The sequence below is a fragment of the Oncorhynchus gorbuscha genome, linkage group LG26 (genome assembly GCF_021184085.1).
Source record: "Oncorhynchus gorbuscha isolate QuinsamMale2020 ecotype Even-year linkage group LG26, OgorEven_v1.0, whole genome shotgun sequence".
In the NCBI taxonomy this organism is placed as follows: domain Eukaryota; kingdom Metazoa; phylum Chordata; class Actinopteri; order Salmoniformes; family Salmonidae; genus Oncorhynchus; species Oncorhynchus gorbuscha.
In genome coordinates this window covers 5,735,852-5,880,030 of record NC_060198.1, presented here as the reverse complement: position 1 = coordinate 5,880,030, position 144,179 = coordinate 5,735,852, and the positions used below count along the sequence as shown (strand labels likewise).

Sequence of the window (144,179 nt, the reverse complement as noted above, 5' to 3'; positions counted from 1 at the left end):
GCCTGTGAGTCTCTGGACTGCCCCCGGCTGACATCACACAGCCCTTCTCATGGTGCTGGTGCTCTGGCGTCCCCAACCCTAGATGTGCCTGTCTGGGCTCGGGGCTTCCACAGCAGCTACCGCCCCCGATGCTCCCCCTGTGGTGCCTCTGGTAGAGCTCCCCGGCGCTGCCGCCCTGACCCGACCCCAGGAGGTGCTGCTGTTTCTGGGAGAGAAGCAGGTCGGAGCTGTGGAGGTGGTGGTGCTTGGTGGATGGGTGCTGGGACTCGGGGCTCCGGCGTCCCACGTTGCGGCCGTACTTCTCGGGGCTGAGCCCCCGCATGGAACGGGCGCTATGGGTGTGGTCGGGCACCGAGATGGAGCCGCAGCGGGGCCGGCAGAGCTGGGGCATGGCGTAGGGATACTCCAGGCTGGTGCTACGGTGCCTGCCCTGGGGGTGAGGAGGTTCAGGGCTGGAGGGGATCTCACGTTCTCCACTCACACTGCCAGCCCGGGGCTTTTGGAGATGCTCCGGGCTCCCAGTTCCACCGCCCCCGAGGCTACCGGCGTGTGTAACCAGGTGGAGCTGCTTGTGGTGGGGGTGATCGGAGCTGTCGGCGCTCCCCGCGCTAGACGTACTACTCCCATCCCCCACGTCCCTCATCAACAACCCTGTCCCGGGGACCAGCAACAAACTACTCTGGCTATCGATAGAATTCCTACACCCTCCTGCCACCCCCACCACACAACCTCCCCCTCCTCCTCCTCCACCAACCCCCACCCCTCCACCACCTCTTCCTTTCTCCTCGTCGAGCAACAAACAGAGTTCTTTGAGATCCAGGTTCTCCCGGACCACCTCGTCCTGCCGCACCTCCAGCTCCTTGAGCTTCTGAAGGTACAACGTCACCTCCTTCCTCATGATGGAGGCGCTGTAGCGCCCCAGTCGCTGCCACTCCCTGGACACCCGCTTGCCCTTCTGACGGTCGTCATCCAGGAAGCAACACAGGTCCCTCAGCTCCCGGTTGTCCTCCTGCAGTTTCTGGTTGATGTCCTGAGGAGAGGAGACGAGATGAGTGGAGAAGGAGAGGAGAAAAGTGTTCATTAGTGCTATTTTATTCATTCACTCGTATCTAGGTCCCTGCTGAGGTAGAAATCTCTTATTAAGGGGACCTCGCTTTAATATCATGTCAATCAAAGACAGAGTCAAATAGAAATGAAATAAACCTCTGTATTACATAAATATGGATGTGAACATGTTGGATGTAAGAGTGGTAGAGGGCAAATAGGCCGTGAGTGATCTGAGAGAGGGAGCCAGGGAGGGAGGGCAAAGCACCAGGCCAGAACATACCGCTCTGTCTCTCTCTCATTTGCAACATGACGGCATCTTTGCCCAAAGTTCTCCACCTCCCCTAATTATCCATAATAACATGCACCTCAGACCCTCCAGCACGTGTAGTTTAATTAGGTACCATGGTGCTTCGGGCTGGGCCTTTTGGGCCTGCTCTCTGAAGCAGCCAAGGATCCTTCCTCCATCCCCATGTGCTTCGTCTCAGTCGCTCCTATCTCATTTTAATGAATCCCAGAGTATCGGAGTAGGATGTTAAATCAAGTCTATGTAGCTCGGAGAAATAATAAGATTATGCCGGGATTAGTATTGCTAGTTACACTGCACCAAATATGATTTGGGAGAGAGAAGTCATATATTTGGGGAGTCTAATGAGTATTCTGGGTTAAATAGGTTTACTCTTGTCGCCTAGTAGAATTTGTTGGTGATATTCCAAGAGCAAGCAGCAAGGTTGCGCCACAGGCCTACACACCAAAGCTTTTGCAAAGGAGATGGAGACTAAAGACAACAGGTGAGTGAGTGAGAAAGAGAGAAGAATGATGATGCCCTCTCACTATGCTTTCTGGTGGAAGATGATGGATGCTCATGCGCGCTCACAGATACATGCACAGGGAGAGGGAGAGAGATCTTGTGAAATGAAATGAACTTATATACATCCTGCCTCCATTTCATCGTGTGGACAGCGGCGCCCTTTAAAGAACGCGCAAACTCAACCACGAACACCCTCTCGTGCTGTGCGCGCTCAGGTGCGCCAGTGCGGCCTCCCCGCGGTTAACTATTATCTCATCTTTTTAGAAATGCCATGCGCGCCCATTCCTCACCTTCAGCCCTCTTATCTCGTTCAAGTGCAGCTGGAGGCTGCGATTGACCTCGCGGATCAGATTGCTGTGGTCCAGTATCACGCTCATTTTATCGGCTTCAGACCGCCGGAGCCGCCGCACCAAATCCTCTTTGGTCCACTTGAGAAGGTCCTCGTCCTGTATATTTGAGATGTCCTCCGCTGGACTTTCACTCTTTGTTATGGACAGCGAAAGCTGTGGCTGACTAGCGTTTTCCATCCCTACGGTTCCGTTGTCGGGAATACCGGCGTCAAAAAGGCTTGAAATACAACTCAGAGGGCACTGACAGTCAACCTCCGCTCGCAGTCAAACTGATCCGGAATTACCGTTCGAAATCAAATGCATAGTTGCCTGACCTCTCTCTGTGCTCCGAACACTTCAGCCCCCAAATGCAACAGCTGAGGACGCCGCCGAATCCCTCGTCCAACAGTGAAATATAGCCCTAGAAAAGGCTACGTGCAGCTATCTAACATCCCGAAACCCCGACATGGACAATTTTTTAGTTCATGCAAGTTTGCACCTGAATGCATCCACATTTAGTCTCTTCCGTCCTGAAGTGGAGAGAGCTTCGGCGGGTAGCGGGTTGCTGATGCGCATCTCCCGCCTCTTGTAGCTGTACAGTCCAATACATAAGGGAGGAGGAACCGCTGTAGCATCGCTAGGCAAGTGCACTGCGCGTGAATAGAGGGAGAGAACGTGACTGCAGTGACTAGCAGAACCTCCTCTCTCTCTCTCTCTCTCTCTCTCTCTCTCTCTCTCTCTCTCTCTCTCTCTCTCTTCTCTTCTCTTCTCTTCTCTTCTCTTCTCTTCTCTTCTCTTCTCTTCTCTTCTCTTCTCTTCTCTTCTCTTCTCTTCTCTTCTCTTCTCTTCTCTCTCTCTCTCTCTCTCTCTCTCTCTCTCTCTCTCTCTCTCTCTCTCTCTCTCTCTCTCTCTCTCTCTCTCTCTCTCTCTCTCCATCCATGTTTCTCCATCAAATGATGCGGGAGTGATGGGTATGCGTTGGGACCCAGCGCCATCTACAGATCAAAAGCCATGGGCTCCAGCATTTCGTCATCTTTATTATGGGCCTATAATAAATTCAGGACTTCATTTCCCATGATCCTCGTGTGCGTGCTTGTATCCTACGTCATGGACACGAGAGCCAGAAGATGTAGTACACGTCATTCTACTGAAGTTGAGGCACACCGGCCGGGAGTTGCCCCCTCAGATTCTTCGCTCTCTCATTCTGTTTGCGCATCGATATTTATCACCTAAATGCTGATCCGATTTGATTTATTACAGTCTAATATATATTTACCTTCGTCTGGATTTCCAACTGGATCTGTATAAAAGGTATGGTTCTCCGTCTGATCTGCCTGCATCAATTTGATGAAAAGTGTCTAGCTAGGCCATTCTGTTTGCGTTTCCTTGGTGGTTCGCCCAGGAAAAAAGCCGACTAAAAGCTGGGTTAGTCCCTTAGCAAGGCTAGCCTAGTTAACATGTATCGTTAATATAACTTGCATGATCGTGTTTTATATCAAGTTAACATTATATGTCGATGGCAGATTGACTTTAGAAATACTTCCGGAATTTGGTAAAAATGCTAACTGACGTTAGCTAACGTTACCTTAAGATCAACTAGAACCTGTCGCTAACTAGCTTGTTGCTGCTACTAGCATCCGCCTCCTTTCAGGAAGGCATCTCTACTAGGGACGAGATCCTAAAATGTGATTTGTGATACCCGTCTAACCATTTAACTACTACAACATGCTTGTAGCCAAGATGATCATCATTTGGTTCCTAGTAAATGGCCAGTATATAGCATAGCTAGAAGATACAGTTTTTAGTCTGCCCATTTAAGCACTCAGTTGTGTAATCAATGGATCGATGCTACTTCGAGTGAAGGGTCCTGTAGGCCAGCTGTCGATCACCTGGTAGAGCTGTTTGACGCGGAGGGTTCCCCTGAATGAGAGAGTGGAGAGGTGCGCGTTCATTTTGGTTCATATCTGAATTCGATAGCTGAAGTGAACTATGGTTTGGAACAGACAGTTCTGTCTTGATAAGTGTGTCAGAAGACCATCAAGTGGTGGTGGTCTCTTCCATAACATTACATGGAATTACATTACAAGGAAACGTTCCATAACATTCCATAACTAGAGCCCTGTGTTTTGTGCGATCATGTGACATGCCTGTATTTTTACCAAATTGCAGCTTTAATGCTTTTCCATTGAACTCAAAATGTCCCCTTTTCACGTCAGATGTTCCAATGCCATCTGTCAGACAATTTATTACATTTTTTTGTGTCTTTTTTTCATTTCTAGATAAGATCAGATAAAAAAAATGTACATGTCACATGATTGTCCAAAAACACAGCATATGTCTGGACTTCCAGAGCTATAGATATCTAAGACATCTGGTTACTGCCATTCATACCTACCAAGGCATGTAAGCCCAAGGCTCACTCGTCCCTGAAATGTTACGTAGTTGAAATAGGTGTGACTCAAAATTAGCTCAGGGATTCTTAAGTATCAAAACATGCCAAACAGGTTTTGATGACGATCATCATCGTCATTCATGTTCCACATAGGCCACCACCTATGAACTTGGAACAAAGCCATGGAAAGATTGAAAAGTGAGCGTCAGCTCACACCGAACTCCAGACTCAAACAGCTCTCGGAGAAGCTACGACAGACTACCTGCCCTTAGCTAGAGCTAGTTTAGCTATCGGACTAACTTCTCTCCATATTTATTTATTTATTTAACCTTTATTTAACCAGACGAGTTTATTAACAATCTCTTCACTTTCTTTCCCATTGAAGTTGCCATGGCGACATACCAGGAGTTTATCCAACAGAATGAGGATCGGGACGGCGTGCGTTTTAGCTGGAACCTGTGGCCCTCGAGCAAGCTGGAAGCTACCCGGCTGGTAGTGCCTGTCTCCTGCCTCTTCACCCCACTCAAGGAGAGGCCAGACCTGCCACCGGTGCAGTACGAACCGGTCCTCTGTAGCAGGGCCAACTGCAAGGCCGTACTAAACCCACTATGGTGAGTATTTGAGGAGTGGAGGTGAATGTTGTTGTTTTAGGCTGAGTGAGTGTTTTTTTAAATTGTTGCTTGTTGACGTTTTTACAAGCACTTAGCTAGAAGCTAAGATATGTCCAACAACTTACCTGGCATCTCTTTGTTTTCAACTTCAGCATTTTATCCTTCTGAGAACTTATGTCTCAGGTGAAGGGAAGAGTAGGAGAAGATCTTTAGGAATGCTGAGGTGTAGCTACATCACTCAGGGACAGGTGTGGTGGATCAACCCTATCCACACCTTAACAATCCAATGTCCATCTGCTCTAGAAGCTCTAAAAGCCTCAGGCTATGTGACAGGTCTGTTTGACTGCTGCTGTACACTGTATCCAAGTAGCTCTTTCTTTCCCCCCTTGTAGCCAAGTTGACTACAGAGCCAAAATATGGGCGTGCAACTTCTGCTTCCAAAGAAACCCAGTGAGTACACCACAATGGACTAAACTGAGCTGTCTGACCAAACACTATTCCACCATAGAATACCGAGGCGCATAATGTACGCATAATGTACCAATAGTCATATCTGTAGGTGGACTACATACATTCCTGTGTTTATACTAGTCATATAGGAATATCTTTAAAGTGGCCTGTCTACATTCCTTGAGCAGGTGAAGCTAACCACTTTTGTCTTCTCGTTCTCTCCTTCACAGTTCCCCCCGTCATACGCCGGCATATCGGACGTGAACCAGCCGGCTGAGCTCATGCCACAGTTCTCAACCATTGAGTACATAGTGCAGGTAAACACGTACAGTTCTACATAGAGATCTCTGAACTCTGCACATAGGCATTATGTTCTGTTCACGCGCCTGGCCTTGTAGTTGTGCGTCTCAACCCACAAAATTGCTTCATCAAATATGAATGTTTCTTTGATCCTCAAGTTGAGTTACCAGCCACAAAGAATGTACTGAAAAATGTACACACCACATGACATTACCATCACTTGTTAAGTTTTAGGTACCAGCAGCATACTACCCTGCATACCACTGCTGGCTTGCTTCTGAAGCTAAGCAGGGTTGGTCCTGGTCAGTCACTGGATGGGAGACCAGATGCTGCTGGAAATGGTGTTGGAGGGCCAGTAGGAGGCACTCTTTCCTCTGGTCTAAAAAAAATATCCTAATGCCCCAGGGCAGTGATTGGGGACACTGCCCTGTGTAGGGTGCCGTCTTTCGGATGGGACGTTAAACGGGTGTCCTGACTCTCTGAGGTCATTAAAGATTCCATGGCACTTATCGTAAGAGTAGGGGTGTTAAACCCGGTGTCCTGGCTAAATTCCCAATCTAACCCTCAAACCATCATGGTCACCTAATAATCCCCAGTTTAACAATTGGCTCATTCATCCCCCTCCTCTCCTCTGTAACTATTCCCCAGGTCGTTGCTGCAAATGAGAATGTGTTCTCAGTCAACTTACCTGGTAAAAATAACGAATAAAAGTTTATAATTTCTTTAGACATTCTTTGCTGTTTATTGTAATGGACGTTGTCAATTTACAAAGTGACATCGGGTTACAAAAGTCACTTGACCTCAGTGTATCACATGTCATGTGACACTATCCCAACATGGAAGAACTCAAAACACTGCAACATAGAAAAACCATGTCAACTCAACTAAAGACCCAGCACTATGTTTCTGTAAAATAACCTCTCCAATCCCGTCTCTGCCACCAATGTAGCGCGGCCCCCCAAACCCCCTCATCTTCCTGTACGTGGTGGACACGTGTCTGGAGGAGGAGGACCTGCAGGCCCTGAAGGAGTCCCTGCAGATGTCCTTGTCCCTGCTGCCCCCCAACGCCCTGGTAGGCCTCATCACCTTCGGCCGCATGGTGCAGGTCCACGAGCTGAGCTGCGAGGGCATTGCAAAGAGCTACGTGTTCAGAGGAACCAAGGAGCTTTCCTCCAAACAGATCCAGGTCAGTCAGTAACTGTTACATACGGGAAGTGAAGTAGTCTTGAAAATGCATTCATTAGTTTTGGGAAAAGTTCTGGATTAGTTGTACTAAGATGACTGTAGGCTATATTTATGACGACAACCGCGGGCCGCATTAAATCTTTCAAGGACCGCATTTGGCCCGAGGGACGTATGTTTGAGACCTCTGATCTAGGTCAAAGTCTGCTTTGTCCATAGAAATGGAATAGGATCTTTGTTGTGGTCGTTTGTCATATGATCATGTCTAGGTGTCCTTGTATCAATTGGAAATTAAATGACAATAAAACAGTAGAATGGGGACAGGATACAGGTCAAAGACAGCCAGGTGTCACAGGATAGGATAAGTAGATATGATTGGCTCTTTGGGATGGTTCTGAATGACATAGAATGGGTCTATGCCACTACAGGGGTAGTGTTCTATACAGAAGAAAAGCCCTAGGTTCCTAACACCCAGAAACAGAGCGTTAGGCCTATACAGAATACAGCCGACAGGGAAAATCCCTTAGTCTGCCATGTAATATTCAAAAACATTGTCAGAGGTACTTTGAAATACAGTGTTGTATAAATACAATGTTATATGACATTGTGTACAGTCAGAGTGTTAGGCCTATATAGAATACAGTCAAGAGACTGGTCAGGCCAAGATAAACTCTTAGGCTGCCATGCAATATTCCACAATACCATTGTTGAAAGTCCATGAGAACTCATAGCTCTCTTTCTCTCTTTCAGGAGATGCTTGGCCTGACGAACCCAGCGGCACCGGGGCCTCAGGGTCGTCCCGCGGCCCCTCAGGATCCAGCCGTCACCTGTGGGTTCCTGCAGCCGGTCCATAAGGTAGACATGAACCTGACAGACCTGTTGGGAGAGCTGCAGAGAGATCCCTGGCCTGTACCACAGGGGAAGAGACCACTGCGGTCTACTGGAATAGCACTGTCCATCGCCGTGGGCCTGCTGGAGGTAATAACCGTTACATAAGCGTGCACACACACACACTTACACACACACACTTACACAAGCACACAATCCTATGTACACAGTTTGTGCGGTGTACAAATAACCTGATTCGATGTAGTCAACATAGACAACTGCCCTTCAAAACTAAACTGAACCCTCTCTGACATGTCACAGGTTTCCACTAACCTTTCACACACTTCTCTCTCTCCTTTTCTCTCTTTTTCTCTCTCTCTCACTCGCACACTGACATTATCTCTTCAGTTAGGTCTGCCAATAGTACCACTCGTACTTTCTGAGGTCAAAGGTCAGCTTCTTTCTTTTTGCCTTATTACTCTCTCTCTCTCTCCACTATCCTCTCTTCCTCGTTCTGGTAACACAACTAACATGCTGTAGGTACATGTTAAAACAGCTGTGTTCCCTGCTGTCCGGTCCTCTGGTGCTGATGTCTACTGATAATGTAATGATTAGAGAACAACATCTGAAGTCTTAACTTCATCGTTAGAACCATCAGAATGGATGAACTTCCCCTTCGGGTGCTTTTGGGAAACCGGCCTCTGGTCTGTATGGTAACTTTATAGGAATGAGTTTCTTGAAGGGATATCGGTAGTTTGGTGAATCCTTACCGTGACTGAGGGAGCATTTGCATACAATTTCACAGTCAAATCACTTGGGATGTCACTGTAATGGGGAAATGATTCAGTTTAGAGTAATTAACACAAGGTTTAGCGTATGTTTTCCCTTCATGTAATACATAGTATATCCCGTGTTCTGTTTGGGACAGTCATTTGTGTACGGGTTGGTGGCCACTAGAATTGATAGTGAATGTTCTGGATTGTTGTCATATCTGTTGATGGTGATGCCAGACTGGAGGTACAAGGACACTGATTGTTAATGTGTTCTGTGACACTGTGATTCCGTAGCGGCTGAGGTTGTGACTTCCTACAAGCCTCTCGGCGGGTTTTTCCAGAACATTGGTGCTGTGGGATTAGAATGTAGGGGATGACAAGACATTTTCTCTGCTTCTGTTCTGGAGGCGTCTCCCTGTTCCAATTCTTAAAACCGACGGGATTTAGATTGCTGTTATCAACGATTGCTGTCGTTATTGTTCACCTGGAAATTCCCCGTACATTCCGTTATATCATACTACAGTTAAATCAGACCACAATAACCTAATGGCAGCTTCTGTGTTGGCAGTCAAATCTCAGTCAGAAATACCATGTTTGATACCATGGTTGAATTACTCAAACAAATAAATCAAATGTTGACCATACTTACCATAGGCACCGTCTTTCCACCCCCAGGGTACATTTCCCAACACAGGGGCCCGTGTGATGATGTTCATGGGCGGACCCCCCACCCAGGGCCCCGGAATGGTGGTGGGAGACGAACTCAAGACCCCCATCCGCTCCTGGCATGACATCACCAAGGACAACGCACGGCATCTGAAGAAAGCCACCAAGGTCAGTCCAAGAGTAACAGAATGGATAGTGTAGAATGGATAGTGTAGAATGGATAGTGTAGAATGGATAGCGCAGAATGGGTAGAGCAGAATGGGTAGCGCAGAATGGAAGTTTTATTGTCCATGTTGTATATGTACACTGTGAAAAAGAGAACTTGTATGTGGGTTGGTTATATCTTGTACAAGGCGTTGTTTTGTCTCTGTTCTTAGTGGCCTTGTTTTTTAGAGTTAAAGCTGGAATCCTTCATTGGTGGAACTGCCACATCCTTTATATTACAACAACAGAAGTTACTGGAAACAACAAACACGTATTTTCTCGGATGTCATTGCACGCTCGATACAACACAATACCTGGTGCAATTCACAGGAGGTTGGTGGCACCTTAATTGGGGAGGACGGGCTCGTGGTAATGGCTGGAACTTTATAGGTAGAATGGTATCAAATACATCAACAAATGGTTTCCATGTGTTTGATGCCATTCCCTTCTCTCTATTCCAGACATTATAATGAGCCGTCCTCCCCTTTGCAGCCGCCACTGGTGCAATTTTGTTTTACCGTGCTGCGCGACACTCCTTAGCTCGGCAACAAAACCAATAACAACGGTGTTGGGGAGGCTAGCGGCTTCCCTCCACTGCGGATTCCATCTTTAAGACTACGCTAGTTTTTAGAGCTAAGATGGATGAAACAACTTAAGCCATTTTTGTCTTAATGTAGTTTAGCTTAATTATTTTTCTTTCACTCACGTCAAGCTCTCGCGATGTGTCAAATATTTCGTTCAAGTTTGCGCTCTCTTCTCTCTCCATGCCTCTTCTGTTGAGGTATGTTCATGGACACCGATGCTCCAAAGAGTTCTCAAGGTGCTACACAGCACTGTTTGTATATGTTGCAAACGGTTCCCTTGTTTTGTTTTACTCAGTACTACGACGCCTTGGCGAACCGTGCGGCAGTGAACGGCCACAGTATTGACATCTACGCCTGTGCCTTGGATCAGACCGGACTTCTAGAGATGAAATGTTTATCCAACCTCACTGGGTTAGTACCAGTCTCAGACGACCTACGCCTGACCTGTGTCCTGTCTCCACCTGATTCCCCTAGTTGTGCTGAATCCCTCATGTCCCTGGTGATTTGAAAACTGTCTACTGAAGCTTTTATTTGATCTGAATAAGAAATACCTTTTGTACAATTCCCTCTACATTCGATAGGATGACTTTTCCAGAGACTTCATCCTCACTAGCTCATTGACTTTTCATCTTGTATTTATATTCAAATTATGCTGCTGAATATTCATGTTTTTTCCCCTCCCGGTTTCCGTCCTCTCAGAGGTCACATAGCGATGGGCGACTCCTTCAACACCTCTCTGTTCAAGCAGACCTTCCAGAGGGTGTTCAGTAAGGACCACAACGGAGAGTTCCGCATGGCCTTCGGAGGCACGCTGGAAGTCAAGGTGTCCAGGGAGCTGAAGGTATCGGGGGCCATCGGGCCCTGTGTCTCCCTCAACGCTAAGGGGCCGTGTATATCAGAGAACGTGAGTCTTTCAGGCCCATACAGAATCCAAATAGGGTTAAAAAAAATATATAATCCCAGAAACGGTCCCAAAATTCCCAGCTTTTCCAGAATTTCAGGAATGTTTTGCGGGAATTGTTCAACCTTCTATTCTAATAGCATTTTCCCCTCTGGAAGTGAATTGGGAAGCTGTTTTTCATTGACTTCAATGGCCCTTTGTCTCTGTTACAGGAGGTCGGTGTTGGAGGAACAACGCAGTGGAAAATCTGCAGTCTCAGTCCCTCCACGACGTTGGCCTTGTACTTCGAGGTCGTCAATCAGGTGAACACACTTCCCTTTGATCAATCACTTGTTCCTCATTTCATTCTTACTCAAAGTAGTCATTGATTTGGGTCGACCAAACCAATGTAATGTGACAATTCATCATTCACACCTCAGTGATTCCTTAGGATGTGGTTTTGAGTATTCAAGCAGGATGTTTAGCAATATTAAATGTACTCATATACCAACTATTGTAGTTATATTTTCTCTGTGCAGCACAACGCCCCAATCCCTCAGGGTGGTAGAGGAGCGGTCCAGTTTGTCACCCAGTACCAACACTCCAACACCCAGAGGAGGATCAGGGTTACCACCATCGCCAGGAAGTAAGTCTTCTCTCTCGCTTTGAATCAGTAAACAGGAAGTGGGTTTGCAGAACTGCTACATCGTTCTTGACTGAAGTGTGACTGAACTGACAGCCCTTACTATATATATATATATATATATATATATATATATATATATATATATATATATATATGCAAGACTCTGCATTTTGGCCACGTCACATTTCTCACATTCTGTTAACTCACCGCTTAAAGACAAAGTCCATATCGGCCGTACAAATGAGGATGTTGACATTCGCCCTGCCCTGTTAAATGACTGGAAGTGGACGTGCAGCCTAGATTTGTGCTTACAGACACGTGCGTCAGTCTCGCCCTGCCCCTAACCTGTCCACTCCCTCTCTCTCTCTCTCCCTCCATCCAGTTGGGCCGACGCCCAGTCCCAGATCCAGCACATCGAGTCGTCCTTCGACCAGGAGGCGTCGGCGGTCATCATGGCCAGGCTGGGCGTGTTCAGGGCCGAGTCGGAAGAGGGGCCGGACGTCCTGCGCTGGCTGGACAGACAGCTCATTCGCCTGGTGAGTGACAGCTAGGCTGACCAATGTGTGACAGGCTTTGTAATGTCATTGGGCATTGGTCCCGCCTTGGCTATTCCAAGAGAGAGTCGCCTGTTGTTCTTCACACAGCTGAATGTATGTAGGACTTGTGGGTGATTGTGGATGGAAGAATCCTTTGTGTTCTTGTGTCTCTTTGCTCTTATTCATTGTAGAAGAATGTAGAAAGGAGTTGCCTGGAATGTGAAGCAGAATGACACGAATACTAATTCGCTGACCGTTTTTAAATCCCTCTGTGACGTTTCGGGAAGTTGTGTTGTATACCTAAAGTAACAGCACTTGACTGAAGTCCTGAAGGTGTTGATGCCTTAGTTCAAGATGCTGACGTTTGTCTTGTCTCCTTGGTTACAGTGTCAGAAATTCGGTCAGTTCAACAAAGACGACCCCACCTCCTTCAAGCTCTCGGAGTCTCTCTCACTCTACCCACAGGTAAGACTGACACCTAGTGGTACACTCTGGAACTATATGAGCTATTTAATGAGAGCCCTTCAACACAAGTCCTTCTAATAGAGGTGAAGTGGAATAGATTTGACCAGCTCGTCGAGATCTGAATGATTACTTGAGTGCTTACCTCTAACTTTAGCAAAAAATCATATTTATGTCAAAATGGATATATGTAGATACGGCTGTATCCTAACACCACCCAGCACAGAAGCAGAGAACTGTGTAATTGGCCTCGTCTGACAACTTAACACCAGAGGCTTGTATGACGTTGAAACAAAAAGGCAGTGACTTTGTCCGTTGCTACAGAATCACACAATAGTGTGTCCTTGTACCTCCAGTCTGGAGTCAATCACTGTCAACAGACAGGAGTTGAATCCATAACACACAGCACTGTGTCTAGTGGCCATCAACCCGAGTGTTACAAACAGAACACTGAAAACATCATGTTTATTACAGAAGTGGAATATACATAAATATATACATCTAAACATTGTGTTAATCACTCTAAACTGAACGTTAACTCTATTCATCTTAAATATTCCCATTGCACAGATAATCACAACTCATAACTTCCACTTAGTTTAGTTGACCTCGGTGGGATATGTACAGGAACATTTGATTATGCAAGAAGCAATATCCCAAATATAAAAAAATATATATATAATTTGATAATATTTTTAATAAAAACATTTTTTTTTAAGCATATTTCATTATAATTGTTAGAATAATGTCTCTGTCCTCCCTCTAGTTTATGTTCCACCTGCGGCGGTCGCCGTTCCTGCAGGTGTTCAACAACAGCCCAGATGAGTGTTCCTACTACAGGCACCACTTTGTCCGCCAGGACCTGACCCAGTCTCTCATCATGATCCAGCCCATCCTGTACTCTTACTCGTTCCACGGACCACCAGAGGTCAGACTCCTACCAAATACTATGGACACACACTAATGACACACTCTAATTACACACTCTCTATCTCTATAGTGTACTAGATGACGACGAAAAACATGGTCGACCAGTTTCTAGCTCCTAGGAAACTTTGCAGTATTTTTTTTATTTTTTTTAAATGTTATTTCTTGCTGACATTTCTTAATGTTTTAATTTGTATTTTTTGCATTTGTGTGTATTGTTAGGTATTACTGCACCGTTGGAGCTAGAAACATAAGCATTTCACTGCACCTGCAGTAACATCTGCAAAATGTGTATGCGGCCAATCAATGATTAAATATTGAATTGAATTCTAATTAACATTCTAAATGATTTGTTTTCCAGTCTACGCTGTTATAAAACCAGTCCGTATATTAGATAATTAGGTCACATTTCCCTAAGAACTAATTAGTTTAGTCAAATATTCACATGCTCAATGAGTTCCACACTACCTTTCTCTGTAAGAAAATGGATGTGAGTCTTATCCTGTTGTGTCTGTCTGTTCTACAGCCTGTTCTCCTGGACAGTGGCAGTATTCTCCCAGACAGGATCCTCCTCATGGACACCTTCTTCCAGCTGGTCATCTACCATGGAGAGGTGAGAGGTCACGCTGGAAAACAACAGCGCTGGTGCTCTAATGCTAGTTATTAGTAGCTGGAACAACACTACTAATTATTATTATTTCCGAGCATCTCAAACTGAACATCATCATGTAGAGCATAAACAACAATGTAAATCACTATCAATATTACAACAAGAAACAAGACGTGTGTGTGTGTGTGTGTGTGTGTGTGTGTGTGTGTGTGTGTGTGTGTGTGTGTGTACCTGCCTGATGTTATGGGTTTGAAGAAATGGAATACATATTAGTAGATTCATTATGTTCATTCATTCACAATGCCCTGTCATTTTCTATTCTCAACATGTTAAGAAAACACCAACACACAACATCCTACCGTGACAATAACCCTGGGGTATACAACTAACACACAACATCCTACCGTGACAATAACCCTGGTGTATACAACTAACACACAACATCCTACCGTGACAATAACCCTGGTGTATACAACTAACACCAACACACAACATCCTACCGTGACAATAACCCTGGTGTATACAACTAACACCAACACACAACATCCTACATGACTAACCCTGGTGTATACAACTAACACCAACACACAACATCCTACCGTGACAATAACCCTGGTGTATACAACTAACACCAACACACAACATCCTACCGTGACAATAACCCTGGTGTATACAACTAACACCAACACACAACATCCTACCATGACAATAACCCTGGTGTATACAACTAACACCAACACACAACATCCTACCATGACTAACCCTGGTCTATACAACTAACACCAACACACAACATCCTACCATGACTAACCCTGGTCTATACAACTAACACCAACACACAACATCCTACCATGACAATAACCCTGGTGTATACAACTAACACCAACACACAACATCCTACCATGACAATAACCCTGGTGTATACAACTAACACCAACACACCAACACACAACATCCTACCATGACTAACCCTGGTCTATACAACTAACACCAACACACAACATCTTACCATGACAATAACCCTGGTGTATACAACTAACACCAACACACATCCTACCATGACAATAACCCTAGTCTATACAACTAACACCAACACACATCCTATCATGACAATAACCCTGGTGTATACAACTAACACCAACACAAAACATCCTACCATGACAATAACCCTGGCCTATACAACTAACACCAACACACAACATCTTAACATGACAATAACCCTGGCCTATATAACTAACACCAACACACATCCTACCATGACAATAACCCTAGTCTATACAACTAACACCAACACACAACATCCTACCATGACAATAACCATGACAACAACTTGGCCTATATAACTAACACCAACACACATCCTACCATGACAATAACCCTGGCCTATATAACTAACACCAACACACATCCTACCAAGACAATAACCCTGGCCTATATAACTAACACCAACACACATCCTACCATGACAATAACCCTGGCCTATATAACTAACACCAACACACATCCTACCATGACAATAACCCTGGCCTATATAACTAACACCAACACACATCCTACCATGACAATAACCCTGGCCTATATAACTAACACCAACACACATCCTACCATGACTATAACCCTGGCCTATATAACTAACACCAACACACATCCTACCATGACAATAGCCCTGGCCTATATAACTAACACCAACACACATCCTACCATGACTATAACCCTGTTGTATCTCTCTCTCTCTCCACCAGACCATCGCCCAGTGGCGTAAGGCGGGTTACCAGGAGCAGCCGGAGTACGAGAACTTCAAGCATCTACTGGTAGCACCTGTGGATGACGCCCAGGAGATCCTGCAGACCCGCTTCCCCATGCCCCGGTACATCGACACAGAGCACGGAGGGTCCCAGGCCCGCTTCCTCCTGTCCAAGGTCAACCCCTCCCAGACACACAACAACCTCTACTCCTGGGGACAGGTAATACAATGATTATTCATTCTTCAAAACGTCAACTGAGAACCACTTTTTATGTACAATAACAGCTGTGGACTTGATTTGGAAATGGGTGATGTTAAGGTTGGAGTTTCATCATGGGGAGTCGATTGTATTTTTCTTAAAGGAATTGTAGTCTTACAAGTGGTAGAGCTTCGTGTACCATCTGTCTCTATTCTGCTGGCCATTATGAGTCTGATCCAACTGACTGCAGCTTTACTCTAGTGTTTTCACCATGCTCATCACATCTCTGTCTCTTCTCATTCTCTAGGAGACCGGAGCCCCCATCCTCACAGACGACGTCAGTCTACAGGTGTTCATGGACCACTTGAAGAAGCTGGCCGTGTCGAGCGCCACTTAATTTCCCAGTCCCGGGACCAAAGTGACCAGCCTCGTGACCAGACCGATATGCCCACCGTTCTATTTCACTTCACCATACGTCTGGTTGACGAGGCGACCAAAGTGAAGGACCTGAATGGAGAGAGGGATGAGAAGGAAAGAGAGAGACATTCCTGTATGAATACAGGGACCTAGTAACACTTTCCCCACGTATGACCTATGACGGTTTCAAATCCTCTAAGTTATTATCATTCCTGCTTTAAGTTTCCGGAATTTTGCTTCCCTAAAATTGTGATTGACATGAACTTCTCCCCCCACACTGGAAAAGCCTTACTGCACCTCAGTTGTAGCCTGGTCCCAGATCAGTTTTATCATGCCTTGACAATGACCGTAGGAGTTGGCTTATACAGTGCAAACAGATCTGGGACCAGGCATCCTCAGATATTTATCACAGTTCTTACATTCCATTTCACCTTTATAATAATAATTTGGCTAATGACTAGAATTGGTTTCCTCGTTTGTCTGTCTGTGGTAAGGCATGGTCAATGATTACTGCTCGAGACTCTTTAAATATTTTTATGTGCTTGATAACTTCCTATATTTTATTTTTTTTCCATAAAATTTCCCCTAAATAATGATTCATTTAAATAATGTTCTGATTAAACTGTCAATCTATCCTCGTAGTGCTACTGTTTTCCTTGTGAATACAGAAAGACTGGAAGTTCAATGAAAAATGTTATAATTGTATTAAACAAAACCTTTCTTTTTTTTTCTAACACATCTTTTACATAGTCTCGTCAACTGACTACTTTTCCCACAAATCCGTTTTCGCACCATCTGGCATTTTGTACTACTTACCCCGAAACCCCTCGTCACTGTTCTTTCACTCGCCTACTCGAGTCTGTTCCTGATGTTAACACTTGTACTTACGGTAACAAAAGGGAACGTAATTGATTGATTTAGTCTGACTGATTTGTTTCTCAATGCTATGCATATAAAGTGCCAAGACAACCTTATTCACCAGCAATGTGTTTTATGTTTCCCTCATTGTGTTGTGTGGGTTTCTATGTCATAAAGTGTCAAATAGATCAGCAATACCAGAGAATCATTCATCCTTCCATTTCTCTGGTCTGTGTAGACGGACACCATATTAAAATTTTTGTCCCTGGCAAGCGAGCCTATGACTAGTGGAAGTGTGAAGCATAGAACTAGGAATTAGAATACTATCATTCTGGCCCTTCTATGGTACATAGAGAACATTCACACAGATAAGCTAGGGGTCAAAGGGCAGCTGTCTGGTTCATAGTGTAGCTGACCCCTGATTCCTGTATCGACTGTGTTTCCTGGTATCCGGTCTGTCTCATCCTCATTTTGTATTTATTTTTAACCTTTTATTTAACTAGGCAAGTTAAGAACAAATTCTTGTTTCCAACGACGGCCTACCCCGGCCAAACCCAGACGACGCTGGGTCAATTGTGCACCACCCTATGGGAGTCCCAAAACGGCCAGAGGTGATACAGCCTGGATTCGAACTAGGGACTGTAGACGCCTCTTGCACTAAGATGCAGTGCTTTAGACTGCTTTGCCACTCAGGAGCCTGGTAATTTACTTCAAATGGTCTTGATCAAATCAGTCGCTTCACTGGGCAGTGAGCAATATGCATCTGCATTCAATATTGGAAAAATAACTAGCACAAAAACATCCACAAAAACAATTGTAATTTCCACTCTCACACCCAATGTCCCACAGCACATACACAATCACATCAAAACACAACTGATCACTGACAACGATGAGAGTCTATAGGGAGGAGGTCAGAAACCTGGCCGTGTGGTGCCAGGACAACAACCTCTCCCTCAATGTGATCAAATGAGATGATTGTGGACTACAGGAAAAGGACTGAGCACGACCCCATTCTCATCGACTGGGCTGTAAGTGGAACAGGTTGAGAGCTTCAAATTCCTTGTTGTCCACAACAAACTAACATGGTCCAAACACACTAAGACAGTTGTGAAGAGGGAACAACAAAGCCTGTTCCCCCTCAGGAAACTAAAAAGTTTTTGCATGGGTCCTCAGATCCTCCAGAAGGTTCTACAGCTGCACCATCGAGAGCATGGTGACTGGCTGGTTGCATCACTGCCTGGTATGGCAACTGCTCGGTCTCCGACCGCAAGGCACTACAGGGGGTAGTGCGTATGGCCCAGTTCATCACTGTGGGCAAGAATCCTGCCATCCAGGACCTCTGTACCAGGCGGTGTCAGAGGAAGGCCCTAAAAATGGTCAAAGACTCCAGCCACCCAAGTCATAGACTGTTCTCTCTGCTACCACACAGCAAGCAGTACCGGAGCGTCGATCGAGGTCCAAGATGCTTCTTAAACAGCTTCTACCCACAAGCCATAGGACTCCTGAAGGGATATACAGACCCCTCTTTTACGCTGCTGCTACTCTCTGTTTATAATCTCTCCATAGTTAACTCTATCTACATGTACATATTACCCCAACTAACCGGTGCCTCCGCACATTGACTCTGTACCGGTACCCTCTGTATATACCCTTGCTTGTTATTTTACTGCTGCTGGTTAATTTGTTACTTTTATTTTCAATTTTTCAATTCTTAAAGCATTGTTGGTTAGGGGCTTGTAACTAAGCATTTCACTGTAAGGTCTACATCTGTTTGTATTTGACCCATGTGACAAATACAATTTGATTTGACCTCAACAATCAGCCTGTGACAAACCAACACTGTTCTAGAAGCTGATTCTAAAGCGCCCTGCACACCCAGTCAGACAGTTTGATTTCGAGGGTCTGTAAAGTGCAGATTATACTAATCCTTAGTCTCTATCTGTTGAGGGACTAATTCCCCTCCATCTATCAGCTTCAAACGGAAGTCACCAGCCTCCAAACACAAGTGAAGCCCCATGTTTATGGCTGTGAACCAAAGGGCAATCTATTCCCTATGTCGCGCACTGCTTTTGACCAGGGCCCATAGGGCTATGTAGGAAGTAGGGTGCCATTTGGGATACATATCATATCCATGCTTACGATGTTCCTGCTCTTACCTCTTTGGAAACACATGTGCTTTAAAAATGAAGGCAGGGCTGGTGGATCCAAAAGATGTCATGATTTCTATGCAGTAATCCGCTGGTCATCGACACTCCTGCGTAACATAAAGCCGACCATTTAAGCTCTTTTGTATGTGTGTGTGTGTGTGTCCATTTGTTGGGCTATAAATGGCATGGGTATTTAACGTGATGTCTCAGGGTTGACAGCTGTTGACATGGATTGAGCATTATTCAACCGAATCATCATATTTCACTGCCTGATCTCCCCTGCGTCGATGTATCCATTTTGCAGTATATTTAAGCTTTGCATGTGTTGATGATTGATATTTGCGTGTCTAGGACATTTTGATTTCCTATTTTATCTGTCAGGACCCGGTTACGAACCCGGGTCTCCGGAGTGAGAAACAGTCACTTAACCAACTGAGCCACGAATAGTCGGCAGAACCCAGAAGTTGAGGCAGACACAGCAGTACTTGAGACAGTGTAGTTAATGAAGTAAAAAAGTGAAGTCCTTCAGGAAAACATGTAACTCCACAACCTCAAAAGGAATTCCACAAGAACAAAGGTAATCCTCCAAGACAAAAAGGTAAATCCACAAGGTGGAAGGTAAAGCATAAAAAGCCTCAAAAGATACTCAAAAATAAATAAACAAGAACAAAAAACAGAATTCCACAAGAGAGTCCACCGGGATCAACAAGAGTTCACAGAATACTAGGGCTGGGTGCTAACATACAAACACAGAGCAAATAACTGAGGAAAACTAAGGTTTTAAATACAATCAGGGGAAACGAGGCACAGGTGCAAATAATAATGGGGATCAAGGGAAAACAAAAGGTCAAAAAGCACAATGGGGTCATCTAGTGACCAAAACAGGAACAACAACAGGAACAACCCTGGCCAAATCCTGACATTATCAGTCAAGTGTGTGTGTGTGTGTGTGTGTGTGTGTGTGTGTGTGTGTGTGTGTGTGTGTGTGTGTGTGTGTGTGTGTGTGTGTGTGTGTGTGTGTGTGTGTGTGTGTGTGTGTGTGTGTGTGTGTGTGTGTGTGTGTGTGTGTGTGTGTGTGTGTGTGTGTGTGTGTGTGTGTGTGTGTGTGTGTGTGTGTGTGGACCATTTCTATCTTTCTTGAAAATGTGTATCAAAGCTTAGAGCCAAACCTGTAAGAAAGCATTTTTGTCTTGTTTTATGTGCAGTACATGTGAGCGCAATCGAAACATGAACCCGTCCTATCTGACACATACAATTGGCCAATACATGTTCCATTTCAACGTATGCCCTTGACATGTTAAGTAAGCATAATGTATGGAATATGGGTTATACAACAATGGCCTAGTTGCCTCCTATACAAGGGGAGTAGGGTGACTGATGAGATGGAATACTAACCAAATCAGTTCTGTATGGAAAGAATGACGAATGACGAGTTCTTTGAACCAGTGGGCGTGGCTAGGACCTACAGTACCTACTAAATATAGGCTATGTACCAACCTGTCACTGACTGTCTAAACATTTACTCCACCACAGGAGGTTGGTGGCACCTTAATTGGGGAGGACGGGCTCATGGTAATAGCTGGAGTGGAATAGTATCAAATATATTAAACACGTGGTTTCCATGGTTTCCAGGTGTTTGATGCCATTCCCTTTGCTCTTTCAGCCATTATGAGCTGTCCTCCCCTCAGCAGCCTCCTGTGTACTCCACCCTAACCCCAATCCACGTTTCCTTCTATTTGTCTGTCTGTTACAACTACTGTAAAGAGTCTATAATACCAAGCTAAGCCTTTTGAAATGTTGAAATAATGCCCCGTGAGTACTGCAATCTAGATATCTTCCTCTGTTGTCAGTGGTGATGCCTCATGATCACACATGTATCAGAAGAACTGTTGTGTCCCACCAACGTCATACACACACACACAGACACATTTTGGGTGAAGTATCCTGGCTTTCTGTTGTAGCTTATCCAATCAGAGTCTCATGTGAGCGTGCTGTCTCTCAAGCGTAGTAATGAGAAGAGCCGCTGTGCCACTGCCTCTACCAAACCCAGTATCCCAGATTATTGGGAAAACAAATTGCTTATTGGACATTTGTGACAGGCACACGAAAAAAGGAAGGAGGATGCATTATGACGAAAGAAAATCATGTAATACACACAGTGGACTTTTTCGTGTCCAATAAGTCATTTGTGTCTATTTCACAATAAACTGTGATAGTGTGTTAGCTTTTACACTGTCAGAGGGGAGAGGGAGATCGAGTGAGACGTTTGAGTGATTACCCAATTGCTGTCGACCTGGCCCTTCAATTAGAACAGAGCCCTCCTTGCAGAACATTATAGATGGACTTTATGGCAACACTTAACTCCTTGACATCTTAATGGTAACACTGAACAATGGCTATCTAGATAGTCTTTATGGTAGGCTTGTCTTGTATGTTGTTTAGACTTGATCATTTTGTCATTGCCAATGGAATAGTCCCAAAAGTGCTAATCCTACCCATCTGGCACTCCCAGACAGGCTCAGTCAAACAGTCCAAGTACTGTTCTGAAATATAAGAAATACTATTGATCCTATTCCCATTCTGATGCTATGGTTTGATTATTGTTCACACAAAATTAAATATCAATGAACTGTAATCTCATCTCTGAGAGAGGGAAAAAATAGAGAGAGAGAGAGAGAGAGAGAGAGAGAGAGAGAGAGAGAGAGAGAGAGAGAGAGAGAGAGAGAGAGAGAGAGAGAGAGAGAGAGAGAGAGAGAGAGAGAGAGAGAGAGAGAGAGAGAGAGAGAGAGAGAGCAGCTCATCACAGATTGAAGGCGAGCATCACCGATACAAATCCCACAGATTTGTGTGAACAAGCTCTTCAAATCTTTTGATGTGACAATCCTTCAGCAAACGGATGAGGGTCATTTCAGGGCACTTCGTGTGAAAATGATCTAATGGCTAACGACTCGAACAGATGATAATGGTGGATTGAAGCTGAATTCAAACTCAGATTTTGCCGTCCCTCAAATCGGGTAGGGAGAGTAATTTCAATTCAACCGGTTGGAGTGCCAAATTATGTATTTTATTGCCGAAATGTTGCACATCAGTTGAAACTTATTTTCGGTGGAGTTTGACCAGTTTTTCATTGCCTGTTTTGATTCATATTGGATGGATGGTGAGTGGGTGAGTTATCTAATAAGTGCAGATATCTATGGACAATGAAGACCACTCGCAAGTGCAGGGCACTGCTGTCCGTTAGTATGAATCTTTTTGCACTATTTTTCTCAATAACTGCTTTCATCACAACATACTGGTGCGTCGGCACGCAGCGCGTCCCCAAGCCGAAGTGCACTAAACTTCGCACGCACAACTGCATCGATTACGGAGTGAACGAGACGGACCCCAAAGTAGTGGTGTACAGTTGGGAAACGGGGGACGACCGGTTCCTATTCAGACAGTTCCACACCGGGATCTGGTTCTCCTGTGCGGAGAATATCCATGATGAAGGTGAGGTGATGAGTTTTTTTTGTTAATGACGTTGTCCCGTCTTGATGTCAATTAATTATAGTGAGGTCTCTGGAGTGTAAAGGCTCAAATGATATGGATATAGGAAGGAAGGAGGTTTGCAGGTGTGTGTGTGTGTGTGTGTGTGTGTGTGTGTGTGTGTGTGTGTGTGTGTGTGTGTGTGTGTGTGTGTGTGTGTGTGTGTGTGTGTGTGTGTGTGTGTGTGTGTGTGTGTGTGTGTGTGTGTGTGTGTGTGTGTGTGTGTGTTCAAACTATTCAATCAATACCGGTTTCTAAGTAGGCATTCATGCCATTCAAAAAGAACACCCTATACATTCAGAAATAGACAAGTGTCTATAAAGGATTGTCACACACACACACACACACACACACACACACACACACACACACACACACACACACACACACACACACACACACACACACACACACACACACACACACACACACACACACACACACACACACACACACACACACACACACACACACACACAGAGTTATGTATAATTACAGCTATTAAACACTGCAGTCCTTGCTATAATTCCTTGGATGTGTCACTATGAGAGCCATTCTCATGTGTCATCATCTTGTGTCATCATAGTAACTAAGCGTCAGTCTCCAGATGGGACATATACATACATATTATCTAAAACTGCAAGCTAAGGATATTTACAAAGTTATGAGTTTTTTAGGGTAATCACCCCCAGTTTATGTAGGCAGATGCCATTTGTCAAAAATGGCATCTTGAATAACGAGTTGTCCTCTCTGGCATGAAGTATTGGATAGCCTAAAGAGCAGTTTATCCCGGCATAAGAATCATTGGAACATGGGATGGGAGTTTCGAGTTACGGTACAGTGAACCCTTGGTAAGAAGTTTAGGGGACATGAGTTTAGTGCTTTTAGAAAGGGTCCCTACTGGCTCTGCTCGTACTTTACCCTAGCATTTCTCTTCTTACAGGTCTATAGGGTACTAATAATCTACCCTAGCATGTCTCTTCTTACAGGTCTATAGGGTACTAATAATCTACCCTAGCATGTCTCTTCTTACAGGTCTATAGGGTACTAATAATCTACCCTAGCAGTCTCTCTTTTTACCGGTCTATAGGGTACTAATAATCTACCCTAGCAGTCTCTCTCCATACAGGTCTATAGGGTACTAATAATCTACCCTAGCAGTCTCTCTCCATACAGGTCTATAGGGTACTAATAATCTACCCTAGCAGTCTCTCTCCATACAGGTCTATAGGGTACTAATAATCTACCCTAGCAGTCTCTCTCCATACAGGTCTATAGGGTACTAATAGTCTACAGTAGCAGTCTCTCTCCCTACAGGTCTATAGGGTACTAATAGTCTATAGTAGTAGTCTCTCTCCCTACAGGTCTATAGGGTACTAATAGTCTACAGTAGCAGTCTCTCTCCCTACAGGTCTATAGGGTACTAATAGTCTACAGTAGCAGTCTCTCTTCTTACAGGTCTATAGGGTACTAGTAATCTACCCTATCAGTCTCTCTTCTTACAGGTCTATAGGGTACTAATAATCTACCCCAGCAGTCTCTATTCTTACAGGTCTATAGGGTACTAGTAATCTACCCTAGCAGTCTCTCTCCCTACAGGTCTATAGGGTACTAATAGTCTACAGTAGCAGTCTCTCTCCATACAGGTCTATAGGGTACTTATAGTCTATAGTAGTAGTCTCTCTCCCTACAGGTCTATAGGGTACTAATAGTCTACAGTAGGAGTCTCTCTCCCTACAGGTCTATAGGGTACTAATAGTCTACAGTAGCAGTCTCTCTCCCTACAGGTCTATAGGGTACTAATAGTCTACAGTAGCAGTCTCTCTCCCTACAGGTCTATAGGGTACTAATAGTCTACAGTAGCAGTCTCTCTCCCTACAGGTCTATAGGGTACTAATAGTCTACAGTAGCAGTCTCTCTCCCTACAGGTCTATAGGGTACTAATAGTCTACAGTAGCAGTCTCTCTTCTTACAGGTCTATAGGGTACTAGTAATCTACCCTATCAGTCTCTCTTCTTACAGGTCTATAGGGTACTAGTAATCTACCCTAGCAGTCTCTCTCCATACAGGTCTATAGGGTACTAATAGTCTATAGTAGTAGTCTCTGTCCCTACAGGTCTATAGGGTACTAATAGTCTACAGTAGCAGTCTCTCTCCCTACATGTCTATAGGGTACTAATAGTCTACAGTAGCAGTCTCTCTCCCTACAGGTCTATAGGGTACTAATAGTCTACAGTAGCAGTCTCTCTCCCTACAGGTCTATAGGGTACTAATAGTCTACAGTAGCAGTCTCTCTCCCTACAGGTCTATAGGGTACTAATAGTCTACAGTAGCAGTCTCTCTCCATACAGGTCTATAGGGTACTAATAGTCTATAGTAGTAGTCTCTCTCCCTACATGTCTATAGGGTACTAATGGTCTACAGTAGCAGTCTCTCTCCATACAGGTCTATAGGGTACTAATAGTCTATAGTAGTAGTCTCTCTCCCTACATGTCTATAGGGTACTAATAGTCTACAGTAGCAGTCTCTCTCCATACAGGTCTATAGGGTACTAATGATCTACAGTAGCAGTCTCTCTCCCTACAGGTCTATAGGGTACTAATGATCTACAGTAGCAGTCTCTCTCCATACAGGTCTATAGGGTACTAATGATCTACAGTAGCAGTCTCTCTCCCTACAGGTCTATAGGGTACTAATGATCTACAGTAGCAGTCTCTCTCCATACAGGTCTATAGGGTACTAATGATCTACAGTAGCAGTCTCTCTCCCTACAGGTCTATAGGGTACTGTGAATGTCTGTAACAAGAAGTAAAATCGTCACACAACTTTACTCTTGAGTCTAAATAAATGCACAAGGTGGAAGTGCAACAGCTGGATCTGATGACGTGCCCGTGTAAGCATGGTTACCATGTTAATGACAACACTATTAAGTCAAAGGTGTCTCTGGAGATTATATACGTAGCTAGATTAGTTACACTGAGTCTAACTCAATCGAGAACATTTTGCAGCATTCCCACCTTTAAAAGAGGGGAAATGGCAGCTTTCCCATCTCTAAACATCGGTCTTCCAGGTTCTCCAACAGTAGTGACATCAGGATCAGAGCCTCTGAAATATCTGGAATATTAAAGAGACATTAAGAGCAGAAATAAAGCGTAACATTTTATTTGAGAATAAATACTGGGAGCGTGTTGTCTCGTCAGGCCTGGGTCTGGGACTGTACTAACACACAGGCGTGCACACACACACACATGCACGCACGCACCCACGTATGCACGCACGCACGCACGCACGCACGCACGCACGCACACACACACACACACACACACACACACACACACAGTTGAGTTGAGTTGACTAATGAGGATTACATAACGGCCCTTGATGAGTTTTTCCTCTAAACAGCTGTCACCATCTTCCTGATACCTGATTAAGCTTTAGATTTACGACAAATCCAGCAGCTGCAGCGTGCGGCTGCAAGCGACAGCGGACGGAAGAATAAATCACGCCTGGAAGAGGGGAGGAAAGGAGGGAGGAAAGGAGGGAGGAAAAAGTGTATCATGTTATCACATCTTGATCAAGGGACATAAGGTCTTATGGGGTCCCTGAAGGTCCCAGTAATGTCCAGGAAGAAGAAGTGCCAGAAGGATGTCATTTGGGAAGGATTGAACTGGAACCTTTGTGACTCTCTCATTATCTTTTGCTTGTTTCTGACCTCTTGATTTGCAGTTTTGGCTCTTGGCTTTGCTCATGCTAAGCACACAATGGCATTTCTTCTTTTGAACAGCCCACAGGGCACTGATGTCATTTCAAAGTCTAGTTTTGATTGACATTTGGTTGAGTTGTCAGCTATTGTGAATTCCCCGTGAGATTAACAAAACATTTCACCATGACATTGGATTTAGGGTCAAAGTTGAAATTCCCTTACATTGATGACTTTCTGCAAATCCAATCAGTTTTCCACATAGATGTTTTGTTGCTGAAATGACTTCGTCGCATTTATATTTTGTTGTTGAAATTACGTGGGAACACCGCTGATTCAGCCAGTTCTTGTCCAGTGGGTACAATCAAGTAGACCCAATCATCTGAATGACTTGTGTGTGCCTTGAAGCTGCTATTTAATCTCTACTGTATGCCAAGTTCGCAGTGTGTCTCTTCTTGAACTGTTGAACCTCACCTAAAATAGATTATACGTTACTATCAAGTAGGCTAATAGATACTCTGAATGACTTGTGGCTAGAATCCAGCGAACTTTAATTCTATTTGACTTATTTGACTTATGGGCTTTTCCCTTTTTCTATGCCAAGCACGCAATGTTTCTCTTCTTGAACTTTTGAACTTCCCCAAATTAGGAAAATCAAGTCGTATAGACAGGATACTCTGAGTGAATTGTGGCCCTGAAGAACCCATGCAAGGTATTACAGCTTGATGTGAAACTCCATTTTCTCCATTCGTTCCAGGTGAGAAATGCAGGAGCTTTATCGATCTGGCTCCGGCTTCGGAGAGAGGTGAGTGATCACTGCATATGTCAGGAGGTAAACACATCTGCTATAGAGCTGTACATCACCCGTACCAGGAAGATTACTTGTAGAGGGAGAGCAGGGGCAGACTGGGACCAGAACTTGGCCCTGGCATTTCTAACACACCGGCCCATTTTCAGGCCCCCATTATTAGCCAGATAATAATCATTTTGTGAAAAGAAAAAAAAAACAGACCCACTTGACCCACTAGGCAAAAAATGGACCAGCCCATCTGGCATTTGGCAAAAATGCCAGATGGCCAATCCACCCCTGGGGACGAGGATATTTTTATGACTATAGCTAGCAACAATATAATAAACACATTTTCAATTACATGTCTACAGTAGAAAATAAGAGAATATCTACTTTATTTGTCAACTCCTAGTATTTGAGCAAATTACACTCCTTGGAGCTAATTACAGTCACTGGAGTATCTACATAGGCTTTTGAAAAGTCTACCAGTGCACCAAGTGCTGATGGTAAGCTTTCTTGACTTGGACATTCACCTTTGCCAACACATGGTTAGCCTTTGTTTAACCAGCTAAACAGCTCTTAGTTTTTCATTATTTTGACTATCTACCAAATCTATTCATATAAATGTTTTAAAAGTAATTCTCCTTGCCATTATCATTCCCCTAATGATAAGACAAGACAGCAGACGTTTTGCTAACGTATGATGGGGGTCCCTGGGTCGCCGGTTTGCCTGGGAGGGGGTCCCTGGACAAAAAAAAGATTGAAGACCCCTGGTCTACAGGGTTGCATAATGTATAAAAGGATGTTGAGCTATACTCTTGCAGTATGAAGGGGTCTGCATCCTGTTTCAACTGCCATCTTGCACTCAAATGTCATCTTTAGCTGTTCAAATGTTATAGCTGTCATGACACCACCATACAGGAGATGTTTGCAGGGTGCAGTGGCTGTCATGACACCACCATAGAGGAGATGTTTGCAGGGTACAGTGGCTGTCATGACACCACCATAGAGGAGATGTTTGTAGGGTGCAGTGGCTGTCATGACACCACCATACAGGAGATGTTTGCAGGGTGCAGTGGCTGTCATGACACCACCATAGAGGAGATGTTTGCAGGGTACAGTGGCTGTCATGACACCACCATACAGGAGATGTTTGAAGGGTGCAGTGGCTGTCATGACACCACCATAGAGGAGATGTTTGCGGGGTACAGTGGCTGTCATGACACCACCATAGAGGAGATGTTTGTAGGCTGTGCAGTGGCTGGCTGTCATGACACCACCATACAGGAGTTGTTTGCAGACACCACCATACAGGTACAGTGGTACAGTGGCTGTCATGACACCACCATAGAGGGGATGTTTTCAGGGTGTCATGACAGTGGCTGTCATGACACCACCATAGAGGGATGTTTGATGTTTGCAGGGTACAGTGGCTGTCATGACACCACCATAGAGGAGATGTTTGCAGGGTACAGTGGCTGTCATGACACCACCATAGAGGAGATGTTTGTATGTTTGCAGGGTACAGTGGCTGTCATGACACCACCATAGAGGAGATGTTTGCAGGGTACAGTGGCTGTCATGACACCACCATACAGGGGATGTTTGCAGGGTACAGTGGCTGTCATGACACCACCATACAGGAGATGTTTGCAGAGTACAGTGGCTGTCATGACACCACCATAGAGGGCATGTTTGCAGGGTACAGTGGCTGTCATGACACCACCATAGAGGGGATGTTTGCAGGGTGGCTGTCATGACAGTGGCTGTCATGACACCACCATACAGGGTAGTGGCTGTCATGTTTTTGCAGGGTGCAGTGGCTGTCATGACACCACCATAGAGGAGATGTTTGCAGGGTGCACCATAGAGGAGATGTTTGCAGGGTACAGTGGCTGTCATGACACCACCATAGAGGAGATGTTTGCAGGGTGCAGTGGTGCAGTGGCTGTCATGACACCACCATACAGGAGATGTTTGTAGGGTGCAGTGGCTGTCATGACACCACCATAGAGGAGATGTTTGTAGGGTGCAGTGGCTGTCATGACACCACCATACAGGAGATGTTTGCAGGGTGCAGTGGCTGTCATGACACCACCATAGAGGAGATGTTTGCAGGGTACAGTGGCTGTCATGACACCACCATAGAGGAGATGTTTGCAGGGTACAGTGGCTGTCATGACACCACCATAGAGGAGATGTTTGCAGGGTACAGTGGCTGTCATGACACCACCATAGAGGAGATGTTTGCAGGGTACAGTGGCTGTCATGACACCACCATACAGGAGATGTTTGCAGGGTACAGTGGCTGTCATGACACCACCATACAGGAGATGTTTGCAGGGTGCAGTGGCTGTCATGACACCACCATAGAGGAGATGTTTGCAGGGTACAGTGGCTGTCATGACACCACCATAGAGGAGATGTTTGTAGGGTGCAGTGGCTGTCATGACACCACCATACAGGAGATGTTTGCAGGGTGCAGTGGCTGTCATGACACCACCATAGAGGAGATGTTTGTAGGGTGCAGTGGCTGTCATGACACCACCATACAGGAGATGTTTGCAGGGTGCAGTGGCTGTCATGACACCACCATACAGGAGATGTTTGCAGGGTGCAGTGGCTGTCATGACACCACCATCGAGGACATATTTGCAGGGTACAGTGGATGTCATGACACCACCATAGAGGAGATGTTTGTAGGGTACAGTGGCTGTCATGACACCACCATACAGGAGATGTGTGCAGGGTGCAGTGGCTGTCATGACACCACCATAGAGGAGATGTTTGCAGGGTACAGTGGCTGTCATGACACCACCATAGAGGAGATGTTTGCAGGGTACAGTGGCTGTCATGACACCACCATAGAGGAGATGTTTGTAGGGTGCAGTGGCTGTCATGACACCACCATAGAGGAGATGTTTGCAGGGTGCAGTGGCTGTCATGACACCACCATAGAGGAGATGTTTGCAGGGTACAGTGGCTGTCATGACACCACCATACAGGAGATGTTTGCAGGGTGCAGTGGCTGTCATGACACCACCATAGAGGAGATGTTTGCAGGGTACAGTGGCTGTCATGACACCACCATAGAGGGGATGTTTGCAGGGTGCAGTGGCTGTCATGACACCACCATAGAGGAGATGTTTGCAGGGTACAGTGGCTGTCATGACACCACCATAGAGGAGATGTTTGCAGGGTACAGTGGCTGTCATGACACCACCATAGAGGGGATGTTTGCAGGTTACAGTGGCTGTCATGACACCACCATAGAGGGGTGCAGTGGCTGTCATGATTTTTGCAGGGTACAGTGGCTGTCATGACACCACCATAGGGTGCAGTGGCTGTCATGGGGATGTTTGCAGGGTACAGTGGCTGTCATGACACCACCATAGAGGGGGTGCAGTGGCTGTCATGACACCACCATAGAGGAGATGTTTGCAGGGTGCAGTGGCTGTGTTTGCAGGGTACAATGGCTGTCATGACACCACCATAGAGGAGATGTTTGCACCACCACCATAGAGGAGATGTTTGCAGGGTGCAGTGGCTGTCATGACACCACCATAGAGGGATGTTTGCAGGGTACAGTGGCTGTCATGACACCACCATAGAGGAGATGTTTGTAGGGTGCAGTGGCTGTCATGACACCACCATACAGGAGATGTTTGCAGGGTGCAGTGGCTGTCATGACACCACCATAGAGGAGATGTTTGCAGGGTACAGTGGCAGTGGCTGTCATGACACCACCATAGAGGAGATGTTTGTAGGGTGCAGGGCTGTACAGTGGCTGTCATGACACCACCATAGAGGAGATGTTTGTAGGGTGCAGTGGCTGTCATGACACCACCATACAGGAGATGTTTGCAGGGTGCAGTGGCTGTCATGACACCACCATAGAGGAGATATTTGCAGGGTACAGTGGCTGTCATGACACCACCATAGAGGAGATGTTTGTAGGGTGCAGTGGCTGTCATGACACCACCATACAGGAGATGTGTGCAGGGTGCAGTGGCTGTCATGACACCACCATAGAGGGGATGTTTGCAGGGTACAGTGGCTGTCATGACACCACCATAGAGGGGATGTTTGCAGGTTACAGTGGCTGTCATGACACCACCATAGAGGGGATGTTTGCAGGATACTGTAGCTGTCATGACACCACCATAGAGGGGATGTTTGCAGGTACAGTGGCTGTCATGACACCACCATAGAGGGGATGTTTGCAGGGTACAGTGGCTGTCATGACACCACCATAGAGGGGATGTTTGCAGGGTACCGTGGCTGCATCAAGTTGAACCGCCTTCTGATATTTAGTTACTTTGTTTGCCTTTGTTGCTCCAATTGAGGAAATTACATTATTACTCAATATTTTTTCCCTTCGTGTAAATTGAATATGAACGTACCACATCATCAAAGTTAAATTTGATTAACTTTAATTATGTCTGATTTTGGATATGATACAGTGCAGATTTGTTTTAAACAACATGAAGTATTTAGCTGCTACCAATGTTGCAGATTGATGTAATGCATGGAGCAATAGGATTGGTGTAACTTTCTTTGTTAATATATTATAAAGGAAGGAAGGCAGAATAGGTTTAATTGAGCTTTTAAATGAAAAATCCACCCACATGCTTCTACTGATTGTTGTTAATGAAAATTCTTGAGAAAGTTCTGCTGTGAGACTTATAACTACAGTGAATGCTTTTATATCGGATCGTCTATCTATAGGCTTTGGTCTAGTTCTTACAACTTGTTCTGTATCTCTGGTATACCTTTTCCATATTCATTAAACCTGAACTTTGAGATCACAATAGTTGATTGATTTGTTGACTATATCAGCCTTGATGTACTGGAGGTATTATAAACTCCCTACTCCAGACGTACTGGGGCTTATGTTCTCAAACAACCTTGGCATCATCCCCTGTGTTGTCAGGGACACAGGATGTGGGGTTGCTATGGTCACGCCCACTCTGTCAAAGGAGAAGGTTATGATAACAGCTGTGAAATGATCCATGCGCAAATAATGCAGAATGACAACCAATCAAAACAAGATAGAAGCTCTCATACTTCCGCGAGTCATAAAGTGTCTCACCTAGAAAGTGTCTGCTAAACAACTCAATTGAAACAAAACAGAAAAACGACATGGATTGTACTGTAGTTCATATAGCCTACTTTATTTACTACCATATCAATAAGTACAACACTTACTACACTCTACTCACAAGAATACTTACACAGTAATAAGAACGCTGTACGGGGTTAATACTGTCTCCAAAGTTAAGTACCACCAAACCGTGTTCCAAAATTCCATGACGAAAGAAGACACTGTCTCAGTTTTGGGACATTCCTCCCTCAACCCCATCCCCGCCACCGCCCCTGACCCTCCGTCCTATCCCATTGACAGCGTATTGGGGGAAATACTGGCACCAGCCAATGTTCACTTCCTGCAATGAAGCGTCAAGAAGGACTAATAGCAGACTGGTGAGGTAGGAAGAGATGTCTGACTCCAACCTCCCGTAACGAGACAGTGTGAGGGTTTGACGCTCTGGAAGGTCTGAGAAGATTCCTGATACTTTTTGCGTCGGAGACAAATGACATGAATTGGTTTTGAGTGGCCTGTCGGTCCTGAGATATGTTATCAACAGGTCTGTTGTCAATATGGATGTCAGAAATGTTGTAAGAGATGTGAGATAGGCAGAGACCAAAAACACAAAAAATACAAATGTGTACCTGAGTTTAGGTTAAGTTAGGACACAATCATCAAACAACATGATTGACTTTTATGGGAATAAAACGTTTAGTATCCAGGACAGGCCTTCAAATAGGCACCTGCCAAATGCAGTCGTATGATTTATGAACGAACAGATGGGTGAAGCATGCACGATCAAAGAAATCAACCCTTTTCTCCACAACCATCACACATCCTTATGAAAATATGATCAGTGATTCAAATTCGACATCATCTCACTGATTTCCAATACCCTAACAACTGTTAATGCTTTTGCTTTGTCTGTTGCAGGTGTCCTATGGCTGTCGGTGGTCTCTGAGATGCTGTACATAGTCCTGTTGATAGTGGGTTTCAGCCTGATGTGTCTAGAACTGGTTCACTCCAGCACCAGCAACATGATAGATGGACTGAAACTGAACGCCTTCGCTGCAATCTTCACCGTCCTCTCAGGTACAGCGGGACTGTTGAAAACCACCTCTGCAAGACGGCACAAACAGATCTGGGATCCAGGCTATTGTTTCGTGTGTAAGGGCCGGGAGTTCTCCCAGGCCTCATGACCTGACCAGGAAAAACTCCATGGCGACCATAGAGCCCAGATTTCTTTCTGTTCGTGACACATTTAGATTTTTGTTGAATTGCATAGATTACGTCATATGGCCAGGGGGAAAACGCTGTTGAGTCTGGTCTGGGGAAAACTCCCGACCCTTTTTATGCCTAATTGGTGGAGCGAAGTAAAGAAATACTTGTATGCATTACTATGCAACTGTTTCCACTAGTAGACATTGAACAAGTCTAACACGGTGGTGAACATGATGAAAAGCGAAGCTAGCAAGGAGAGAAGCTGGTTTTGTAGGTCTTGACTAGGAGATAACCTGCAGCCTCTCCCAGTGTAGAAGCATCAGCTATCAGAGAGGGATTTTGAAAAGTCATCCTAGTGGTCACAAGGTCCTAGTGTGTGTGTGTGTGTGTGTGTGTGTGTGTGTGTGTGTGTGTGTGTGTGTGTGTGTGTGTGTGTGTGTGTGTGTGTGTGTGTGTGTGTGTGTGTGTGTGTGTGTGTGTGTGTGTGTGTGTGTGTGTGCCTACATGTACACTAAACATCTAACTGTATACCGGTATCTGTGTATTTGCAGGGCTCCTGGGTATGGTGGCCCACATGATGTACACACAGGTGTTCCAGGTGACAGTCACCCTGGGCCCTGCAGACTGGAGGCCCTATAACTGGGACTACGGATGGTCCTTCTGGTAGGGAACACACACACACACACACACACACACACACACACACACACACACACACACACACACACACACACACACACACACACACACACACACACACACACACACACACACACACACACACACACACGTCTCCCTTTGTAGCGTCACACTTCTCTAATGAAAACCCCAAAGCTCTCATGTTACCGGGCGGATTAGGCTTTGGTGTCCCAAAGCCCCAATATATATATATGGTCGATGCGATTGGAAAATTGCATAAGGGGATCAAGGGTGAAGTGTAGCCCACAAAGACATATGTACACTGTATGTTCAGAATGTTAATCTTCCAGGCTGAACATCTTAACACTTGTGACATAGCTCTGGATTATAACATGTGCAGTGAGTGAAAATGGGAGCTACAGTGTATAGACTCATGTACAGTAGTGGCCTATTACATTGGGATCTACCCAGATTTGTTATGCAGGTGAATGAGGACCCAAAAGCGACTTGGCGAAAACAGAGTCTTTAATCCAGTAAAGTAACTTTACAATCAAAAAGCATAATTCCACTCGTAATGACGAGAACAGACTGGAGACTCGATCATGAACTGCAGGTTGCCTCGGGAAGGCACTTGAACGTAGCAGACTCAGACACCTGCTCACCACGCAGCATCTGAGGGAAACACGACACGACAGGGCGATACACAGACACAGCACGGTGAACAATAGACAATGATCCGACAGGGCAGGAACGGAAAACAAGGGGAGAAATAGGGACTCTAATCAGGGAAAAAGATATGGAACAGGTGTGGGAAGACTAAATGATTGATTAGGGGAATAGGAACAGCTGGGAGCAGGAACGGAACGATAGAGAGAAGAGAGAGAGGAAGGGAGAGAGAAAAAGGGGAACGAACCTAAAAAGACCAGCAGGGGGAAAACGAACAGAAGGAAAAGCAAAATGACAAGACAATCTAAGACAAAACATGACAGTACCCCCCCACTCACCGAGCGCCTCCTGGCGCTCTCGAGGAGGAACACTGGCGGCTACGGAGGAAATCATAGATCACAAACGGTCCAGCACGTCCCGAGAAAGAACCCAACTCCTCTCCTCAGGACCGTAACGGAAAAAACGAAAAAAAAGGGAAACTAGGGTACTACTCTAAAAAAAAAATGAGACACGGGTAGAGAACTGAAAGCTTTAGAGCAAACAGGACCAAACAGGCCAGGAGAGTAACAACTAGGGACAGACTGAGACACAGCAAAGGCAGGAACAAGAACAGGAGAGATGCGATGGCAGGGAACAGACTGAGACCCAGCAAGACCAGGAGCAGAAGCAGAAAAAAAATTACCAGACTTCTTCTGCGCGCAGTCTGAACACGCAGCCACGAAACGGCGCGTGTCACGCTCCTGAGTAGGCCACCAAAACCGCTGGCGAATAGAAGCAAGCGTACCCCGAACGCCGGGATGGCCAGCTAACTTGGCAGAGTGAGCCCACTGAAGAACAGCCAGACGAGTAGAAACAGGAACGAAAAGAAGGTTACTAGGACAAGCGCGCGGCGACGCAGTGTGCGTGAGTGCTTGCTTAACCTGTCTCTCAATTCCCCAGACAGTCAACCCGACAACACGCCCAACAGGAAGGATCCCCTCGGGATCGGTAGAAGCCACAGAAGAACTAAAGAGACGGGATAAAGCATGAGGCTTGGTGTTCTTAGTACCCGGGCAATAAGAAATAACGAATTCGAAACGAGCGAAAAACAACGCCCAACGAGCATGACGCGCATTCAGTCGTTTGGCAGAACGGATGTACTCAAGGTTCTTTTGGTCAGTCCAAACGACAAAAGGAACGGTCGCCCCCTCCAACCACTGTCGCCATTTGCCTAGGGCTAAACGGATGGCGAGCAGTTCGCGGTTAGCCACATCATAGTTACGTTCCGACGGTGACAGGCGATGAGAAAAATACGCACAAGGGTGGACCCCATCGTCAGTATCGGAGCGCTGGGACAGAATGGCTCCCACGCCCACCCCCGACACGTCAACCTCAACAATAAACAGTTTAGTGACGTCAGGTGCAACAAGGATAGGAGCGGATGCAAAACGCTTCTTGAAGAGAACAGGACAACAATCATACGACCGGTGAGGAGGAAGGGAGTTGGTTCTGGACCGACTGAAGACCGTGCGCAGACCATGATACTCCTCCGGCACTCCTGTCAAATCACCAGGTTCCTCCTGAGAAGAGGGGACAGAACAAACAGGAGACATAGCAGACATTAAACACTTCACATGACAAGAAACGTTCCAGGAAAGGATAGAATTACTAGACCAATCAAAAAAGGATTATGACACACTAGCCAGGGATGACCCAAAACAACAGGTGTAAAAGGTGAACAAAAAATCAAAAAAGAAATGGTCTCACTATGGTTACCAGATACAGTGAGGGTTAAAGGTAGTGTTTCATATAATATACTGGGGAGAGGACTACCATCCAAGGCAAACATGACCGTGGGCTCCCTAACTGTCTGAGAGGAATGTCATGTTCCCGCGCCCAGGCTTCGTCCATAAAACAGCCCTCTGCCCCAGAGTCTATTAATGCACTGCAGGAAGCTGCCGATCCGGTCCAGCGTAGATGGACCGGTAAGGTAGTACATGTACTTGACGGAGAGGACCGTCTAGTAGCGCTTATCAGTCGCCCTCCGCTTACTGATGAGCTCTGGCCTTTAACTGGACATGAAATGACAAAATGACCAGCGGAACCGCAATAGAGACAGAGGCGGTTGGTGATTCTCCGTTCCCTCTCCTTAGTCGAGATGCGAATACCCCCAGCTGCATGGGCTCAACACCTGAGTCAGTGGGGAAAGACGGTAGTGTCGGAGAGAGGGGAGACACAGTTAACGCGAGCTCTCTTCTATGAGCTCGGTGACGAAGATCTACCCGTCGTTCAATGCGAATAGCGAGTTCAATCAAAGAATCCACGCTGGATGGAACCTCCCGAGAGAGAATCTCATCCTTAACCTTAGCGTGGAGTCCCTCCAGAAAACGAGCGAGCAACGCCTGCTCGTTCCAGTTACTGGAGGCAGCAAGAGTGCGAAACTCTATAGAGTAATCCGTTATGGATCGATTACCTTGACATAGGGAAGACAGGGACCAGGAAGCTTCTTTCCCAAAAACTGAGCGATCAAAAACCCTTATCATCTCCTCTTTAAAGTTCAGATAATTGTTAGTACACTCAGCGCTTGCCTCCCAGATAGCTGTGCCCCACTGCCGAGCCCGACCAGTAAGGAGTGATATGACGTAGGCAATCCGAGCTCTCTCTCTTGAGTATGTGTTGGGTTGGAGAGAGAACACTATATCACACTGGGTGAGAAAGGAGCGGCACTCAGTGGGCTGCCCAGAATAACATGGTGGGTTATTAACCCTAGGTTCCGGAGGCTCGGAAGAACCGGAAGTAGCTGGTGACACGAGACGAAGACTCTGATACTGTCCTGAGAGGTCGGAGACCTGAGCGGCCAGGGTCTCAACGGCATGTCGAGCAGCAGACAATTCCTGCTCGTGTCTGTCGAGCATCGCTCCCTGGAACTCGAGAGTAGAGTAGAGAGAATCCATAGTCGCTGGGTCCATTCTTGGTCAGATCCTTCTGTTATGCAGGTGAATGAGGACCCAAAAGCGACTTGGCGAAAACAGAGTCTTTAATCCAGTAAAGTAACTTTACAATCAAAAAGCATAATTCCACTCGTAATGACGAGAACAGACTGGAGACTCGATCATGAACTGCAGGTTGCCTCGGGAAGGCACTTGAACGTAGCAGACTCAGACACCTGCTCACCACGCAGCATCTGAGGGAAACACGACACGACAGGGCGATACACAGACACAGCACGGTGAACAATAGACAATGATCCGACAGGGCAGGAACGGAAAACAAGGGGAGAAATAGGGACTCTAATCAGGGAAAAAGATATGGAACAGGTGTGGGAAGACTAAATGATTGATTAGGGGAATAGGAACAGCTGGGAGCAGGAACGGAACGATAGAGAGAAGAGAGAGAGGAAGGGAGAGAGAAAAAGGGGAACGAACCTAAAAAGACCAGCAGGGGGAAAACGAACAGAAGGAAAAGCAAAATGACAAGACAATCTAAGACAAAACATGACAAGATTGACATTCCTACCCTGTCGGGACTGACGGATTGACAGTAATCCTGCAAAGCTGCGACCCTTCCATTTTTACACGGGAATAATAATATTTACAAAAATTATGCCAGAAATCCCCAAACTCAAAGTGATTATATGTTTCCGCAGTGTTTCATAAAAACATCCTATTTCTTAGTGTAGTATTTGTCTGAATTACTTGAGCTGTTGTCAAGTGATTGATAACTTCGGTATTTAATGTTTCTTAGCTTTTAAAGCCATTTGTTTAAGCCATTTGTTTGTTTTAAACCATATGTTTGTTTTAAAGCCATTTGTCATTTGTTTTTCTTTCAAAGAGCAGCCCTATGAACTGACCATGAACAGCGACAGGCCTAAATATGCAGATTGCACCTTCAATTGACTCCTCCTTGCCTTTTCCTCTCGCTGTCCCCATCATTTTCCTCTCGCTGTCCCCATCATTTTCCTCTCGCTGTCCCCATCATTTTCCTCTCGCTGTCCCCATCATTTTCCTCTCGCTGTCCCCATCATTTTCCTCTCGCTGTCCCCATCATTTTCCTCTCACTGTACCCATCATTTTCCTCTCTCTGTCCCCATCATTTTCCTCTCGCTGTCCCCATCATTTTCCTCTCGCTGTCCCCATCATTTTCCTCTCGCTGTCCCCATCATTTTCCTCTCGCTGTCCCCATCATTTTCCTCTCACTGTACCCATCATTTTCCTCTCTCTGTCCCCATCATTTTCCTCTCGCTGTACCCATCATTTTCCTCTCGCTGTCCCCATCATTTTCCTCTCGCTGTCCCCATCATTTTCCCCTCGCTGTCCCCATCATTTTCCTCTCTCTGTCCCCATCATTTTCCTCTCGCTGTCCCCATCATTTCCCCCTCGCTGTACCCATCATTTTCCCCTCGCTGTCCCCATCATTTTCCTCTCTCTGTCCCCATCATTTTCCTCTCGCTGTACCCATCATTTTCCTCTCGCTGTCCCCATCATTTTCCTCTCGCTGTCCCCATCATTTTCCTCTCGCTGTCCCCATCATTTTCCTCTCGCTGTACCCATCATTTTCCCCTCGCTGTCCCCATCATTTTCCTCTCTCTGTCCCCATCATTTTCCTCTCGCTGTACCCATCATTTTCCTCTCGCTGTCCCCATCATTTTCCTCTCGCTGTCCCCATCGTTTTCCTCTCCTCTATCTGTTGTGCCTATTTCCTCACTTCTCTCTCTTCCATCTTTTCCATTTCCTGTTTTCCAGCATGGCCTGGGCATCCTTCACCTGCTGCATGGGTGCATCAGTCACCACCCTCAACTCCTACACCAAGACTGTCATCGAGTTCCGACACAAACGCAAGACCTTCGTGCAGAGCATCCGAAAGGAGCAGGCGCGGCAGGCGTCGGGATACTACCGCGATCACTCCCTGCGCTCCATATCCCAAACCGTGGAGGTGTACACACAGACGCCGTATAGCAGTGGTATTAGGACGCAGGTACCGGCCGCGTCGTTAGACCCGAGTGACGTATCAGAGACTCTGGGGGAAGACCAGTGCTGAAGGGAGGGATCCCAGCGGGGAAAAACGGGTTACAACTGGTTCACATGATGTCGCAGTTATGTCATTTTTAACCAGTTTCTGGTTGTGCTGATGTTATTTCATCGTCATTTCAACTCGTTTTGCTCACCGGGATGTGTCAAAAGTAACTGTATGAAGTCAGTGCGATCCAATTGTGGTCCGTCACCTGTGTTGGGTCTTTTGGGGATTCTGTAGCAACTGAATACGTTCTGATTGAATTCATCGCTGTCTTAATTGAGCCAGGATATTCACTCCCTTGTTCCCAGTTTGGGCATTGACAGTCATGGAAAGAAAGATAGCCTTGTACACACTGATCATACAAGTAGATGATCTGGCACACAAGGAAAGCAGCAACCAATAATAATAGCGTTTCACCCTGTTTCAGTTAAAATAGGAACCACTCTCAAATTCAGAGACAGAACTATGGATGCAAGGACTGAATGTCCATGATATCGACATTATAGTTTTTTTTACATTGACTTTGTTTACAAACATTGGAGTAAAACAAGCTTCTATTTTGGTCAGACAATTGAACTATGCTGATGAGGCATTAATGTCATATTCTTCAGGAATTCATGGGCACATATCATTCATTTGTATGTTGAAAAAGGGATGCCCCTTTAAAGAAGATATGTATTAGAATGCCCTCTGATTTCCCTGAGACACCATAGGTCTGTTGATGTTTTTGCATGCTATTAGCCTTACTACATATGGAATTAGGAAGGGGGTGACAAACTGCATTTAACTCGTATTTGAAGAATGTGCACCGCAAGATAAGTGTTTGCAGCGTATACCGTGCCTATAACACGTAACTATATGAATGTAAATAAGTGTCACAAAGTAGAATGGTTTTGATCTGTGAAATCGCTGTAAGATGTGTATTATTTTCCTTTTGAAGTTGCGTATTGTTTGTTGCCTCAGTGGTCTGTTTACTGCACATTACTCAGTATCGGATAAAACTGACCACTGGACACCAATGTTACTTGAGTATCATTATGACCAATGACTGTATTCTATTTAAAGTACTTTATGCTTATAGGGATTAAGGATTCTGCAATGAATTACTCAATAAACAAATGTTGTCTTCCATAGCAAACTCAGAGTGTTTCATTTTGTACAGAAAATATTTAATGTAGTTTCTTTCATTTATGTTCTATATCTGTTTTTTTTGCTTTGCTGTGAGAACAATAAGTGACTTGGATGTATTCTCAAAGTATATATTTGATATCTACTCAAGTACCTATTCATTGATGAACATCCAGACCAGGCTCAATCCCTGCCACTAGAGGACAGTGCTGTTCATGGAAAAAACAACATACAGTACCATACAATTTTATCATATTTACAATTTAGTACGGATCAGAATATTCCTACATTTATACAACATTCATTGACAGTATTTTACAGACTAAGCACATATCATGTATACATACAGTACACAAATATATCAAATATTATTAATATTAAAATGTTTTTTGTACATAAACAATGTGTTCTTTTATCAAAAGGGAATACATATATCAGATATATCTTTTCACACCCCATTGACTACACTCTTTTATGGTCCAATAGAAACATTCTACATAGAGGTGGTCCTGCCCTCTCTTGATGCCAGTCAGAATCTTCGGATATTTCTCTGCTTTCTACAGCTGGTCACATTTCAATTGTGTCCGCCATCTCCCCCCCCCCCCCCAAGTGGTTCAGTTCTCGGTCACGCTCAGTATCTGTCACCGTACTCCTCCTCTACCTGTTGCCGGGCTAGCATAGCCTGTATCAGAGCACTACCGGTGCCTGACGCATCTGGGTGCTGTGAAGAAGCAGGCGCCCGGTAAAACTCGCTCTCCTCCTCCTCTGCTCTCTGCCTGGCCTGCATGACCTGCATCATCGCACTGGGCGTTGATGACACTGGGTGTTCTGAATGAACTGGCGCCCGGTAAAACTGGTCCTCTTCCTGCTCTGACTCCGCCCTCTGCCTGGCTTGCATCACCTGTATCATCGCACTGGGTAACGCGTTTACTGGGTTCTGTGACTGAACTGGCGTCCGGTAAAACTCGTCTTCTTCCTGCTCTGACTCCGCCCTCTGCCTGGCTTGCATCACCTGTATCATCGCACTGGGTAACGTGTTTACTGGGTTCTGTGACTGAACTGGCGCACGGTAAAACTCGTCCTCATTCTGTGACTCCGCCCTCTGCCTGGCTTGCATCGCCTGTATTAGTGCACTGGAGGGCGCAGGTGTTTGGTCTGCAGGAAATGGCACCCCGCGATAACTGGCTACATCCTGGTCCTCTGCGTATTGCCTGGCTAGCATGGCCTGCATCATAGCACTCGATGTCGTGGAGACTGAGTGGCCGGAAGGCATAGGCACACCGAAAGAGCTGCTGCTGTCACCATTCTCTTGCTCCAACCGCTGTCGGGCAATCAGAGCCTGGAGCATGCCAGAGGAGGATTCATTTTCCGGTCTTTTCCTGACCTGATTGGGAGAAAGGGTCATAGTTCAAGTATGACATTTGAAATAACATTGGAGTTTAGCTATTTATTGTAAATTAGATAGTCTCAAGGTTAAGTTAGATAGTCTCATGGTTAAGTTAGATAGTCTCAAGGTTAAGTTAGATAGTCTCAAGGTTAAGTTAGATAGTCTCAAGGTTAAGTTAGATAGTCTCAAGGTTAAGTTAGATAGTCTCAAGGTTAAGTTAGATAGTCTCAAGGTTAAGTTAGATAGTCTCAAGGTTAAGTTAGATAGTCTCAAGGTTAAGTTAGATAGTCTCAAGGTTAAATTAGATAGTCTCAAGGTTAAGTTAGATAGTCTCAAGGTTAAGTTAGATAGTCTCAAGGTTAAGTTAGATAGTCTCAAGATAGTTAAGGTTAGATAGATAGTCTCAGGTTAATAGTCTCAAGTTAGATAGATAGTCTCAAGGTTAAGTTAGATAGTCTCAAGGTTAAGTTAGATAGTCTCAAGGTTAAGTTAGATAGTCTCAAGGTTAAATAGTCTCAAGGACTCAAGGTTAAGTTCTCAAGAGATAGTCTCAAGGTTAAGTTAGATAGTCTCAAGGTTAAGTTAGATAGTCTCAAGGTTAGATAGTCTCAAGGTTAAGTTAGAGATAGTCTCAAGGTTAAGTTAGATAGTCTCAAGGTTAAGTTAGATAGTCTCAAGGTTAAGTTAGATAGTCTCAAGGTTAAATACGATAGACTCAAGGTTAAGTTAGATAGTCTCAAGGTTAAGTTAGATAGTCTCAAGGTTAAGTTAGATAGTCTCAAGGTTAAGTTAGATAGTCTCAAGGTTAAGTTAGATAGTCTCAAGGTTAAATACGATAGACTCAAGGTTAAGTTAGATAGTCTCAAGGTTAAGTTAGATAGTCTCAAGGTTAAGTTAGATAGTCTCAAGGTTAAATACGATAGACTCAAGGTTAAGTTAGATAGTCTCAAGGTTAAGTTAGATAGTCTCAAGGTTAAATTAGATAGTCTCAAGGTTATTAGATAGTCTCAAGGTTATTAGATAGTCTCAAGGTTTTAGATCCTCAAGGTTACCTAGTTTTTTATTTTTAAATACTGTTTATTCTGTCTCAAGGTTATTAGATAGTCTGAAGGATAGTCTCAAGGTTAAGTTAGATAGTCTCAAGAAAGTTAGATAGTCTCAAGGTTAAATACGATCCTTCCCTTCCTTAATTAAAGGGTTAGTTAGATAGTCTCAAGGTTAAGTTAGATAGTCTCAAGGTTAAGAGATAGTCCTCCCTTTAAGTTAGATAGTCTCAAGGTTAAGTTAGATAGTCTCAAGAAGAGATAGTCTCAAGAGATAGAGAGAAGAGATAGAAGAGTTAAGAGACTCAGAAGAGATAGTCTCAACCAGAAGAGAGAGAGAGAGAGACAGACTCAGAGAGAGAGAGAGAGCGAGACAACCAGAGAGAGAGAGCAAGAGAAGAGAGAAGAGAGAGAGAGAGAGAGAGAGAGAGAGAGAGAGAGAGAGAGAGAGAGAGAGAGAGAGAGAGAGAGAGAGAGAGAGAGAGAGAGAGAGAGAGAGAACCAGAGACAACCAGAGACAGAGAGAGAGAGAGAGAGAGAGAGACAAGAGAGACAGACAGAGAGAGAGAGAGAGAGAGAGAGAGAGAGAGAGAGAGAGTGAGACAACCAGAGAGAGAGAGAGAGAGAGAGACAACCAGAGAGAGAGAGAGAGAGCAGAGACAACCAGAGAGAGAGAGAGAAGAGACAACCAGAGAGAGAGAGAGAGACAACCAGAGACAGAGAGAGAGAGAGAGAGAGTGAGACAACCAGAGACAGAGAGAGAGAGAGAGAGAGAGAGAGAGAGAGAGAGAGAGAGAGAGAGAGAGAGAGAGAGACAGACAGACAGAGAGATGAGTGAGACAACCAGAGACAGAGAGAGAGAGAGAGAGAGACAACCAGAGAGAGAGTGAAAGAGAGAGCGAAAACATGCTAGACAGTCAATACAATTCATAAAAACAACAAATGAACAACATCAACACTGCACATTCAAATGAAATCAGGTAAATATATTACTCCGGCACTTCAACAACATCATAACGTAGACACAACCACTTCGGACACAACAGCTCTGATGGACGAGACACGTCAGACCAGACAGCTCACCAGAACTCACATTAACAATCTGCTGTCTCAGTAGAGTGATAAGCAGCTGGCGTCCCTGAGTGATCTGCCTGAAGATGTAAATGAAGACACTGTGGAAAGGAGGTCAGTCAGTGACTTTGTATTACAGTATGTGAAAGGGCAAAGTAGGCATTTAATGTCATAAAGTGCCACTAGATTGTATTTGATGGCTTGATCCGGTAGACAACGCTATAAAATCTGAATGCATTGCTTGATAGGACTTCAGTATACTGCTTCAAGGCAGGTAGCCTAGCGGTTAAGAGCATTGGGCCAGTAACCGAAAGGTCGCTGGTTTGAATCACTAAGCTGACTAGGTGAAAAATCGGCCGATGTGCCCTTGAGCAAGGCACTTCACCCTAAGTGCTCCTGTAAGTCTATGGATAAGAGTGACTAGCAAAATGTACAAGTCAGTCTTTTGACAAACAGCTCAAACGATCAATCATTTCTAGGAATCATGATCAAGTTAAGTTTACGACTTATATGCCTTATATCACATTTTGAAGACAACTGTCACTTTACCGTAAGACTGTGCTTTAAAACTACTTGCTACCTTCATAAACACAACTTTAAACCAACATAACCACCTCAACATGAACAAAGAGGAACTCACAGGATGATGAGAGAGACCAGGAAGTAGAATATCTCACTCCTGATGACGTGCTGGTAGATCCAGACAGTCCACCGAAACGCATCCACCCTGTTCAAATCGTCCATCCAGATCTGTATTGCACCGAAGGTGGTGTTGAGGCCCCTGAAGGGCCCACACTCGTCTGAGGGGGGCAGACTGGGGGAGGGATCAGGGGAGACATGGCAGTTTGAAATGCTTAGGTCAGAGAAATGGAGCCTAAGTCAACCAACTTTCAATCATCCAACTTTCAGCACATTTTCAACTTTCTTACTGGAAGGTTTAAGTATAGCGTCATGCTTTTGAATAGCTGCTAAACAGCATGATTCCACGGACTATCTCAGCCCCTAAAATTAAACCAAATCTGAATCAAGTTTAGCTCTTGGTTATCAATTAATGACAGACTCCAGTTCTTCTGAACAAGCCATATTTATCCAGAACTAGATGGAATCTGAACCACTCCATATATCTACAGGTGTTTGTTTGGCCTTGCCTTAATCTATGACAGCCGTAACGTAACATAAGTCCCTAGATTAACCTTGCCCTGACCACTTATACACGTACGTCCACACGGTGTAGGCCACCATGGACAGAGCCCCCACGAAGGAAGGGAAGAAGAGGATAGCGATGAAGATGGTTTGCATCTGAGCCGCCCTGCCGGCTCGCCTGGGGGGCTGGCAGTTCTGGGTCAGGCTGACCTGGAGGACACAAAGTATAGACCGGGCATTACAGAGCTGGAGAGGGAGATAGAGAGAGGAGGAGCCTGGTGACGGTGTCTTGGCAACGGCACGATTTGATGAACAGGTGAACAAACAATGACCTTTGACAATAAGGGAGAACTGAGAGTAACATTTGACCTGCACATTATCCAGGAATAAAGTCATTATTGATTTGTCAGGGAGGTATTTATTTGTATTTTATTTCACCTTTATTTAACGAGGCAAGTCAGTTAAGAACTAAGTGTTATTTACAATGACGGCCTACCAAAAGGCAAAAGGCCTCCTGCGGGGACAAGGGACTGGGATTAAACATTTAAAATATATAGAAATATAGGACGAAACACACATCACAACAAGAGAGACAACACAACACTACATAAAGAGAGACCTAAAGACAACAACAAAGCAAGGCAGCAACACATGACAACACAACATGGTAGCAGCAAACATAGTAGCAGTACAAAACAGGGTGCAAACATTATTGGGCACAGAACAACAGCACAAAGGGCAAGAAGGTAGAGACAACATTCCATCACGCAACTGTCAGCCACAACTGTCAGTAAGAGTGTCCATGATCGAGTCTTTGAATGAAGAGATGGATAAAACGGTCCAGTTGGAGTGTTTGTTGCAGCTCGTTCCAGTCGCTGGCTGCAGCGAACTGAAAAGAGGAGTGACCCAGGGATGTGTGTGCTTTGGGGACCTTTAACAGGTATCATGTTATTGTATTTGATCAACTAAATCCTTTATTGCAGACACCTTCCACTTGTAGTTTTGTTGATGAACATGTAATGATTTCCCTGTATGTACCACAGGGAAAACATCTCTCTTTTCGTTTCCAGGACACTCATATATGTTTCATCATTGTATTGGAAAAATCCTAGTGACCATCGCTACCATCTATAAATGGAGCTAATTCTATGCCATTCAAGCGTGTCATGAAACATTCAGCACCCTCTTCAGAAGAGAGTAACACGAGCCTGGCCCATTCTGCTATGGCATGGTATCTAGGGCAGATAATCAACACCAAGGTTCAGCTTACTGTCACCTGAGTCAGCCATGGTCCTGTGTGGCTCAGTTGGATGGAGTGCTACGCTAGCAATTCCTGCAGGGGTCACATGGCCATACTGAATATGTACTCACTGCTTTGGATAAGAAGTGTCTGCTAAGGGGCCTATTTTATCTACCATAATGAACAGGTTACCTTCTTTAGGTAGAAGAACCATACTGAACAGGTTACCTTCTTTAGGTAGAAGAACCGTACTGAACAGGTTACCTTCTTTAGGTAGAAGAACCGTACTGAACAGGTTAACTTCTTTAGGTAGAAGAACCATACTGAACGGGTTAACTTCTTTAGGTAGAAGAACCATACTGAACAGGTTACCTTCTTTAGGTAGAAGAACCGTACTGAACAGGTTACCTTCTTTAGGTAGAAGAACCGTACTGAACAGGTTACCTTCTTTAGGTAGAAGAACCATACTGAACAGGTTACCTTCTTTAGGTAGAAGAACCATACTGAACAGGTTACCTTCTTTAGGTAGAAGAACCATACTGAACAGTTACCTTCTTTAGGTAGAAGAACCGTACTGAACAGGTTACCTTCTTTAGGTAGAAGAACCATACTGAACAGGTTACCTTCTTTAGGTAGAAGAACCATACTGAACAGGTTACCTTCTTTAGGTAGAAGAACCATACTGAACAGTTACCTTCTTTAGGTAGAAGAACCATACTGAACAGGTTACCTTCTTTAGGTAGAAGAACCGTACTGAACAGGTTACCTTCTTTAGGTAGAAGAACCATACTGAACAGGTTACCTTCTTTAGGTAGAAGAACCATACTGAACAGGTTACCTTCTTTAGGTAGAAGAACCGTACTGAACAGGTTACCTTCTTTAGGTAGAAGAACCGTACTGAACAGGTTACCTTCTTTAGGTAGAAGAACCGTACTGAACAGGTTACCTTCTTTAGGTAGAAGAACCTTACTGAACAGGTTACCTTCTTTAGGTAGAAGAACCATACTGAACAGGTTACCTTCTTTAGGTAGAAGAACCGTACTGAACAGGTTACCTTCTTTAGGTAGAAGAACCATACTGAACAGGTTACCTTCTTTAGGTAGAAGAACCATACTGAACAGGTTACCTTCTTTAGGTAGAAGAGGATGAAGAACTTGATTATCTGTATCACTGGGAGAAGGGGAGAGAAGTAGATTCCGATCCTGCAGACAGAAAAACATGGTTATAAGAATTGACCATATCTCATCCACAGTGGTGTTATGTTTTACTATGAAAATAGATGGAGCTATAGATGAACAGAGATTAGAGTCGAGGACAGCACAGTTCAGTACAGTAGAGTAGATTAGAGCACAGTACAGTACATTAGAGTAAAGTACAGTAGAGTCCACTACAGTAGAGCACAGTACAGTAGAGTACATCAGAGCACAGTACAGAAGAGTAGAGTAAATTAGAGCACAGTACAGTAGAGTAGAGTAAATTAGAGCACAGTACAGTAGAGTACATTAGAGCACAGTACAGTAGAGTATAGTACAGTAGAGTATAGTCAATTAGAGCACAGTAGAGTAGAGTACAGTAGAGTATAGTAAATTAGAGCAGAGTACAGTAGAGTAGAGTACATTAGAGCACTGTGCAGTAGAGTAGAGTACATTAGAGCACTGTACAGTAGATTAGAGTACATTAGAGCACTGTACAGTAGAGTACATTAGAGCACTGTACAGTAGAGTAGAGTATATCAGAGCACTGTACAGTAGAGTCGAGTAGAGAACATTAGAGCACTGTACAGTAGAGTACAGTAGAGAACATTAGAGCACTGTACAGTAGAGTACAGTAGAGTAGAGTACATTAGAGCACAGTACAGTAGAGTAGAGTACATTAGAGCACTGTGCAGGAGAGTAGAGTACATTAGAGCACTGTACGGTAGAGTAGAGTACATTAGAGCACTGTACAGTAGAGTAGAGTATATTAGAGCACTGTACAGTAGAGTAGAGTAGAGAACATTAGAGCACAGTACAGTAGAGTACAGTAGAGTAGAGTACATTAGAACACAGTACAGTATGGTACAGTACAGTAGAGTAGATTAGAGCACAGTACAGTACATTAGAGTAAAGTACAGTAGAGTCCACTACAGTAGAGTACTGTACAGTAGAGGTCATTAGAGCACAGTACAGTAGAGTACATCAGAGCACAGTACAGAAGAGTAGAGTAAATTAGAGCACAGTACAGTAGAGTAGAGTAAATTAGAGCACAATACAGTAGAGTAGAGTACAGTAGAGTATAGTCAATTAGAGCACAGTAGAGTAGAGTACAGTAGAGTATAGTAAATTAGAGCAGAGTACAGTAGAGTAGAGTACATTAGAGCACTGTGCAGTAGAGTAGAGTACATTAGAGCACTGTACAGTAGATTAGAGTACATTAGAGCACTGTACAGTAGAGTACATTAGAGCACTGTGCAGTAGAGTAGAGTATATCAGAGCACTGTACAGTAGAGTCGAGTAGAGAACATTAGAGCACTGTACAGTAGAGTACAGTAGAGAACATTAGAGCACTGTACAGTAGAGTACAGTAGAGTAGAGTACATTAGAGCACAGTACAGTAGAGTAGAGTACATTAGAGCACTGTGCAGGAGAGTAGAGTACATTCGAGCACTGTACGGTAGAGTAGAGTACATTAGAGCACTGTACAGTAGAGTATATTAGAGCACTGTACAGTAGAGTAGAGTAGAGAACATTAGAGCACAGTACAGTAGAGTACAGTAGAGTAGAGTACATTAGAACACAGTACAGTATGGTACAGTACAGTAGAGTACAGTAGAGCACAGTACAGTAGAGTCCAGTACAGTCCAGTAGAGTACAGTAAAGTAGAGTACAGTACAGTAGGGTCCAGTAGAGTACAGTAGAGCACAGTACAGTAGAGTACAGTACAGTCCAGTAGAGTACAGTACAGTAGAATACAGTAGAGCACAGTACAGTAGAATACAGTAGAGTACAGTACAGTAGAATACAGTACAGTACAGTACAGTAGAGTACAGTACAGTAGAGCACAGTACAGTAGAGTACAGTAGAGTAGAGTACAGTAGAACACAGTACAGTATGGTACAGTACAGTAGAGTACAGTAGAGCACAATACAGTAGAGAACAGTACAGTACAGTAGAGCACAGTACAGTAGAGTACAGTACAGTCCAGTAGAGTACAGTACAGTACAGTAGAGTACAGTAGAGCACAGTACAGTAGAATACAGTACAGTACAGTACAGTACAGTACAGTACAGTACAGTACAGTACAGTAGAGCACAGTACAGTACAGTACAGTACAGTACAGTACAGTACAGTACAGTACAGTACAGTACAGTACAGTACAGTACAGTAGAGTACAGTAGAGTAGAGTACAGTAGAGTAGAGTACAGTAGAGTACAGTGTAATGAAATACCATGCCAGGGTCTGTGCATAGATCAGGTCAAGGACATTCCTGGCAACGTCAAACTCTGGAACTCCCAGGCTCTGTATGAATTTAGTCCCAATGACACTGGTGGAGAAAAGAACTAAGGAGTTACAGAAGAGCATTTTTCAATGAAACCTTCCCTCCAAACAGAAAGATGAGTTATAGTATAGAATTCTACTGCATTCTGTAGCATGTTTAGCTTTAAGTGAACACGTTATGGGAAAATGTGTTTCGAAAATGCCACTCACTTGCTCAGGAACTCTCCAAAGAAGGATCCTAACATTATGAAGAGGAAGTCCATAATAACCAGTCTGTACAAGGCTTGTCCTACGATGGACTCCCAGCACTAAGACAAACGATTGGAATCACAGTGGTGAATGAACATACAGTACATATTAGTGACAATCAAAAAAAAAATTGAAAGCATGCATGTGATTTGGTTTCAAGGGACTTACTGAAAATGTATTGGCCACATCCTTCATCCAGTAGTAGCAGAGAATACCCAGAATGGACATCTTGAGAATGACATTTCTAAAAAGGAAAAGGGCATTCAAAACATCAGTTTTCTAAAACCTTGTACAGTATATGACCTTTCTGCTTTTTTCTGATATTTTATTAAGCATATTTAGAATTGACGCATTACTGTAATATTTCATTCATCCATTGCTTTAAATTGATCATTGAGCAAATAGTTTTGATCAATCGATTTCAATATACAGTACCAGTCAAAAGTTTAGATACACCTACTCATTCCAGGGTTTTACTTTATTTTTACTATTAAACTACATTGTAGAATAACAGTGAAGACATCAAAACTATGAAAGAACACATATGGAATCATGTAGTAACAAAAAAAGTGTTAAACAAATCAAAATATAGAAAATATATAATAAAGAAAAACCCTTGAATGAGTAGGTGTATCTAAACTTTTGACCGGTAGCGTATGCATTTTTAAATGTGTTTTGTATCCATCTCTAACCTGACTATGATGGCATAGACCTGCATGCGAGGGTTGGAGTAGTGCTCTATCTTTTTGAACAGAGAGTAGAAGAGAGGGACGACCAGATTGATCAGGGACACCACAAAGGGGAGGAGGAGAGTAGCGGCCTCCTCCAGGAGAGAGCCGGAAGCTTTGTCCCCTGACTGCCTTGTCCGCTGGAAAGATACCATAGTAGGTCAGTTTGTTCTGATCTAAGGACAGGTGTGTGTTTCCCCCATGTTAAAAAGAGGCTTTGGAGAGGGTGAGCTGTTCATAGATCAGTGCCTAGAAGCAACCAGCCTGGTGAAAAGATAAGACACTGAAGTCTGGACATAATCAATCACAGCTTTAGCAAGATAAAGTGTCCCGTTTCCATTTGAGATTTACCCCGATGTTTTACACAAAAGGCTCAGATGATTCTGTTTCCATCTACGCAGGCCGGCACCCATGTCTCACTGGGCCATGTCTCCGGCTGACCTGCTCTGACTTGGAGCCAAGGCCCTGGATACTTTTCAGCTGGCATTTACACAACAATGGCTAACTGTGGACTGTGGACTTTAACACCTTGTCACAAAGCAACAGTCTTGATGATGCAGATGTTGTTGATTCTGTTCTCCCCAAGTCTTTATCGTCACACTCCGGATGGAAACACAAACACTTGAGCTTCCATTAACAATAAATCAGTGGTGACACAATGGTGTAGGGTAAGTCTTAGGTGCTCCCGAGTGGCGCAGCGGTCTAAGGCACTGCATCTCAGTGTTAGAGACGTCACTACAGGCACCTTGGTTCAAACCCAAGTTGTATCACAACCGGCTGTGATTGGGAGTCCCACAGGGCGGCGCACAATTGGCCCAGCTTCGTCCGGGTTTGGCCGGTGTAGGCCGTCATTGTAAATAAGAATTTGTTTTTAACTGACTTGCTTAGTTAAATGAAGGTTAAATGAAGGTTAAATGAAGGTTAAATTTAAAAAACGATAGAATAATAATTTGGTGGAAGTGTAGCAATGATGTCCCACTAACACCATTATAAAGACCACACACTGTACTGCCAGGAAAGTAGTATTGTATTGATGCTATATGATGCAGATATGCTCAGGTACACACAGACACTATGACTCACTTTGAATTACTGTACACAAGGGTATGTCTTATACAATTGTCATCGACACTGGTCCCGGAGCTACACAGTGTGAGGCATACATACCGGATCATACATTAAAAACACAAGCTTTATCAGGAAGCCACGTGTCATCGTGTCACTACGTTTACGTAAGGTCTCCCTTGGGAAAGAGTTCTTCTGACCTCAATGGGACTTCCTGGTTATATGAAAGTTAATAAAATGTACCATACCCATGTGTCATATTGACACAGGAAGTAGACACTGGCGCCACAGCCCAAGGCCATGCCCGTGGAGAGGAGCCAGGTACCCAGGAAGACCACATAGTGCTTCAGCCTCTCTGTCAGAGGTAGCAGGGCCACCTGGACCTTTTCTGATAAGGACTCCTGGAGGGGAATGGAAACATTATTTCAAAGTTATTTCACAGTTGGTTATCTGAGAGAGATCCTATTTGGGCCCCCTAACAAGTCAGAGTGCAGAGTATTCTATGTATGGAAGAGCAGATAAGTACTGAGTCACAAGTACTGGGCATTTATCTAGTTTCGCAAATGTGGGATTTGTTCAGCGATATTACATTCTTTCTTGTAACAAAGCTACAGTTATGATATGGCCATGAGGTCAACAAAGCTACAGTAATGAGATGGCCATGAGGTCAACAAAGCTACAGTAATAGTTTATCAAAAACAGTGACATTAGTCGCTTGTAAAAGCCTGATAACTGGCGAGCTCACACAAGATTTGGTTCTGGTTTCCGAGATTACAGTGAAAGTGACCTTGAGTTGGATGCGCAGATTGTTCTTGCGCTGTCGTACGGCTTTCTCGTTAGTCACACTGAAGTCCCAGCTACACAGGAGCTGCCAGGCTCCACCCAAGCCTGAGTCTGCAAGGACATACTTCTTCCTGAACGAGCTGGCCATGCTGCAGAGAGAGAGAGGGGGGAGGTCAACAATCCACAAAAGTGGAAACAAATTTGACCCCAATAACTACCGTGGGATATGAGTCAACAGCAACCTTGGGAAAATCCTCTGCATTATGATTAACAGCAGACTCATACATTTCCTCAGTAAAAACAATGTACTGAGCAAATGTCAAATTGGCTTTGTACCAAATTTTTTACAGACAGACCACGTATTCACTCTGCACACCCTAATTGACAAACAAACCAAAACAAAGGCAAAGTCTTCTCATGCTTTGTTGATTGAAAAAAGCATTTGACTCAATGTGGCATGAGGGTCTGCTACACAAATTTTGATTTTTAAGTTGATTTATTTTCCCTTTTGTACATCGCTACAACACTGTATATAGACGTAATATGACATTTGAAATGTCTTTATTCTTTTGGAACTTATGTGAGTGTAATGTTTACTGTTCATTTTGAATCCAAGATGACGGAGCAGTCAGATGTCTTTGTCTTGTCTCGTCCCATGTATATATCTTTTTATATCTTTTTCTTCGCATTCTTTTTAATATTTTCCTAAACCTCAACTTCAAAATAATCTGCTGCAACCCGCCTCACCCAATGTGGTGTGGATCTGTTTTTTAAAAAGTATTTCTATTTACCTCCAAACTGGAATACCTCAACTGAAGCTAGCTAGCTAACTAGCTACCAGTTATCAGTCAGCTAACCTTTAGCTCGGAAAGCTCTCGCCAGTTTGTACAACGTGTTTCAAACCCAAGCATACCGGACCTATTTTTCTCTCCATATCCCCGGATTCCTACCGCAAACTCTGAACCCTTTCATCTGGATCATGGCAGCTAGCTAACCGCAACCCGGGTTGACTACTCCTGGCTAACGTTTCCGTCCTGTAGCAAGCACCAACTAGCCTGGGGCTAGCCCATGCTAGACCCATCTCCCAGCTAGGGCTCCTGGGCTACTCTTGAAGCCCACTCCTCGGCTACAATATCCGGACACCTTATACTGCCGGTACGGGGCACGGAACCCCGCCGATCCTTCACAACTGGAATACCGACATAACAGGCCCCTTAGGCGCGGCATCCCCTGAAGGACCATTCTGGTAACCGCGGCCTGCTAGCTATCTATAGCATATTAGACTGTTAACTGATCCACCGGCCAATTTCTTGGACCAGTATACCCGTTTTGCCAATTGGACTTGGACCCCTCTGCTACTTGGAACCCTACTAATTCCACGACTGGTCTATCGACGTCACTGCACGAGGAGGCAAAAACAGACTTTTCCCCCATTGCGACGTCCCTCTAAGGCCCTTATGCTAGCTTGCTAGCCCCGGCCTGCTAACTGCTAGCTTGATAGCACTGGCCTGCTAACTGTCTGAATCGCCGTGTCCCCAGCCAGCCCAACCACTCACTGGACCCATACGATCACTTGGCTACACATGCCTCTCCCTAATATCAATATGCCTTGTCCATTACTGGTTAGTGATTACTGTCTTATTTCACTGTAGAGCCTACAGCCCTGCTCAATGCTTTAACCAACCATGTTGTTCCACCTCCCATATATGCAATGACATCACCTGGTTTAAACGACTCTAGAGACTAGATCTCTCTCTTCATCACTCAATGCCTAGGTTTACCTCCAATGTACTCTCTTCCTACCATACCTTTGTTTGTACACTATGCCTTGAATCTATGCTATCCTGCCCAGAAACCTGCTCCCTTTACTCTCTGCTCCGAAAACGCTAGACGGTCAGTTCTTATAGCCTTTAGCTGTACCCTTATCCTACTTCTCCTCTGTTCCTCTGGTGATGTAGAGGTTAATCCAGGACATGCAGTGCCTAGCTCCACTCCTACTCCCCAGGTGCTCTCATTTGTTGACTTCTGTAACCGTAAAAGCCTTGGTTTCATGCATGTTAACATTAGAAGCCTACTCCCTCAATTTGCTTTATTCACTGCTTTAGCACATTCTGCCAACCCAAATGTCTTAGCCGTGTCTCAATCCTGGCTTAGGAAAACCACCCAAAACCCTGAAATTTCCATTCCTAACTATAACATTTTCAGCCAAGATAGAACTGCCAAAGGGGGTGGTGTTGCAATCTACTGCAGAGATAGCCTGCAGAGTTCTATCTTACTATCCAGGTCTGTACCAAAACAATTTGAGCTTCTACTACTTTTTCTACTTCACCTTTCCAGAAACATGTCTCTCACCGTTGCCGCTTGCTATAGACCACCCTCTGCACCCAGCTGTGCCCTGGACACCAAATGTGAATTAATTGCCCCCCATCTATCTTCTGAGCTCGTGCTTCTAGGTCACCTAAACTGGGACATGCTTAACATCCCGGCCATCCTACAATCTAAGCTTGATGCCCTCAATCTCACACAAATTATCAATGAACCTACCAGGTACAACCCCAAATCCGTAAACACGGGCATCCTCATAGATATCAACCTAACTAACTCGCCCTCCAAATACAGCTCTGCTGTTTTCAACCAAGATTTCAGCGATCACTGCCTCATTGCCTGCATTTGTAATGGGTCTGCAGTCAAACGACCACCCCTCATCACTGTCAAATGCTCACTAAAACACTTCTGCGAACAGGCTTTTCTAATTGACCTGGCTGGGGGATCCTGGAATGATATTGACCGCATCCTGTCAGTAGAGGATGCCTGGTTATTCTTTAAAAGTGCCCTCCTCACCATATTAAATAAGCATGCTCCATTAAAAAAAAGTGAACTAGGAATAGATATAGCCCTTGGTTCACTCCAGACCAGTCTGCCCTTGACCAGCGCAAAAACATCCTGTGGCGTTCTGCATTAGCATCGAATAGCCCCCGTGATATGCAACTTTTTAGGGAAGTTAGGAAACAATATACACAGGCAGTTAGGGAAGCTAAGGCTAGCTTTTTCAAACAGAAATTTGCATGCTGTAGTACAAACTCAAAAAGTTCTGGGACACTGTAAAGTCCATGGAGAATAAGAGCACCTCCTCCCAGCTGCCCACTACACTAAGGCTAGGAAACACTGTCACTACTGATAAATCCACTATAACTGAGAATTTCAAAAAGCATTTTTCTACGGCTGGCCATGCTTTCCACCTGGCTACCCCTACCCCGGTCAACAGCCCTGCGCTCCCCACAGCAACTCGCCCAAACCTCCCCCACTTCTCCTTCACCCAAATCCAGATAGCAGATGTTCTGAATGAGCTGCAAAATCTGGACCCCTACAAATCAGCCGGCTAGACAATCTGGACCCTCTCTTTCTAAAATGATCTGCCGAAATTGTTGCAACCCCTATTACTAGCCTGTTCAACCTCTCTTTCGTATCGTCTGAGATTCCCATAGATTGGAAAGCTGCCGCGGTCATCCCCCTCTTCAAAGGGGGAGACACTCTAGACCCAAACTGCTACAGACCTATATCTATTCTACCCTTCCTTTCTAAGGTCTTTGAAAGCCAAGTTAACTTCTTAAGGTAAAGGGGGCAGCATTTTCACTTTTGGATAAATAGCGTGTCCAATTTGAACTTCCTGCTACTCATGCAAAGAATATAAGATATGCATATTATTAGAATATGTGGACAACTACAAATACCTAGGTGTCTGGTTAGACTGTAGACATTCCTTCCAGACTCACATTAAACATCTCCAATCCAAAATTAAAATCTAGAATCAGCTTCCTATTTCGCAACAAAGCATCCTTCTCTCATGCTGCCAAACATACCCTCGTAAAACTGACCATCCTGCCGATCCTCGACTTCGGCGATGTAATTTACAAAATAGCCTCCAACACTATTTTCAACAAATTGGATGCAATCTATCACAGTGCCATCCGTTTTGTCACCAAAGCCCCTTATACCACCCACCACTGCGAACTGTACGCTCTCGTTGGCTGGCCCTCGCTTCATACTCGTCGCCAAACCCCACTGGCTCCAGGTCATCTACAAGTCTCTGCGGTATAGCCCCGCCTAATCTCAGCTCACTGGTCACCATAGCAGCACCCACACATAGCATGCGCTCCAGCAGGTATATCTCACTGGTCAACCCCAAAGCCAATTCTTCCTTTGGCCACATCTCCTTCCAGTTTTCTGCTGCCAATGACTGGAACGAACTGCAAAAATCTCTGAAGCTGGAGAATTACCTCCCTCACTAGCTATAAGCACCAGCTGTCAGAACAGCTCACAGATCACTGCACCTGTACATAGCTCATCTGTAATTAGCCCATCAAAACTACCTCCTCCCCATACTGTATTTATTTATTTATCTAGCTACTTTGCACCCCAGTATCCCTACTTGCACATTCATCTTCTGCACATCCTACCATTTCAGTGTTTAATTGCTATATTGTAATTACTTTGTCACCATGGCCTATTTATTGCCTTAACTCTCCTATCCTACCTCATTTGCACATGCTGTATATATATTTTTCTACTGTATTATTGATTGTATGTTTGTTTATTCCATGTGTAACTCTGTGTTGTTGTATGTGTCAAACTGCTTTGCTTTATCTTGGCCAGGTCACAGTTGCAAATGAGAACTTGTTCTCAACTAGCCTGCATGGTTAAATAAAGGTGAAATAAACATTATAAAATTAAATTGTATTGTTTATTTCAGTTGCTTTGGCAATGTTGTGCTTCCCATGCCAATAAAGCCCTTGAATTGAATTTTGAGAGAGAGACAGACAGACAGACAGACAGACAGACAGACAGACAGACAGACAGACAGACAGACAGACAGACAGACAGACAGACAGACAGACAGACAGACAGACAGACAGACAGACAGACAGACAGACAGACGGACAGACGGACAGACGGACAGACGGACAGACGGACAGACGGACGGACGGACGGACGGACAGACGGACAGAAAGAGAGGGATAGACAAAGACAGAGAGACAGACAGAGACCGAGAGACCAAGAGAGAGACTGATCACCCCAATCCACAAAAGTGGAGACAAATTTGACCCCAATAACAACCGTGGCATGTGTCAACAGCAACCTTGGGAACCTCCTCTGCATTATCATTAACAGCAGACTCGTACACTTGTAAATACAACCCAAATTTGATTTATTATTTTTATTTATTTTCCCTTTTGTACTTTAACCATTTACATATCGCTACAACACTATATATATATATAATATTACATTTGTGATGTCTTTATTCTTTTGGAACTTTTGTGAGTGTAATGTTTACTGTTAATGTTTTTTGGTTTATTTCACTTTTGTATATTGTCTACTTCACTTGCTTTGGCAATGTTAACATATGTTTCCCATGCCAATAAAGCCCCTTGAATCGAATTGAGAGAGACAGAGAGAAAGAGAGAGAATAAGGGTCCCTTTACTGCACTATTACAACATGAAGGAAAGGTTAAATAAATATATAAAGGTGTGATGTGAATGTCATGGCATTGTGGATTTGACATCATACATGTGAGATCAACTGGCTTTGATCAATGATTTACTGGCTCTTGAAACCAATGAAGAAGCACATGGAAACCAAACCATGCATGACATAAATGACAGTCCAAAGCAGAGTTAATAGTGGTCAATACAACGTTACTGTTACATGATCACTGTGCAGTCTCATCCCACACTGACCTGTAGATGAGGGCGGCTCCACACAACACCATGTAGGCTGCTATGGTGAAGAAGTAGGCCAGCTGCATGTTGTACTCAGACCGGCCCCCTGTCCCTTGTGTTTTATTACTGTAGCCGCCATAATACATCACTGTGTGGCTGAAATAACCCTGTGGGGAAAATAGATACATCAAAAGAAAACATTTTTACCACACAGTAACTGTTCACTGTATGCTGACTTTACAGTACGGGGTGTCGTATAACAAATATGTTGATCAGATTCGTAGCGTATGCTGCTATGGAATGATTCACTCAAAAGCCTCTACCAGAAGTAGCGTGAATAGTTAACAACAACAAACCGCTCCGGTCAGTATCTCTAGCCCTTTGAAGCTGACCCCAGCGGGGATGTCTGGCGTGGGGTGATAGATGAGCTGGGGGATGGTGATGAAACCAAAGTTGACCAGGAAGGAGAAGATGTTGAACATCAGCAGCCATTTTAGGAACTTGAAGTAGGAGAGGACCCCCGTGCCAAATTTACCCCCGACCTCCTTCATGGTACCCCGCCACAGTTCCAGGGTCTGCTTGGCTAAAGTCATGTTAGCACCGCACCTACGGAACGCCTGAGGGGGAAGACTGGTCTGAGAACAGTGGTGGGGGTCTTGTATGTCACAAATGCACTGTCATAGATTTCATAGCACAGCTGTCACAGAAAAGGTGTAATTGTCAATAGAGGATGTGGATGATGGAACAGTTCAATGTAAGTAGAAAGTTATTGTATTGTCGCCTGCATGGTGGCAGTCTGTTACTGCTTTTGACAATGTTCAAGTGTCGCTGAAAGCAGAGACTGAATGTCACCCTGGCAAATTGTATTGCTCATAAAAGTCATAATGATTTAGTGATAGCCAACCACAGGAAGCGTTGCACTTTGCCATAGTCTAATAGGGCACTGCTTGTGCAGTACAAGGACACACAGGAAGTAAAGTTGGGCATCAGGACAGGAGGACACACAGAGAGACACAAAGATGTCAGAGAGTCAAACTGCTCACCAGTGAGACAGTCGTCGAGCAGTCTGAAAAGCAGTTCAGTTGCCGGGACTTTTTGAATGATTTCAATGCCAACACTTGGCCCCTAGGAGATAAGAGATCAAACAAACGTAAAGATTACAGTCTGATACAGTTATGTAGCGTATGATGATACGTGCATCACAGCATTATCTCTTCATAAAAATATATGACCTGTCAAAAGTTGCACAGTGCTCTTGGCTGGCTGGGTGGCTGTAAACATTGGACTTGCGATGCGCTTATGGTAAACACTTCTTCCTTACCCGCATACCGCAAGAAGTTGTGTATGTGTGTATGTGTCTGTGTGTCTGTGTGTGTGACTATTCCCCCCAATGATCTCACATCGCAAGCCTACATAACTGCACACTTGATGACCTACCTACCCTTGTACATAGTACTTATTTTACTACCCCTGGTCATAAGTTAAACTTTCCATAGTAAAACTGTACGAAAACAGGCACTTTTTGACCTATGACGGTGACATAACAACTGTACCTGATGTGTTTCTTGTCATCAAAGCTCATAGGGAGGTCTCGGGTGGCCTTGATTCTGTCACTCGTTGACATGGCAACCAGCTCTTTGACCAAGTTCTGTTCCTCTGTTGGACAAAGACAAGATAAAACAGATATGTGAGGTTATTAATCATAATATGCCTTTAGATCGAGTTGTAATATAAAAATATGAATATAATCATATATAATATATCATATATGAGTTAAATCTTTGTGATTTAAGTATACGAAGTGATGGAGGGTTATGATTGAGCTATAAAGATAGTATATAGTGACTTCTTTTACTTCAATCAGTGTATCCAGAATATGACTTCAATGGATAACATTGTCCTGAACTGATTGAAAAGAGAAACATCATATTTCTACCGGGAGAATGGACAGGCATTCTCAACAGTGGTTGTGCCCATAGGAATACAATTCTAGTAACTCCATTTCTATGGATGTGCCGTAGGCTCTCCCTTCTTCATCCCTCACCATTTTCCATCTCATTCCTGATGTCATCCTCAGAAAGGCCCAGATTGCCCAGAGCAGCCTCTCCTACAGGGAATAGACTCATCTTCCTCGACCCCCTGAACCTCATCGAAACATGACCTGGGAGACAGGAGGACATCTAATTAAACACAGCTGACAGCCTAGCTATTACTGAGGAATTATGAGCTTAATAAAGAGTGTTGAACGAATAGAAAGCCATCCATCATATAGGCTTACTATCAGCACTAACAATACGGAGGATATATAATATGTTACGCTAATAGAAAGGACTCTGCACATTCATTTCAGATCATGTCCACCCATTGACTTGGCAAACACAATTCATTCCCATAATTACAGTACAAACAAGTGAACATACAAAGAACGGCATGCACACACAACTTACAATACATCATGGTTTATTGGTTCACACACTGACATGGTCCTTGATTGCACAAGGAAGTGGTTTTGGGTGGCTTGAAAGGGGAGCCCCCCCCTGTTCACATTGCATGGGTGTGTCGTGAGTCAATATTTACACTGTGTAAATAAGTGTTTGCTGCTGATGATCAACTTTGATTAAAACAAATCAAGTAGAGGTGGTTAAAAAAAGGTTTCCTGTCACGGCCGTCAAAAGAAGTGGACCAAAGTGCAGCGTGGTGAGCGTACATTTTCCTTTCTATTTAAAACGTTGCCAACAAAAGAAAGAAACAACCGTGAAGCTTACAGGGCTATAGTGCCACCAGCAAAGTTAACTGCCCACACTGAAAGGAGGGAAAAAGGGCCGCCTAAGTATGATTCCCAATCAGAGACAACGATAGACAGCTGTCCCTGACATTTCCAATAGGTTGTCCCCATAGCAGAACCCTTTTTGGTTCCAGGTAGAACTATTTTTGGTTGCAGGTAGAACCCATTTAGTTCCATGTAGAACCTGGAACCAAAAGGTTCTTTGTGGAAACAATAAGGGTTCTTCAAAGGGTTCTCCTATGCAAAGGGTTCTCCTATGGGGACAGCCAAATAACCCTTTTAGGTTCAAGATAGTACCTTTTTTATTATTAGACATTAGATTGTCATAAATCCTCATAGCAATATTGCAAAAGTTAGCTACACGAAATCTGTCATGACATGAACAATCTTGATTTTCATTCTATCTTTGAGTTGTGTGTCTCTTTAATAACCTCTTAAGGAGCTGACCATTTAATTTTTTGTATATATATTTTTTAATTTCGCCTAAAATGACATACCCAATCTAACTGCCTGAAGCAAGGATAGTGCAACAACTAACCTCAAAGGTTCTTATGATCAAAGGGACCAACTGAAAGCTAAAGAAGTAAAGTAAGGAAGTAAATAGAGAGTAATCTACTGTATGTGCTCTTTAAAGTGGTTTGAACAGCACCTGAAGTTGCAGATGGAAGTCGTACAGGAGGCGTTGTGTCATAATGCGTTGCCTGGTCGATCTGGTACCCGCTGTGACCTGAACATCATGGAGAACAGAACACTAGATTCATTAATCGCATCCACCTCATTTTCGAACGTTGCTATGGGCTCAGCCAAACAACGGAAGTGATGGATTCGATTTCTGCTTTACTTCTGCGGTAGGTCATTTAAAAAAAACATTTTTATTTCACTTTTATTTAACCAGGTAGGCTAGTTGAGAACAAGTTCTCATTTTCAACTGTGACCTGGCCAAGATAAAGGCCACGGAAGGAGAGTTGTATGGCATTGAAGCTCGTCTGGAGGTTAGTTAACACAGTGTCCAAAGAAGGGCCAGAGGTATACAGAATGGTGTCATCTGCGTAGAGGTCATTGATGTATACAGAGAAGAGAGTCGGACCCAGAATTTAACCCTGTGGCACCCCCATAGAGACTGCCAGAATCCCTGGCAACAGGCCCTCCGATTTGACACACTGAACTCTATCAGAGAAGTAGTTGGTGAACCAGGCGAATGCAAGGCTGTTGAGTCTGCCAATAAGAATGTTGTGATTGACAGAGTCGAAAGCCTTAGCCAGGTCGATGAATACGGCTGCACAGTAATCTCTTATCGGTGGCAGTTATGATGTTGTTTAGGACCTTGAGCGTGGCTGAGGTGCACCCATGACCAGCTCTGAAACCAGAATGCATAGCGGAGAAGGTACGGTGGGATTCGAAATGGTTGGTAACCTGTTTGTTAACTTGGCTTTCGAAGACCTTAGAAAGGCAGGGTAGGATAGATATAGGTCTGTAGCAGTTTGGGTCTAGTGTCTCCCCCTTTGAAAAGGGGGATGACTTTGGCAGCTTTCCAATCTATGGGAATATCAGATGATACGAAAGAGAGGTTGAACAGGCTAGTAATAGGGTTTGCAACAATTTCGGCAGATCATTTTAGAAAGAGAGGGTCCAGATTGTCTAGCCGGCTGATTTGTAGGGGTCCAGATTTTGCAGCTCATTCAGAACATCTGCTATCTGGATTTGGGTGAAGGAGAAGTGGGGGAGGTTTGGGCGAGTTGCTGTGGGGGGTGGAGGGCTGTTGATCAGGGTAGGGGTAGCCAGGTGGAAAGCATGGCCAGCGGTAGAAAAGTGCTTATTGAAATTCTCAGTTATAGTGGATTTATCGGTGGTGACAGTGTTACCTAGCCTCAGTGCAGTGGGTAGCTGGGAAGAGGTGCTCTTATTCTCCATGGACTTTACAGTGTCCCAGAACTTTTTGAGTTTGTGCTACAGGATGCAAATTTCTGCTTGAAAAAGCTTGAAAAGTTATTTGAAGGAGTCACTTTATAGAGTATAAAAGTCAAGTAAACAAGTGCAAGTGTAATTGTATATGAATTTCATTCGAGTTCTCAAACGTTAGCTAGACCTACTAGGAGTTATGTTGTGATAATTACGTGAATTGTGTTGTGTATGAGATTAGGGCCTCCACAAAGCCAATAACTACAATGATAACTATAGTCTACATAACTATACAACGTTGGTGAGCATCCACACTAGAGGAAAGTTTATGGTTTATTGTTCTGCATACCTGTCAATCAACTGATCAAAACATTCTTCTGCACACTGCCTATTAATAAGGTGGTAACACAAGACCATTCACGAGGTCTCTAACGCACAGATACTGGTTCAGACCATTCACGAGGTCTCTAACACACAGATACTGGTTCAGACCAGTGCTTTCAGGGTGTGTTCATTGTCATAGTGACAACTGCAAATAACACTTCAATGTACATCTAGGTCAAATGAAAAATAATATAGTAACTCGTATTTAAATGTAGCAATTGAACAACAAACGCCGAGCCTGCACATGTTTTACAGCATCTCATTGCCTCCTTGCTCAAGTGGTTTTGCAAGTGATTTCCATTTTTCTAATGGTTGTCAATTCCTTTGTGTCTTATTTTTCACTGTGCTCATCTAGGAAAGGTCCTGTACAATTATTTGCAATGCATCAGTGCAACAATGTTATAATCATAACAGGTAAAACGTGATCAATCACACCAACACACATTCTCTCCTCAATTTTCCCGAAATTGATTTTCTATGCTGTAGGCCTGTTTTACATTCAGCAATTAGAAAAAGAAAGCCTGCTTCTTTCCCTGAATAAGCTATTAGGCTTTGTAATTTAACAAAATAATACAAATAAATGTCCTATAGTTTTGTAGCCTATAGCTTTCCTGGGAATTCACCAGAAGAGGAATCGCCTATTGCAGAGTGGCTTGTTATAGCCTGTGACCCACGGGCACAGCTGGAATAGAGAGGCTAGTGATGTGTAGCTGAAGTAAGAAGCTAAATATTAGCTAGGTATTAGGCCATACATTAGCTAAATATTGCAGCTATAGTCTAAATATTTACCTGTCAAAGTCCGTTACAAGTTTATGAAATGGCAAATCTGCAGTACGTTCCTCCAGGCTGCGCACTGTGGTTCACGGGCACGCAAAGTTCCATTATTGATTAGGCATAGGACTACGTTTTTAGACAATACATTATTGTACCTGGGCTAGAACAACAGAGTGCAACGAGGAATGTATTCGTGTTATGAAGTGAGTACACAATCATTGTCCATAGGCTGTAAACTGCAGTGATGTAGGCTCATTTGAATAACCGCTCAAACGTCCTGTTTTGTTTCATTCCGAAATAACTGCATAGGCCTACAGCCGATAGGTCTGATTATGCAACCATTTGGATCGGTTCAGGTCTATTCGCGACCGTTTAGAAGCACAAGAAAGGTACATTAGCAGGCCACTCATATGGTGTATTTTGTCAGGGTGTAGCCGGGTGTTAAGATTGGCCTACTATAGGAAAATATGGGCTTCTCCTTTCCAACTCCCCGCTCGTAAAGCTGTAGCCTATTTTACATTCAGCAAGGGAGTGCACGCGTGCATCTATCCTCCAATAGGCGGTTAGTAGGCTAAAGAAGAAAGGTCGAAATAAGGGCGCAAATAGCTTTTGTGCTCTTGTCTTTTCCTGGGACTCCTCAAGATTTAAGAGGAATAGCTGTGTCAGTGGAGAAGCCAGGTGCGTAATTGCACAACAGAACAAAGCCAGACAGGCTCGAGATGTAGCCTATAGCCTAAGTAGAAGTGTATGCATATTAGACCATTATTTATAAGCTCAATGTTAGGCTTAATACTGTAGTGAATATATCCAGTCAATGTACAAAGCAACATTTTTAAAAGTTGATCAGATAAAGAAATCCTAGGTAGCTCTACACTAGGTGCGCTCCGGAGGCTGCGCTGAGTGCGCTCCCTCCCAGTCCCCGGGTTTGCAGCTGGAAAAGCTACCATACGTTTAATTTTTTTAGGGACAATACATGTATCCTACCTATGCTACCACAACATAGTGTAATGAGGAATGCTATTATTGTTTTCAAGTGAGTACAAAACTGCAGTCTAGCCTGTAAACTGCAACCAATAGCCCATGCCATTTGAAAAACCGCTCAAAAGCCTGGCGTTTTGAATAGATCCCGGTAATCATTTGGAAATAACTGCATCTAGCCTGCCTGATTGGGCAACCATTTGAATCAGTTGTGGGATTGTTTTCTCTGCAGTTTAGTCTACAAGGTCCAGGCACATAAGGCAAGTAATATGTTGTATTTTGTCAGGATGTTTCGCTATCAGAAACATGCCAATTGCAATGATTTTTAGTGGAGCACATATGAATTATGATAAAGCACAAGTTCACAAGACGTTGGTGGTACATTAATTGGGGAGGACGGGCTCATGGTACTGGCTGGAGAGGAATTAGTGGAATGGTATAAAATACATCAACACATGGTTTGATGCCATTCCAATCGCTCCATTCCAGCCATTATCATGAGCCATCCTCCCCTCAGCAGCCTCCACTGACGTTGTTGCAATAGTTTGAGCGTTTGGCTTCCGTGTTTTAAAAGCGTTCGAAAAGTAGGTGGATATGGTACCTATAACAACATTGAAAACACAAGGAATTAACCAAACAAAAGGCAGGAGGTACTAGAAGAAATTCAAAGTCACTTAGCAACACAGAACCTGAAGACCAGCCACACTGAAATACTACTCCATTCCCAACCTGGACTCAGGGGTAGACTTAACATAGTAAAGTAAATCCAGACACTCCTATTAGTACGATGTGTTACGTTTCATATGGTACTGTATGTATTCATTTGTGGATGTCCATCCATTTCATATGATATGTTACGAATGACAATTCGTAGGATATGTTACAAATTGCAATTCAAACAGTATGTTACAAATTGCGATTCGTACAATATGTTACGAATTGGCAAAGCATATGATATGTTACAAATTCCAATTTGTTGTGGGTAACGTTAGCTAGGTGGCTAAGTGGCTAATGCTAACATTAGCTAGGTGGCTAGGGGTTAGGGGTTAAGGTCAGGGTTGAGGTTAGAGTTAGGTTAAAGGGTTAAAGGGTTTGGCAATGAGGCCCTTCATCTAGGTCCCCAGAGTAGGATGATTTTTATGTCTTTACATGCAGTTTGAAGAAAGTTGCTAACTAGCACTAGTACAATTGCTAACTAGCGTAAGCGCTATTGCTACTGAGCATTGGCTCACGAAACTACCTCAAACTTCCTTCATACTGGACTTATGTAAACATACCAAACGTAATATATCATACTAATTTGAGTGTCACGGATATATATTTACTATGTTACGTCTAGTCTATTGGACCAGGCTGCCTTCCAACAAAATCATGGCCATACTATCCCCTCCGAACCCAGAACCAAATCTTGGGAGGAGAGACTACCCTTACTACAGCACAAGGGATCATATTTCTCTGATCTGTTTACAATACAATCTCCCATCAGAAAACGTGTGTACTGCCATTACATCGGTGTGTGGCTGTACATTACTTGTTTCTATTGTCTAATTAATCAATTAAATCAAACATCGACTTACTGAGGTCATGCTGCTGCCATCGTGGGCTCTCCGACCGGGGAGGAAGGAGACCCATGGGAATGCTGTCTCTGCCCCTCCAGCTCCCCTCCTGCCACCCGCCCCAGGGCACTCTCTCCTGGGCATCGTTGTAGCTGGACTGGACCCCTCCTGGGAGCTGCTGGAGGTCGGACCTGCCCCTCTGCCCCCCGTCTCCATCATCCCTGGGGTAGGGGTTACCATGTGGGTTACTATGATGGGATTGGGATTTCCTGGAAGGACTTTGGAAAAAAGGGCGGAGGAGATAACATTACTGGTGTGTTGTTGTATGAACCCTGCATCAGTCAGTCCAACGCCTTAATCATTACTCATAACGCTGCTGATGGTGTTCTAAGAATCATGCTACAATATTATTATCGACATATGACATCTGTCATAGACAATAATGGTTTTTTTTCTGAGGCGCTATAAAGTGAGTCTCTTGTAAGAAATACCATTACTTTGGTCACACCGCTGAAGGTTCATGACCGTCTCTAGTACTTAGCACGACATTAACTTAAAATGACAACAAACTCCTTGTACTGTAACACAACATTCAACACACAAAGAAGGAGAATTGGCCCACTTTGACAGTATTCATTTCAGGGATAGCTTCCTGCTACAATATGTAATGGCACTGGCACTATAAAAAATCTGACACTAATTGAGAGATTAGAGATGATGTGACCAAGCACAGTGATGGTTTACATTTAAATATACAGAACACAAGATCCTCTCAGAATTATTTTCTAATACTGGACAATTATGTTTTACTTCACTTCTCATATTTGAGTTATTTGTGCACTCTCCCCCAAAACATTTTTAAGAGCTGTCCATCAACATTTAATTCCAGCCCTCTACCCATTCAGGTTCTCTACCCAGTTAAAGCAGAATTATAACAAACATCCAAACAACACAATCGTACAAGTTGACACACATACCTCCTATCTATCTCCAGGGTGTCACTGTCATGATAGGCAGGGTTGTTATATACTCCAGTGTTGTTGTAGTGTGACATAGGGATCCTTGGCTTAATCTTCTTCTATAGTGGTTAACCCGGTGGGGGTTTCTGTCTGTCCCTCTCTTCTTTAGTCCCCTGGAGGTCTGAAAGGTCCTCCTACTGTATTCTCAGTAAAACAATTCATGAGAATCAGCTTGCCATTACATAAAGTGAGAACTGGAAACGAGACATAAACGTGCCACTAGCAACAAGACCCCCTTGGGTATAAAGAAGGGGCAAATACAAGACTTCTGAGATCATACCTCGATGCTATTCCCATCTTACTTTCACAAATAAAGCTGTGCTATCGAATACACATCACATGTTTTGGATGGAATGGCTGTCTTCAGTAAGTTATTTAACTCCCCTGTCCCAGCCCTGTGTATATCATTATTTATTAACACAGGGATATGGTTTCTGTTTTGCCATGGTCTGTGCCTCAGTGCTGCCCTATGGCAGTAAACTAGGCAAAGTAGAAGTAACAAATTCACGAGCAACAAAGTCTGGAAAGAGATCCGACTAACAAATGTGTTGACATGGTAGTTTATTGTGGGGAAAACACAGAAGTTATATGTCGTCAAATTAAGAGAAATATAACCATGTTCCAAATAATAATAGTATACATTGCTGTTAGATACAGTAACAATTTAAAACTATCGTATCAAACAATTGTTTAAAAGAGTAAATCCACAGAGTGTAATTACCTGGTTAACGTGCTGCTTACTCAGGGAAATCTGCTGGCTGCTTGATCAGATGTTGCAGGCTGAGGATGCCTCCCCTTTTCCTTATAATCCAGGTTTGAAGTGTCAACTGTGGTAGCTAGAGTGCAGTTCTGAGAGATCTACCTTTGTTGAACTTTATCACTGTGTCTGTCAGACTACCCGGAACTGTGCACTTGAAATAAAGGTAAAAGTCCGGTGGTTCTAAATGCCGTATGCAAATCTAATAGGCTGCTATGGTTGGCATAATGACAAGTATTTCCAAATGATTCCCATAGGACGTGAAAATTAATTGCCATAATAAGATATGGGACGGCCAAGGGCTCAACTGTGTTATTACGAATGACTGCATGTGCAGTGTGCAATTGGATAGGGAATTGCAATGAAGAGTCATAATGATTAACTTTCGTCTTCGACTCTCTATTTAAAACACGTCAAACAAAATGTTGAATTCTGTGAATAACAGCATAATAAACAATTCCATTGTTAGTTGGACATTTTTATTATTTCATATTCAAATAAAATGACCCCATTTTAAGCGTAAATAATTATTGATGCTCCATCATTTAAAATGTTTATGGTGGTGGAATTTGAGGACAGTAGAGCGCGACAAATGTTGTTATATAAATATAAAAGCTAGCTAACTAGCTATACAAATAAACGTCAAATTGTTGGTCGGGTCGTTTGTCAGTATTTAATTTAGATTAAACTCCAGTCATATCCAAAATTAAATAAGCACGATTGTTGTGTATAATTGTGGGAAAGCATGCTATGCCAATCTAGTATTTATACATCTAGCTCCAGAGTTGCGTCGCTTTGGGATTCAGGAAAGGGAATGCGGCTTTGTTTTCCTTCTGCTGACTGACAGCCAACGTCAGCTAGCTACGCTAGTTAGCTAACAAAATTGTTCATTAAACTTTCGTTGATATTAAAAGTGCACGAGGGCAACTGGAAATGGAGAGAGACTCAGGTAACTAAGCAAACTCAATTTCATATAGACCTTCTCAGCAAGTAAGTTAGTAAATGTAACCAGTTATCTAGCTAGACAAGGCAGGTAAACTTTCCTAATGCTAAAAAGCTACCCAGCCAACGTTAGCTAGCCAACGGTAGCTATCTAACTTTTAGCTGAAACTGAGCCAATTGTCGTTGTTATTGAAAGAAAATGTCCCTTACTCTTTGAGTTTTATGACATTAAATAGGAACAGTAACTTGGTTGCTGAAGATATGTTTTGATAGATGTAATTATTGAGGTGTGGCTGTTGTAGTTTTTTCAAATGTACCTGTCTGTTGCAATGACTGTATGGCTACACCACTTCCTGTGCATTCACAGCCAAATAGTTTAGTGAGTTCAACAGTATGATATCAATACAGTGTATTGCATTCAAGTACTGCTCTTTAAACCCCACATTTTACTCTCACTTTATGAACTTTAACCCCCAGCCTCTTCCTCAAAACACTTTTTTTTTTACTGTATTTCTCTCTGACAGTGTTCCACAATGACCGTCTGGGAGCACCACGTAACCCACTACTGGACCAGCTCCCCAGCTACCAGTCTCTGCTGTACCGCAGAAAGCCCTCCGCCTCGGGCAGTAACAAGCGCCGTGGAAGCTCACGGACCAGGCTGGGCTCCTCCAGCAGTGGGAAATGGGGACAGACCACATTGGCCAGACAGCATGAGGAGAAACACAGGACTCAGACCCTACAGAGACCAGTCAGGGAACTGCCCAAACCTATGGCGGAGAAACGCAGAGACAAGTCAGATCGCTAATATGTCTTCATGCAGTGTTATACTGGTGTAAAATGTTGTATTGTAATGATAATATGAAAAGGGTTGCACTGTGTAATAACATTTGTATACTATGTAACTGTATAAGTTACAGGACAACAGAGATTTGTATGTTTTTCACTGAGTCTTACTGTGTTGGAAGTCATTGCCTTCACTCACTGTAGGGGTCAGCAGTGCATAGTTATTGCTCTGCAGGCAGTGTTTCATTTTCTCGTATCAATTTGAGACATTACAGGATTAGTGAAGGAATGCTCTCTGAATCTCTCCTAGATATATGGCAATTCTCAAGCCGTAGGCCAATACCAGAGCACACCATTCACTGCAAATAGGCTACAATTTCATGAGCATAACGATTGGGGCTAGAGATGGTTATGTTCATGGTGGACACTATATTGAGTGTCTTTGTTGAAGCTCTCTTGGTGGATTCTGTTGTGATGTTAGTATTCTTGAAAAATGATTAGTATGTAAACATTGACTGACGTATTGATTGCTTAATATATTGACTGATTGATCATCTGACAGGGACCAGCGTTTGGAGCAGGCCAAGGATCTGAGCAGTTGGAGCCAGTGGAGACAGAGCACCAGACGGACCCTGAGGAGGCTGAAGGAGGATGGGTTTGAGATGCTCAGCAACCTGGAGCTCTGGAGGGGAGACATCCATGTCATTGAGGGTAAGAGAGTGGATGCTAGTGACAAAACAACCTGTTACTCCAATTGACTTCTATTGACATGATTTATGTCAAAGGCTTAGTTACACGATCAAAGCTCAAAATTGGAATTGTGAGGGACAAAGGTAGAGTGTCCACAGAGATGATGTAATATCGCTGATGAAAATTGGGCAATTAAAAGTTATTTTGCTCACTTGTGTATCTTCTGTTGGAAGCATTGAAAGATATGAGTGCGTTGATGTTGATCTCTTTAAGATCCGGGATGGTATCTAAATCACTCATCCTTTCCCTTCTCTGTGTCCCATCACAGGGATGTTTGGCACGGGGATCCTGTCCTACTTCTCCTTCCTGCGTTTCCTGGTGCTGCTCAACTTCATCATGTTCCTGCTCATGTTCGGCTTTGTCATGCTGCCCATCATCACCGCCCCCCATGCCTCAGGGAACTCCACCTTCAACCACGTAGATGGTAACACAGGCCTTTACGTGTTATAGAGTAAAGTAGACCATATTATTCATGTAACCGTCAAGACAAAGGAAACACACAGACCCTTTAAACCGCCTATGCTCCTTTGAGACTAGTCTTTCAAAGTAGCGAAAAATAATAAGCATTTTATACAAGACTCTAAGCATGATGGGATGTTAATTACTGAATTAACTCAGGAACCACACCTGTGTGGAAGCACCTGCTTTCAATAGACTTTGCATCCCTCATTTGCTGAAGTGTTTCCTTTATTTTGGCAGTTACATGTACATCATAGGAGGTTGGTGGCACTTTAATTGGGGAGGACGGGCTCGTGGCAATGGCTTGAGCAGAATGTGTGTAATGGTATCAAATACATAAAACACATGGTTTCCATGTGTTTGGTGCCATTCCATTCGCTCAGTTCCAGCTATTATTGTGAGCCTTCCTCCCCTCAGCAGCCTCCACTGCTGTACATTAATTCTATAGTATTTATGTAAACTGTAGGTCAGTAAGAGATTAACACCACATTCAACCATGTTGTCATGAAGGTTCAGTTAGAGAGGAGAGATATGGGGCATGTAGCTGTTCTGTAACTGTTCTGCGACATCAAGAGCATCAGCCATCTTTACATTAGATTATGAAGGTTGTATTGTTAATCTCATCTATGATATATATATATATTTTAAATTCATTGTTAATGGACTTCTAGAAAGATGCCTTACCAATATTATATTGTTGCTTCTGTTGTGAACCACAGGCTTCGAGTGCAGTAACTACCCCAGCACCTCTCGCCGTGGCCTGGTGGTTTTCCACCAGCACATCACAGACCTCCTCTCAGGGGCGGTACGGACTACCCTCCTCATATACCACGCCCTCTTATTCATTTAATTCAGTCACTCATTGTACGCCTGCATAGCACTGTAGATGATGTTTTAGGACTGAGAATGACTCCCTTGTTTGTTTCACATTTTAAAGGGCTTTCTGGAGCAGACCTACCTCTTCTATGGTTACTACAAAGTAGAGACCATTCACTTCCCTAAGTTCACCTACAACCTGCCTCTGGCCTACCTGCTGGTCACCATAGCCTACCTCTTCCTCAGTCTCATATGGATAGTCAAAAGGTAAAAAGTGCCCTATCTTACTGTATTCCAACTTGTCAATTATACACGTCTTTTGGATAAACCGCTCCTCAAAAGGCATATCTTCTCAAACATGCACATGCTGTCCAATTGATTTTCATGGTCCTGCAAGTCATATACTGTTATAGAAATACTTCAGTTTTTTAGCAATTTCCAAATCTGCATTTCTCGTCGTTCCCCAAAGGTCTGCGACTGGCTTCAAGCGTAAACTGGTGCAGGACGAGGATCGCTTCCAGAGCTTCTGCAACAAGATCTTTGCCGGCTGGGACTTCTGTATCGTCAACGACAGCGCAGCCAGGCTCAAGAGGAGCAGTCTTCTTTATGAACTGAAGGTGAGGTGTCAGTAGTCAGTCGATAGTATAGGTTGACTCAAAACAACAGGGAGAAATGTGATTCAACACTATTGACAAAGTGAATTGAAGTCCTCAGTTCACACATTCCAGTTACAGCCATACAATGTAAAAGAACTGTATTGGTTCACTTCTGTTTACCACTCGCTTTTCAACAACTCCTTTCAGAAGGAGCTGTGTTTATTTGTTTATGAATATATACAGTATAAGTGCTTATAACTGCATATAATGGAGATCCTATATTAATTCCTCTGTCCTTTCTATGTCAACAGACTGATCTGGAAGAGGAGCGCATCAAGCAGAAGATAGCAGACAGGACACGGAAGGAGAAGTGTAGGATCTACGTGATCCGACTGATCCTGAATCTGTTTGTGATCGCTGTACTGGCTGCCTGTTTCTACTCCATCTACATAGCCACCAACTTCTCCCAGAAAGCACAGATGACCAAGGTAACTAGGCAAGTCGGTTAAGAACATATTCTTATTTACAATGACGGCCTACCCTGGCCAAACCTGGACGACGCTGGGCCAATTGTGCGCCGCCCTATGGGACTCCCAGTCACGGCCAGATGTGATACAGCCTGGATTCGAACCAGGGTCTGTAGTGACGCCTCTAGCACTGAGATGCAGTGCCTTAAGACTGCTACACCACCCGGGAGCCCCATTTAGTGGAGGGTTATTTTAAAATCACATTGCGATTAACCTTTAAACAGCCACGTTAGTTCAGTTTAATTTGATGTGTACTATGGAGGCTTAAAGCTGAATTGCAGCAGCACATACAAGAAAACAAATGTAAATCAATGATCAACATGAAGGGAGTTGAAGCGTGAATGGAGGAGGAGCATCTTGGTCACAGCCAGGGAGGAAAGTTGGTCAGAGACAGGTCTGGAGTCTCCTCAGCACACCCTGCTGTCCCTGATGTCCTCAACCTCTCCTTATGGAGTCTGTAGGTTGCTGGTCAATAGACATATGCTTATTTTAGATCTGATACATATGTCGGCACACGGGTGGTCTGAGTAAAAACGGAAATATATCATTTTATTATAATAGTTTTCCCCCGGGGGAAAAAAAAAGATATTAATCGCCATTGAAATGACTAAAACCAAATCTAAACTGTAGAATTGATAATGGACCTACATTTATTGTGTCTTCACTCTTTCCAGCATCCTAAAAGTCATCCAAAGAAAAACTAGACAGTCAGGGAGCATTGACGAGACTGAATGCAGCCCACGGGGGAAATTAGTTTGACACCCCTGGTTTAGCACAATTTTTTAATGTTTTATTTAACTGCGCAAGTCAGTTAAGAGCAATTCTTATTTACAATGACGGCCTAACCCAGACCACGCTGAGCCAATTTTGCGCCGTCCTATGGCACTCCCAATCACGGCCGGTTGTGATACAGCCTGGATCGAGCTGGGGTCTGTAGTGACGCCTTGTAGCACTGAGATGCAGTGCCATAGACCACTGGCCACTCGGGAGCACAATGGTTGTGTTTTTTTTATTTTTACGTTTATCGATCTTACAAACATCAACACAGACCGACACTGACACATTCAACAATTTCAAAGGTTGAGGGATAAGCACAATGGCTGTTCTATTGAAATGCTCTCTTCCTCAGTACTGTATACCTAATGGCATGTGCCTTTTCTGTTTTACTTCAAACACGCGTTGTCATAACAGGTGAACTTCATCCTGGACCTGATCTATGAGTATCTGCCTTCCATCGTCATCACCCTGGCCAACTTCATCACCCCCCTCATCTTCTCCATCATCATCCAGTTTGAAGACTACTCCCCCGCCTTTGAGATCCGCTTCACTCTCATGAGGTAAACAACAGGGCTGGGGTTGTTTTATTTCTATTCAGTCATTACATTTTTCAGTTTACTTCCTCAATTGATATGAAATTTACCCCAACCCTGGCAACCAAGCACTTTCTTCTGTGAAAATCAATGAATGATGCTCTTGATGTTTCACACCTATTCTAGTTTGCATACTGATGTAGCACCCTGGTATTGAATAGATTTTTGCATTTTAACACCAACATTTCTTTGTAATGTCATAATCTTTCCACAGGTGTGTGTTCATGCGCCTGACCAGTATCTGTGTGCTTCTCGTCTCCCTCTGGGGTCAGATCACCTCTTGCCAGGAAGGCAACTGTGTCTGCGGGTACAACCACATCCTCTACCCGGTGAGTGGAGGTCAAAGGTTACCGTAGATATACAATATCAAATCAAATCAAATTGTATTTGTCACATACACATGGTTAGCAGATGTTAGTGCGAGTGTAGCGAAATGCTTGTGCTTCTAGTTCCGACAATGCAGTAATAACCAATAAGTAATCTAGCTAACGGTTGAGTCAGTCAGGTTTGACGGTTGAGCCAGTCAGGTTTCTTTATTTGTACTATTTTCTACATTGTAGAATAATAGTCAAGACATCAAAACTATGAAATAACACATCTGGAATTATGTAGTAACCAAAAAAGTGTTTAACAAATCAAAATACATTTTAGATTATTCAAAGTAGCCACCCTTTGCCTTGATGACAGCTTTGCACACTCTTGGCATTATCTCTATCAGCTTCACCTGGAATGCTTTTCCAACAGTCTTAAAGGAGTTCCCACATATGCTGAGCACTTGTTGGCTGCTTTCCTTCACTCTGCGGTCCAACTCATCCCAAATCATCTCAATTGGGTTGAGGTCGGGTGATTGTGGAGGCCAGGTCATCTGATGCAGCACTCCATCACTCTCCTTGGTCAAATAGCCCTTACACAGCCTGGAGGTGTCTGTTACTTGAACTCTGTGAAACATTTATTTGGGCTGCATGAACTTATCCTCTGCAGCAGAGGTAACTCTGGGTCTTCTTTTCCTGTGGCAGTCCTCATGCGAGTCAGTTTCATCATAGCGCTTGATGGTTTTTGCGACTGTATTTGAAGAAACTCTCAACGTTCTTGAAATGTTCTGTATTGACTGGCCTTCATGTCTTAAAGTAATGATGCACTGTAATTTCTCTTTGCTTATTTGAGCTGTTCTTGCCATAATATGGACTTGGTCTTTTATCAAATAGGGCTATCTTCTGTATACCACCCCTTCCTTGTCTCAACACAACTGATTGGCTCAAATGCATTAAGAAGGAAAGAAATTCCACAAATGAACTTTTAACAAGGCACACCTGTTAATTGAAATGCATTCCAGGTGACTACCTCATGAAGCTGGAGGTAGTCACCTGGAATGCAAAAATCTATTCATCCAGCTGGTTGAGAGAATGCCAAGAGTGTGCAAAGCTGTCATCGAGGCAAAGGGTGACTACTTTGAAGAAACTCAAATCTAAAATATATTTAGTCTTGTTTAACACTTTTTTTGGTTACTACATGATTCCATATGTGTTATTTCATAGTTTTGATGTCTTCACTATTATTCTACAATTTAGTAAAAATAAAGAACATCCCTGGAATGAGTAGGTGTGTCCAAACTTTTGACTGGTACTGTACATATTGACATTGGACGTTACTGTGATCTCATATAATTCTACCTCTGCCTATAGTGTTGGGAGTCTCGCGTGGGCCAGGAGATGTACAAACTCATGATCTTTGATTTCATCATCATCGGTGCCGTCACTGTCTTTGTGGAGTTCCCTAGGAAGTAAGTCATCTTTTCTCTTCTCTCCTCTTCTCTCATCTCCTCTTCTGACGGTTCTCTCCCTCTCCCCCTTCCCCCCAGACTCATAGTGGACTACTGTGACTGCGGCCTGGCCAAGTGGTGGGGCCAGCAGGAGTTTTCCATCCCCCAGAACGTCCTGGAGATTGTGTATGGCCAGACCATCTGCTGGATCGGGACATTCTACTGCCCCCTGCTGCCCGCCATCTGCACCATCAAGTACTTCATCATCTTCTACATCAAAAAGGTAACATACCATATAAATATTAGACCGTATCAATGTACTGTGATAGGTGGGCCGGTGGCCATAATTGTAGTTCTATGTAATACAGCACAGTAAAAGAATCAGGAAGGTACAGAAACTAAACAGGAAGCAGCCGTGCTCAGGTCTGTTCAACCCTGATCCGACCAATCGGATTCCACGCTTCAAGATTGCTTCGATCACGTGGACTGGGATGTTCCGCATAGCGTCAAACAACAACATTGATGAATACACTGATTCAGTGAGTGAATTTATTAGCAAGTGCATCGGTGATGTTGTACCCACAGCGTCTATTGAAACATTCCCCAACCAGAAACCGTGTATTCAAATCAAATCAAATGTATTTATATAGCCCTTCGTACATCAGCTGATATCTCAAAGTGCTGTACAGAAACCCAGCCTAAAACCCCAAACAGCAAGCAATGCAGGTGTAGAAGCATGGTATTGATGGCAGCATTCGTGCAAAACTGAAAGCGTGAACCACTACTTTTAATCAGGGCAAGGTGACCGGAAACATGACCGATTACAAACAGTGTAGCTATTCCCTCCACAAGGCAATCAAACAAGCTAAGCGTCAGTAGAGACAAAGTAGAATGGCAATTCAACAGCTCAGACACGAGAGGTATGTGGCAGGGTCTACAGTCAATCACGGACTACAAACGAAAACCAGCACCGTCGCTGACCACAATGTCTTAATCCCAGACAAACTAAATAACTTCTTTGCTCGCTTTGAGGACAATACAGTGCCACTGACACGGCCCGCTACCAAAACCTGAGGGCTCTCCTTCACTGCAGCCAACGTGAGTAATTCATTTAAACAGGTTAACCCTCGCAAGGCTGTAGGCCCAGACGGCATCCCCAGCCGCGTCCTCAGAGCATGCGCAGACCAGCTGGCTGGTGTGTTTACGGACATATTCAATCAGTCCTTATCCCAGTCTGCTGTTCCCACATGCTTCAAGAGGGCCAACATTGTTCCTGTTCCCAAGAAAGCTAAGGTAACTGAGCTAAATGACTACCGGCCAGTAGCACTAACTTCCGTCATCCTGAAGTGCTTTGAGAGACTAGTCAAGGACCATATCACCTCCACCCTACCCGACACCCTAGACCCACTCCAATTTGCTTACTGCCCCAATACGTCCACAGACGACACAATCGCAATAACACTGCACACTGCCCTAACCCATCTGGACAAGAGGAATACCTATGTGAGAATGCTGTTCATCGACTACAGCTCAGCATTTAACACAATAGTACCCTCCAAACTCGTCATCAAGCTCGAGACCCTGGGTCTTGAACCTGCCTTGTGCAACTGGGTCCTGGACTTCCTGACGGGCCACCCCCAGGTGGTGAGGGTAGGTAACAAGAGATCCACCCTGCTGATCCTCAACACTGGGGCCCCACAAGGGTGAGTGCTCAGCCCTCTCCTGTAATTACTGTTCACCCATGACTGCGTGGCCATGCACGCCTCCAACTCAATCATCAAGTTTGCGGACAACACAACAGTGGTAGGCTTGATTACCAACAACAACGAGACAGCCTACAGGGAGGAGGTGAGGGCCCTCGGAGTGTGGTGTCAGGAAAATAACCTCACACTCAATGTCAACAAAACAAAGGAGATGATCGTGGACTTCAGGAAACAGCAGAGGGAGCAGCCCCCTACCCACATCGACGGACAGTGGAGAGGGTGGAAAATTATAAGTTCCTCGGCGTACACATCACGGACAAACTGAAATGGTCCACCCACACAGACAGTGTGGTGAAGAAGGCGCAGCGCAGCGCCTCTTCAACCTCAGGAGGCTGAAGAAATTTGGCTTGTCACCAAAAACCCTCTCAAACTTTTACAGATGCACAATCGAGAGCATCCTGTCGGGCTGTATCACCGCCTGGTATGGCAACTGCTCCACCCACAATCTTAAGGCTCTCCAGAGGGTAGTGAGGTCTGCACAACGCATCACCGGGGGAAATCTACCTGCCCTCCAGGACACCTACACCACCCAATGTCACAGGAAGGCCAAAAGAATAATCAAGGACAACAACCACCCGAGCCACTGCCTGTTCACCCCACTATCATCCAGAAGGCGAGGTCAGTACAGGTGCATCAAAGGGTGGACCAAGAGACTGAAAAACAGCTTCTATCTCAAGGCCATCAGACTGTTAAACAGCCACCACTAACATTGAGTGGCTGCTGCCAACATACTGACTCAACTCCAGCCACTTTAATAATAGAAACATTTATGTAATAAATGTATCACTAGCCACTTTAAACAATGCCACTTAATATAATGTTCACATACCCTACATTACTCATCTCATATGTATATAGTGTACTCTATACCATCTACTGCATCTTTCCTATGCTGTTCGGCCATCACTCATTCATATATTTGTATGTACCATTTCTTATTCATTCCTTTACACTTGTGTGTATAAGGTAGTTGTTGTGAAATTGTTAGGTTAGATCACTTGTTAGATATTACTGCATGGTCGGAACTAGAAGCACAAGCATTTCGCTACACTCCCATTAACATCTGCTAACCATGTGTATGTGACAAATATAATTAGATTTGATATGAATGACTGTTTGTGTTTTTGGTTGTAGCATATGGTTTTAGCTGGGTCTAAACCTCGGGTTACATACTCTAGGTAACTGATTGAGTTGAGCGATACTGTACCTCATAGGTAATAGTGTAGGTCAGGATATTTCCTTATCCTAATTCCTTCACCCAATTGATAGAGAAAAGGAATATCCCATACCTGTGTGCATTATGTTGACTGAAATGACTGAAAGGGAATTCTCACCCACAAATATGTTGATGAATGTATGTATTGTCTACCCTGCAGGTGACCCTGGTGAATAACTGCCGCCCGGCCACCCGTCCGTTCCGAGCCTCCAGCTCCAACTTCTTCTTCCTGGCTGTGCTGCTGATTGGCCTTGCACTGGCCTGTGTACCTGTCACCATTGGCATCGCACAGTGAGTACATGGCAGCAGTTAGCCTACCATGCATGCGTTTTTATTTCCATAGATAACCATCAATATGGCTAGTTGCACTGAAACTCACCGTGCACCAATCTCATACCCTTTTCACACTGCTGAGCCTAACTGAGCCAAGCTTAGCTGTACTGCTGAAACTGGGCTGGATAGGAAATATTTGAGTCAGCACAGTACAGTTTGGCTTGGCACCACAGTGTGAAAATAGTATCAATCTGCTCCTAGATCAGTTGTTGGGAACATGAACTTACCCTCCCGTTTCTCCCTTATCAGGATCAGCTGTTCCCAGGCCTGTGGTCCCTTCGTTAACTACACCACATCCTGGGAGGTGCTCCCCCGGACGGTGTCCCATCTGCCTGCAGGGGCACGCACGTTCCTCCTGGCCATCTCCTCTGAGGCATTCGCCGTCTCCCTCTTTGTCATCACATGGTACAGGTTCCGGCCAATGATATCACTCCTGTCTACGGTTCATTATTATTTGATATCCAGGCCGATAGACTGTGGTTTCAGCCAATCAATCAAATATATATATTTATAAAACCCTCTTTTCATCAACACGTCACAAGGGGCTATCAAAAATCTGCTTTGATAACTGTTGTGTCTCTTTCCTCCCTCAGCCTGGCCATGTTTTATGTCATTGCTCTAGCTGGAGCGCACAAGCGAGTGATCAACCAACTGAGGGAACAGCTAGTCATGGTGAGTAGCTACAGTAACCAGTCTACATGGCTGCACACTCTATACTGTACAGTAGCTTCATAGGACTTAGCTGTAGGGACAGTATTATTTTCCTGACCAGAAAAAAATCTAGCTCCTAGTTATCTGGCATAACATTGTGAAAGGGTTAATTATAGGTTATTATTAGTACCCTCCCACGGTTAAACCTCCTCTTCTCCCTGTTCGGCCAGGATGGGCGAGACAAGCGTTTCCTGATCCAGAAGCTGTGTCAGGCCCAGAGGACCTGTGCTATTATATCCACAGGTGCTGGTTCTCAGTCCCACTCCTCAGACAGAGTCAGTCCCAGCTACCGCTCCAACTCTGGGGTCTTCCTGGTCCAGCCACCCCCGGACTCTGCTACTCATGTCTGAATTGCTAGGATTAGGCCCTTGAGTTTTACCTGACCAAAAAACTCAGGGCTCTTGATATTACTTGTAACTGGCTGTCTAAACACTATTACTTGCAGACACTATAGGGGCTGGCTTCCCAGAAATATATAGTCTAGACCTGGACTAAAATCTATGTTCAATGGAGAATCTCCATTAAAATAGCTTTTTAGTCCAGGGACCAGGCTTGATCTGTGTCCAGGAAACCAGCCCTACCACTGGCAGACACTAGATTTGAGGAACACTATGCAACTAGGGGATTAGCTTTGCCTATCTTTGGTTTTGATCCAACGCATTTTGAGATCTGTGAATGTTCAAACGTTTAACAAGCACAGTTTTACAATATTGGACCAATAGTTTGAACTCAAGGCTGGCAAAATAGCTATTTACTGCCTTTTTGTGGGGAATATATTGTCCTGTTTGTTGTTTACTATATGTAGCCTACCATAAACATGACTATATGTGATGTGATGATGATAATTCTGCTGACTACGACCTTTTTTCCTTCCAAGAAGGACTCTATTTATGACAAGAACCACTATAAAACTTTGAATTGCCCTTCTGCGTAAAGTAATTTAAAAAAAATCAAAGCTGATCCCATATTGTTCCACTTGAACGCCTATAAACACTAAACATTCTTCTTGCACTTTAAATGTGGCCTTTCTTGTTTATCTTTTAAAGGTATACTGTATTGATTTGTGTAAACTTATATTCTTTAATCTCTTGTTTACTATTTCCATTAACTCCCTCTAAGTATTACATTTTAATAACCATGACAAGCTACATGTGATTTAATATTTCAAAATGTATTTGAGATCTATTGTCCCAACTTCCGCTACATACCAAACTGAACTAATACTTTTTTACTGTACTCTGTCTCCACTGCCTGTGTTCCATAAAGGGGAAGTGTTGTTTTATCCATTGCAAACCATTGTTTATGAGTGAACTGTTACATTTGAATCAACTAGTAAGATGTAATTTTGGCTAAAGTTTTATAATTCCAAAATCTGTGTGTTATTCATTGTTATAAACTGGATGGTTCAAGCCCTGAATGCTGATTGGCTGACAGCCGTGGTATATCAGACTGTATACCATGGGTTTGACAAAACATGTGTTTTTACTGCTCTAATTACTTTGGTAAACAGTTTATAATAGCAATAAGGTACCTCAGTGGTTTGTGGTATATGGCCAACTCCGCTTTGCGTGGTGCTTAAGAACAGCCCTTAGCCGTGGTATATTGGCCATATACCACACACCCTCGGGCCTTATTGCATATTGAATTGTGGCTGGAAAAGGAAAATAAATCATGCAAGTATTTAAAACGTGTGTTATTTCTTGTCATACTTTGTGTGAATATAACTTGTTTAATTTGTTCAGTAGGGAAACCCAAAAGACAAGATTCTGTTCATATTTGAATAGGCACCCAACATTTTCAAAAGTACATACTTAATCTTTGTCACCTCCGCACCAGCAGGTGTCGACGCCTCCAGAATATGTAGCTACTGCGCCTTCAACAGCTGGAACCGGAGGCAGCGTGCACTGTCAATTCGGTTGTCCAGAAAAATCTTCTGGCGAAAACTCGGAATAACGGAACCGGTAGACATGGCAGTGTTCTGGATATTATTTGGAATAATCTGCTGCCAGTTTATTACAGTGTCAGCTGATGACATTGTGGTGGCCTGCGGAGGGTTCGTGAAATCCGACGTTGAAATCAACTACTCGCTGATCGAGGTGAGTGCAGAGACGGCCTACTACCATAGTAGGCGGAGACACTATTGCTGGGGGTCTTGAGTGGTGAAAAGACAGTTGAGTTTGAATGAAATAACATTACCCCCAAGGTGGCTAGTAAAGTGATCTAGCTAACTCTGAGTAGCCACACTAATCTCACGAGCCATCTCTGATCTATGTTGCTGGTTTCTCGTGCACAACCATGTCGAAATTCGGAACTTGCTAGCTAACATAGTATTGTACTAACTAGCTATCCTTACAAAACACACCAGAAACGCAATAACTTTAAGCTATTTAAAAAGTATCTAAATGTGTTTAACTGATTTTAAGCCCTTTCTACATTTTGAAAACTGAGCGAATGGTAGTTTACGCACTGGCTAGCTAACGTTAGCTAGCATGCTAAAGTTGCCCTGGCAAGTTGCCAGTCCACCTAAACCCCACTGTACTGACGAGGTATTGCACCATACACACACCATTTACAATAATAGGATTACTATTTCGTCAAATAATCTCAGACTGGACCACCCTCACCCTAATGACTGCAAGTCATTCACGTTAGCTAACAAGCTACTTGATTGCAAAAGCCTATAGTACTGTCCAGCATGCATTGCATGAAATCATGCTTTTGCCTTTTTGGTTGTGTTTGTGCATTGCTAAATACACATCGTCTGTCTTGTCTCTCACAGATTAAAGTGTACACCAAACAAGGGTCTTTGAAATATCAGACGGACTGCGCTCCCATCAATGGATACTTTATGATTCCCCTCTATGACAAGGTAATGAATGTATCGATCCGAGTAGGCAGGCGGCCTCATTGTAATGTCATATTAAATGAAACAAACGTCGTATCCATACGTTTGATACGTTTCATTTATTCCATTCGAGACATTACAATGAGCCCGTCCTATAGCTTCTCCCACCAGCCTCCTGTGGTATTGATACATATGAAAATGCAGTAGTAGTAGTATGGCATTGGTTTGTCTAAACCTCAGACTGTTTTCCTGGTTACTTCATAGATATCAGTCTGAAAGAAGTCGCTGTAAAAAAGACGCAGTAGTCTCTACAAGACAGAATGTTGAATACAATTCTATTTAATCGTACTTTACCAGTTGTCCGTGCTATTGGTCCTGTTGGCGGTATCAGGTGGAGATGGGGTAGCCACAGGAAAGGGCTGTTTACCCCACTTTTTGCGGCAGCGGTTCTGTTGCTTATATTTCCCACCTCCTGACGCATTTCACGTGATGCACAATATCAAACGATAGCCGAATGTAGCTTAATGTTGTCGACCAAAGCACAGTTACCTCGCAATCAGCTGAAAGTGCTTGTGATATTTGCCAGCTGATTGCGTGGGACAAAGTTCAGTCTGCTTCGGTTAAACTCTGCATTGTTGACATATTGTGCAGCGTCGCATGTGAATTGAGTCAGCATTGAAAATACAAACTGACATACAGCCCAGCGTACTGAAAGTCAGGTTGATAACACTACTCTGTGGATATTTTGTCTCAGATGACCTACTTTTATAGGGACAAAATCAGTGGACAACAGGCAAAGTACGTTCAAATTAAGTTTATTCAACAGTTTGACTTGTGATGGGACTGTTAGAGCCTACATTGTAGGCCACTCTCGGGTTCATAGTGGCAGTTCTGCTAATATTTGACTCTGTTATTCACAGGGAGACTTTGTGTTGAAGATTGAGCCTCCTCTTGGGTGGAGCTTTGGTAAGGAGAATTTACATTTAACATTTAAGTCCTTTAGCAGACGCTCTTATCCAGAGCGACTTACAAATTGGTGCATTCACCTTATGACATCCAGTGGAACAGCCACTTTACAATAGTGCATCTACATATTTTAAGGGGGGTGAGAAGGATTACTTTATCCTATCCTAGGTATTCCTTAAAGAGGTGGGGTTTCAGGTGTCTCCGGAAGGTGGTGATTGACTCCGCTGTCCTGGCGTCGTGAGGGAGTTTGTTCCACCATTGGGGAGCCAGAGCAGCGAACAGTTTTGACTGGGCTGAGCGGGAACTGTACTTCCTCAGTGGTAGGGAGGCGAGCAGGCCAGAGGTGGATGAACGCAGTGCCCTTATTTGGGTGTAGGGCCTGATCAGAGCCTGGAGGTACTGAGGTGCCGTTCCCCTCACAGCTCCGTAGGCAAGCACCATGGTCTTGTAGCGGATGCGAGCTTCAACTGGAAGCCAGTGGAGAGAGCGGAGGAGCGGGGTGACGTGAGAGAACTTGGGAAGGTTGAACACCAGACGGGCTGCGGCGTTCTGGATGAGTTGTAGGGGTTTAATGGCACAGGCAGGGAGCCCAGCCAACAGCGAGTTGCAGTAATCCAGACGGGAGATGACAAGTGCCTGGATTAGGACCTGTGCCGCTTCCTGTGTGAGGCAGGGTCGTACTCTGCGGATGTTGTAGAGCATGAACCTACAGGAACGGGCCACCGCCTTGATGTTAGTTGAGAACGACAGGGTGTTGTCCAGGATCACGCCAAGGTTCTTAGCGCTCTGGGAGGAGGACACAATGGAATTGTCAACCGTGATGGCGAGATCATGGAACGGGCAGTCCTTCCCGGGAGGAAGAGCAGCTCCGTCTTGCCGAAGTTCAGCTTGAGGTGGTGATCCGTCATCCACACTGATATGCCTGCCAGACATGCAGAGATGCGATTCGCCACCTGGTCATCAGAAGGGGGAAAGGAGAAGATTAATTGTGTGTCGTCTGCATAGCAATGATAGGAGAGACCATGTGAGGTTATGACAGAGCCAAGTGACTTGGTGTATAGCGAGAATAGGAGAGGGCCTAGAACAGAGCCCTGGGGGACACCAGTGGTGAGAGCGCATGGTGAGGAGACAGATTCTCGCCACGCCACCTGGTAGGAGCGACCTGTCAGGTAGGACGCAATCCAAGCGTGGGCCACGCCGGAGATGCCCAACTCGGAGAGGGTGGAGAGGAGTATCTGATGGTTCACAGTATCGAAGGCAGCCGATAGGTCTAGAAGGATGAGAGCAGAGGAGAGAGAGTTAGCTTTAGCGGTGCGGAGCGCCTCCGTGATACAGAGAAGAGCAGTCTCAGTTGAATGACTAGTCTTGAAACCTGACTGATTTGGATCAAGAAGGTCATTCTGAGAGAGATAGCGGGAGAGCTGACCAAGGACGGCACGTTCAAGAGTTTTGGAGAGAAAAGAAAGAAGGGATACTGGTCTGTAGTTGTTGACATCGGAGGGATCGAGTGTAAGTTTTTTCAGAAGGGGTGCAACTCTCGCTCTCTTGAAGACGGAAGGGACGTAGCCAGCGGTCAGGGATAAGTTGATGAGCGAGGTGAGGTAAGGGAGAAGGTCTCCGGAAATGGTCTGGAGAAGAGAGGAGGGGATAGGGTCAAGCGGGCAGGTTGTTGGGCGGCCGGCCGTCACAAGACGCGAGATTTCATCTGGAGAGAGAGGGGAGAAAGAGGTCAGAGCACAGGGTAGGGCACTGTGAGCAGAACCAGCAGTGTCGTTTGACTTAGCAAACGAGGATCGGATGTCGTCGACCTTCTTTTCAAAATGGTTGACGAAGTCATCTGCAGAGAGGGAGGAGGGGGGGAGGGGGGGAGGAGGATTCAGGAGGGAGGAGAAGGTGGCAAAGAGCTTCCTAGGGTTAGAGGCAGATGCTTGGAATTTAGAGTGGTAGAAAGTGGCTTTAGCAGCAGAGACAGAGGAGGAAAATGTAGAGAGGAGGGAGTGAAAGGATGCCAGGTCCGCAGGGAGGCGAGTTTTCCTCCATTTCCGCTCGGCTGCCCGGAGCCCTGTTCTGTGAGCTCGCAATGAGTCGTCAAGCCACGGAGCGGGAGGGGAGGACCGAGCCGGCCTGGAAGATAGGGGACATAGAGAGTCAAAGGATGCAGAAAGGGAAGAGAGGAGGGTTGAGGAGGCAGAATCAGGAGATAGGTTGGAGAAGGTTTGAGCAGAGGGAAGAGATGATAGGATGGAAGAGGAGAGAGTAGCGGGGGAGAGAGAGCGAAGGTTGGGACGGCGCGATACCATCCGAGTAGGGGCAGTGTGGGAAGTGTTGGATGAGAGCGAGAGGGAAAAGGATACAAGGTAGTGGTCGGAGACTTGGAGGGGAGTTGCAATGAGGTTAGTGGAAAAACAGCATCTAGTAAAGATGAGGTCGAGCGTATTGCCTGCCTTGTGAGTAGGGGGAAGGTGAGAGGGTGAGGTCAAAAGAGGAGAGGAGTGGAAAGAAGGAGGCAGAGAGGAATGAGTCAAAGGTAGACGTGGGGAGGTTAAAGTTGCCCAGAACTGTGAGAGGTGAGCCATCCTCAGGAAAGGAGCTTATCAAGGCATCAAGCTCATTGATGAACTCTCCGAGGGGACCTGGAGGGCGATAAATGATAAGGATGTTAAGCTTGAAAGGGCTGGTAACTGTGACAGCATGAAATTCAAAGGAGGCGATAGACAGATGGGTAAGGGGAGAAAGAGAGAATGACCACTTGGGAGAGATAAGGATCCCGATGCCACCACCCCGCTGACCAGAAGCTCTCGGGGTGTGCGAGAACACGTGGGCGGACGAAGAGAGAGCAGTAGGAGTAGCAGTGTTATCTGTGGTGATCCATGTTTCTGTCAGTGCCAAGAAGTCGAGGGACTGGAGGGAGGCATAGGCTGAGATTAACTCTGCCTTGTTGGCTGCAGATCGGCAGTTCCAGAGGCTACCGGAGACCTGGAACTCCACGTGGGTCGTGCGCGCTGGGATCACCAGATTAGGGTGGCAGCGGCCACGCGGTGTGGAGCGTTTGTATGGTCTGTGCAGAGAGGAGAGAACAGGGATAGACAGACACATAGTTGACAGGCTACAGAAGAGGCTACGCTAATGCAAGGAGATTGGAATGACAAGTGGACTACACGTCTCAAATGTTCAGAAAGTTAAGCTTACGTAGCAAGAATCTTATTGACTAAAATGATTAAAATGATACAGTACTGCTGAAGTAGGCTAGCTGGCAGTGGCTGCGTTGTTGACTTTGTAGGCTAGCTGGCAGTGGCTGCGTTGTTGACACTACACTAATCAAGTTGTTCCGTTGAGTGTAATAGTTTCTACAGTGCTGCTATTCGGGGCTAGCTGGCTAGCTAGCAGTGTTGATTACGTTACGTTGCGTTAAAAGAACGACAACAATTATCTTTGATACACAGACGGCTATGTAGCTAGCTATGTAGCTAGCTACGATCAAACAAATCAAACCGTTGTGCTGTAATGAAATGAAATGAAAAATGTGATACTACCTGTGGAGCGAAGCGGAATGCGACCGGGTTGTTGAGTGCGGAAGTTCTATTCAGTAGACGTTGGCTAGCTGTTGGCTAGCTAGCAGTGTCTCCTACGTTAAGGACGACAAATAGCTGGCTAGCTAACCTCAGTAAATTAAGATAATCACTCTAAGACTACACGCTCTAAACTACACAATTATCTTGGATACGAAGACAGCAAAGACAACTATGTAGCTAGCTAACACTACACTAATCAAGTCGTTCAGTTGAGTGTAATAGTTTTTACAGTGCTGCTATTCGGTAGACGGTGGACGTATGCTAGCTGGCTAGCTGCTGGGCAGATAGCAGTGTAGACTACGTTAGGACGACGAAATACAAGTTGCAATAGAAGGGCTGACTGTTTCACTATGTTGTCCTCTTTCTTTTCCTTTTTCTTCAATTTCATGTGTATTTGTAGCTCTTGTGTATAGCTGGCGGTGCTGTAACATAACACTCTGTCTGTGTTTTTGCAGAGCCCACCAGTGTGGACCTCTATGTGGACGGGGTCAATGATATCTGCACCAAGGAGCAGGACATCAACTTTGTCTTCACTGGCTTCTCTGTCTCTGGAACGGTGAGAGGAGCTCTTCAATAAGCCTTGGCCTAACCCTTGTGGGGATGGTGCTCTCTGGAATAGTTAGTCATTTAGCAGATGCTCTTATCCAGAGCAAATTACTGGAGCAATAAGTGAAGTGTCTTGCTCAAGGGCACATCAACATGTTTGTTTTTATCTAGTCAGCCCGGGGATTCGAACCAGCGACCTTTCTGTTACTGGCACAACACGCTTAACCGCTAGACTACGTTCCACCCCAAACCCCATCACTATTTACTGACTAAAGAGAATGGCACAGAGATCTGCCTCTTTTTAAAATGGTTGTTTAGTGTTAGTACTTACCGGATATACAGTATGTGCATTTCTGAAATAATTGTGTACTTTGTTGTGGCGTTAATGTGTTGTGTATGTCCCAGGTGCTAAGTAAAGGCCAACTCCTGGGCCCAGCTGGGGTGGAGATCAGCCTGACCAGGGAGGGAACAGGAGTAAAGTTGCAGAATGTGCTCACTCAGCCTGGAGGAAAGTAAGGGACCGCTCCTCAAACTCTTAACAGCGTTGCTTTAAACTACAAGGCAATATAACTACCCCTTACAACACAAACAAACACACTGGCTTTTCTTTCAGTAGTGGCAACTCAAGCCATTCATATCAATGCTAATGCTTTTGTACACATCCGCTGTTGTTTTGTATCAGGACAATATACGTGGGGGTGGTACAAGCGCTAGGCTTCTAACACAGACTGTTTTGGGTCATTTCACAGGTACACCTTCTCCAAAGTACTTCCTGGAAGTTATGACATCATTGCTTCTCATCCGTCCTGGACCTTGGAGCAGGTGAGTTTCTTTCTGCAGGGCTCATGATCTCAAGCCATCTCAAAGTGCAGCTGTCGGTGTTATTGGCACAGTTTTAGGTGGATGCAATTGGAACTCAACAATCCTATTGCACAAGTAATATAAGCAAGCAGAGTAAGAACATAAGTGATTACAGGTAGTGTGAACTATGCAAAAAGAATTGAGCAAAAACGCCCAAATGCTTCACAATCATTTTGTGTTGTCTTTCCACAGAGCACTACGTCAGTGCGTGTGTCCAGTGCCAATGCAGCGGCTGCAGAACATCTGGTGGTGGGAGGGTACGATGTCTCTGGGGAGGTCCGGAGTGATGGGGAACCCATGAAAAATGTCACCTTCCTCCTCTACTCTGCCACAGTGAAGGAGGTCAAATATATTTGTATTGAATTGAATGGCAAATTGAAAGAGCGGTGGTGTCCAGTCCGCTGTGTTTCTATTACATATTGTTATGCACTACAGTGATATTTTATCCTTAATGTTGGCTGTCTATGAAGCTGGACATTTTATACATGAATATTTATATTATGATATTGTAACCCAGACGGATACATACAGTTTTTTTACCCAAAACGTGAATTTCAAGTTTCGGATATATGTAATGCTTATCTTACATCCAGGCTGTATCACCACCAGCCGTGAATGTTAGTCCCATAGGGAAGCGCACAATTAGCCCAGCGTCGTCCGGTTTTGGCCGGTGTAGGCCGTCATTGTAACTAAGAATTTGTTCTTAGCTGACTTGCCTAGTTAAATAAAAATAAATACAATTCCCTCTAATATGTGTATTTCTTGTGTTTCCCAGGGCATCAGTGGCTGTGACACAGCCCCAGTGGATGGAGCCGAGTCTGGAGATTACTCCCTGGTCTATCTGTGTAGCGCCCTGTCCCGGGAGGACGGCATCTTCTCGTTCCCCTCACTGGCCAGCGGAGATTACACTGTGGTAAGATGGCCGCCACAACACACTCGTGTGGTTCACACTGCACGTATCCCATGGCAAATTAGCCCTGGGCTAAGAAAATGCCTTTTGAAGACTACGTATTCAGCACATATCCCTCCCAGTTAATGTGTGTTGCTGAAATAGCACAGTTGGTGTTCTTATGTTGTCATTAATGTGTAAAATCTATCTGGGATCTGGAAGGCTCTGTCTGGTTACTTTGTCTGGTTTCTTGTCCTTTGACTATGTTGGACTAATTTGTGTTTCAGATTCCCTTCTACAGGGGAGAGAGGATCACATTTGATGTGGCGCCTTCCAGAATGGACTTCAGGGTGGAGCACAACAGCTTGAAACTGGAGGTAAGTTTACAGTGCTCCAGCTTCCTGCTTGGCTGCTACTTATGGGTTAAAATCGTACAGCATTGGCCTTTGTGTCATGTGATTAACAGTGGTTATAATACTGTACATGATCCTGGAGGTGTCGCGTGTTATGTTTTGTGTTTCTCTCTCTCTGTAGCCCATCTTCCGTGTCATGGGTTTCTCTGTGACCGGCAGGGTTCTCAACAGCCTGGAGGGGGACGGGGTACCTGACGCCACGGTAACCCTCAACAACCAGATCAAAGGTAACCATAGTGACATCCACCACCCCATTTCTCTTCTATTATCTGTGTTCAAATTCGGAGGAGAAATATCAGAGATGACATTGTTTGGTTAAAGTGGAGACATGCGATGTTCATTTGCGTTGGGATCGTCCTTCTGCCGAACCCTTTCTTTCTCTCTCCCTTTTCCTCCCTCTCTCTTTCTTCCCCTCTAACAGTTCTGACCAAAGAGGACGGCTCCTACCGCCTGGAGAATATGACCACCGGTACCTACACCCTCCGCACGCACAAGGACCTCATGTTTTTTGAGCCAATCACGGTGAAGATAGCTCCCAACACGCCTCAACTCCCTGACATCATCACTGCTGGGTGAGTTTCGACTTTCAATGTGTCCTATTGATGCCTCCATCTATAATCATAACATCTGACATAACAGCTATGGAGTTGTTCTGTTGAAGCATTATAAATTATAAATGTCATTCTCATCCCCCTCTCCAGGTTCAGCGTGTGTGGTCAGATCGCTATCACCCGTCTGCCAGAGGGCCTGAAGCAGCAGGGGCGTTACAAGGTGACCCTCACTCCCCGGGGACAGGACAACACCGCCACCCGCACCACCGACTCAGACCAGCAGGGGGCCTTCTGCTTCCATGCCAAACCTGGAGACTACAGTGTTACCGTACGTTACAGAAATACAGCTTGTTCTGACTATGAGATTAATTGGTGGCTTTTGAATTTTGGTGGCTTTTGAATTTTGGTGGCTTTGGTTGTATTGAGCGAAGTTGCCCTTATGCCCATATCTAGATCAGCGTAGCTGCTCTGAATCATATCCCTATAAGGGTGAAGAAAGCATACTAAAGTGATCTATGATCAGTTTCTATGGGCAACTTCATCCTTCTTCCAGTCCTATTTACGTGAGATCAGCTCTTAGGGATGTTACCCTCAAAATACGACCAAACAGGATTTTTCCATTTACCTTGGCTGTACTTAGGCTAACATTTCATCCTGTTTTCCATCCTTCCCTGCAGGTGTCTCTTCCTGAGGCGGAGGTAAAGTCTGGCCTGGCCCTGCAGCCTGCTGCTCTGGAGGTCTCCCTGGTGGACAGGCCCCTCTCCGACCTCCTCTTCACCCAGTTCATGGCCTCCGTCTCGGGCAGGGTCTACTGTCTGGGTAAGCCTGCCCTGGAGCTCTCTCCCATTAGTCTATGACTCACTCTGAACATTTCCTGTTTAGATGTCAAGTAGGAATAATTCAAGGTTAACAATAACCCCTTAGGGAGAAGTAACTCTTATTCAACAAGGAACAGTGGGGCGCATTTTCTGTTGAATGAAGACAGTCATGGTTAAAAGTGCTTTTCTATTAGACAGACTGAGTATGTTTTGATGCCTAACTGGGTCATTGTCAGGACAAACGCTGAAAACAGTCCATCTGAATACTCTATTAGTCCTAGCATCCTCGTTAGACAGCCAATCAGCGACGGTCTCATTTTCACGGCTTTACCACTTTGAATAACCTTTGACCTCTTGACCCCCAGCGAACTGTGATGACCTGTCGGTGACCCTGCAGCCGGTGAGTCGTCAGGGGGAGAGGAGGAGCGTGCTCCTCTCAGGGAGTGGTGACACCTTGGAAATCTCCTTCGACAACGTTCTGCCTGGCAAATACAAAGGTACGGACCTCCTGGGTCATGTTCATTGGGGCAAAAGGTCTTTAAAATAAAAATAAATGTTGCTATAAAAAAAAATGTATTTTTGGACAAGATCTTTTTAGTAGCTCCTCCTTTCGTTCAGTTTTCTTCCCTTAAGTGTCTACTGAACAAGAATGTTATAGGATGGTCAATGTTGTAAGAGAATAAATCCATACACTAAAGCCAGGCTGTACTCTAGTCTCTCAGGCCAGGTTATGTATGTCTTGTCCTTATGTCAATATTGTAGCAATGTCTCACTTTCTGATGCTCTGCTCTCCTCCCTCCCAGTGAGTATCTCCCATGAGGAGTGGTGCTGGAAGCTCAAGTCAGTGGAGGTGGAGGTGCTGGACTCTGACGTGCTGGGAGTAGAGCTCAGACAGATAGGCTACATCCTCCGCTGCTCCCTGTCCCACGCCATCACCCTGGTCAGTAGTAACACAGGGGAGGGCTGTGTGTAGGGGACAGAGAGAGTGTGTCTTTACGTTTGTTCATATGTGTAGTTGTGTGTATTTCTGTTTGTGCTTGTTATATATACTTTCGGCCGTGTAGTGTATGTGGATACCTCTTTAAATCAGTGGATTTGGCTATTTCAGCCATACCTGTTCCTGACCGGTGTATAAAATCGAGCACACAGCCATGCAGTCTCCATAGACAAACTTTGGCCTTATTGAAGAGCTCAGTGACTTTCAACGTGGCACCGTCATACAATGCCACCTTTCCAACAAGTCAGTTGTTCAAATCTGTCCTGCTAGAGCTGCCCCGGTCAACTGTAACATGCTGACCACACCGCCCACGTCGTGTGCGTTGCAAAATATATATATATATATACACACGTTATTCAATCATTGCACCCATGATGCTTGCGAGCATCAACGAGCGTCTTCGTAGCCAGGTGCTAAAATAGAACTAGTTTTTTTTTGTGAAGCTTGACTTGCTGCAAGTCCTGCCTCTCCCATCTCCTCATTGGTTTTTAGGAGCATATACACACATGGGTGATTGAACGTTTAACTGAGGTCCACACTCCAGTCCAGTTTGTGGTGGTAATGCACCTTAAAGCTGGTTGCCAGCTGCCATATAAAGTCCGAAGAAGAAGCCTGAGGAGATCTGTTTACCCTTTTATCTGTGGATTCATTGTCGGAGTAGAGGACCTTGTGTGTTTCAAGTAAAATTACAACCCAATGTTTATATCCCAGGAGAAATTAGCTAGCAACAGCAAGCTAGCCAGCTAAATTGCCATGAATGTTTCATGTGTTTCGACCTGTCCCCAAATGAATCTAGTTGGTTCAGAGATTGTTTTGATATTTCAACCTGCATATCCTTTCAACCTGCATATCCTTATCGTGTCTGGTGTGGATGGACAAAATCAACATGTGTGCACGCGGTCTGGTCCGCATGTAAGTCCTGTTACTGTGAAGTGGAAAGGCCTAGGAGCAACAACGGCTATGACACGAAGTGGTAGGCCACACAAGCTCACAGAAAAAGACTGCAGAGTCCTGATGCATGTAGCCCTTTAAATCTGTCCTCGGTTTAAGCACTCACTACCGAGTTCCAAACTGCCTCTGGAAGCAACATCAGCACAATAAACTGTTTTGTCGGGAGCTTCATGAATTGGGTTTCCATGGCCGAGCAGCCACACACAAGCCTAAGATCTGCATGTGCAATGACGCGAGACTGCTGGAGTGGTGTAAAGCTCGCCACAATTGGCCTTTTGGAGCAGTGGAAACGCGTTCTCTGGAGCGATGAATCACGCTTCAACATCAGTGCCCGACGACCTCACTATTGCTCTTGTGGCAGAATGGAAGCAATTCCAGCAGCAATATTCCAACATCTAGTGGAAAGCATTCCCTGAAGAGTTGGAAGGCTTTTTGTAGTAGCAATTGGTGGACCAACTCCATATTAATGCCCATGATTTTGGAATGAGATGGTCGACGAGCAGCTGTCCACATACTGTTGGACAGCTGCTCTGATAAGAAGAGTATGAGTGAATTGCTGAGCATAATGGTCCTTTAAATAGCTCATATTACATAATCGTGGTTGCTGTGGTGAAAGTCTAAATGAGTGTCTGTGTATCTTGGCAGGAGTTCTTTCAGGACGGCAGCAAGCCTGAGAACGTTGGCATCTATAACCTCTCCAAGGGGGTCAACCGCTTCTGTCTCTCCAAGCCTGGTGGGAGAAACTCCTCTTCTTTTCACTTGTCTTCGATTCTCTTCAATATCCTTACTGAAAGTCCTCTCTTTGGAAAATAAAATGTGTCTTTTTGAGACTAACCTAGGTTAATGTAGGTTACTGGTAGATACATGAGTCAAATATTTATGCTTATTAATCATCTAATCTTGCTTTTGCCAGGTGTGTACAAAGTGACTCCTCGATCTTGCCACCAATTCGAACAGGACTATTATACCTACGACACGTAAGGGTGTTCTATTGGGTCCATTTCTATGTTTTCCTCTTAAATAGCCACACCAAAGTGAATGACTCTACTTGTCTAAATGTCTCCTTCAGGTCAGCCCCCACTATCCTGACCCTGACTGCAGTGAGACATCACATGACTGGCCTAATCACCACTGATAAGATCCTAGATGTCACAGTCACCATCAAGTTAGTGCCCGTCACCTCTATAGACCTGCTATCACTCTACCTTCACTCTACCATGTCCAAACAATCAGGCAAAATGTGGACTGATGGCATTGTCCTTGTTTGTAAGATGAATATCTGAGATTGTGTGTAAGATTTGCTGAGCAGTACTGTATACAGAATATACATTTAACTCAAAGGGGTGAATCTGTATGCAACCACCTATTTACATAGAATAGTACAGTGTACATGATTCATAAAAAGGTTGTAGATTTACATGCATTTCCAGAATTAGGGTTTAAACATTAATTACTTGATTGTTTTTCTAAATATGACAACAACAACAAAAATTATTATCACGGTGTTCCTCCTGTAGGTCGTCCATAGTCTGGTCCTGCTGTATTAACCTAAACACTGTTTATGTGTCCTCCATCAGATCCTCCATAGAGTCTGAGCCAGCTCTGGTCCTAGGCCCTCTGAGAAGCCTGGAGGAGCAGAGACAGGAGCAGCAGCTGCAGGAGATCGAGCTGCGGCGCCAGGAGAGGGAGAGACGCGCCCAAGAGGCTGAGGATGGCGGTGACAGCCAGCCCCCCATCCAAGAGAGAGCTGATGAGCTCATCAGCCCCTTTCACTATGAATTTTCTTACTGGGCCAGGGCTGGGGAGAGGATCACTGTGACTCCCTCCTCCAAGGAGCTGCTCTTCTATCCGCCGGAGATTGAGGCTACTATCACTGGAGGTCAGAGTTCACTTCCTTGTTATCCTCTTCTTTTGTGTTATGGTATTGTGTGTGTGTGTGTGTGTGTTTGGTCTGTGGTGTCCGTCTGCATATCTCTCTGTGTAGTGGAAATTCTAACCAAAAAGGAAGAGAGACTGTAGATTCTTCAAACAACAATTATATTTAATAAGATTTGCAAAAAAATGGATCAGTCAACAATCCACACAACAGTGCAGAGTTAAAAGCCCAACGAACAGAGTTGGCTCTCTGCTGTTATAGAAAGTACAACCTCTTGTCTACATGGCAGTTTAGCAGATGTGTGTAAACAGGGGTGGAACATAGTGTGTACAAGGCGATTGGTTTGTCTGTGCAGATTTTAAGATGGCTCGAGGTTGATGGCTCAATCATCTAACTGCATTTATCACAGCTCACAGATGGTAAAAACACGGGATGTCTCACATGCTGGGGTCGCACCCAAACGGATCTTAGCTATATGCCCAGTCTTGTGACTAAGTCACACGAAGACACATTTGTATCAGGTTAGAAAGAGAAAAAAAACACTTATAGCAGGAGACAATTCTCTTAAGTTGTATCACACGGGATAGCATAACTCACTGAGTCATTTTCCACCACAGGTGTATAACCTGTTTTTGTCTCTCTATATTTATATATTGTAACTCCCTATTCTCTGTGCCTACCAGAACCCATCCACAGAGATCTGACCAGGGCGTATGGTGGACATCACCGGCAATGAAGCTCTGTCTGTGTCCAGCGGTAATCTATATGCCTTCTTTTATTCTGTCCCCTTCTCACAGAGTCTTGTCCAGGGCGTGTGGTGGACATCGCAGGGCGCGCTGGTCTGTTCCTGGAGGGCCAAGTGACTCCAGAACTGCAGGGGGTGGAGATCTCCATCACCGAGAGAGGAGCCAAGGCCCCCCTCGTCACCGTCGCCACCAACGAGAACGGGGCTTACAGGTATACATGACTATCCCCTAACCATAACCTCAGTCACTGCTGAGTTAGCCGTAAGGCTGGGGTTGCTTGTTCAAATCATGCTCTTGTTGTTGTTTTTTTAACAATACATTTGATCACTTTGCGTCTTAATCTATCCACTTGAAATGTCCACCATGTTACATATTTGTTGCTTTATATTAGCTTCAGGCAGGTTTTCTCATGGTGTTTGATAAATGCTCCTTGATTGTGACATAGGTCGGAAACGTACAGTAACACAAATTCTAAATGTCTTTCTATTGGTTGTTTCTCCCTCCCCAGTGTTGGTCCCCTGCACAGTGACCGTCTCTATGACGTCAGTGCCAGTAAGGAGGGCTTCATCCTCAGCACTGTAGAGGGAACCCAGGGAGACTTCAAGGCCTTCGCCCTGGCTGGAGTCACCTTCAAGGTACAGAACACATACTACTAGCGAGCTCAGTGGAAAGAACAGGCCATTTATTAGCTTTTGTCCTGTTGGCAAAACAGTTTTTTGTTTAATTAGTAACATTATCCCTCCTTCGGTAGGGTGAGGGTTGTTTAATAAATTGTTGATGAGTCTGTTCTACGAATGTATTGCCATTCAACAGTGTTCTTTTGGAATTTTGCCTTGGTGTCGAACTGCAACTTAAATATAGGTTTGGCTGCGGCAGGGTTTGTGTAGTCTTATGCAGTGTGTTCATTGTCATATCTCCTATCTTTCTCTGTGTGTCGTAGATCAAGTCAGAGGATGGTCACGCTCTGTCTGGAGTCCTGCTGTCTCTCAGTGGAGGATCGTTCAGATCCAACCTGCTTACCCAGGACACTGGTGTCCTCACCTTCAACAACTTGGTAAGGACCTTGATGTTGACTGAACTCAACACCTACTTCATCCCTGTATTATCCTCCTCCTGAATGATTGACTATTAAACACACCGGGCTACTAGGTGGAAGTCTATATTCTGTGTGATGTGAACTGTTGCTGATTGGATTGGTGCAGCAACACTGCAGGGGGCATTTATTGATTGCATCTCTTCTGTTCTTCCTTTCTATCCCTCCATCCCTCCCCTCAGAGCCCAGGCCAGTACTACTTCAAGCCCATGATGAAGGAGTTCAGGTTTGAGCCAGCCTCTCAGATGATCACCGTCGAGGAGGGACAGAACCTCAGCATCGACATCACCGGATTCAAAACCGCATACAGGTACTAGAAACGGGCCAATCAGTCTATCTATGTAGCACTTTTCATAGAAAGTGAGTGAAACCCAATGAGCTTTGAACTAATTGCAAAAATGTACTAAACAAGGCAGAATGATGTTCAATCCCCCCCCTCCTCCAAACCACTTATTTTTATTGTAACAAATCTTATTCAGGCATGTTCTTGCTGACTTACTTGACAAGGAGTGTAACAGTCCTATCCCCAAAATGTCAGTGTGTGTGTGTAATTATTTGTCCTATCGATCCCCAAAATGGCTGCCTGTCTGACCAGTTTCCTGGTTTACTGCCTCCTTTCTAGCTGCTACGGGGCAGTTCAGTCCCTGAGTGGAGATGCTGAGAGGGACGTGTCAGTGGAGGCAGTGGGACAGGCAGAGTGTAGTATCTACAGCGAGGACACAGTCACTGACGAGGAGGGACGCTTCAGGCTCAGGGGCCTGCTGGTGAGTCGGGCCTTTTTGAGGCTTCATAAGAGCCACATAAAACAGTTATAAAGCCTGTATACAAGCATGTAAAATAGTTATGAAGCCTACATAGACATAACAGATACAATACATTTGTAAGAGTTACTTTGTGGAGCTGGGGTCATTGCGTTTGATATCCCTCACACTTCTGTGGCAATATCTAATAGCTCTGCTATCATTTTTGTGTTGCTAACTTTGAGCTTCTCTCACAGCCTGGCTGTAGATACCTGATCCAGCTGAGAGCACAGGGCAACGACCACATCGAGAGGGCCCTCCCTCAGCACCGCTCCATAGAGGTTGGGAGCACCGACATCGTGGGAGTCAACATCATCGCCTTCAGGCAGATCAACCAGTTTGACCTGAGTGGGAACATCATCACCTCATCAGAACACCTGCCCACCCTCTCTGTAAGATCCCCTCACTACAATACCCATAAAACCTCACCAGAACACCTGCCCACCCTCTCTGTAAGATCCCCTCACTACAATACCCATAAAACCTCATCAGAACACCTGCCCACCCTCTCTGTAAGATCCCCTCACTACAATACCCATAAAACCTCACCAGAACACCTGCCCACCCTCTCTGTAAGATCCACCTCACTACAATACCCATAAAACCTCACCAGAACACCTGCCCACCCTCTCTGTAAGATCCCCTCACTACAATACCCATAAAACCTCACCAGAACACCTGCCCACCCTCTCTGTAAGATCCCCTCACTACAATACCCATAAAACCTCATCAGAACACCTGCCCACCCTCTCTGTAAGATCCCCTCACTACAATACCCATAAAACCTCATCAGAACACCTGCCCACCCTCTCTGTAAGATCCCCTCACTACAATACCCATAAAACCTCACCAGAACACCTGCCCACCCTCTCTGTAAGATCCCCTCACTACAATACCCATAAAACCTCATCAGAACACCTGCCCACCCTCTCTGTAAGATCCCCTCACTACAATACCCATAAAACCTCACCAGAACACCTGCCCACCCTCTCTGTAAGATCCCCTCACTACAATACCCATAAAACCTCACCAGAACACCTGCCCACCCTCTCTGTAAGATCCCCTCACTACAATACCCATAACATCACCTCATAACTACCTATCGCAATCCCAAAAATATTTTCATTGTGCCATAAGGAACTAATTCGTAGATGAAGCCAAAATATAGCTGTTTGATGTAATGTTGTGACTGTGTGATGCCACTTTGAGCAACACCTTTAAATCAAATCAAATCAAATTTTATTTGTCACATACACATGGTTAGCAGATGTTAATGCGAGTGTAGCGAAATGCTTGTGCTTCTAGTTCCGACAATGCAGTGATAACCAACAAGTAATCTAACTAACAATTCCAAAACTACTGTCTTATACACAGTGTAAGGGGATAAGGAACATGTACATAAGGATATATGAATGAGTGATGGTACAGAGCAGCATACAGTAGATGGTATCGAGTACAGTATATACATATGCGATGAGTGTGTAGACAAAGTAAACAAAGTGGCATAGTTAAAGTGGCTAGTGATACATGTGTTACATAAGGATGCAGTCGATGATGTAGAGTACAGTATATACATATGCATATGAGATGAATAATGTAGGGTAAGTAACATTATATAAGGTAGCATTGTTTAAAGTGGCTAGTGATATATTTACATCATTTCCCATCAATTCCCATTATTAAAATGGCTGGAGTTGGGTCAGTGTCAATGACAGTGTGTTGGCAGCAGCCACTCAATGTTAGTGGTGGCTGTTTAACAGTCTGTTGGCCTTGAGATGGAAGCTGTTTTTCAGTCTCTCGGTCCCAGCTTTGATGCACCTGTACTGACCTCGCCTTCTGGATGATAGCGGGGTGAACAGGCAGTGGTTCGGGTGGTTGATGTCCTTGATGATCTTTATGGCCTTCCTGTAACAACGGGTGGTGTAGGTGTCCTGGAGGGCAGGTAGTTTGCCCCCGGTGATGCGTTGTGCAGTCCTCACTACCCTCTGGAGAGCCTTACGGTTGAGGGCGGAGCAGTTGCCGTACCAGGCGGTGATACAGCCCGCCAGGATGCTCTCGATTGTGCATCTGTAGAAGTTTGTTAGTGCTTTTGGTGACAAGCCGAATTTCTTCAGCCTCCTGAGGTTGAATAGGCGCTGCTGCGCCTTCTTCACGACGCTGTCAGTGTGAGTGGACCAATTCAGTTTGTCTGTGATGTGTATGCCGAGGAACTTAAAACTAGCTACCCTCTCCACTACTGTTCCATCGATGTGGATAGGGGGGTGTTCTATGTATGGAGCACACACGTGCTCCATACATAGAGGGCTAATGCTAAAACGAGTTATATCCATCTAGAATCCTCTATTTAATTCTATGGCTCCATATAATTGTATTTCTCCTCCTGTCCCATGCAGGTGAAGCTGTATAAGAGTGACAACCTTGACAACCCCATCAACAGTGTGTCTTTGGGACAGTCCCTCTTCTTTCACTTCCCGCCTCTGGACAGGGATGGAGAGGTATGGACCTGCTACAGAAATGTGCTATCATTCAGTATGTACGGTGGTATAAGGCGGGCTAGAAATGTGCTCTCATTCAGTATGTAAGGTGGTATGAGGCGGGCTAGAAATGTGCTATCATTCAGTATGTAAGGTGGTATGAGGCGGGCTAGAAATGTGCTATCATTCAGTATGTAAGGTGGTATGAGGCGGGCTAGAAATGTGCTATCATTCAGTATGTAAGGTGGTATAAGGCGGGCTAGAAATGTGCTATCATTCAGTATGTAAGGTGGTATGAGGCGGGCTAGAAATGTGCTATCATTCAGTATGTAAGGTGGTATGAGGCGGGCTAGAAATGTGCTATCATTCAGTATGTAAGGTGGTATGAGGCGGGCTAGAAATGTGCTATCATTCAGTATGTAAGGTGGTATGAGGCGGGCTAGAAATGTGCTATCATTCAGTATGTAAGGTGGTATGAGGCGGGCTAGAAATGTGTGTAGCTGATAGCCAAGGAAGCATCATTACTGCCTTCCTGAGACCTGAAGCACTGCTGTACCCAACCCAGAAATGGCTTTTCTGGGTCAGTGGTATTAATTAAATGAAATCACAACTTATTTAAATTATATTTAACAAAGTCGTAATACACTTCCCAGATACGAAAAGAAATCGAAATAATAACAATATTTTATCAATTAAAGCAGAAGCCAACAGAGAAATCAAGAATAAAATGAATCTGTTTATTGAGGGATTGTCAGTTTAACAACATATAGAAATATATTTTCTTAATTAAATTGTTGTTTTTTTCAAGATATAACAGTCAATTGTAAAGGTCTTCACTCTATGAAAATTCACTATATATTTTTTTCTTAGAGTAATACCAGCTCAGATTTCATCATGTGATACATTCATCTACAGTGTAGATGAATGTATCTATAGAGAAATAACAACTTTTTTTGTGTATAGAAAAGACTTGGGTGGCCGCCTAAGTGTGTTTTCGGGCCGCCTATGTCAAAAAAGTTAGAAGTACTTTTCAGGATGGAAAAACGTTTTCAGTGTAAACTTTACATTTACATTTAAGTCATTTAGCAGACGCTCTTATCCAGAGCGACTTACAAACTTTAACAACTTAAACCAGATATTAAGTACGTAGAAAAGATAATGGACCATTATATTTTTATAACATAATCTTTGAGAACTAACAATCACCAAAATAAAAGCTAGACAGTCGGGGGAGAATCTAAAATTCAAAAACTGATGCCTTGGAGAGTGTGTTTGAGGACGCATGGGGCCCCTATAGATTTTGTTGTGACGTTTGATTCACTCCGTTTTAAAACGGCTACGTTTCACAGCCAACAACACGAGGGCCTCTAAAATGTTGGTTGGTGACCGCACCATTGGTCACGCCCCCACCGAACCCACCACCTAAGCCCCATTTGGATCCAGAAAAAAAAACTTCATTAATTACTTTGCCATCTGTAGTATAGAAGTCAAAATGAACTACTGTGTCTTTACAAACCCATCACAAGCATATTATGGCTCAACTATACAGAACAAAATATAAACGCAACATGTAAAGTGTTGCTCCCGTGTTTCATGACCTGAAATAATAGAGACCCCAAAATGTTCCCATACGCACAAATAGCTTATTTTGTTCAATTCTTTTGCACAAATGTATTTATATCCCTGTTGGTGAACATTTCTCCTTTGCCAAGATAATCCATCAACCTGACAGGTGTGGCTGATTAAACAGCATGATCATTGTGGCGTGTGTGTGTGTGTGTGTGTGTGTGTGTGTGTGTGTGTGTGTGTGTGTGTGTGTGTGTGTGTGTGTGTGTGTGTGTGCGTGCCTGTTGTCAGTGCTGTGCCGTCAACCCATTTCTAAGGCCCTTCCGTCTCTCCGTCAGACCAATCCAGATGCATTTGTTAAATGTAGTGAGAACTACCTGTTCCTCTTGGCTGTTTACGATCACCAGGTCTGCTTTTCTCGCCAGACAGTCACGTCAGCTCTCATTCCAGGATGTCTGTTCGGTCGTGATGTGGTAACAGGCTTTTATAAATATATAAATGTCTCTCTCCCTCTGTAGGTTGGCTGTATAAATGTGATAGATAGATTATTATTATTATATATATATATATTTTTTCACCTTTATTTAACCAGGTAGGCTAGTTGAGAACAAGTTCTCATTTGCAACTGCGACCTGGCCAAGATAAAGCATAGCAGTGTGAACAGACAACACAGAGTTACACATGGAGTAAACAATTAACAAGTCAATAACGCAGTAGGAAAAAAAGGGAGTCTATATACATTGTGTGCAAAAGGCATGAGGAGGTAGGCGAATAATTACAATTTTGCAGATTAACACTGGAGTGATACATGATCAGATGGTCATGTACAGGTAGAGATATTGGTGTGCAAAAGAGCAGAAAAGTAAATCAATAAAAACAGTATGGGGATGAGGTAGGTAAAAATGGGTGGGCTATTTACCGATAGACTATGTACAGCTGCAGCGATCGGTTAGCTGCTCAGATAGCAGATGTTTGAAGTTGGTGAGGGAGATGAAAGTCTCCAACTTCAGCGATTTTTGCAATTCGTTCCAGTCACAGTCAGCAGAGAACTGGAACGAAAGGCGTCCAAATGAGGTGTTGGCTTTAGGGATGATCAGTGAGATACACCTGCTGGAGCACGTGCTCCGGGTGGGTGTTGCCATCGTGACCAGTGCACTGAGATAAGGCGGACTGCAAGCCAGGCCGAATCGCCCAACATCAGTACCCGACCTCACTAATGCTTGTGTGGCTGAATGGAAGTAAGTCCTCGCAGCTATATTCCAACATCTTGGGGGAAAGCCTTCCCAGAAGAGTGGAGGACGTTATAGCAACAAAGTCGGGACCAACTTCGTATTAATGCTCATGATTTTGGAATTAGATTTTCTTCCATTTCTGTTAAATCTACTTGTGTTGTGTGGTTAATCCACGTGTCAGCGGGAGCTAGGGGGTATATAACAGAATGTCCAACACACTGAGGACTGTTCCCAATGCTGTCATGTCCACTCTCACCTTCCTGTGTGTTTGTGTCTCCTTGCTGTTCTAGAGGTGGCAGCTACCTGGGCGGATAATGTAGGGGACTCTTGTTCTGTGGGTATTCTATAGCCCAGGCAGTGCTTTAGAATCACCTCAGCCAGTAGGAGAAGACCCAGCAGCCCCAGACACGCTGTAGCAACAACAAAGGGTCTCCTCCATGAGCTCTCAGATCCTGAGAGTTCAGGTTGTGGTGTGCTCCCTGGGGTAGCATCCTCAGTCTCTGTTCTCAAGTCAAGACACGTGTCTCGAGTTTCATAATTGCGCTGTCGAAATACCTCTTCACAGGCGTCGGCTCCATTACCAAACAGGTCTTCTGAGTGTTCAGGCTGTGGTGGGTTCCATTGGGTCACTGCATCCTCAGTTCGGAGGCATGTCTGGAGTTTCATAGTAGGGCTGTTCGTAGACATCGTCATAGATGTCGGGCCCCATTATCTTCATTGGTAAAAGTGGCCCGGGACATCTCCATGGTCTACTGCTGTCTCAGTATGTGAGCTGTCAAGTGAGTCCAGTCTGGGACTTGTTATTTGTGACCATGGAGATGGAACTGACATACCAGGAAGATGTAGATGGAGGGAAAATGGAAAACAAAGGCTAGCTGTAACATCATTTAAATATCATCTGTGTCAGCGCCAAGCAAATTCAGCGAGTTTCCAGAACTCCTGCTCCTTCCTTTTCACCTTTCTGCAGATGTGTACCTTCTGTTTACTCCCAAATATACGCTATATCACCAAAGATTTGATATGTGGACACCTTGTCAAACATCTCATTCCAAAAGCATGAGCGTTAATATGGTGTTGGTCCTCCCTTTGCTGCTACAATAGCCTCCACTCTTCTGGGAAGGCCTTCCACTAGATGTGGGAACATTGCTGCAGGGACTTGCTTCCATCCAGCCACAAGCATTAGTGAGGTGGGCGAATAGGCATGGCTCCCAGTCGACGTTCCAATTCATCCCAAAGGTTGAGGCCAGGGCTCTATGCAGGCCAGTCAAGTTTTCTGTATGGGCCTCGCTTTGTGCACAGGGGCATTGTCATGCTGAAACAGGAAAGGACCTTCCCCAAACTGTTGCCACAAATTTGAAAGCACAGAATAGTCTAGAACGTCATTGTATGCTGTAGCGTTAAGATTTTCCTTCAATAGAACTAAGGGGCCTATCCAGAACCATGAAAAACATCCCCAGACCATTATTCCTCCTCCACCAAACTTTACAGGTGGCATTATGCATTGGGGCAGGTAGTGTTCTCTTGGCATCCGCCAAACTCAGATTCATCCGCCGTACTGCCAGATGGTGAAGCGTGATTCATCACTCCAGAGAACGTGTTTCCACTGCTCCAGAGTCCAGTTGTGGCGTGCTTTACATCACTCCAGCCGACGCTCGGCATTGCGCATGGAGATCTTAGGATTGTGTGCGGCTGCTCAGTCATGGAAACCCATTTCATGACTCTCCCGACGAACAGTTATTGTGCTGACTTGGCGGTCCTGTTCTGTAAGCTGGTGTAGCCTACCACTTCATGTCTGAGCCGTTGTTGCTCCTAGACATTTCCACTTCACAATAACAGCACTTACAGTTGTCCAGGGCAGCTCTAGCAGGGCTGAAAGTTGACGAACTGACTTGTTTGGGAAGGTGGCATTCTGTGATGGGTTCTTCAGTAAGGCTAATCTCTGGCCTATGTTTGTCTATGGAGATTGCATGGCTCTGTGTTCTATTTTATACACCTGTCAGCAGCGGGTGTGGCTGAAATAGCCGAGTCAAAATCAAATCAAATCAAATTTTATTTGTCACATACACATGGTTAGCAGATGTTAAATGCGAGTGTAGCGAAATGCTTGTGCTTCTAGTTCCGACAATGCAGTGATAACCAACAAGTAATCTAACTAACAATTCCAAAACTACTGTCTTATACACAGTGTAAGGGGATAAGGAACATGTACATAAGGATATATGAATGAGTGATGGTACATAGCAGCATACAGTAGATGGTATCGAGTACAGTATATACATATGAGATGAGTGTGTAGACAAAGTAAACAAAGTGGCATAGTTAAAGTGGCTAGTGATACATGTGTTACATAAGGATGCAGTCGATGATGTAGAGTACAGTATATACATATGCATATGAGATGAATAATGTAGGGTAAGTAACATTATATAAGGTAGCATTGTTTAAAGTGGCTAGTGATATATTTACATCATTTCCCATCAATTCCCATTATTAAAATGGCTGGAGTTGGGTCAGTGTCAATGACAGTGTGTTGGCAGCAGCCACTCAATGTTAGTGGTGGCTGTTTAACAGTGATGGCCTTGAGATAGAAGCTGTTTTACAGTCTCTCGGTCCCAGCTTTGATGCACCTGTACTGACCTCGCCTTCTGGATGATAGCGGGGTGAACAGGCAGTGGTTCGGGTGGTTGATGTCGTTGATGATCTTTATGGCCTTCCTGTAACAACGGGTGGTGTAGGTGTCCTGGAGGGCAGGTAGTTTGCCCCCGGTGATGCGTTGTGCAGTCCTCACTACCCTCTGGAGAGCCTTACGGTTGAGTGCGGAGCAGTTGCCGTACCAGGCGGTGATACAGCCCGCCAGGATGCTCTCGATTGTGCATCTGTAGAAGTTTGTGAGTGCTTTTGGTGACAAGCCGAATTTCTTCAGCCTCCTGAGGTTGAATAGGCGCTGCTGCGCCTTCTTCACGACGCTGTCAGTGTGAGTGGACCAATTCAGTTTGTCTGTGATGTGTATGCCGAGGAACTTAAAACTAGCTACCCTCTCCACTACTGTTCCATCGATGTGGATAGGGGGGTGTTCCCTCTGCTGTTTCCTGAAGTCCACAATCATCTCCTTAGTTTTGTTGATGTTGAGTGTGAGGTTATTTTCCTGACACCACACTCCGAGGGCCCTCACCTCCTCCCTGTAGGCCGTCTCGTCGTTGTTGGTAATCAAGCCTACCACTGTTGTGTCGTCCGCAAACTTGATGATTGATTTGGAGGCGTGCGTGGCCACGCAGTCTTGGGTGAACAGGGAGTACAGGAGAGGGCTCAGAACGCACCCTTGTGGGGCCCCCGTGTTGAGGATCAGCGGGGAGGAGATGTTGTTGCCTACCCTCACCACCTGGGGGCGGCCCGTCAGGAAGTCCAGTACCCAGTTGCACAGGGCGGGGTCGAGACCCAGGGTCTCGAGCTTGATGACGAGCTTGGAGGGTACTATGGTGTCAGGAGGTCCAGGTCTACAAACATGGGTCATTATCATATTCATAACATTGATTTTACACCACAGACTACAGGTTGGGTATGCTTGACCAGTGAGGATGGGGAACGGCTGGGGCTCTCTTACTCTCTTAATGAACCTGATTGGCCGAGAAGTTTATTTGAAAAACATACAAACCGTCATGGTGCAGCCGCTCCCCCCTCCCCCGTAGAAATGAAACCTAACAAGTCATACAAAAGCAATGCAAAATGGTGATAGAATGATGGTCTCTCCAAGTGTATTAACCAACAGTAACTGATTTTTAGTTCGCCCCCCCCTTCTAAACACCACTCCCACTTGATCAGTGGTTGAGAAATGCCAGCGTAGGTGAGGAAAGGTTTCAATCAAAGCAGAGCAGATTGCTTGTAAATGATACAAACATTAAATTGAAAAAAATGTTTTCTCATTTCCTTTTTTTTATCGTTGATATCGGTGCTTTTTGATTTGTTTTTGTTTACAATGTTGTTTTTGATTACAATATGTATTTTTTTCCCTCTGGTTTTTGGGAGGAGAAAAATAACTTTATATATTTTTTAATCAAATGTGAAGCCATGTGTGTATGTGTGTGTGTGTGTAACCTGAAAACTATGTTATTGGCAGAGGTTTGAATCTCTCTTTATTGGTCCATTAACTTCACCCAAGCAAAACCTGCTGATTTTAGAATGTCTTGTGTAAATTGTTCTTTCAACCAGCAACTATCAGAAAATTTCACTGCTCACATCTGTCACACTTATACAGTTTTAGTTTCATCAGCTGTTGTACAATATGATAGAAAACACAGGAAAACAGGATTTTGACAGCACTGGGCCTTTAATGGTTGCTATTCGCCTGATAATAGAAAGTAGTATAGGTTTATCCAGCAGCTCTGGGTCAGTGGAATTAATATTAATGTCATCACCATAAATATACTTTTTGTTGTGTGTCCTCTCCTCCAATACAGACCTATGTGTTGATGCTGCACTCCACACTGTCTCGCTCCCAGTACGACTTCTCTCTACCCCAAGTCTCCTTCACCTCTACAGGCTACCATAAGCACATCACTTTGACCTTCAACCCCAATGTAAGTACACAGTACCTACTCCGCCAGGGCTGAATCCTCCAGCTAGAAGTTCTCCGCAGCCACAGATCTAAGATCAGCTTACCCTGTCCACATTCTAACCTTATCCATGATGTGGGAAAGCACAAAACAGATCAGCGTCTGCAGGCAACTTCATCCTAGTTCATCCTACAACTAATGTAATACATTTTAAAATATTCTCATTACAGTGATAAATAAAAGCCTGCACTGTGTTTCTTCTGAATAATGAATGAGAACCCAATGTGATGTTCTTCATCACAGCGTAAAGTTCCTGACCAAGACGTAGCCCAGGGCTCCTACATAGCTCTACCCCTCACTCTACTGCTCCTGCTGGCAGCCTACAACCATGAGAAGGTACACTGCCTCCACTCCTATTGCATAGCCATGTATCATGTATCCAATGTACTGTAATTGAGTGGTCTGGTAAATGTTCAAGCAGACCTCCTATTGCATAATTGTGTGTGTGTGTGTGTGTGTGTGTGTGTGTGTGTGTGTGTGTGTGTGTGTGTGTGTGTGTGTGTGTGTGTGTGTGTGTGTGTGTGTGTGTGTGTGTGTGTGTGTGTGTGTGTGTGTGTGTGGAATCTTCATGGCATTTCAGTACACGGAAGACAATATAAAGTGTCACCTCACCCTTTTTTAACGCCCTGTCTCTCCCCAGGTGATCCCCCTGCTGCTGCAGCTGGTGAGCCGTCTGCAGGGGGTGCGTAGCCTGAGCCAGGCCGGTGGGGACAACGCTGCCCTGGACGAGGCCAAACGCCAGGCCAAGAGACAGAAGACCCGACGCACATGATCCACAGACCTAACATCTAGCATGTAAACTACCCCAACAGGAACCACAGACATGCTGTGTCTGAAATGCCACCTTGTTCCATGTATAGTGCACTACTTTTGACCAGAACCCTATGAGAGTAGTGCACTATGTAGGGGATAGGGCCATTTCATTCGCAGCCATACTGTACAATAGCATACTTTACCGTACTATACCCATAGCCAACCAGGCTCTGCATGGGTTCTATGGAAGACTGGCTGTGTAGTTCTGTTCTGTGGGACTCCTTCATTTTATAAAACACTCACACATCAGAAATATTAAGAAGAATTAATTTTGTCGATATGAATATGAGCCATTGTTGCTTTTTCTTCTTTTTTTTTTACATTTGTAATGAATGAATTGTCAATTGAGAGAAAAAAATCAACTGGAGGTCTTAAGGGAGGTGGTTTTGTCAATGTGGGTTTCATGGGGATTTTGGGTTTCAAGGTCACGCTTTGTGGTAACGATGCATCATGAAAGCTTTATAACTCGTTATAAAAGTGACAAACTGTTCATGACAAGTAATTTACTATGACGTGCAGTGGCATTAATTTAAATCACATCCAATTCAGCCAACTGTTCAAGTCACTGCATGTGTCATAAGGAGGGCCAGGAGTTATTTTCCCTGACCACATGACCTGACCAGATGTTGGACTATAAATGGTTCCTGGTCAGATCACATGGTCTGAATAAACTCCTGGCTCTAGTATGGAATGGTTTGTCATGAATTGTTATGTCATGTTTCTATAATGGGTTCGACAGGCTGTGGTGGATTTTATGTGTTGGTCTGTCAGTTTGCTCAGGGAGAGTGGGTGGGTTGAGGGTGGGGGGTGGTCTAAGGGTTTGGAAGGGTTGGGGTTAATCATTACAGTAACAAGATAAGAAATTAAGATTTCGGGTAGGGAGCTGTAGGGGTATAACTTTTTGTTAGTGATAATTATTAATTTATTAACATTTTATTTGTCTGATGTGAATGATGAGCAGTTTGGTAGCAAATTTATTTTATGGTGTGTTTGTATTTTTGAGAAAATAAACAGTCAGATTTCATGGTATGCAAATGATCTGAAGGCAACGGCAACCAGTGTAAATGTATCAGACAAGTATCTACTACGTACGAGGAGATATTAGACAAGTATCTACTACGTACGAGGAGATATTAGACAAGTATCTACTACGTACGAGGAGATATTAGACAAGTATCTACTACGTACGAGGAGATATTAGACAAGTATCTACTACGTACGAGGAGATATTAGACAAGTATCTACTACGTACCAGGAGATATTAGACAAGTATCTACTACGTACCAGGAGATATTAGACAAGTATCTACTACGTACCAGGAGATATTTCCTCAACGAATTCCGGGACGAATCTTAACTTTCACTTTTAGAGTCAAATCTTTACAGGTTTTCCCATTGACATCAATGCATGACCAAGTGAAAATTCACTTGTAAATTAGGATTTGCAGTACAATGTTTGTCTTGACCTCACGTTGCCTTAAGCTAAAATAAAATATGTGATCATAAATAATTACTGAAGAAAATGTCATTGGTTCATCCAAGTTTCTACTCGTGGTAATATTAATGCTGAATGTGAAATGGAACCACCTGAACCAATCTCTTGTTTTACATGGTATGCTCTTCTCCTGTTCTTCTTAGTTAGTTATGGACAATTTTGAAGAAAAAGATGAACAGGCCAATGGCTATTTACTGAGTTGAAACATATTCCAATTAGGTTATGGTTGCCGGAGAGAGTCGGGTTGAAGAGACTGATCTGTGTGAAATTAATGATAAATAAAATCTGACATGGAAAAATGTGCTCCTGTTTGGCTCAGTTTGTAGAGCTGTGTGCAACTGTCCTGGGTTCGATTCACCCTGGAGCCATGCAACAAATGTATGTGGCTTTGGATAGAAGCGACTGCTAACGGTCAGTGTTGGGCCACTAACCAAAAGGTCGCTGGGTCGAATACCCAAGCTGACAAGATGAAAAATCTTTCGATGTGCCCTTAAGCAAGGTACTTAATTTGCCTCAGGGGGCGCCGTACTATTATATCTGACCCCGTAAAACGACACATTTCACTGCACCTACCAAGTTGTTGTATACCCTGAGTGTACAAAACATTAGGAACATCCTAATATTAAGTTGTTCCCCTTTTTCCCTCAGAATAGCCCCAATGTTGTCGTAGCATGGACTCTACAAGGTGTTAAGTGTTCTACAGGGATGCTGGCCCATGTTGACTCCAATGCTTCCCACAGTTGTCAAGTTGGCTGGATATCCTTTGGGTGGTGGAACCATTCTTGATAGACATGAGAAACTGTTGAGTGTGAACCCAGCTGCGTTGCTGTTCTTGACTCAAACCGGTAGCTTGGTACCTACTACCATACCCTGTTCAAAGGCACTTAAATATTTTGTCTTACTCATTTACCCTCTGAATGGCACACATGCAGTCCATGTCTCAATTGTTCCAAGGCTTAAAAATCTTTAATGAACCTGTTTCCTCCACTTTTACTACACTGATTGACAAGTGACATCAATAAGAGATCATAGCTTTCACCTGTCATGGAAAGATGTTCCTAATGCTTTGTACAACTCGTGGTGTTGTGTCATCACCATGTCTCCGGGGGGCAGTGTTGGGTTAGGAAACGATTGATCGATACAGTCAAGGCTTCTTTTCTACGCTATGAGAATCATGTCCATTGTTGAGTTGTGTTTTCAAGTGGGCAGACGCAAGGACAAAACTTCCAGGTGACCTTGGGTACTGTGTAATTACACATACACCTTATGATTTCATGCCATATGTGTGTTGTATTTATGTAAGCCTATGTCATGAAGAAAGTATCCCCCTTGAATTTCTGCATTTTGTTGTTACATCCTGCATTTAAAATGGATTAAATGTCAAATTTGGGTCACTGGTTTACACACAATCGACCCATAATGTCAAAGTGGAATTGTGTTTTTAGGCAAGCCTAAATAACTTCTGGAGTAAAAATGTGCTTAAGTCACGTAATAAGTTGCATGGACTCACTGCAATAATAACTCAAATGTAATACGATTTTTGAATGACTACCCCATCTCTGTACCCCACACATACAATTATCTGCAAAGTCCCTCAACTGAGTAGTGAATTTCAAGCACAGATTCAACGAAAAAGACCAGTGAGCCTTTCCAAAGCCTCACACGGAATGGCACCTATTGGTAGATGGGTAAAAATTAAGCAGACATTGAATATCCCTTTGAGCATGGAGCATGGCCCAGTGACACGAGACTACCAGACGAGATAAATTACTTTTCGAGGCAAGCAACACTGAAGCATGCATGAGAGCACCAGCTGTTCTGGACGACTGTGTGATCACACTCTCCGTAGCCAATGTAAGACCTTTAAACAGGTCAACATTCACAAGGCCACAGGGTCAGACGGATTGCCAGGACGTGTACTTGGAGCATGCGCTGACCAACTGGAAAGTATCTTCACTGACATGTTTAACCTCTCCCTGAATGAGTCTTAATACCTACATGTTTTAAGCAGACCACCGCCTTAATAACTACCGACCGTAGCACTCATGTTTGTAGCCGTGAAGTGCTTTGAAAGGGTGCTCATGGCTCACATCAACACCATCATCCAAGAAACCCTAGATCCACTCTAATTCGCATACCGCCCCAACAGATCCACAGATGACAATCTCTATTGCACTCCACACGTCCTTTCACAACTGGACAAAAGGAACACCTACGTGAGAATGCTTTTCATTTACTACAGCTCAGTGTTCAACTCCACAGTGCCCACAAAGCTCATCACTAAGCTAAGGACCCTGGGACTAAACACCTCCCTCTGCAGCTGGATCCTGGACTTCCTGACGGGCCGCCCCCCAGGTGGTAATGCAACAACACATCTGCCACGCTGATCCTCAACATGGGGGCCTCTCAGTGGTGCTTGTTTAGTCCCCTCCTGTACTCCCTGTTCACCAACAACTGCGTGGCCATGCATCACTCCAACACCATCATTAAGTTTGCCAATGAGACAACGGGGGTAGGCCTGATCACCAACAACAATAAGACTATAGTCTATAGGGAGGAGGTCAGAAACCTGTCAGTGTGGTGTCAGGACAACAACCTCTCCCTCAATGTGAGCAAGACAAAGGAGCTGATTGTGGACTACAGGAAAAGGAGGGCCGAGCACGGCTCCATTCACATCGACAGGGCTGTAGTTGTGTCCACATCACCAACAAAGGTTTATGGTTCAAACACACCAAGACAGTCTGGCAAAGGGCACTACGACACCTATTCTCCCACATGAGACTGAAAAGATTTGGCATGGGTCCTCAGATCCTCAAAACTCAAGTTCTTCCTGCCATCCAGGACCTCTGTACGAGGCGGTGTCAGAGGAAGCTCATAGACTCCATTCACCCAACTCATAGATTGTTCTCTCTGCTACCGCACGGGAAGCGGTACCGGAGCGCCAAGTCTAGGTCCAAGAGGCTCCTTATAACACCCTTTACCCCTCACTGCTGAACAGCTAATCAAATGGATACCCTGACTATTTGCATTCACCCTCTTTTTTACACGGCTGCTACTCACTGTTTATCATCTATCATCTGCATAGTCACTTTACCCTTAACTACATGTACATATTACCTCGACTAACCCGTACCAACTCACGTTGACTCGGTGCCGATACCCCTTGTATATAGCCTCGTTATTATATATATTTTTTTACTTGAGTTTATTTAGCAAATATTTTGGTTAAGGGCTTGTAAATAAGCATTGTACGGTAAGGCTGTTGCATTCAGCGCATGTGACAAATCAAATTTGATTTGATTTAATCAATACACCCAGTCACTACAACGATACAGGCGTCCTTCCTAACTCAGTTGACAGAGAGGAAGGAAACCACTCAGTGATTTCACCATGAGGCCAATGGTGATTTTAAACCAGTTACAGTTAAATGGCTGTGATAGGAGAAAACTGAGGATGGATCAACAACATTGAAGTTACTCTACAATACTAACCTAAATGACAGAGTGAAAAGAACAGGTACAGCATGTGTTCGTTCCATCCCCACCATGACCAGCCTTATCCCTGGCCCCTGCACTGCTGACCTCTCCCTCAAGCTTACAGCTTCCCCACTGAGGGTAGAGCTGATAGCCCTTAGCCAGACCTGGCTTCAAATAGCATCCAAAATGTTTCAAATGCTGTCAAAGCTAGCCTGGCCCAGTGGAAACAATGGAATAGTCCCAGAAGTGCAAACCCAAACCCTGCCCATCTGTCTTTCCAGGCAGGCTGGAGCAAATGCTAAGTCAACGTACATCAAATATTTTGAATACTATTTGGACCCAGGTCTGTCTGATGGTCCTCAGCCTGTGAAAATGATGGCTGGTGTCTGAGAGCTCTCTCATTGCTACCCTACGTCCCAGTCTACATTCCAAATAGCATCTTATTCCCGATATAGTACACTACTTTTGATCAGAACCCATAGGCTTGCCCATAGGGCACTGGTCAAAATAGTGCAATATGTAGGGAACAGGGTTTCATTTGGGATGTAACTCCAGTCTGCAGGGCTGTAATGGTTTGGCGGATTAAACTGCTCTCCTGTCTGGACTACTGTAATTCCCCTCTGAAATACAGCCTATTAGTCACCGTGGGCAACTCCAATCCCTCTCTGTCCGTCTGTGTCTCAACTGACATCATATTCCCTTTATAGTGCACTACTTTTGACCCAGGGCCATAGCGCTCTGGTCAAAAGTAGTGCACTAAATAGGCATAGGCTGCTTTTTGGGGTGCAGACTCTGTGTGTCAGGGCAGGAGAGGAGATACAAACCATCCCTGGGTTAGCGCTGAGAGGAAGCATGCTGGTGGGAGCGGTGGGATCTGGTGATGTCATCGTGTCATGTAAGTCTGCAGCAGCCCAGAGTAGGACACGAGCTAAACACTGTTTCAATTCTGCTATGGTTTTTGTTACTTTAATTAACTATCAAATATCCTCGATGGAAAATTGCATGTTGTATCTGTTTACCTTTTTCATTTTCATGCATTTATAGTGCTGAGAGGAAGCATGTTGGTGGGAGAGATGGGATCCGATGATGTCATCGTGCCATGGAAGTGCAGTTCTGTTCTGCACAGTGTGGTTTTATTACTCTGATTAAGCTATCAAATAGTCTGGGTGGATAACGACACTGCGTATTAAAGAAGAGTAGCATTTATCACCATTTGCTCTTCATCTATTTACGTATAGAATTGCATGATGGTGACACTTTTCAAATTGCACTGGGCCATTTTGAACATCTGTCTCTCCCATTACATCGTTGTTTTTGCCAAAGTGTTACATGACGTGCATGCCTCAGACGACCCCTACTCACACACGCACGCACACACACACACAGAAACCAGCCCTGTTTGCCTCAGACGACCGCTATACCCACTGCCAGCCAGCATGCGGTGCTCCGTCACACTCTGCCTCACACCCTCCTACACGCACGCACGCACGCACGCACGCACGCACGCACGCACGCACACACACACACACACACACACACACACACACACACACACACACACACACACACACACACACACACACACACACACACACACACACACACACACACACACACACACACACACACACACACCACCTACTGCCATCCAAAACCCAGTCACCAGCTGCCTCCCTCTCTCTCTCTCTCTCTCTCTCTCTCTCTCTCTCTCTCTCTCTCTCTCTCTCTCTCTCTCTCTCTCACTCTCTCTCTCTTTCACTGACTCACTCAGTCCCAGTCAGTCACAACACGTTCACCCAGACACAAGTCATCGCAGGGAAAAAGAGGGGGACACAAAACACAGTGACACATTAATACCAAACCAGACACTTGACGAGAGAGTCATGGAGAACTGAGTGGAGTGAAGTGGAGACATTAGTAGCATCCCAAATGGCACCCTGTTCCCTACAATAGCACTACGGGCTCTGGTCAGAAGTAGTGGACTATATAGGGAATAGGGTGCCATTTGGAATGAATATTAAATATTCATAGAAGGATGATGACAGACAGACATGACTTGTAGAGGGGTTGATCTGGGAAGGAAGGGTAATGGTTATCACCAGCTGCCTCTGATATTGAGATGGCGCCGACAGAGATGGTCGCCTCGCTTCAAGTCCTTAGGAAACTATGCAGTAATTCGTTTTTTTATGTATTATTTCTTACATTGTTAGCCCAGATCTTAAGTGTTATTACACACAGCTGGGAAGAACTATTGGATATAAGAGCGACATCAATTTACCAACATTACGACCAGGAATATTTCTTTCCCGAAGCGAATCCTTTGTTCGGACCTCCAACCTGGACATTGGATATAATCCCAGAGGCCGACCCAAAACAATGTCGTCGCCGCAGGAGAGGCAGAAGGAGCGGCCTCCTGGTTAGACTTAGAAGGCGAGCACACCACCCACCTTTTCCGAGCATGTTAGTTGCCAATGTCCAGTCTCTTGTCAACAAGGTGGACGAAATTAGGGCACGAGTTGCCTTCCAGATGGACATCAGAGATTGTAACATTCTCTGTTTCACGGAAACATGGCTCAATCAAGATAGGTTGTCAGAGTCGGTACAGCCACTGTGTTTCTTCATGCATTTTGCAGACAGAAACAAACATATCTCTGGTAAGAAGAAGGGTGGGGGTGTATGCCTCATGATTAACGGCTCATGGTGTAACAATAACAACATACAGGAAATTAAGTCCTTTTGTTCACCTGTCCTAGAATTCCTTAAAATCAAATGCCGACCGCATTATCTCCCAAGAGAATTCTCTTCGATTATAGTCACAGCTGTGTATACCCCCAAGCAGATACCTCGACGGCCCTGAAAGAACTTCACTGCACTCTATGTAAACTGGAAACCATATATCCTGAGACTGCATGTATTGTAGCCTAAATTCTACCAGCACATTGACTGTTGTATCGGCTCGAGCAAAACACTGGACCACTGCTACTCTAACTTCCGCGATGTATACAAGGCCCTACCTGGCCCTCCCTTCGGCAAATCCGACCACGACTCCATCTTGCTTGTACCGTCCTATTGGCAGAAACTCAAACAGGATGTACCCATGACTAGAACCATTCAACGCTGGTCTGAACAATCGGAACAATCCACACTTCAAGATTGTTTTGATCACATGGACTGGAAAATGTGAAATGGAGTTGCAATTCAATGGCCCAGGCACGAAACGTATGTGGCAGGGTCTACAGGCAATTGCGGACTACAAAAAGAAAACCAGCGACGTCACGGACACTGATGTCTTGCTTCCAGAAAAGCTAAACACCTCCTTTGCCCGCTTTGAGGATAATACAGTGCCACCGATGTCGCCCGCTACCAAGGACTGTGGGCCCCCCTCTCCTTAACTGTGGCCAAAGTGAGTAAGACATTTAAACGTGTTAACCCTCGCAAGGCTGCTGGCCCAGATGACATCCCTAGCCACATCCTTAGAGCATGCACAGACCAGCTGGCTGGTGTGTTTACAGACATATTCAATCACTCCCTAACCCAGTCTGCTGTCCACACATGCTTCAAGATGGCCACCATTGTTCCTGTACCAAAGATGGCAAAGGTAACTTCCGGTGCCGACAGAGATGGCCGCCTCGCTTCGCGGTCCTAGGAAACTATGCAGTATTTTGTTTTTTTTTACGTGTTATTTCTAACATTGGTACCCCATGTAATCTTAGATTTCATTACATGCAGTCGGGAGGAACTACTGAATATAAGAGCAACGTCAACTCACCATCATTACGACCAGGAATATGACTCTCCCGAAGTGGATCCTGTGTTCTGCCTTCCACCCAGGACAATGGATCGGATCCCAGCCGGCGACCCTAAACATGACGCCGTAAAAGGGACAAACGAAGCGGTCTTCTGGTCAGGCTCTGGAGACGGGCACATCGCGCACCACTGCCTAGCATACTACTCACCAATGTCCAGTCTCTTGACAACAAGGTTGATGAAATCCGAGCAAGGGTAGCATTCCAGAGAGACATCAGAGACTGTAACGTTCTTTGGCTTCAGGGAAACATGGCTAACGGAATCGGTGCAGCCTGCTGGATTCTTCACTCATCGCGCTGACAGTAACAAGCATCTTTCTGGTAAGAAGAGGGGCGGGGGGGTATGCCTTATGATTAACGAGACGTGGTGTGATCATAACAACATACAGGAACTCAAGTCCTTCTGTTCACCTGACTTAGAATTCCTCACAATCAAATGTCGACCGCATTATCTACCAAGGGAATTCTCTTCGATTATAATCACAGCCGTATATATTCCCCCCCCCCGAGTAGACACATCGATGGCCCTGAACGAACTTTATTTGACTCTATGTAAACTGGAAACCACATATCCTGAGGCTGCATTCATTGTAGCTGGGGATTTTAACAAGGCTAATCTGAAAACAAGACTCCCTAAATTCTATCAGCATATCGATTATGCAACCAGGGCAGGTAAAACCCAGGATCATTGTTATTCTAACTTCTGCGACACATATAAGGCCCTCCCCCGCCATCCTTTCGGAAAAGCTGACCACGACTCCATTTTGTTGCTTCCAGCCTACAGACAGAGACTAAAACAAGAAGCTCCCGCGCTCAGGTCTGTTCAACGCTGGTCCGACCAACCTGATTCCACGCTTCAAGACTGCTTCGATAACGTGGATTGGGATATGTTCCCCATTGCGTCCAACAACAAAATTGACGAATACGCTGATTCGGTGAGTGAGTTTATTAGAAAGTGCATTGACGATGTTATACCCACAGCAACGATTAAAACATTCCTAAACCAGAAACTGTGGATTGATGGCAGCATTCGCGTGAAACTGAAAGCGCGAACCACTGCTTTTAACCAGGGCAAGGTGACCGGAAACATGACCGAATACAAACAGTGTAGTTATTCCCTCCACAAGGCAATCAAACAAGCTAAGCGTCAGTATAGAGACAAAGTAGAGTCACAATTCAACGGCTCAGACACAAGAGGTATGTGGCAGGGTCTACAGTCAATCACGGACTACAAAAAGAAAACCAGCCCTTTCGTGGACCAGGATGTCTTGCTCCCAGACAGACTAAATAACGTTTTTGCCCACTTTGAAGACAATACAGTGCCACTGACATGCCCGCTACCAAAACCTGCGGACTCTCCTTCACTGCAGCCGATGTGAGTAAAATATTTAAACGTGTTAACCCTCGCAAGGCTGCAGGCCCAGACGGCATCCCCAGCCGCGTCCTCAGAGCATGCGCAGACCAGCTGGCTGGTGTGTTTACGGACATATTCAATCAATCCTTATCCCAGTCTGTTGTTCCTACATGCTTCAAGAGGGCCACCATTGTTCCTGTTCCCAAGAAAGCTAACGTTACTGAGCTAAACTACTACCGCCCCGTTGCACTCACTTCCGCCATCATGAAGTGCTTTGAGAGACTAGTCAAGGACCATATCACCTCCACCCTACCTGACACCCTAGACGCACTCCAATTTGCTTACCGCCCCAATAGGTCCACAGACGACGCAATCGCCACCACACTGCACACTGCTCTAACTCATCTGGACAAGAGGAATACCTATGTGAGAATGCTGTTCATTGACTACAGCTCAGCATTTAACACCATAGTACCCTCCAAACTCGTCATCAAGCTCGAGACCCTGGGTCTCGACCCCGCCCTGTGCAACTGGGTACTGAACTTCCTGATGGGCCACCTCCAGGTGGTGAGGGTAGGTAACAACATCCTCAACACTGGGGCCCCACAAGGGTTGCAGACCTGGTACGGCAACTGCTCCGCCCACAACCGTAAGGCTCTAAAGAAGGTAGTTGAGGTCTGCACAATGCATCACCGGGGGCAAACTACCTGCCCTCCAGGACACCTACACCACCCAATGTCACAGGAAGGCCATAAAGATCATCAAGGACAACAACCACCCAAGCCACTGCCTGTTCACCCCGCTATCATCCAGAAGGCGAGGTCAGTACAGGTGCATCAAAGCAGGGGCCGAGAGACTGAAAAACAGCTTCTATCTCAAGGTCATCAGACTGTTAAACAGCCACCACTAACATTGAGTGGCTGCTGCCAAAATACTGACTCAATTCCAGCCACTTTAATAATGGAAATGGATGGGAATTGATATAAAAATGTATCACTAGCACATTTAAACAATGCCACTCAATATAATGTTTACATACCGTACATTACTCATATCATATGTATATGTATATACTGTACTCTATATCATCTACTGCATCTTGCCATCTTTATGTAATACATGTATCACTAGCCACTTTAAACTATGCCACTTTATGTTTATATACCCTACATTACTCATCCCATATGTATATACTGTACTCCATACCATCTACTGTATCTTGCCTATGCAGTTCTGTACCATCACTCATTCATATATCTTTATGTACATATTCTTTATCCCTTTACACTTGTGTGTATAAGGTAGTAGTTGTGGAATTGTTAGGTTAGATTACTTGTTGGTTATTACTGCATTGTCAGAACTAGAAGCACAAGCATTTCTCTACACTCACATTAACATCTGCTAACCATGTGTATGTGACAAATAAAATTTGATTTGATAACTGAACTAAATGACTATCACCCCGTAGCACTCACTTCTGTCATCATGAAGTGCTTTGAGAGACTAGTCAAGGATCATATCACCTTACCTGCCACCTAGACCCACTTCAGTTTGCATTCCGCCCCAACAGGTCCACAGACGATGAAATCGCCATCACATTGCACACTGTCCTATCCCATCTGAACAAGAGGCATACCTATGTAAGAATGCTGTTCATTGACTATAGCTCAACATTCAACACCATAGTACCCTCCAAGCTCATCATTAAGCTTAAGGCCCTGGGTATCAACCATGCCCTGTGCAATTGGGTCCTGGACTTCCTGACAGGCTGCCAAAAGTGGTGAAGGTAGGAAACAACATCTCCACATCGCTGATCCTCTCCTGTACTCCCTGTTCACCCATGACTGTGTGGCCATGCACGCCTCCAACTCAATCATCAAGTTTGCAGACGACACAACAGTAGTGGGCTTGATTACCAACAACGACAAGACAGCCTACAGGGAGGAGGTGAGGGCACTCGGAGTGTGGTGTCAGGAAAACAACCTCTCACTCAACGTCAACAAAACTAAGGAGATGATTGTGGACTTCAGGAAACAGCAGAGGGTGCACCCCTTTATCCATATCGATGGGACAGTAGTGGAGAAAGTGGAAAGTTTGAAGTTCCTCGGCGTACACATCATGGACAAACTGAAGTGGTCCACCCACACAGACAGTGTGGTGAAGAAGGCGCAACAGTGCAACAGCGCATTTTCAACCTCAGGAGGCTGAAGAATTTTGGCTTGTCATCTAAATCCCTCACAAACTTTTAAAGATGCACAATCGAGAGCATCCTGTCGGGCTGTATCACCGCCTGGTTCAGAAACTGCACCGCCCTCAACTGCAAGGCTCTCCAGAGGGTAGTGCGGTCTGCACAAAGCATCACCTGGGGCAAACTACCTGCCCTGCAGGACACCTACAGCACCCGAAGTCACAGGAAGGCCGAAAAGATCATCAAGGACAACAACCACCCGAGCCACTGCCTGTTCACCCCGCTATCATCCAGAAGGCGAGGTCAGTATAGGTGCATCAAAGCAGGGACTGAAAAACACCTTCTATCTCAAGGCCATCAGACAGCTAAACAGCCATAACATAGAGAGGCTGTTGCCAACATACAGGCCCAAGTCACTGGACACTTTAATGAATTGATCACTAGTCACTTTAAATAATGCCACTTTAATGATGTTTACATATCCTACGTTACTCATCTCATATGTATATACTGTATTTCATACCATCTATTGCATCTTGCCTATGCCGCTCGGCCATCGCTCATCTATATATTTATATGTACATATTCTTATTCCATCCCTTTAGATTTGTGTGCATAATGTAGTTCTTGTGAATTTGTTAGATTACTTGTTAGATATTACTGCACTGTCGGAACTAGAAGCACAAGCATTTCGCTACACTTGCATTAACATCTGCTAACCATGTGTATTTGATTAGATTTGTATTTAACCATGTGTATGTGACAAATAACATTTGATTTGATTTGGTATCTATCGCAAGGCTAACTGGATGGCATGCTAGAGTCAGAGGAGGGCAGAGAGAGAGTGTGTGTGTGTGTGTGAGTGTGTATATGTGCTGATGAGACAGAGCTAAGTGTCAGTCCAGATCAAGGGTAGTAGGAAATGTGTCCTGTCACCCAGATGAAACCCAAAGCCTTTCTTTCCATGACTGTTGTGGTTATGTCATTACATGTAGCAGACATTGCCTGTATACAGTGCACTACTTTTAAACAAGGGCTCTATTCAAAAGTAGTGCACTATATAGGGAATAAGGTGCCATTTGGGATGCAGGCAGCTGTGGCCGACAGCTTCCTGGTGTTACTGTACACTGTGTGGTTTCTGTTGTGCATCGCTCATCCTTAGGAAAAACAAGTTCCTTTTCCATGTTTGACTTCATCAGTTTCAGAAGGTAATCGGAGATGTAGTCTTATCTAGCTGTCTTAAGGTGAATGCACTGGCCTCCCGGGGGGCGCAGTGGTAAAGGGCGCTGTACTGCCTTCAGAGACTCTGGGTTCGCGCCCAGGCTCTGTCGTAACCGGCCGCGACCGGGAGGTCTGTGGGGCGACGCACAATTGGCCTAGCGTCGGGTTAGGGAGGGCTTGGTCGGTAGGGATGTCCTTGTCTCATCGCGCACCAGCGAGTCCTGTGGCGGGCCGGGCGCAGTGCGCGCAAACCAAGGTTGCCAGGTACACGTGTTTCCTCCGGCACATTGGTATTGTAGTGAGACAAGATATTAGCTACTACAACAATTGGACACCACAAAATTGGGGAGAAAAAGGGGTAAAAAAAAAAGATGAATGCACTAACTGGACAAGAGTGTCTGATAAGTGACTAAAATGTAAATGTAACATGTACATATGAGCTAAGCGACAGGAGATCAATGGAGGAAGGACGCTGTTCAGTGTTATGTCTGGATATCATTTCTTTGCTCTCTGACAGTTTACGTGGGGAAATTCAGATGGGCGGCCTAGCTGGGATTAAAATGAAGCTTATCCCTGTCAGAGTCCCCCTGCTAGAGCCTATATAGCCAGACAGCATCCATTTCATACTGATTCTTCTCTCTCTCTCTCTCTCTCTCTCTCTCTCTCTCTCTCTCTCTCTTTCTCTCGCTGTCTCCCCCCGTGTCGACTCATCCATTTGAGCCACCACACTCTTCTCCTCCTGCCCACACAAAACCATGCAGGCCCATCATCCTCTCTGTTTGAGAGAGTCAGGCTGTTCCTTAGCCTACTGTGTCAGGTGAAAGAACCATCTGCACACCCCACTCTCATCCCACTCTCCCCCAATTATCTCTCCTCCGGCATGGCTGACCCCGACCGTCACACCCAGCCGCGGGGGCCACACCTCTCTGCCTCGCCGGCTCAGCATCCGAGCTTCGCCTCACCGTTCCTGTGGTCATGTCAGGTGAGCGTTCCCTCTCTCTCCATCCCTCCAACCCTCCATCCTGCCCATCATGCTCTGCTAACTAAACCCCGTTCCCTGGCCCAGCCCGGTCGGATCAGATAAGGTTTCAGTCCCCGCTCCCTTTCTTTTCTTTCTCTCTGTGTGTGTGTGTGTGTGTGTGTGTGTGTGTGTGTGTGTGTGTGTGTGTGTGTGTGTGTGTGTGTGTGTGTGTGTGTGTGTGTGTGTGTGTGTGTGTGTGTGTGTGTGTGTGTGTGTGTGTGTGTGTGTGTGTGTGTGTGAGTGCGTGCGTGCGTGCGTGCGTGCACTGTGCACACAGCCTAAGCCTCATGCTTCTCTCTCCCCAGAACACTTGATGACTGGCTGGATGGATGTCATCTGTATGGTCAGCAGGGCCTGGCTAGCTTGCTGGCTGACTGACTGGCTGTCATTGTATAGTTGGTGGGACCTGACAAACAGCAGAGAGAGAGAGACAGAGAGACAGAGGTGTGTGGCTATGTACATCAAGTTGGATGTGTCCTTGAGCAAAGTCAGGACAGTAGTACATTGCCCTGCAGGCAGAGCCCAGAGAACTCAAACAGCGAGACCCCACGCTTGATGTGTATATGAGCCTGGAATACCAAACTCAGAGGCTGTTTACACAGGCAGCCTAATTCTGATATTTTTTCCACTAATTTGGTATTTTGACCAATCAGATCAGCTCTTTTGGCAATAATTGGGCAAAATATCAGAATTGGGCTACCTGTGGACCTGTGGATCCTGGCCGTGGAGAGTGGACACCTTGGTCCTGTGGATCCTAGCCTTGTGGAGGACCTGTGGATGACACCTTGGACCTGTGGATCCTGGCCGTGGAGAGTGGACACCTTGGACCTGTGGATCCTGGCCTTGGAGAGTGGACACCTTGGACCTGTGGATCCTGGCCGTGGAGAGTGGACACCTTGGACCTGTGGATCCTGGCCTTGGAGAGTGGACACCTTGGACCTGTGGATCCTGGCCGTGGAGAGTGGACACCTTGTACCTGTGGATCATGGCCGTGGAGAGTGGACACCTTGGCCCTGTGGATCCTGGCCGTGGAGAGTGGACACCTTGGACCTGTGGATCCTGGCCGTGGAGAGTGGACACCTTGGACCTGTCGATCCTGGCCTTGGAGAGTGGACACCTTGGACCTGTGGATTCTAGCCTTAGAGAGTGGACACCTTGACCTGTGGATCCTGGCCGTGGAGAGTGGACACCTTGGCCCTGTGGTTCCTGGCCATGGAGAGTGGACACCTTGGCCCTGTGGATCCTGGCCGTGGAGAGTGGACACCTTGGCCCTGTGGATCCTGGCCGTGGAGAGCTCCATAAGTACAATTTCTTTAAATTTGAGCAGCCATTGTTGCAATGGTAACTGATGAGGTGGAGTCCACCTTTGTACAGTACAGTCATTTTCTTAGCAGCTGTGGTTCCAGCCAACCATACTCTCCGTTGGCGTTCTGACAAGTGCAAGTCAGAGTCCACACAAAGCAACATCCCTATTCATAGAAGGATGATGACAGACAGACATGACTTGTAGAGGGGTTGATCTGGGAAGGAAGGGTAATGGTTATCACCAGCTGCCTCTGATATTGAGATGGCGCCGACAGAGATGGTCGCCTCGCTTCAAGTCCTTAGGAAACTATGCAGTAATTCGTTTTTTTATGTATTATTTCTTACATTGTTAGCCCAGATCTTAAGTGTTATTACACACAGCTGGGAAGAACTATTGGATATAAGAGCGACATCAATTTACCAACATTACGACCAGGAATATTTCTTTCCCGAAGCGAATCCTTTGTTCGGACCTCCAACCTGGACATTGGATATAATCCCAGAGGCCGACCCAAAACAATGTCGTCGCCGCAGGAGAGGCAGAAGGAGCGGCCTCCTGGTTAGACTTAGAAGGCGAGCACACCACCCACCTTTTCCGAGCATGTTAGTTGCCAATGTCCAGTCTCTTGTCAACAAGGTGGACGAAATTAGGGCACGAGTTGCCTTCCAGATGGACATCAGAGATTGTAACATTCTCTGTTTCACGGAAACATGGCTCAATCAAGATAGGTTGTCAGAGTCGGTACAGCCACTGTGTTTCTTCATGCATTTTGCAGACAGAAACAAACATATCTCTGGTAAGAAGAAGGGTGGGGGTGTATGCCTCATGATTAACGGCTCATGGTGTAACAATAACAACATACAGGAAATTAAGTCCTTTTGTTCACCTGTCCTAGAATTCCTTAAAATCAAATGCCGACCGCATTATCTCCCAAGAGAATTCTCTTCGATTATAGTCACAGCTGTGTATACCCCCAAGCAGATACCTCGACGGCCCTGAAAGAACTTCACTGCACTCTATGTAAACTGGAAACCATATATCCTGAGACTGCATGTATTGTAGCCTAAATTCTACCAGCACATTGACTGTTGTATCGGCTCGAGCAAAACACTGGACCACTGCTACTCTAACTTCCGCGATGTATACAAGGCCCTACCTGGCCCTCCCTTCGGCAAATCCGACCACGACTCCATCTTGCTTGTACCGTCCTATTGGCAGAAACTCAAACAGGATGTACCCATGACTAGAACCATTCAACGCTGGTCTGAACAATCGGAACAATCCACACTTCAAGATTGTTTTGATCACATGGACTGGAAAATGTGAAATGGAGTTGCAATTCAATGGCCCAGGCACGAAACGTATGTGGCAGGGTCTACAGGCAATTGCGGACTACAAAAAGAAAACCAGCGACGTCACGGACACTGATGTCTTGCTTCCAGAAAAGCTAAACACCTCCTTTGCCCGCTTTGAGGATAATACAGTGCCACCGATGTCGCCCGCTACCAAGGACTGTGGGCCCCCCTCTCCTTAACTGTGGCCAAAGTGAGTAAGACATTTAAACGTGTTAACCCTCGCAAGGCTGCTGGCCCAGATGACATCCCTAGCCACATCCTTAGAGCATGCACAGACCAGCTGGCTGGTGTGTTTACAGACATATTCAATCACTCCCTAACCCAGTCTGCTGTCCACACATGCTTCAAGATGGCCACCATTGTTCCTGTACCAAAGATGGCAAAGGTAACTTCCGGTGCCGACAGAGATGGCCGCCTCGCTTCGCGGTCCTAGGAAACTATGCAGTATTTTGTTTTTTTTACGTGTTATTTCTAACATTGGTACCCCATGTAATCTTAGATTTCATTACATACAGTCGGGAGGAACTACTGAATATAAGAGCAACGTCAACTCACCATCATTACGACCAGGAATATGACTCTCCCGAAGTGGATCCTGTGTTCTGCCTTCCACCCAGGACAATGGATCGGATCCCAGCCGGCGACCCTAAACATGACGCCGTAAAAGGGACAAACGAAGCGGTCTTCTGGTCAGGCTCTGGAGACGGGCACATCGCGCACCACTGCCTAGCATACTACTCACCAATGTCCAGTCTCTTGACAACAAGGTTGATGAAATCCGAGCAAGGGTAGCATTCCAGAGAGACATCAGAGACTGTAACGTTCTTTGGCTTCAGGGAAACATGGCTAACGGAATCGGTGCAGCCTGCTGGATTCTTCACTCATCGCGCTGACAGTAACAAGCATCTTTCTGGTAAGAAGAGGGGCGGGGGGGTATGCCTTATGATTAACGAGACGTGGTGTGATCATAACAACATACAGGAACTCAAGTCCTTCTGTTCACCTGACTTAGAATTCCTCACAATCAAATGTCGACCGCATTATCTACCAAGGGAATTCTCTTCGATTATAATCACAGCCGTATATATTCCCCCCCCCCCGAGTAGACACATCGATGGCCCTGAACGAACTTTATTTGACTCTATGTAAACTGGAAACCACATATCCTGAGGCTGCATTCATTGTAGCTGGGGATTTTAACAAGGCTAATCTGAAAACAAGACTCCCTAAATTATATCAGCATATCGATTATGCAACCAGGGCAGGTAAAACCCAGGATCATTGTTATTCTAACTTCTGCGACACATATAAGGCCCTCCCCCGCCATCCTTTCGGAAAAGCTGACCACGACTCCATTTTGTTGCTTCCAGCCTACAGACAGAGACTAAAACAAGAAGCTCCCGCGCTCAGGTCTGTTCAACGCTGGTCCGACCAACCTGATTCCACGCTTCAAGACTGCTTCGATAACGTGGATTGGGATATGTTCCCCATTGCGTCCAACAACAAAATTGACGAATACGCTGATTCGGTGAGTGAGTTTATTAGAAAGTGCATTGACGATGTTATACCCACAGCAACGATTAAAACATTCCTAAACCAGAAACTGTGGATTGATGGCAGCATTCGCGTGAAACTGAAAGCGCGAACCACTGCTTTTAACCAGGGCAAGGTGACCGGAAACATGACCGAATACAAACAGTGTAGTTATTCCCTCCGCAAGGCAATCAAACAAGCTAAGCGTCAGTATAGAGACAAAGTAGAGTCACAATTCAACGGCTCAGACACAAGAGGTATGTGGCAGGGTCTACAGTCAATCACGGACTACAAAAAGAAAACCAGCCCTTTCGTGGACCAGGATGTCTTGCTCCCAGACAGACTAAATAACGTTTTTGCCCACACCTACAGCACCCGAAGTCACAGGAAGGCCGAAAAGATCATCAAGGACAACAACCACCCGAGCCACTGCCTGTTCACCCCGCTATCATCCAGAAGGCGAGGTCAGTATAGGTGCATCAAAGCAGGGACTGAAAAACACCTTCTATCTCAAGGCCATCAGACAGCTAAACAGCCATAACATAGAGAGGCTGTTGCCAACATACAGGCCCAAGTCACTGGACACTTTAATGAATTGATCACTAGTCACTTTAAATAATGCCACTTTAATGATGTTTACATATCCTACGTTACTCATCTCATATGTATATACTGTATTTCATACCATCTATTGCATCTTGCCTATGCCGCTCGGCCATCGCTCATCTATATATTTATATGTACATATTCTTATTCCATCCCTTTAGATTTGTGTGCATAATGTAGTTCTTGTGAATTTGTTAGATTACTTGTTAGATATTACTGCACTGTCGGAACTAGAAGCACAAGCATTTCGCTACACTTGCATTAACATCTGCTAACCATGTGTATTTGATTAGATTTGTATTTAACCATGTGTATGTGACAAATAACATTTGATTTGATTTGGTATCTACCGCAAGGCTAACTGGATGGCATGCTAGAGTCAGAGGAGGGCAGAGAGAGAGTGTGTGTGTGTCTATATATGTATGTGTGTGTGAGTGTGTGTATATGTGCTGATGAGACAGAGCTAAGTGTCAGTCCAGATCAAGGGTAGTAGGAAATGTGTCCTGTCACCCAGATGAAACCCAAAGCCTTTCTTTCCATGACTGTTGTGGTTATGTCATTACATGTAGCAGACATTGCCTGTATACAGTGCACTACTTTTAAACAAGGGCTCTATTCAAAAGTAGTGCACTATATAGGGAATAAGGTGCCATTTGGGATGCAGGCAGCTGTGGCCGACAGCTTCCTGGTGTTACTGTACACTGTGTGGTTTCTGTTGTGCATCGCTCATCCTTAGGAAAAACAAGTTCCTTTTCCATGTTTGACTTCATCAGTTTCAGAAGGTAATCGGAGATGTAGTCTTATCTAGCTGTCTTAAGGTGAATGCACTGGCCTCCCGGGGGGCGCAGTGGTAAAGGGCGCTGTACTGCCTTCAGAGACTCTGGGTTCGCGCCCAGGCTCTGTCGTAACCGGCCGCGACCGGGAGGTCTGTGGGGCGACGCACAATTGGCCTAGCGTCGGGTTAGGGAGGGCTTGGTCGGTAGGGATGTCCTTGTCTCATCGCGCACCAGCGAGTCCTGTGGCGGGCCGGGCGCAGTGCGCGCAAACCAAGGTTGCCAGGTACACGTGTTTCCTCCGGCACATTGGTATTGTAGTGAGACAAGATATTAGCTACTACAACAATTGGACACCACAAAATTGGGGAGAAAAAGGGGTAAAAAAAAAAGATGAATGCACTAACTGGACAAGAGTGTCTGATAAGTGACTAAAATGTAAATGTAACATGTACATATGAGCTAAGCGACAGGAGATCAATGGAGGAAGGACGCTGTTCAGTGTTATGTCTGGATATCATTTCTTTGCTCTCTGACAGTTTACGTGGGGAAATTCAGATGGGCGGCCTAGCTGGGATTAAAATGAAGCTTATCCCTGTCAGAGTCCCCCTGCTAGAGCCTATATAGCCAGACAGCATCCATTTCATACTGATTCTTCTCTCTCTCTCTCTCTCTCTCTCTCTCTCTCTCTCTCTCTCTCTTTCTCTCGCTGTCTCCCCCCGTGTCGACTCATCCATTTGAGCCACCACACTCTTCTCCTCCTGCCCACACAAAACCATGCAGGCCCATCATCCTCTCTGTTTGAGAGAGTCAGGCTGTTCCTTAGCCTACTGTGTCAGGTGAAAGAACCATCTGCACACCCCACTCTCATCCCACTCTCCCCCAATTATCTCTCCTCCGGCATGGCTGACCCCGACCGTCACACCCAGCCGCGGGGCCACACCTCTCTGCCTCGCCGGCTCAGCATCCGAGCTTCGCCTCACCGTTCCTGTGGTCATGTCAGGTGAGCGTTCCCTCTCTCTCCATCCCTCCAACCCTCCATCCTGCCCATCATGCTCTGCTAACTAAACCCCGTTCCCTGGCCCAGCCCGGTCGGATCAGATAAGGTTTCAGTCCCCGCTCCCTTTCTTTTCTTTCTCTCTGTGTGTGTGTGTGTGTGTGTGTGTGTGTGTGTGTGTGTGTGTGTGTGTGTGTGTGTGTGTGTGTGTGTGTGTGTGTGTGTGTGTGTGTGTGTGTGTGTGTGTGTGTGTGTGTGTGTGTGTGTGTGTGTGTGTGTGTGTGTGTGCGTGAGTGCGTGCGTGCGTGCGTGCGTGCACTGTGCACACAGCCTAAGCCTCATGCTTCTCTCTCCCAGAACACTTGATGACTGGCTGGATGGATGTCATCTGTATGGTCAGCAGGGCCTGGCTAGCTTGCTGGCTGACTGACTGGCTGTCATTGTATAGTTGGTGGGACCTGACAAACAGCAGAGAGAGAGAGAGACAGAGAGACAGAGGTGTGTGGCTATGTACATCAAGTTGGATGTGTCCTTGAGCAAAGTCAGGACAGTAGTACATTGCCCTGCAGGCAGAGCCCAGAGAACTCAAACAGCGAGACCCCACGCTTGATGTGTATATGAGCCTGGAATAACAAACTCAGAGGCTGTTTACACAGGCAGCCTAATTCTGATATTTTTTCCACTAATTTGGTATTTTGACCAATCAGATCAGCTCTTTTGGCAATAATTGGGCAAAATATCAGAATTGGGCTACTTGTGGACCTGTGGATCCTGGCCGTGGAGAGTGGACACCTTGGTCCTGTGGATCCTAGCCTTGGAGAGTGGACACCTTGGACCTGTGGATCCTGGCCGTGGAGAGTGGACACCTTGGACCTGTGGATCCTGGCCTTGGAGAGTGGACACCTTGGACCTGTGGATCCTGGCCCTGTGGATTCTAGCCTTAGAGTGGACACCTTGGACCTGTGGATCCTGGCCTTGGAGAGTGGACACCTTGGACCTGCCTGTGGATCCCTGGCCGGCCGGAGAGTGGACACCTTGTACCTGTGGATCATGGCCGTGGAGAGTGGACACCTTGGCCCTGTGGATCCTGGCCGTGGAGAGTGGACACCTTGGACCTGTGGATCCTGGCCGTGGAGAGTGGACACCTTGGACCTGTCGATCCTGGCCTTGGAGAGTGGACACCTTGGACCTGTGGATTCTAGCCTTGAGAGTGGACACCTTGGACCTGTGGATCCTGGCCGTGGAGAGTGGACACCTTGGCCCTGGAGAGTGGACACCCCGGATCCTGGCCATGGAGGTTCCTGGCCATGGAGAGTGGACACCTTGGCCCTGTGGATCCTGGCCGTGGAGAGTGGACACCTTGGCCCTGTGGATCCTGGCCGTGGAGAGCTCCATAAGTACAATTTCTTTAAATTTGAGCAGCCATTGTTGCAATGGTAACTGATGAGGTGGAGTCCACCTTTGTACAGTACAGTCATTTTCTTAGCAGCTGTGGTTCCAGCCAACCATACTCTCCGTTGGCGTTCTGACAAGTGCAAGTCAGAGTCCACACAAAGCAACATCCCTATTGGATCTAATGGCAGTATTTTTTAAGTACAGAGATGACATTGTTGACTTTCCCCCAGAATTCAACCACCCCGGGCATTTCCACAGCACATGAGGCAAAGTACCAAGGTCCCCTGTGGTGCAGAACTCACATAATGCTGATGGACTAATACCCATGTCATGAGATGTTAGATAGGTTCTATTGCAAATGTTTTAATTCATTAATTGGTGATTGGGCTTTCTAGTTGATCCAAATACATTTTTCCATACTGTATCCCAATTTATTTGTCTGTAAAATAGTGTAAAATATTTTCCCCATATAGTGCATAGAGTTAATGCTGCTAGAATTACGTGACTATAGATATCAGAAACAACTCCTTTTGAGGGGAATCTGTCCAGTAGAAGTTTGACCAATGGGTGTACTGCGAGTTCTGCTCCCCATGGAACCCCATAGGCTCGCTTGGATAGGTGGAGTTGAAGGTGAAGACAAAATTATGAACCTGGGACATTAAAACACAGGCAGATTTCCTGGAAACAGAGGAGTCCATTCACATTGTATATGTCTTTGAAACTATAAATACCCTTCTCAGACCAAGAATCTGATATAAATGGTTTCTTACACACTATGAATTCTTTATTACGCCATATTGGAGAGTATGAATTCCATTTAAGATGAGATCTCATAAGCGTAGTTTTCCAAACATTTACTGAGTATGCTATAAGGGGTCCAAACAATAATACAAATTAGGAGTCAATCCAGCAAATAATTGGAATTTTAATCTAATTGGATAAACTATTGACTCTTCTATAGCATGCGGAGAAACACAATCCTCTGGGTCTAACCAGGTCTCCAGGAAATGAATTTGGAATGATAGGAGATACAATTTTAGATTTGGAACTGCAAGTCCACCTGATGCTTTTTAATCACTTTCTCCCCCAAATGAACTTCTTCATGACAGAGTCAAGTTTAGACCAATAGTCTATAGGAGGAGGCAGTGGTAACATGGAACTCAGAACATTGATACGAGGGAGGACATTCATTTTAATAGTTGAGATTCTAGCAGGCAAAGAAGTGGCCATAGCAGACCATCTTTTTTAAAAAAATGTATTTGTGGATCTTTTGCAATGTTTCTAAGTAGTTCTTCCTGCAGGTAGTGTGAATAGAGAGGGATATGGTGATGCCTAAGTAGCTGATTCGTTTCTACACTGGGATCATGGGTGGTGGTTGCACGCTTCACACAGCTGAGTTAAGAGGTAGTGGAGCTGATTTCAACCAGTTGATCTTGTAACCAGATGAAATAGATGTTATTGGGTGCAGGGATTTCTGAGCGTCAGGGACTTTCTGAGCGTCAGGGACTTTCTGAGCGTCAGTATGTGGTCTGCATACAGAGAAAAGGCCTGGTTGTATGACATAATACAAGAAGGATTCACATACAGAGAAAAGGCCTGGTTGTATGACATAATACAAGAAGGATTCACATACAGAGAAAAGGCCTGGTTGTATGACATAATACAAGAAGGATTCACATACAGAGAAAAGGCCTGGTTGTATGACATAATACAAGAAGGATTCACATACAGAGAAAAGGCCTGGTTGTATGACATAATACAAGAAGGATTCACATACAGAGAAAAGGCCTGGTTGTATGACATAATACAAGAAGGATTCACATACAGAGAAAAGGCCTGGTTGTATGACATAATACAAGAAGGATTCACATACAGAGAAAAGGCCTGGTTGTATGACATAATACAAGAAGGATTCACATACAGAGAAAAGGCCTGGTTGTATGACATAATACAAGAAGGATTCACATACAGAGAAAAGGCCTGGTTGTATGACATAATACAAGAAGGATTCACATACAGAGAAAAGGCCTGGTTGTATGACATAATACAAGAAGGATTCACATACAGAGAAAAGGCCTGGTTGTATGACATAATACAAGAAGGATTCACATACAGAGAAAAGGCCTGGTTGTATGACATAATACAAGAAGGATTCACATACAGAGAAAAGGCCTGGTTGTATGACATAATACAAGAAGGATTCACATACATGGTACCGATCCTATGGATGAATCGAGCCCCGAAACCAAAATGTTCAAGAACAAGCCATAAATATTCCCACTCTAAGCGGTCAAAGGCTTTCTCTGCATCTAGTGATAACACAGCACACGGGGTATCCAGATTGGTCGCCTCGGCAACCGCATGAAACAGGCGGCGCATGTTCTCAGGTGCTTGACGACCCTTAATAAACACGGTTTGGTCAGGATGTATGAGCTTGTTAATGACTTTCTCTAGGCGCATTGGCTAGAACTTGTTTAATTTGGAATATGCTTTATTTTTTAGATTTACCCTTGTAGCAGTAGACATATAATTTTAAGCAAATAGGAGAATAGGTAAATTAGCATTATTTTGCATTTAGGAGGACTCACTCAGGGTCCCCAGTAATTTACACTGAATAGAATGTCAAACAGTCAAACACAACATTATTCCATTGAACACAAGTCACTCAAACAGTAGCCTACCGCCAGATAATCAAAACAGGCTATCATGCTTCATAATACAATTCTCTAATACTAGTCATATGTTACTGTGATTGGAGATAATCAAATTAGAAAGACAAGCATTTAGGCCTCATCTCTCTCTCACCTCTATCTATCTCTCTCACACACACACACACACACGCGCACACACACACACACACACACACACACACACACACACACACACACACACACACACACACACACACACACACACACACACACACACACACACACACACACACACACACACACACACACACACACACACACACACACACACACACACACACACACACACACACACACACACACACACACACACAGAGAGAGTCGCCCTTCACAGCCCAGTGAGTGTGGGTGTATGATGGGTAATGATGATATTGTGAGATGCAGCGACACATTGTGGTGATTATGATTAGATGTGTATACCTTTTCTGATTGATTGAATTAATTAGCGAGGACAGGGAAATGAATATTCAGTCGAGTGGTAGGGTAAGAAAGATGTGTGTTTCATATGGTCTGTTTGTGTCTTTGTGTGTGTGTAAGTGTGTGGAAAAATGCATGGCTGTGTGCATGCATCCATGTGTGTGTGAGAGTGTTGGTCCGTGTGTGACCCTCACTAACCTTCACTGTCTGATACCCTGGGGGAGATAATGATGACATAGTGGGGATGGGTTGGGCCAGTGTGAGAGCACTGGAGGGCAGTGGAAAGCAAATGACTGAAAGTAGAAAAGAGTTGGAGTGGAAATGCCAGGATTGACTTGAAAATTGGCTTGTGTGAGTGTGTGTGTTTGCGTGTGTGTGCATGTGTTGTTTATGTGTGTGTGTGTGTGGTGTTTATGTGTGTGTGTGTGTGTGATACAGTAGCTACCAAAGTTATAAAGCTATTAAATAAAAATGTACATCCTCTGTCTAGCTTTGCTCTCTCACCTGGCTCTCTGTCCCTCTCTCGCTCCCCATCCATCCGTCCCTCTCATTCTCCCTCTCCCTCCCTCCCTCTTCATGCCATCTCTCACAATGAGCAGTGTATCACTTGGCCCAGACTCATGGTGGTGAATAATACATCAGGAGACCAGAGAGGAGAGATGGAGAGATGGAGAAAGATATGGTGAGAGGGATGGAGAGAGAGAGAGAGAGAGGGATGGAGAGAGTGAGGGATGGAGAGAGCAGGATGAAGAGAGAGAACGGGATGAAGAGAGCGAGGGGGGTGAAGAGAGAGAGAGATGGAGATGAAGTGATCTCTGGCCTGCTCCTCTCCTTCCAGGCCCGTGGGCTCCCAGCAGCATCTGGTAGGGGGCTGAGTGGAATACTGACTACACATATGTGCATAACAGTGGAGGCTCCTCAGACGAGGAAGGTAGGACCATACTCAGTGAATTTCATAAAAATGTAAATGCTAAATCATTTAAAAAGTTATCCTTTTTAGATAAAACTATACTAAATATAATCACATCACCAAATAATTGATTAAAACACACTGTTTTGCAATGAAGGTCTACAGTAGCCTCAACAGCACTCTGCAGGGTAGAACCATTGTGTAGCCTGAGGACAGCTAGCTTCCGTCCTCCTCTGGGTACATTGATTTCAATACAAAACCTATGAGGCTCATGGTTCTCATCCCCTTCCATAGACTTACACAATAATTATGACAACTTCCGAAGGATGTCCTCCAGCCTATCAGAGCTCTTTCAGCATTAACTGACATGTTGTCCACCCAATCAAAGGATCAGAGAATGATCTAGTACTGAAAGCATAAGCTACAGCTGGCTAGCACTGCAGTGCATAAAATGTGGTGAGTAGATGACTCAAAGAAAGAGAGGGAGACAAATGTTGTACATTTTTTTAACAAATTAATTTCTTCCAAAATTTGGGAGAAGCAAGAGAGGGAGAGATTGTCATTTTTTTCAGTTTCACTTATTTAGCTAGCTAGTTTAGCTAGCTAGTTTAGTCTACTCAAACACCCGACTCAAACAGAGGGATGCTATGTTAGCTAGCTGGTTATGACTATCCAACACAACACTGGAACTTTTCCAAGTCAGGGTATGCTTTTGATTTGACAAATTTATTCCCACCAGGGCACGCCGGTGTAACTGCTTACTGACTGTACACTGTAATGTTGCTACATGACTGTATCAGGGTTACTAATGAGTTAGTTCTATTAGCTATGCTGACTATGATGTTCCTTTAGCTAATATGGTAAGAACGATGCAGGCTATGTGTAGTGGTTCGGCTCGGAAAGGTTTTTTGCCTAGTCACATACAGCTGATATGTTGTGCATTGAAGTCCACAACTTAAGGGAATAGGTGAGAGGAGAGCGCATAGGTGTGACAGGGAATACAAAGTGGCTGCTATGAAAGTGAACTGTGTTTATGTGTGATCAGTGGTGTATTCATTCCACCAATTGTTGAAAAATGTTTCTTAAACGGAAGCAAATGGAACACAATGGGGATAAACATACCTGAATTTGTCCAATAGAATCTCTCGTTTGCAACTGTTGGAGTAATGATTACACCCTATATCAGCTAGATGCACGCAAGGCGGCATTGAATGTCACTGTTTTGTCAATTCTGTCTCTCGACCAGTGTGCACCTACGTTGTAAGCGTTCATTCATAAGCTAGAGTATCATGTTGTAGCCTAAACCTACCGATGTTACATTGAGCTGTGTGAATGGATTATGAATAACAGTCATCCAATATGCTGTAATAGAAATAAGGCCATGTTCATGAAAACAAAACGGTCCTCCTTCATCTTAAACGGCACTGACCGAAACTGGTGCATAACATACACACTCTTCTAAATGTGTATCTGGACAGAATACAGTATGCCGTTTTGGTCTCGAATGATGTGTCTGTTGTGTGTTGGTGAGTGGGGTGTATTTGTACTTTTTTCATCCCAGATCCAAGAATCAATTACTTTAGCTGGTTTCATAATTCATTTGACTTTGGGCTTCCCTTCAAAGCAGGAACACCGGGTAGGTAGGAGGTATGGAATTCTCCTGCAAGGTTTGATAACATCTTATCTTCTGCTGAATAAAAGGACACCTTATTCAGCTTGTATTCCTGCACGATGGATTCCAAAATGTCTCTACTTTAGAAAAGGAATACTCTCCGTGGATGTGGTGTGTCTGTATATTTAGTTGAGAGTAGTTCTAGTGACCGTTTAACTGGAACAGATAGAGAAGGCCTATAGAATGCCACAGAAACACAATTCAATAGCTCAGTGAACAGCCAGCCACGGCTCTCATCAGAAACTTCCCAAATCAGTTCCCGCCACAGGAGGTTGGTGGCACCCTAATTGGGGAGGACGAGCTCATGGGTAATGGCTGGAGCAGAAGAAGTGGAACGTTATTAAATTACATCAAACACATGGTTTCTAGTCACTATTGTGAGCCGTCCTCCCCTCAGCAGCCTCCACTGGTTCCAGCTTCTAAATTAATCTCCTTTTTATTCACATCCCCGTCTTTCGCTCTCTCTTTAACCCCTCCCCCTTTTCTCTCTCCCTCGCCTTCTCTATTTCTTTTTTTCCCAACCCCTGCTCTCTCTCCCCTCCTTCGCTCTCTCTTTCTCGCTCGCTCTCTCTCCCCCTCCTTCCCTCTCTTTCATTGCAGTTTCCAACCTTTTTTAATATCAAGCTTGTTTTCATTGATAAACTCATTCATTGCCTGTGTCCACGAGGTCATTAACGACAGACAGACCGTCAGCTCTCCGTTGCCGTAGTAGCACCAGAGGTTACTGTGGCTACTGACCGAGAGGATTAGCATACAAGAGCAATGAGCATTAAATTGGTACCAGCTTGCTGGCCTCCCCGCGTTACCATCATTATGCAGTTAAATTGGTCCGACAGCCAGCCTCTGCTCCACAGAGGGATTGATCTTTTTTTCTTATTCCCTCTCAGCAACTGGTGGGGGGATTGTGTGTGTATGTGTTACATAGTACAGAACATGGGAAGATTGTCGAGATTCATGCTGTCTCAGGGAGATTCTCGTTTGAGAAAAAGTCATCCTCCTCTCCTCCGTGACCCGCAAACCGATAAGTGATCGAGGAGTGTGCCAATTGGTTAATAAGTGAATGGAGGAGTGTCTTCCTCGATAGCCTCCTCCTGCCGAGGGAAGACAAGAGTGTCCTCTCGATTCCCTAACGTGGAAGTATTTTGAAATCCGCCTCACCTCTTTTGAATCGGCCGTTGTTTTCTTGGAGGAGAAAAGCACACATGTCTGGCACAGCCAGCTAAATGTCATTTAGAATTTTACACATATATTTTGGGATTCCTCCTCTGTAAATGTAATTTGCCCGATGATGTACAAGTGGAGGAGTCTCATTTCGTACAAGCGCAATTGTTTCCCCCTTTCTTCTCCTCACCACCTCTCCTCTGTTATCTTTGACCTTTTTCAAGGAGAGGAGAGGAGAGAGGAGAGAGGAGAGGAGAGGAGAGGGAGAGGAGAGGGAGAGGAGAGGAGAGGAGAGGAGAGGAGAGGAGAGGAGAGGAGAGGAGAGGAGAGGAGAGGAGAGGAGAGGAGAGGAGAGGAGAGGAGAGGAGAGGAGAGGAGAAAACCAATTGAGATTCTTCTTCATATTTTTATAAACAAAAGGTGACATGACACATCGTATGTGAGGTGATTCACCTTTGGGGAGGTTTTGTTAAGTTAGTTTTTTCTGAGGGAATGCAAGATAAAGTATTCCCTAATTTATTGTTGTGTTTACCATATTAGGGTTTTTTCTTTTGGAAAGGTGTTGTCTGATGATAATCCAATTTGTTTGGTTAAATAATAGCTTATTATTTCACAGCTTATTACACTTGAGAAGATGTTAGATTGGCTTTCCATGACTTGTTGAATTTCACATGATGGCGTTGCAATTCACAGGGAGTGTTCATGATATGAAGATTCAACTTGAAATGGTTCTCAGAGGAAATGGGACGTCGTCATGGAGAAGATAGAGCCAGTTCCCAGACTGATGGTGTTGGGTTGTACTTCAGGAGCTCTCAGGCTGTAGAGATGCAATCACAGCTGACTGAGTATTTGGCAGTGTGGAGTGGAGTTGAGGTCAGGTGAGGCAATATTCACTATTTTCAACCTGAAAATGTATGTACTGGACCCTACATTGAGAAGTTATTACGTAAAATGAATCAAGGGTATGTTTCTGTCTCTATACAGCTAGAACATACTTATATTATTATTTGAAAGTGCATTAAGGATTTTTGCTGTTTTGTTTTAAAGAGTGGATCATCAAATGCTCAAATAAGACATGTTGTAAACGCGCCTTGCCATTTTCCTCCGTCACTGACAGCCTCACGACAGCTGTCCAATCAGCTCTGATCTTCCTAGAAGCTGACAGCTTATTGGTTCTCCTCAAATAATTTATCACAAGGCCTCCTGGGTATTGATCAATGTCAAGGCCTGTCGATCTGGACAACCACCGTATTGTAGTGTGTTGGCGTGTGCGTGTGTGCACTTGACAAACTTTCACTTCCCTTAACTTTATCCAAATGGGCATTTACTCTCCTATCCGTGAGGTTGACAGGCTTTTAAAATAAATGCATAGATTTATCAAATAATGCTACAATGCAATACTACATTTGAATGAGCTGTTGTTTTCCTCACATGATTAAAACATTTTGCATCTATAACATGTCTGGCACAACCATCTAAATGTTCTTTTACCATTTTACACATATATATACTTCCTCTGTAAATGTCATTTGCCTGATGAAGCGCGAGTGGAAAAATAGAGTCTCATTTCATACACTTGTTCCCACCTTTTCCTCTCCTCGCCACCTCTTCTGGATTACCTTTGACCTTTTGACTTGTTGTGTTTCACATGATGGTGGTGTGATGGTTTCTTCTCAGCTAGCTACATAGCCGTCTTTGTATCAAAGATAATTGCGTAATTATCGTATTTCGCCGTCCTAACGTAGTCTTCACTAGCCAGCTAGCTAACGTCCACTGATTAGCTGCACTGGAGAAACTGTTACACTCAACTGAACAGCTACATAGCTGTCTTTGCTGTCTTCGTATCATCGTATCATCGTATCCAAGATAATTGTGTTGTTTAGGTTTAGAGTGTGTAGTCTTAGAGTGATTATCTTAATTTACCGAGGTTAGCTAGCCAGCTATTTGTCGTCAAACGTAGGTGACTCTGCTAGCTAGCCAACAGCTAGCCAACGCTAGCCAACGTCTTCTGTATAGAACTCAACTACCCGATCGCATTCACAGGTTGTATCACATTTTCACTTCATTTTCATTACAGTACAACGGTTTGATTTGTTTGATCAGCTAGACTACATAGCCGATCAAAGATAATTGTGTAGTCTAGAGCGATTTTCTAGGTTCGCTAGCCATCTATTGTGTTCTTTTAACGCAACGTAACGTAAACAACACTGCTAGCTAGCCTGCTAGCCCCGAATAGCAACACTGCAGAAACTATTACACTCAGCGGCTTGATTAGTGTTGTCAATCAACGCAGCCACTGCCAGCTAGCCTACTTCAGCAGTACTGTATCATTTTAATCATTTTAGTCAATAAGATTCTTGCTACGTAGCTTAACTTTCTGAACATTCGAGACGTGTAGTCCACTTGTCATTCAATCTCCTTTGCATTAGCGTAGCCTCTTCTGTAAATGTCAACTATGTGTCGGTTTATCCCTGTTCTCTCCTCTCTGCACAGACCATACAAACGCTCCTCACCGCGTGGCCGCGGCCACCCTACTTTGGTGGTCCCAGCGCGCACGACCCACGTGGAGTTCCAGGTCTCCGGTAGCCTCTGGAACTGCCAATCTGCGGTCAACAAGGATCTCAGCCTATGCCTCCCTCCAGTCCCTCGACTTCTTGGCCCTGACGGAAACATGGATCACCACAGACAACACTTTCTCTCTCTTCGTCCGCCCACGTGTTCTCGCACACCCGAGAGCGTCTGGTCAGCGGGGTGGTGGCACCGGGATCCTCATCTCTCCCAAGTGGTCATTCTCTCTTTCTCCCCTTACCCATCTGTCTATCGCCTCCTTTGAATTCCATGCTGTCACAGTTACTAGCCCTTTCAAGCTTAACATCCTTATCATTTATCGCCCTCCAGGTTCCCTCGGAGAGTTCATCAATGAGCTTGATGCCTTGATAAGCTCCTTTCCTGAGACCTCTCACAGTTCTGGGCGACTTTAACCTCCCCACGTCTACCTTTGACTCTTTCCTCTCTGCCTCCTTCTTTCCATCTCCTCTTTTGACCTCACCCTCTCACCTTCCCCCCTACTCACAAGGCAGGCATTCATCTTTACTAGATAACCTCATTGCAACTCCCCTCCAAGTCTCCGACCACTGCCTTGTATCCTTTTCCCTCTCGCTCTCATCCAACACCTCCCACACTGCCCCTACTCGGATGGTATCGCAAACCTTCAATCCTATCATCTCTTCCCTCCGCTCAAACCTTCTCCCACCTATCTCCTGATTCTGCCTCCTCAACCCTCCTCTCCTCCCTCTCTGCATCCCTTGACTCTCTATGTCCCCTATCCTCCAGGCCGGCTCGGTCCTCCCCTCCCGCTCCGTGGCTCGATGACTCATTGCGAGCTCACAGAACAGGGCTCCGGGCAGCCGAGCGGAAATGGAGGAAAACTATTCCTGGGGACCTGGCATCCTTTCACTCCCTCCTCTCTACATTTTCCTCCTCTGTCTCTGCTGCTAAAGCCACTTTCTACCACGCTAAATTCCAATGCTGCCTCTAACCCTAGGAAGCTCTTTGCCACCTTCTCCTCTCTCCTGAATCCTCCGCCCCCTCCCCCTCCTCCCTCTCTGCAGATGACTTCGTCAACCATTTTGAAAAGAAGGTCGACGACATCCGATCCTCGTTTGCTAAGTCAAACGACACTGCTGGTTCTGCTCACACTGCCCTACCCTGTGCTCTGACCTCTTTCTCCCCTCTCTCTCCAGATGAAATCTTGCGTCTTGTGACGGCCGGCCGCCCAACAACCTGCCCGCTTGACCCTATCCCCTCCTCTCTTCTCCAGACCATTTCCGGAGACCTTCTCCCTTACCTCACCTCGCTCATCAACTCATCCCTGACCGTTGGCTACGTCCCTTCCGTCTTCAAGAGAGCGAGAGTTGCACCCTTCTGAAAAAACCTACACTCGATCCCTCCGATGTCAGCAATTACAGACCAGTATCCCTTCTTTCTTTTCTCTCCAAAACTCTTGAACGTGCTGTCCTTGGCCAGCTCTCCCGCTATCTCTCTCTGAATGACCTTCTTGATCCAAATCAGTCAGGTTTCAAGACTAGTCATTCAACTGAGACTGCCCTCTGTATCACGGAGGCGCTCCGCACTTAAAGCTAACTCTCTCTCCTCTGCTCATCCTTCTATGGCTGCCTTCGATACTGTGAACCATCAGATCCTCCTCTCCACCCTCTCCGATTGGGCATCTCCGGCGCGGCCCACGCTTGAGTCCTACCTGACAGGTCGCTCCTACCAGGTGGCGTGGCGAGATCTGTCTCCTCACCACGCTCTCACCACTGGTGTCCCCAGGGCTCTGTTCTTGGCCCTCTCCTATTCTCGCTATACACCAAGTCACTTGGCTCTGTCATAACCTCACATGGTCTCTCTTATCATTGCTATGCAGAAACACAATTAATCTTCTCCTTTCCCCCTTCTGATGACCAGGTGGCGAATTCTCTGCATGTCTGGCAGACATATCAGTGTGGATGACGGATCACCACCTCCAGCTGAACCTCGGCAAGACGGAGCTGCTCTTCCTCCCGGGGAAGGACTGCCCGTTCCATGATCTCGCCATCACGGTTGACAACTCCATTGTGTCCTCCTCCCAGAGCGCCATTGGCGTGATCCTGGACAACACCCTGTCGTTCTCACCATCAAGGCGGTGGCCCGTTCCTGTAGGTTCATGCTCTACAACATCCGCATTGCCTC

The 144,179-nt window shown here is 44.9% G+C and overlaps 6 protein-coding genes across 11 annotated transcripts in view; 4 read left to right on the top strand and 2 right to left on the bottom strand.

Moving 5' to 3' along the window:
* Positions 1-2,889, bottom strand: part of LOC124015951 (coiled-coil domain-containing protein 85A-like) — a 38,188-nt gene extending 35,299 nt beyond the window's left edge. For all 6 annotated transcript variants that reach the window (XR_006835264.1, XR_006835265.1, XM_046331448.1 and 3 more), the window contains exons 1-2: positions 2,146-2,889; positions 1-1,030 (exon numbers count right to left, since the gene is read on the bottom strand). The exon at positions 1-1,030 is cut by the window's left edge and continues 123 nt beyond it. Coding sequence is in view for 4 of the 6 variants with exons in the window: in XM_046331448.1 (XP_046187404.1) it covers positions 1-1,030; positions 2,146-2,382 (1,267 nt within the window). In the remaining 2 variants the exon portion in view is untranslated. The remainder of the gene's footprint in view (positions 1,031-2,145) is intronic.
* Positions 2,890-3,315: 426 nt separating this feature from the next.
* On the top strand, positions 3,316-17,576 carry LOC124015923 (protein transport protein Sec23A). Its single transcript, XM_046331405.1, has 17 exons — positions 3,316-3,495; positions 4,962-5,187; positions 5,580-5,637; positions 5,868-5,954; positions 6,887-7,123; positions 7,870-8,097; positions 9,396-9,554; positions 10,470-10,585; positions 10,874-11,078; positions 11,288-11,377; positions 11,594-11,700; positions 12,083-12,236; positions 12,624-12,701; positions 13,465-13,626; positions 14,152-14,238; positions 15,978-16,199; positions 16,486-17,576. The coding sequence occupies exons 2-17, from the start codon at positions 4,967-4,969 to the stop codon at positions 16,573-16,575; spliced, it is 2,301 nt and encodes a 766-aa protein (XP_046187361.1). The 5' UTR covers positions 3,316-3,495; positions 4,962-4,966; the 3' UTR covers positions 16,576-17,576.
* Positions 17,577-22,540: 4,964 nt separating this feature from the next.
* LOC124015922 (germ cell-specific gene 1-like protein) lies at positions 22,541-41,346 on the top strand. Its single transcript, XM_046331404.1, has 5 exons — positions 22,541-23,092; positions 27,586-27,633; positions 33,638-33,796; positions 34,477-34,588; positions 39,952-41,346. Exons 1-5 carry the CDS (start codon positions 22,804-22,806, stop codon positions 40,244-40,246), a joined length of 903 nt encoding a protein of 300 aa, XP_046187360.1. The 5' UTR covers positions 22,541-22,803; the 3' UTR covers positions 40,247-41,346.
* A 2,555-nt stretch (positions 41,347-43,901) lies between these two features.
* Positions 43,902-69,771, bottom strand: tmc5 (transmembrane channel like 5). Its single transcript, XM_046331984.1, has 20 exons — positions 69,373-69,771; positions 68,610-68,795; positions 67,654-67,910; positions 62,691-62,768; positions 61,301-61,417; positions 60,810-60,912; positions 60,300-60,381; positions 59,613-59,873; positions 59,275-59,423; positions 53,540-53,684; positions 53,001-53,153; positions 51,652-51,827; positions 51,128-51,203; positions 50,921-51,018; positions 50,661-50,756; positions 48,361-48,436; positions 46,071-46,204; positions 45,492-45,665; positions 44,874-44,952; positions 43,902-43,922 (listed from the first exon to the last, which is right to left on the bottom strand). The coding sequence occupies exons 2-20, from the start codon at positions 68,684-68,686 to the stop codon at positions 43,902-43,904; spliced, it is 2,352 nt and encodes a 783-aa protein (XP_046187940.1). The 5' UTR covers positions 68,687-68,795; positions 69,373-69,771.
* Positions 69,772-70,198: 427 nt separating this feature from the next.
* LOC124015877 (transmembrane channel-like protein 7) lies at positions 70,199-83,409 on the top strand. The gene is made up of 17 exons (XM_046331356.1): positions 70,199-70,357; positions 70,875-71,142; positions 71,696-71,844; positions 72,152-72,307; positions 73,062-73,147; positions 73,280-73,425; positions 73,628-73,775; positions 74,066-74,242; positions 75,473-75,618; positions 75,866-75,980; positions 77,334-77,431; positions 77,510-77,693; positions 80,550-80,680; positions 80,972-81,127; positions 81,316-81,394; positions 81,604-83,121; positions 83,273-83,409. The coding sequence occupies exons 1-16, from the start codon at positions 70,342-70,344 to the stop codon at positions 81,781-81,783; spliced, it is 2,235 nt and encodes a 744-aa protein (XP_046187312.1). The 5' UTR covers positions 70,199-70,341; the 3' UTR covers positions 81,784-83,121; positions 83,273-83,409.
* Positions 83,283-111,847, top strand: LOC124015876 (nodal modulator 1-like). The gene is made up of 29 exons (XM_046331355.1): positions 83,283-83,529; positions 84,213-84,302; positions 85,199-85,244; positions 89,272-89,372; positions 89,768-89,874; positions 90,112-90,184; positions 90,416-90,565; positions 90,999-91,136; positions 91,400-91,489; positions 91,647-91,752; positions 91,947-92,097; positions 92,227-92,404; positions 92,754-92,895; positions 93,260-93,391; positions 93,698-93,834; positions 95,488-95,575; positions 95,756-95,819; positions 95,912-96,007; positions 96,420-96,721; positions 97,516-97,675; positions 97,973-98,099; positions 98,405-98,518; positions 98,740-98,867; positions 99,180-99,321; positions 99,555-99,749; positions 101,751-101,852; positions 109,084-109,203; positions 109,483-109,575; positions 109,880-111,847. The coding sequence occupies exons 1-29, from the start codon at positions 83,401-83,403 to the stop codon at positions 110,009-110,011; spliced, it is 3,633 nt and encodes a 1,210-aa protein (XP_046187311.1). The 5' UTR covers positions 83,283-83,400; the 3' UTR covers positions 110,012-111,847.
* Positions 111,848-144,179: the final 32,332 nt, after the last annotated feature.

What these genes read in the sequence shown, in the direction of transcription:
- LOC124015923 (XM_046331405.1), top strand. Translation starts at nt 4,967, where the DNA reads ATGGCGACATACCAGGAGTTTATCCAACAGAATGAGGATCGGGACGGC. An exon ending in GGCCGTGTATATCAGAGAAC is followed by an intron (nt 11,079 to 11,287) that starts GTGAGTCTTTCA and finishes TCTCTGTTACAG; the next exon opens with GAGGTCGGTGTTGGAGGAAC. An exon ending in CTCTCTCACTCTACCCACAG is followed by an intron (nt 12,702 to 13,464) that starts GTAAGACTGACA and finishes TCCTCCCTCTAG; the next exon opens with TTTATGTTCCACCTGCGGCG.
- LOC124015922 (XM_046331404.1), top strand. Translation starts at nt 22,804, where the DNA reads ATGAAGACCACTCGCAAGTGCAGGGCACTGCTGTCCGTTAGTATGAAT. An exon ending in GGAGAATATCCATGATGAAG is followed by an intron (nt 23,093 to 27,585) that starts GTGAGGTGATGA and finishes CATTCGTTCCAG; the next exon opens with GTGAGAAATGCAGGAGCTTT. An exon ending in GGCTCCGGCTTCGGAGAGAG is followed by an intron (nt 27,634 to 33,637) that starts GTGAGTGATCAC and finishes TGTCTGTTGCAG; the next exon opens with GTGTCCTATGGCTGTCGGTG.
- tmc5 (XM_046331984.1), bottom strand. Translation starts at nt 68,686, where the DNA reads ATGTCACACTACAACAACACTGGAGTATATAACAACCCTGCCTATCAT. An exon ending in CAGGAATGAGATGGAAAATG is followed by an intron (nt 60,913 to 61,300) that starts GTGAGGGATGAA and finishes TTTGTCCAACAG; the next exon opens with AGGAACAGAACTTGGTCAAA. An exon ending in GTCTATGCCATCATAGTCAG is followed by an intron (nt 51,204 to 51,651) that starts GTTAGAGATGGA and finishes TTTCCTTTTTAG; the next exon opens with AAATGTCATTCTCAAGATGT.
- LOC124015877 (XM_046331356.1), top strand. An exon ending in AGAAAGCACAGATGACCAAG is followed by an intron (nt 74,243 to 75,472) that starts GTAACTAGGCAA and finishes TTGTCATAACAG; the next exon opens with GTGAACTTCATCCTGGACCT. An exon ending in ATCCGCTTCACTCTCATGAG is followed by an intron (nt 75,619 to 75,865) that starts GTAAACAACAGG and finishes ATCTTTCCACAG; the next exon opens with GTGTGTGTTCATGCGCCTGA.
- LOC124015876 (XM_046331355.1), top strand. Translation starts at nt 83,401, where the DNA reads ATGGCAGTGTTCTGGATATTATTTGGAATAATCTGCTGCCAGTTTATT. An exon ending in CGTCCTGGACCTTGGAGCAG is followed by an intron (nt 90,185 to 90,415) that starts GTGAGTTTCTTT and finishes GTCTTTCCACAG; the next exon opens with AGCACTACGTCAGTGCGTGT. An exon ending in CTCTGGACAGGGATGGAGAG is followed by an intron (nt 101,853 to 109,083) that starts GTATGGACCTGC and finishes CCTCCAATACAG; the next exon opens with ACCTATGTGTTGATGCTGCA.